The sequence below is a fragment of the Arvicanthis niloticus genome, chromosome 2 (assembly GCF_011762505.2).
Source record: "Arvicanthis niloticus isolate mArvNil1 chromosome 2, mArvNil1.pat.X, whole genome shotgun sequence".
Lineage (NCBI taxonomy): Eukaryota > Metazoa > Chordata > Mammalia > Rodentia > Muridae > Arvicanthis > Arvicanthis niloticus.
In genome coordinates, this window is record NC_047659.1 from 138167381 (window position 1) to 138311559 (window position 144179).

The window sequence follows — 144179 nt, forward strand, 5'->3', positions numbered from 1 at the left end:
TCTAGCTCTCCTCCTGATGTTTGTGAGACAGGGTCTCAAAATTTAGAACACATCTGGTTAATATACTAAACTTGTATTTCTAACTGTTTTTCAGCCAATCCCCTTGAAGTTTCTAGAAAATTATCATGTAGTCTGCTGATGCTTCTGTCTTATACCTTCCAACAGTATTGCCCTTGTTTGGGTGAAGAACTGATTACGGCAGGAGACGGAGCAGGTGACATATCAAGAGTATACGGCGGAAGACACAGTGTGTTCCTAGAAGGAGGCACTGGAGGGCATGTAGTGTGTCTGGGAGACTGAGATATACCCTAGGAAGACCTTCTGGGAGACAGGGAAGTGAGGATGAAGCAAAGATGTGGTCAGATTAACTGCGATTGAAAAGCATAAAATAAACGCTTCCTCTTCTCATTGTAAACTTTCCAATGAATTTCCTTTTGAGCTTTCATGTATGGGTGGAAGTTGAATTAACTTTCTAACTCTTGCTGTGGGTTGATCTAAACTTGATTTGGAGAGTGGATTTAGGATTTAATAAAAGGCTGGACAAGGGGCTGGAGAGACGGCTCAGCCCTTCCAAACGCTTGCTGCTTTTTTAGATGACAAGGTTCACTGACCAGTACACACATCAGGTGAATCACAGTCATGGTAACTCCAGTTCCAGATAGCCGATGTTCTCTTTGGCCTCTGAGGACACAAAGACACACACTGGTGCACATCTAGACAGGAAGGCACTCACACAACACAAAAAATTTCATTTTTTTTTCATTTTCAAATTTTGAGATGCCTCATTTACAGAATCTACTCTTCGTTTCTTTGTGGTTTTGGTTCTGGCTGTTGTTTTGAGCCTGTCTCACACTAAATCTCATGTATAGATAGATGGTCTAGAACTCTATATAGTTGCAACTGGTCTCAAACTCATAGCCATCCTCCTGCCTCAGCCTCTTGGGTGCCATTGTGTCCAGCTCAAAGTCTAGTTTTGAAAGTTTAATTAAAAAGACAGGCATTCCTCCCATAGAAGATTTGAAATGGAGAGGGCATGGTAAGCCCCAAGGGGAAGGAAGCCACTTGTTTTTGAAGGTGCTGCGGGCAGAGGGGCTGGGTGGCTTTAAGCCTTTGCACCTGGTGGAGGGTTCTGCTCTGCGCTCTTTTCTGCCGGTGCAAAGGATGGAGTTCTTCTACCTTGGCTGTATCATCATGAAGGCTCCTAAGAGAATGGCCCCAGTACTGACTGATGGGTTACTTTCTCTCCCAGTAACTTAAAAAAATGTGTGAATATGTACATAATATCAAACTTGCCATATTTATAGTCACCTCAGCCTGGTCTGGAACTCACTATTAGCTCTGGCTAGCCCTGACCTCTCAGTGAACCCTCCTGCCTTAGCAGTTCCAGTATTGGGTTTACAGGCATGAGCTACCATGCCTGGCTCAGAATTTCCTCTGTGTGTGTGTGTGTGTGTGTGTGTGTGTGTGTGTGTGTGTGTATAGAGGGTATAACATAAGTCAAGTGACTGTAAAAGCCAGATGCTAAGAGGGAATTGGAGTCCCTGGAACTGGAGTTTCAGGTGTTTTTGAGCCTCCTTAAGTAGGTGCTGAGAATTGAACTCGGGTCCTCTGGAAGAGCACCCAGTGCTGTCAACCACAGGTTCAGAATTTATTAATGTAAAACCATTTCCCTAAATTTGATTTCAAGTTTGATTGCATGTATGTGTTCATGTGTATTGAACTATGCATTTTAATTAATATTTGATCTCACCATGTCACTGACATATTCTTAGAATTTATTTTGTGTCTGGTCAATTTATTAAACCTTTATTTCTAACTTTTTAAACCAAATTTTTTGACTTTTCTAGAAAATTATCATAGAATCCCCAATACTTATGTCTTGAACTTTTCAATAATTACGTGTCAAATTACTTCTTAATACAACTTTATCAATCACATTCTTTAGGAAAGACATTCAATAGTGTTGGCCAACAATGCTTTTAATTTTGTCTTTATTTTTGGAATTTTATGGAGCTGTTGTTAAGATTTTATAAGTCTGATTTTATGTGGTGATTTCAAAGAGATAGCTTTCATTTTATTTTGGAAGTTAACTTTCATCTTAAGTTTATTAAGAATGTGTTATGATCCACTGATAAATGTCTCCTGAACTGCCTGTCACTGCTCTCTAGATGAACGTGATAAACACTCCAGCTTTCTTCTGGTTGGTGTTTGTATTTTCAAGTTCGTTGGAGCTCTGGTGCTAGTAATTTTTAGAAAGTGATCATTTTTGTTTTAAATATGAAACCTCACATGTAAAGTGCTCACCGATTGTCTTATGTATGTCTGGTCTGTGGAGGATCCAGCAGGCACTGTGACCAACTCTGACATAGTCTCCTTGCTGATGGGTTTAACAGTCGAGGGGTAAACCAGAGGAAACTGAGGATGTAAGAATTCTGGGAAGAGTTTTATTTGGTCAGGATTCTCTGTAGCAGAACAAAGCTTCAATTTTCTCTGTGTGTGCATTTATGTGATATATATGTGTATATGAATGTGTGTATGTTTGTGCATATGTACAATGTGCATGTGGGTACATGTGTATGAATATGTGTAAGTATATGTGTGTGATATGTGTGTGTGTGTGTATCAATGTGTGCAGGTGGACCTGAACATGTGTATGTGATCATATGTGTAGGGATCAGAGGTCAACTTGGATATCATTCCTCAGGTGCTGTCCCCCTTTATTTTTGAGACAATGTCATCAACCTGAAACTTGCTGCACCATTTCGTGTGTCAGGTCATTGGGCCCCAGGGATCATTCTGTTTCTGTCTCCTCGACAATTGCCTTGCAAGCATGAGGACCTGAGTTTGATCCCCAGGATCTACATTAAAAAAAAAATCCTGTAATGGTGCATGCATGTACGGTGGTGCATGCGTGTACGGTGGTGCATGCGTGTACGGTGGTGCATGCGTGTACCTGGAGTGCTGGAGCTGAGGAGTTAAAAGGACACATACATGCTGGGACATCCCTCTGTTGCCCTGCACAACCAGGAGACAGTGTCATATATTGTAAATTAAGAAATTAATTGTTGAAAGAAAAATCTCCCTTTTAAAAGCCGACTAGTGTTTGTCTTTGTGTGTATGTGTTGTGTGTATGAGTTTTGTGTGTGTGTGTGTGTGTGTGTGTGTGTGAAGATAATCTTGGTGATCTCTGCTTTGTTTGAGATGGGTTTCTTGTTTACTGCACTGTATGCCAGCCTAGCTGGCCTGTGAAATTTCAGGAATCCTCCTGCCCAGCATATGTATAATGTGCATGTGGGTACATGTGTGTATGGATTTTATTTTACCATAGATACTGGCACTTGTATATGACACACACACACACACACACACACAACTGCATACAGCTTTGTGTGGGTCCTGGAGGTAGGGACTCAGGTCTTCTTGGTTGCATGGTAAGCGTTTTACCACTGAGCTGCCTCCAAAGCCCCAGAGCTGGTTGTTAATGCTACACTTACCAGGGCCTAGAAGACTGTACTGATTATCTGGGGCTGTCCCAGGAAGAAACCTGGGTCCTGGCTTTTCAGAAACCAGGCGAAATATAGACTTTCTTCAGGTGGCAAAATTCAAGTTTCTGGGTGATAAAAATCAAGTCAAGAGAAAACATATGGTCATATGCTGTTAGCATCCTGGGATTCTTCATACTGGGCTACAGAGCCACACCTAAAAGAATTTCTTGTGGAGGAAGGGTTAAGGGAGCTGGAGGTGCCAAGAACACCACAAGAAGATCTATAGAGTAAACCAAGCGGGGCCCCTGGGGGCTCGCAGAGACTAAACCACCAACCAAAGAGCGTGCACGGGCTGGATCTAGCACATGTAGCAGATGTGCAGCTTGGTCTTCACGTGGGTCCCCTAACAATTGGACTGGGAGCTGTTTCTGACTCTGTTGCCTGTCTTTGGAACCCTTTCCCCTAGCTAGGCTGTGTTGTCTGTCCTCAAGAGGAAAAGTCCTGCTGCGACAATGTACCAGGGTAGGGTAGTACTCAGAGAAGGGGAGGGAGGAATGGAGGGAGGACAGTGGGACTGGGAGGAGAAGGAGGATGGGGGCTGCAATAGGCAGTAAAGTGAATAAATAAACAAATTGGAAAATATATAAAAAAAGAATTTCTTTGGACATTCCATAAATGTGTACAAAGTATTTTGATCATGTTCATGTACCACCAAGTCCTCAGTGTCCTCTGATCTTGTCCCCCTCCCAACATTGCACCCCTGATTTTTTGGGGTTATATATTTAAGGTGTATTTTGTTTTTAGTTTTGTCTATGCGGGGCTATGTGCATGCCAATGCAGGTGCCTGCAGAGGCCAGCAGGGGGCATCAGATCACCTGGAGCTGGAGTTAGCAGTGATTGTGAGCAGCCTGGTTTGGGTGTGAGGAACTGAACTCTGTCTTCTGTAAGAGCAGCAAATGCTCTTAACCACTGGTTCACCTCTCCAGGCTCCCCTTTGGTTACTAAGGAACCCCAACATTCTATTAGTATTCCCCATATGTACTTGGGTGTAGGACCGTCCACTGGGGCACGGGCAGAGTACCAGCAGCTGAATACCCAATGGAGAACCAATGACAGTCATCAACTGCCCGATAGTCCCTTTGCTGAGGGTGGAGCCTCGTCTGCCCATCCCTCATTTATGCAGGAATTTGGACTGGTTTGAACTTGTGAAGGTAGGAACCAACCTTCTTTCCCCCATTTCCCATGAGGGGAAAGGACTTATTGCTTTGCACTCTCCCTGGCTAGTGAGCCATCCTGTCCACGTGATTCAGTAACACACATCTGGGCAGAGCAATCAGTTGCAAATGCTTTTTCCTGAGCATCTGTTTCCTCTAAATAAAGGAGGTCCTCATAAACACGGCACAGCCATGGCCACGAAGCCCTATCAATCCATATCTCTCCACAGACACAGACCGGATCATCTGGGAGAAAAAGATGAGCTGCCTCCAGATGTTCCCTCCCTAGAACAGCATCTTATAAAAGTAAATGGGTTTCCGGGATTATGAATGTGTCACAGAAAAAACTCCGTAAGATCTCACAGCTGGTCACAAAGCCTGGGCTTTCAGGGTGACACGGAAATCACTTCGTGATGTTGGGAGGAAGGCTGCACAAAGCCGGCAGAGTAAGAAGGGGAGCGCTGTGCACACCTGCTCTGTTGCTGATGGCAGGCACTGTGCGTGCAGGTATTCCCACACACATCGCCATGGAGGACCTCCCAGTCTCTCTGTGATGTCGATCCCATATGAGCATCTGTGACAGATGGTCCATGCTGAGGTTTATAGCCATGACTAGGTTGGTCTGACTGCAGAATAACATCATAGCCTCATGGCATATGTGCATACAGACCTATGAAGTGTTAAGTGCCAGCACAAATCAACTGGTGATTAATTAATAAATAGGCAAATATTACGATTTGTATAAGAAATTATGGCTTCCAGTTTAGTGTTTTTAGGGGTTCCCGAGTGGCTCTCTGATTCTTGTGCTTTCTCTTGGGCTCCTTTCTTTCTGTTTGTTTGTCCTGTTCAATTTCAATGTGCTAGTTCCTGTTCTGTCTTACTACATTTAATCTTGTTATAGTTTAAATGAAAATCCAGCCACTAGAGTAAAGGTTGACAACCGAAATGTCACTTGCACTGAAGACCCCCAAACTCAGGAGACCATTACTCAAGTCTCGAGAAGTCACGGCCACCCACAAACTCGCAAGACACTGTACCTGGATGCAATCAGCAGGGAAAGAGAAGCTGGCAGCCAATGGTCAAACTGCTCACCCATGCAGGAGTAGAGTTTGACAAAAGGCCACCAAGCTGAGGGGCTTTTTTATAGCACGGGGTGGGGAAAGGGAGGAATTTTCGTGTGGTTACACATGATTGGTTGGTTTACAAATTTTGAACATCAGTAGGCTGTAACACTGGGAAGACCTCAAAGGGGGGGGGGGTCCTGCTTTGGGCCTTCCCCACCCACGGGTGGGTTTTCTTCCCTAAGGCTTGAGGAATGTTAATGTATCCCGGGGCAATGAAGGCCTGAAATCTTACATTCAGTTCTGCTTTCTGGAATCTGCATTCTTTTTGCTCAGGTCTAGGGGTAAAGAAAAAGCCTGTATATATTTTATAAAATGATCTTTATAATTTTTCACTCTACAGTACTCTGGAGAGGGGAAAATCAGTTTTCTCCAATGAAGTGACACTGGGTTTGTCAATGACTCCAGGACAGGCCTCAAAATCAGAAGTGGTTGACCAACACAGAATGGATTCCACAGAGTTGTTTTGTGTGTGTGTGTGTGTGTGTGTGTTGCTTTTATTTTGTTACTGTTTTTTTCTTTTGGCATATAGTTTTACTTTGTTTTCTTGGTTTTGGGGGGGATTTGTGTTGTACTGGCTTTTTGTTTTTAGAGAGAGAACTTTAAATTGGGTGGTTAGGGAAGGAGAGAGGGTCAGTAAGGATTTAGGGAGGGAAAATATGATCAAAATGTATTTAAATTTAAAATGTTTTAAATTATCTCTATCTATCCTCTATCTATCTATCTATCTATCTATCTATCTATCTATCTATCTATCTACCTACCTATCTATCCATCCATCCATCTATCTAATCTATCTAAAAGAAAAAAATGTAACCCAGAGACTCATGCGTTTGAATGCTTGGTTCTCAGTTCATGGGACTGTTTGAGACTTTTGGAGCCTTTATGATATGGCGCCTTGCTGGAGGATGTGTGCTGTGGGGGTGGGTTTTGAAGTTGTACAACCTCACCACACTTCCTGTTCTGTCCTCTCTCTTCCTGACTATGGGGCCAGCTTCCTGCTCCTGCTGCTGTGTCTCCTCTGCTGTGACAGACTGTCCCTTTTGTAACCGTAAGCCCAAGTGCACCTTTCTTCCCTGTGCTGCTCTTTTCAGAGTAGTCTATCTCAGCAAGAAGAAAGTAATCAAGGTTAGCATCGAACGTTGGGAGGTTGTTGTGATTAACTGAGGAAGAGGCCAGAGCTCTCCACAGGCAGTCAGAATGGTGAGGAACTTGTGGGAATCAGGGAGAGGATATAGTGATTGTAAGCAGACCAGTGCAGTTTCAAACACAAGGAAGAGTGAAGGTGTGTTGAAACAGACGGAGTAAGGGCCAGTTTATGTTTACACAACATTGTTCTGATGTGTTATCCAGTATAAACTGGTTAAAACATGGCTGACAATGGCTATGTGGGGAGGTGAGACCCAACATGAAATCATTGACACCAGGTGTCCAGGAAACCCAGAAGTAAACATGGGTGTGTTCTGTTGTGTAGCTGGGTCAGGAGAGTGTCACCTTCCCGTGCATGTTGTGTGAATATCGTCTTGAGGTCAGAGGCCGGACTTTACCTTTGGCAGCCTGTTTGTGTGTCTGTAAGGCTGAACACTAGTCTGTATGTGTATCTATGCCTTCCTGCGTGCAGCCTGTGTGTGCTACACATGTGTTTGAGTGCCCGTGGGTGGCTGACTGCTTAAGTCTGTGTGCTGGTGAATAAAGTATGTCTTATCTGCCCACAGCATCTCAAAATATCTCCAGCATCCTGGACTCCCATGATCCCTTCCTTTCCTGATACCTGAGCATGGAGTCACACGGGTAATCTTTAGAAGCCTTTGAATTCAGAATTTTTAGACACCATTTACCAGGTTGTTGTTTCTCTGAGTGGCAGCCCTTGCCTCCTGGGGCTGGGTGGGTGGTCCTAGGATTATTGCCAGGGGCTGTGGAAATCCCTAGGATAATTTACTTTTAGTTGAAAATAACACTGATATTTTACACAGCTTCATGTTGTAGAAGGGAACGTTAGAGATGCAAGTTCTTGTGATGGTCTCTTCAAGCAGAGAGGCTGAAGGAGGGAGGCCTCAGCAGCTGAATGCGTCCATCAGTGGTTCTCAACCTTCCTAACACTGTAACCCTTGAATACAGTTCCTCATGTTATGGTGACCCCCAAACATAAAATCAATTTGTTCCTACTTCACACTTGTAAATTTTGCTACTGTTATGACTTGTAATGTAAACATCTGATATGTATGGTATCTGATATGTGACCCCTGTGGAAGGGTCATTTGCCCCCTCAAAGGGTCTTGACCCATAGGTTGAGAACCACCATGGAAAGACTTCACAGCTGTGGGTGGAAGAGGAATCTACATGCATCACTCAGAAGGCAGACATACCAGGCCCACTCTGTAGAGTAAGTGGTGTCTAGGCATGTGTGGAACCCACAACTTGGAACCCTGAACCATTGGAGAGTTGAAACACTGGAAAAGCATCTGGCCCCGGGTGGATCTAGTAGTGTCCTCCCCTTGTCTCACAGACAAGCTCTTCTCTGGCACATGGCAAAGTGTGGGAGGAAGAGGTGTATTTTAGCTTATGATTCCAGGTGACAGGCCATCATTTTGGGGGAAGTTAAGGTGACAGGATCTCAAAGCAGCTAGTCACTTTGAACTCACAGTCAGGTGCAGAGAAGAGTGAAGGCATGCATTCGTACTTGCTTCCTTGATTGCACTCAGTTAGGTTTCTCCACTCTCAGACATATCAGGACCCCTGCCTAGGGAATGGTGCTGCCCATGGTGGGCTGAGTCTTTCTGCATCAATGAACTTAATCTTAACAATACCTCATTGCATGGACTCACCCATAGGCCAGCCCACTATAGACAGTTCCTCAATGAGACTCTCTTTTTGGGTGATTCTAGACCGTGTCAGGTTTACAACGACAGCTAGCCATTTCTTCAGGCACACAGCTGCAGTAACTCTGACTCCCCTAGGGAATTTCTTCTAAGCAGGTCTGGACTGGACAGGCAAGCCAGATGTGTTAATTTGGGGAAACATCTATCTACTGAAGATAGATAAGACTCTCAGGGCTGACCTAGGGGCCATGATAACACTGTCTCCCTGGAGTTCCAGTTGCTTGTCCATGCTCATGACTGAACAGACCACTGGTCTCTTTCCTCTCATGCTTCTAAGCACAGGACTCCACAGTGCTTACTAAGATTCCTTTCTGCATCACCCTTGGATCCACTTTCTTCTTTCCAGTGTGGCTTTTGAGAGAACCTGGCTCAAAACACTGCCTGATCCTAGCTGTGCATTTGATGAGGAGTGGTACCATGCAAGGTTAATCTTATCTCTTCTTTCACTGTGTGTACATATGCGCATATGTGCACGTGTGGGTATGAAGCCCAGAGGTTGACCTCTGGCATCTTTCTCAATCACTCTCCACATAGTATTTTGAAACACAGTTTGGATTCCACAGCTGGAATCCAAACACAGGTCCTCATGCTTGCTAGACAAATACTTCCCCGACGGAACCATCTACATAGCCCCCGCTCACCTGACCCATAAGTGGATAAAATGGTTCTGCCGAGTTTTCAGCAGACACCTCAATGGAGCCGGCACTCAGAGTTATTCTTCATCAACTCTTGTTTCTGATTATCTTGAATTAGAAAATCGAACTCTGCACTGATTAATAGAGTTTCGAGCAGCAAGTTGAGGGAGAATGGATATTTTTTGCATTAGTGTTATTGAAGTTGAAATGCAGAAAGAGATTACGCAAACCAACTCAAGACTACATCGTCCTTCTATTAAACCAAATATCAGTGATTTTGTTCCAGAAAAATAACATCATCTGTCACATTAAATTAACGTTAGGAATTTAAATTTTATTGGTTTTGGTGTTATGTTTGAATATAATTTGACAACGTATTCTGGATTTATAGTTACATCAAGGCTGTCAGCATAAGGAATCTATAACTAGTTTTATGTTTATATGTACTGAAATTAAATTATAATGAATTCAAAAATACATTGTGGATTTTTGGAGAACACATACAAACTCAGGCACATGCTCACACACACACTATAGAAAGGAGACGGTGTATGCCCCTGACATCTTCAGGTTTTGGGGACCTACTAGGAAAATTTTGACTGAAGAAAAGTGACCTCATTAAAACAGTGTTCGAGGACAAACTAAGAAAGGTTGGGTTTATATAGAATGACTAGGACCTAGAGTATAGCAGCTGTACAAAACTGATTACTGAATAAGTGAGTTAAAACCAAACCGAGCTAGCCTTCTATTGGAGCAAGCTGTGAGGTTCTGTACACCATTTAAATGATCGTCCTGTGCGGGTGCAGGCGGTTCAGAGACCCCTGCGGCTCTGCATACCGGACTCGTACTGGTTCCAGGTTTGATAAAGTAGAATGCCAAGGCGAGGTGTCAGGAGCAAGTGGCTCTTATCCCAGCAGACCAGGGGAAGTAGGAAGGAAATTGGAGACCCAGTGAGATAAGCGAGGGATTTGGGGGGAATCCCTGAGGGCAGCACCTGCCTGATTGGCAGTGACCTGGAGGTTGACCCTTCTTAAGCCTGGGAAGTGAGCTCTTCTGCCCCAGCCCCAGCCAGACATTGGCCATCGGTGCTAAGAGAGTTTCCCAAGGAGGATAGCAGGTGAGGACACAGTAGAAGGCACCCAGGAGCAAAGAGAGTCTGACGAAGGCGGCAGCAGCGACCGGCAGTGCACGGAAGTCGCTAAAGGGACGCTCAGGCAGGCTGCTTGGAAAAGCTACACATAGTGCCGCCCAAGCCCAGGAATTAGAGCGATTTGAAAGCTTTGTCCTGCAGCAGGACCAGTGGTTAACTGACTAACAGGAAAAGTGGGCCTGAGAAGGAAGCTGGTATATATGGGGCATAGCCCTTGGAGTCCTCTGAGGCACCAGGCATGCTGGGAATCAGTCTCCACTCCCTGGATCTGAGGTAGCCACCACCATGTCTCAGACCCTGGTAGCAACAGCTTCCTCAAGGATTTTCAGCTCTGAAGTTTCCTGATCTCCCAATCTCCTATCTGCACCCTCCTCTCTGCATCTCCCTCTATAATTCCTTCTCCGTGTTCCTCTCTCTGCGCCCTCCTCTCTGTGAACCCTTCTCAGGTCTGTGTCCCATGCTTAGAATGACATTTTCAACCTATGCGCATACACTTACCCCTTTGCTGTGAAATCCTTCACCAACATCCAGTTCTACCTCAAGTCTTTCATATAATTGTCCACGAGATCCTCTCAGGTCTAGACACATTGGCTTTTAGGTTGTCTGTGGGGTTAAGGCCACCATATTGTTTCTGTCACAGTAACTGATCCTGCTGAAACACCGAGCCAAACAAGTCCTCCCTCCCTGAGGTTGCTTCTGTCAAGGATTTTGCAAGAGCAACTGGAGAAGGTAATAAATATAGTCCATAATATTTCAGTTCTCCGAACACAGAGGAAATTCTGAGTTAGGAATCAAAGAAGCAATTATTTTTCAATTGACAAAACAATATAGGGATGTTCCTTGTGGAAAATATACAAATGTGAGATCAGGTGAAGGAAGGGAAAAATTCAATTGGTCCTCACCAATTAGAAATACAGTGAGAACACTATATTGGTTCTATAGTGGTTTAGAACACTGACTACGAGTTTTCAGAAGACCTGAGTTTGATGCCCAGCACCACATGATGGCTCAGAAACATCCCCGTACCTCGTGTCTCCTCTTCCTCCTCCATGTCCTTCCTCTTCTTAAAAAAAAAATGTGTGTGGATATTTTGCCTGCACATATATAGTACATGCCTGGTGCCCTCAGAGGCCTAGGGAGAGTGCTGTCCCCTGAAACTGGAATCACAGATGGTTGTGGGCTGCCATGTGGATGCTAGGAACTGAGTTCAGGTCCTCTGGAAGAGTAGACAGTGTTCTTAACCACTGAGCCATCTTTTGCCTTACTCTTATTGTATTTGTGTGTTGGGACTCTGTTTCCTGCTTTTTAAATAATCATTAATGGAAACCCATGGCAAAGGAATACATTTCATGTAACAATATGCCATCTGTGTCTACTATAGTACACACTCACACACCACACACACACACACACACACACACACACACACACACACACACACACAGAGCTGACACGGTGGAAACTCACCATGACAAGAGTGTTATTATTGTGCTGGTTTTTATGCTATCAGCCCACCAACTCAGTTACGTACCCTGTAACACAGTGCTCAGTGTGCAAACCTCCTCAGATCACAGCCCAAGAACTATTTCTCAATCCAGATGACCAAACACTGGGTTTGAACACTAGCCATGAACTTCAGACATTCTATAACTTTATCTATAAACACTTCAGGATGTGTTTGTAAAACATAAAGTTCTTTACACCTTGTCTGAGTTACTGTTCTTCTGCTGTGAACAGACTTCATGACCTGACCCACGGCAAATCTTATACAGGAAACCATTTGCCTTGGGTCATCAGGCAGAGACACTGTGTGGAAGGGATTAGGAGGTGTGGCCTTGTTGGAGTAGGTGTGGTCTTGTTAGAGGAAGTGTGTCACTGAGGGTACCCTTGAGGTTTCAAGGGCCCAAGCCAGGCCCAGTGTTTCTCTCCTCCTGCTGCCTGTGGGTCCGTATGTAGAATTCTCAGCTACCATGTCTACCTGCGTGCCACCGTGTTTCCCACCAATAGGATAACAAACCTCTGAAACCAGCGGTGAGTTCCAGGACAGCCAATGTCACACAGAGAAACCCTGTCTCGAAAAAACAAAACATTCAAAAATTAAAAAACAAAACTGCACGTGATGGATACATCTAGAACTTTAGCAGAGTCTCTTTCTCCGTCCCCCTTTCCTCCACCCTGATCGCAGTGTTCTGGCTTTTCATTGTGGGCGTTTGCTCTCTGACTCGTATGGCTTTTTTTTTTTTTTTTCTCCAGATCTGCTAATAAAGAGAAAAATACAAACAGGTTGGGTGAAAGTCCCAGGACAGCTGCACAGATGGTAAAGTTGCCAGTGACTTAGCAGGCGACCAGACTCATTAGGTACACATGAATCTACAGGACGAAGACAGAGCCTGTGTGGTACCTAACAAAGGCAGCTGAACCCAGTCACCGCCAGTACCATGTGCTCTATGCTCTGTCTCTCTGATCAACTGGACTGAGTTCCAGGGGCTTCAGACACCTTTCCTCTGTGGTCTTTCTGTTGGCATCTTGAGACTGCTGTTTATAACCTTCCTAAAGGCTGGGGAAGCCGAATGTCAGATGATGTGGAAAGCCTTCCTAACCCATGGGGTGAACCACACGGCTCAGTGTTTTTGTATAAATTGTGGTGACCAACCCATCTCTTTCCCCCATTTTATGGGTGGAAACCCATACAATATTAAATATACCATCCTGATCATTTAAAAATAACTTTACTTCATATTTGTGTCTGTGTGGTCATATGTATGCAGGCACATGTGTGTTATGTGTGCACATGTCTGTGAAAGTCTGAAGTCAATGTTGGGTGTCTTCTTTGATTACCCTCTACACTTTCTTTTGAGATAGGGTCTTCTTTTGGCCCCGGAGCTATCAATTTGGCTACACTGGCTGGCTGGGGAGTCTCAGAGATCCAGCTGTATCTGTCTCTCCAGGGACAGATACGTGTAGCCACACCCAACCTGATATGGGTGCTGGCTGCAAACACAGGCCTCCGAATGTTCTTAATTCTTGCTAATTGTATAATAGGATATATTATATATTACAATGTGTAATACAATAATGCCAGAGCTACACAAATAGCTCTTTAAGATCCAGTTTTGAATTCTTTTAAGAATATACTTAATGTGCTGTAAGCTTGTTAGTGACCAAGCCGTCTCTGTAGTCCCCGCCATCTTTAAGTGTGAAGTTCAGTCATGTTATATATGCTCGTGCATTCCCACAGTTGTGGGGCAGATCCTTCATCATCTAGCAAGGTTTCATCTTGACATGTACTTGACACTAACTGCCCACCCAGCCACTGCTTTCCATGACTTAGAATAGTAAATTGAATTAACTAATAACTTACTTTAAAATAGTCTAGTTGGCTTTGTGATGTGACTCTGAGATGACTGGTGTGTGCCACCACACCTGGTTTGCTTTTGACTACTTTAGATCCTCCATCTGGGTGGATTCGGGCAGTCTGTATCCTCGTGTGACTAGCTTATTTAATTTAGCCCTGGAGGTTCATCCACAGTTAGCATGAGGCAGGGTTTGAGGTTAAAAATTATTTCACCACCACCAGGTGGTGGTGGTGCATGCCTTTAACCCCAGCACTCAGGAGACAGAGGCAGGCAGATCTCTGAGTTCGAGGCCAGCCTGGTCTACATAACAAGTTTCGGGAGAGCCAGGGTTACACAGAGAAATCCTGTCTTGAAAAACAAAGCGACAACAACAAAAGAGGAAATTATTCATTGTGTAAGTTGTATTCTCTGCTTACATTCATTATCAATAGATACAGAGTGCTCTTAATTCTTGCTTATTGTATAATATGATATATTATATATTACAATGTGTAATACAATAATGCCAGAACTACACAAATAGCTCTGTAAGATTCAGCTTTGAATTCTTTTAAGAATATACTTTGAAAGTGAGTTTCTGGATCATACAGTAGTGCAATTCGTGATGTACAGTAGGGCATCAGAAATATTACTGTAAGGGCTAGGGTTATGGCTCATTGGTAAAACATTTATCAGCTATGTGCTGGGTTCCACCCATGTCACACACACACACACACACACACACACACACACACACACAGCATAAACTGTATGAGATTATTAAGAACTATCCAAATCTTACTAATAACACTGCTGATAACTTCCTGTCCTTTCAGAGTGCTGAGCAGATGCATCATTGACTGTGCTTGTGTTTGTTTGGGTTTTGTATTTTGGTGAGAACCAGATCCTTGGTATCACAATGTTTTTGGTTTCTGTCTGGGGGAGAGATGGCCCCAAGTTGTAAGACTTTCCTGACCCCGAGGACACTGCCCAATTTTGATTTCTTAGAATATTGATTTCAGCATCCCTTTGATCATTTTATGACAGAAATCTGTATCCTCAATCTTTAGTCAGAACCAATCTGCCTACCATAGTGCTTTGTTTGATCAGTTTATCAATAAAATGGCGTGCCTGGCACCAGCCCATCGAATGGAGGAGCTGTGTGTCTCTTATTTTGAATTATACTGTGTGCTGCTTGTTTTTGTCAACTTGATACAAACCTAGATGTGTCTGGGAAGAAGGGATCTTAATTCAGCAAATGTCTCAAGTCTAGGGGAGAGTTTTCTTGAGTAGTGATTGATGTGGGATGTTCTAGCCCATGGGAACTATACCCCTCCTGGGCAGGTTGTCTTGAGTTGTGGAAGAAAGCAAGCTGACAGGCCATGAGGAGCAAGCCTACACAAACTGTTTCTCTATGGCTTCTGCTTTGGTTCCTGCCTTGATTTCCTGCCTGGACTTCCTACCATGATGGACTACAACTGTAAGCTGAATCAGAGCCTTTCCTCCACAAGTTGTGTTTGGTCACAGTGTTTATTGCAGCACAGGTACCCTAAGAGACGCCATGGGATTCTTAGTTCCTGTGTGTCCCACTATTTCCCTTCCTCCGGGAAGTGCTTCCTCTCTTCCAAACATTGGCTTCTTTCTTGATGCCCGTAGGAAAAAGGACTCAGTTTCTCCTTGTGTGCCACTTCTCAAGCCAGCCCACCAAGGCCACAGCTTTGCTTCTGATCACTGTCCTTTGATAACTACATGGGAAGTGTCAACATGGCACCTGCCACAGAGCTTGGGAAAGGCATCTTGAGGCCTGTGCAGGAGACACCATTAATGAGAGCCTGTTGCTCGGTGCCTGTGCGTATGGAGAAGAGAGGTCTGGACCTCTGCTTCAGAGTTATTAATTACCTATTGGTTTCATGCGAATTTCCAGAGCTGGCTATTTCACAGACCCCCCCCCTCGACCCCCCACCTTCGCACATGCCTTCCGAGCCTGGAAAGTTCCTGGCGCCTCATCTTTGTATCATTTGACTCCTAGGACTAAAAGCCACATCCTGTTATGTTTGGTTGCTAGGTGGAGAAATGTTATCGTGGGCTTTAGCAATAATTTATCCACAGAGCTCGAGGGCTTGTCATGTTCTCCTGACAGTGAGCCGCACCACTTTATCAGCTCGCCTGTAAATCAGGCGTGTGTGGGTGCGGACGCCAGCACTGTTTGATCTCCTGCAGACACTGTAATAATCTGCTTTTGTCTGATTGATTCCTTCACATCAGTACGCACACTCGGCAACGCTGGGCGGAGAGGCCTCTGTTTATCTCTGCTGGTCATCTGCTGAAGGCCAGCAGGGCACAGAATACTCTTGGTTTGGGAAAGACGAGAGCTTTTGGAATCAGAGCCTTTCCATCATCCCCTCTGAGCTGCTTTCGTTCAATAAATCAATGATAGTGGAATTGAATGCCCCGTAAATACCTCAAACCATATCTCTTACAAGAATGTAAGAGTAATTCATAGAAACAGGAAAGGTAACTTTGTGAGGAAGAATTACAGCTCCCGCAAGCTGCCAGCATCCAGGGCTCTTTGCTTCCCGGGCTCCCGTCTCACCCCTTGAACTCTGAGAAGAATACACAGTTAGCCTGGCATTTGTTTCCAGAAAGCGCAGGGGGCAAAACTGACTAGAACAGATCTTGTCTGGACTGATCACTGCTTTTCAACCTAAAAATGAGGGTTTTTTTCCCCCTTCTTTTTCTTTTTCTCCATTTCTGTCGGCTCCTGTTACTAGTGGTCCGACTTTGGGGTGTCAAAGGATGTACGGTATCATTTTCTGAGAGCAGGCTGGGTTCTGTCGTTTGATGGTTCATGAGCTGCCCTTCTGCTGCCTCACCCCAGGCCCACCCTGTGGGGGACTGCCAATCTTAGCCCCCACCCCCACACCCGCCAAGCCTGGTCCCTGGTTTCCAGGATTACTAATTGCTGACAGGTAGTTTGTAGCATATCCTGGCATCAGAACTCCCAGGAACCGTGTTGAAATCTGTGAGCTGATGACGGCTTTGAGGGTGACAGCGGCTTGCTGTGCAGTGACCTGGCAACCGTCACAGCCGTCCATGCCTGCCCAGGCTGGTCACAGAGGTCAAGCTGTATTGTCGGAGTGATTGACTAAAGCCCATTGGAGAGGAGGTGTTTGTTGGAACTTCTCCCTCTTGAGCAGCAGCAAGATGGAATTACACGAAAGAGTGTAATTCTTCTGTTAAGAAATGAGTGGAGTTTTTTTTTTTTTTTTTTTTTTTTTTTTTTTTTTGTGGGAGGATGACTTGATATCAGCTATTTAGAACACACAAAACCATACAGTTCTTAATCTCATAATGGCAATCAATCATATGGTTATTTGTACCTAGTGTGTGGTAAGAACTACTTTGGGTGGTAATATGAAGCAATATAACTATCACGGTGACAAACCACAACTCAGGGACCAAATTCAGTCACTCATTTGTGATCCATCAATAAAGTTATACAGAGACATGGCCACATCTACTCATTTATAGGACTGCCTTTCCTTACCTCAGCTCAGTTGGGTGTTTGAGGCAGATGGGTGCCTGCAAAGGTGAAAATAATTACCAATTAGAGAAAACACTTGCCTTTCTTGGTTACTCTAGCTCCAGACAGCCTGTTCAAATCCTGCTTTTACAGCTTATAAGCTGCGTGACTTAGTGTAAGTCACAGGACCTCTCTGACCATTGGTTTCCTGATGTGTAGGCCAGGGATCATAGTATAAGCTTGCTGTTAAGGGTTAGTGATCACATGAGCATCTTAGAGACATCCCAGCTTAGAAACAGTATCCCTGTAAGGCTCATTATCTGTTCCATTGTACCCAATTGGCACAGGCACACCTGGCCTCCACCTGGTATTTTGTTGCTAACGTCCTTTGGGTCCTAATACTTACAGCTGTGTTTAGGAGTGGACACCCCGGGCTCAGAACCTTTGAGAAAGAAAAGCCAGAGCATCAAGCATCACCAGTTCCATGGTATTTTCCCGTGTACTTCAGGTACCTCCCCAGAGTGAACTGGAAGGTTTCTCCCCAGGCCTGTACAAACTCACTTAATCTGGCTGCTCTAATCAGAGCAACAGAGGCCCTAGTGCTGGTATAGTATGATCTACGACAAGTTGGAGGGGACACATCCACTCTTTACAATTCCTGGAAGGCTTAGATGTAGTTTTAACAAACTCCACGTTAAATCACCTGATGACGTAACCTCAGGAGAATCCACAAGCCCTGCAGACTACAGTTTAAAATCTGTCGTTCTCTTTCCTAGCCCAGGGCCAATTAAGTTTCCTATAGAGTGGTCAGTACCACTCAAAAGGTATGGACACCAAAAACAGTAACAAGCACAATGGCAACAACAGCAACAATAGCAGAAATGGCAACAAGACCAATGGCAACAACATTAACAATAGCAGCAACAGCAACAAGAACAGCAGCAACAATCACAACAACAACCACAAAAACAACGACCATCAAAAATAACACACAGGCACGGGTGTGGTGGTGTTTCAATAATGCTTTATCTATAAAAGCAGGCAACAGGGTGTAGCCACATGTTTTATGGATCTCCCTATGCAGCCTGCCTTAAAAACATATTCAGAGGAGAGATGGCTCAGTGGTTAAGAACTTGGTCTCACTCTTCCTAGAGTCTGGCCACATGGCTCATAACCACTGTGACCCCCAGCTTCAGGTTGTGTCAGCTCACTTCATTGTGGACACCAAGCTGAGTGGGGGTGTCGACAGAAAGAAGCTAGACCAAACTACATCCGCGAACACACTCACACTGTCTCCATTTAGGCCCCACGCCCTCATCAGCTCCCAATGCTCCATTCAAACAAACATCAGCTGTCAGTGAGTCCACCACCATTAGAACTGAGCCCTCATGACTCGACGGTTTGTGAAAATGCCCTCACAGATGGCCAGGAGTGTGCCTCACTATTCTCTTAGGTGCTTTTAAAAAAGGCAATCATGTTAACTAACAGTCAGGATCAATGGTTACAAGAGGTGTCTGGGCTGTGAGCCTCTGCTCCCTACGACGGGATCGGAATCGGTGCTGTCATCAAAGGCTTGGGAGAGCTGCCTTCCTCCCTTCGACCGTTGTGAGTGGATCAGTTACTTTTCCGTTGCTGTGAGAGAACATTGTGACCAAAAAGAACTCAGGAGGAAAAGGTTTATTTCTACTTACCGTCTCTGGTCACAGGCCATCATCAAAGGAATCAGGGAAGGCAGAGACAGACAAAGTTGAGGCCACATACGCGTGCTTCTTACTGGCTTGCTCACTGTTTCCTTATACAACCCTAGACACTGCCCGTAGTGGGCGGGGCTCTCCCATAGCAATCCTCGGTTAAGAGAATGCCCTTCCAAGTTGCTGAAAGACTAATCATAAAGTGTTTCCTCATTTAAGATTCCTTCTTGGCAGACGACCCCATCTTGTGTCAAGTTGACTGACATAAAACCTATTCAGCATGTGAAGTTTGTGTGTGGGGACTGCAGTCTCTTGAATCCCATCTCTGGTGACATACTTCCTCCAACAAGGCTGCACCACCTCCCCAAACAGTGCCACCAAATGGGGACCAAGTTTTCAAACACCTCAGGCTATGTGGAGCATTTCTCATTAGAACTGCCATGGTGAATGTATAGCTAGTGGACTCTGACCTTGAAGCAGAGAGTGTTGACCTTGGCCACATGCCAAATGGCACCTTGATCTTAGGCTTCTGATGTTCTAGGACCATGAGCAATAAATACCTGTTGTTTCCAAATTACTTCGTTTAAGATGTTTTGTTATAGCAGCTTGAACATATGAAGACAGGACCTATTTTATAATCCCCTCTTCTCTCCCTGCCCAAAGTGTCAGGCCGGAGGGAGAAAGGAGAAGCAGAGAAGGGTAAAGCACCACCCAGTCTTAGGACTACACTGTTCATTGTCTATCTTGATGCTAGAGACACCGAACAGTCTTCAGGGGCTCCTATTCCTTTGTTCCTTCACTATTTCATCTGTTAACATGGCTGACCAGCTAAAGACTACAGTTCCCAGCCTCCTTTGAGCTGGGCAATAGAATGTGTTCAGAAGTGGTCATTTGATGCTTACAGGGTGGAGTTGCTCTCTGCGGTCTTCTTCTCCCCTCTCATTAGAATACAGAATTGAGTGCTAGGAATGGAACAGACCCCAGAGCCTCACACGATAAATTGTGTTCAGAGAGAGCGCAAACAAGAGGGATATACGCGGACGCCTGCTGTCACAGGGCCGTGGGACAAAGCCATGGAACATGCCTGTGAGCTGTTCAAGGAAAGTATTGTTTTTTCCTTAGGCTGTTACTATTTTGTCCCCGTTCCATCAAACAGACCAGTGTGTTGATTTGTAGGCTGTTTAAATTCCATGCCCAGAAAAGCTATGCAGTCAACCTTTTGGATCTTTGTGGAAGCCTGAACAAAATTAGAGTGACTTATATAATACGCTCAGAACGGGATCTCATACACAGTCAGTGTGCAAGTAAAATCCTTGTCTCTTGAGCACGAGGACCTGAGATCTTAAAAGAGGGTGGGAGGGATGGCTCGTGCTGACAGTGCTAGCAGTGAGGGTGGAGACTGGTGCCAGCCTGGCCTACACTGAGACTTCCTGGTCAGTGCAAGACCCCATCTCATACAACAAGGTGGGCAGCAGCACCTGGGAATGACATCTGAGGTTGACCTCTGACCTCCACACACACAGCGTGAACAAACACTCACACACAGGCTTAGAGCCCTTAAAGTTGAAGGGAAACAACCATGTCACATTTAAAGGAGCCTGGGGATCAGGATCAGGCCGCTGTCCAGACTGTGGAGTCCCTGGCAGGAGTGACTATGACCCACAGCTTCCTGACAGGCAAGTGCTGCCCTACAACGAATGGTCGCTGCTTATAAATGTGTGGAACGATTGTTCTTATGTGCATAATACCTCCTGGGCTTAGTCATTTCACGTTGGAAAACTCCAAACCAGGCAGCTTCTAAAACCACCCCCAGTTCTAATGTTCCGGGGATCTCTGAGCTGGGAACCAGCTCCCTACCTCTCTGAGATGTTCTTGTTTTGCAGGAATTTGCTGGACACAGAAAGATGAGTATAGACAGACACCCATCCCGTGAGGATTAATGGCGTAGGCTAATGCTGGGATTTGAATGTGAAAAGTCCCCCCACGGGTTTTTGAAAACTTGCTCTCCAGCTGGTGTGTTGGTGTGTTTGGGAGGATTGTGGAACCTTTAGGAGATGGTACCTTACTGGGGGGAGTTGGTCACAGGGGACGGGACTTGAGGTTTGCTAGCCAGGCCCCACTTCATGATCTTCAGAGGTGTGAGCAGGCAGCTGCTGCAAGCACAACTTCAGCACCGGGATGAGCTGTTGCCTGTTAAAGGTGAGCCAAAATAAGTATTTATCTCCTTCTGTTGCTTCTTGTTACACCAAGAAGAAAGCCTACCAATGCAGGCTACTTGGTGACTGTCAGTAGACTGCAGGAGCTCTGAGCCCAGGGCCCTCACTTGTATGTAGAATGGACCTCTGTTTCCTGTACTGTTTGCTTCTCCTATGCCTTCCAGCCAGCGACAAAGCCCCCACCATCTCTCATGGCTGTTCTGTAACTGATACTTGCAACAGGGACCTGGAGCCTGGCCCCCCAGATCTTTCCCTTCTTCTGGGTCATTATCATGTGCCCCTAGCATGTGTGTTTAGGCTTGACCCACCCATTACTCACTTCTTCCCAGTTTGGTGACTGGTTTGGGCGTGAATGTATAGGACTAGAACAAACTCTGACCTTTTCGAGGCCATCTGATGAGAAAGTGGCCACCACATTTCTGTCAAATCCACTCAGAAGCACTGGGTTTGCCATGTGTACAAAATGTAGCCAGGAGAGATGCGGGTCCCAAGACACAGCTGAGGGAGGGACAGAGAGTCTGAAGCCCTGCGGCTAGCTCCATGGAAGCCCCTGGTGCTTTTGAAACATTTTAGTACCTGGGACCAATGATCTCCACCCGCTTCAAAGGAAGTTCTGGGGATGGGTGAGGATGTGAGCCCAGTTGGTCGGAAGTTCACCTAGCATGCATGAAGCCCTGGGTTTAGCCTCTAGCATCACAGAAATGGGTGTGGAGCTACAGGCCTGTGCATTCAAGGCCTGTAACTCCAGTAGAGATAGGAGGGGCAGGAGTTTTGGTTGCCTTTTTATTTTTGAGGAAAAGCAGTCTGACTGAAAACAACTTGGGGGAGGAAAGGGTTAATTTCAGTTTATACTTCCAGGCTTAGTTCCTCACTGAGAAAAGTCAGGGCAGGAAGTCAAGCAGGACATGAAATGGAAACCACAGAGGAACCAGAGGAACACACGGGGAAACTGTGGAGGAAGGCGCTTTCCTGCCAGGGCTCCCTCTGGCTCGACACTGAGTCAGAGCCTGTGGCATGCTTGGCTTGTTCTGACACTGGTGAAGGTCCAGTGTGGCTGTGTGAGAATTCCAAGGCAAGGATCGCCCAGTGCGTCTGCCTCAATGTCCCTCACACTCGTCTGTATGTAAACATGTCTACCTACTTGCACGCTCGTGTGAAGTTAACTCACCACCATTCCGGGAAGCGTGGCCGACACATCAGCACTTACAAACTCCGAGGCAGGAGTGTGTGCCAGGGCCTTTGAGTATGTTCTGGGTGGTGATGAGCTTGCAGATCCTGGCCTGGGATCAGCCCCCTTGTGCTGCATGAGTCAGATGATGTCTTGGGTGAGGTGTGAACTGTGGCTCACACTCTGAAATTCTGCTCAGGAAAGAGGGTAGACACGAAACTGTAGAGGGGACCACTACAGAGAAAAAGGGGTGCTGAGGAAATGTGGGAGAGAATGAGAAAGCACGCACGACATGGGAAGGAAGTTACTGTGAGTAGAAGACTATAGGGAGGAGGGAATGGGGAGGAGTGAGGGCAGGAGGATTGTAAAGGGGATAGATGGGGAGGAGGGAAAGGGGAGGAGTGAGAGGCAGGAGGGTTTTAAGGGGGTGAATAGGGAGGAGGGAATGAGGAGGAGTGAGAGGCAGAGTGATTGCAAAGGGGGTAGATGGGGAGGAGGGAATGGGGAGGAGTGAGGGCAAGAGGATTGTAAGGGAGTGAACAGGGAGGGTGAAAGGCAGGAAGATTGTAAGGGAGATGAATGGGGAGGAGGGAATGAGGAGGAGTGGAAGGCAGAAAGATGAATAGAAACCAGTTGTGTTTGACAGACCCTACTACTTTGCTAATTTAAAAAGTAGAAAGACAAATGAAATTAACAATATACTTGTGAGAAGGAATTTTGAAGGCCTGAAAAGGCATTCGCTCTCCCACTGTAACCTCTCGGCATAGAGCAGACGGGAAGAGGGACGGACGGAGGGCCAGTAGGCGAGGCTCCTGAGCACAGGGGGCCGTCATAGCTTCTCAAGCTCCTTCCACGGCCTCCTTGAAGAAGCACTGACCTTTTAGCTTGTCCCTGAGTGTCACCAGCGGTGGTATCTCCCATAATGAGAGGCAGGTGGAAAACAATTCTGTGTACTCCAAAGCTTTCTCATCATGTTTAATGAGGGGCAAATTTTTCTCCACAATTGTATAAAAAAAAACCCCAAACATGACTTTTAAATCAAAAAGGAAAATCTTGTCATTTTGTGTCTGCCTGTGGCTCTGGACCCCTGAGCCGAGTCTTAAAAGGGACTGTCACATGATGGTGAAGAAACGTCTGTAGCACACGTTTCTGTATTTTCTCTCCCCCCCTTGCTGTCAGGCTTCCTGTTTCCAGGCTCTCTCAGTGTTGCACGTTTTCCACAGTCTCAGAGATGCTTCCTGTTGTGGACATCCGTCAACACTCATCATCTGTCCATCTTGGGGACAACAGAGAGTGAGCATGTGAGTGTGTGTGTGTGTGTGTGTATAATAAGTAAATTGGACAGAAAATTGTCTTAGAAGCTTATAAGTATTTTAATTTTAGAATTTTGTATGTATGTATGTGTGTATATGTGTGTGCATATGTGTATGTGTCTGTATGTCTGGATTTGTGTGTGCACGTGTGCATGAATACATGTGTACATGTGTGTGTTTATGAATGTCTCTGTGTGTATGTGTGTATGTGTGTGCATTGTGTGTTTATGAATGTCTATGTGTGTATGAATGTGTATATGTGAGTGTGTGTCTGTATGTGTGCGCATGTGTGTGTTTATGAATGTCTATGTGTGTGTATGTGTGTATGAATGTGTGTATGTGTGTGAGTACGTGTGTATGTGTGTGTACATATGGGTACAGTGGCCACAGAGGCCAGATGAGGGTGTTGGATGCTCTGGAGCTGGAGTCAGGAGTTTGTGACCATATATAATCACCATGGTGTGTGCAGAAGAACTCATGTCTTCTGCAAGAATACCAAGAACTAGCTAGGTCTTAATAGCTGACCCATGTTTTTCAGCCTCATAAGTGCTTTTAGATGATAAAAATCATGGGCTGTTTGACCTTCTAGAGAGGAGGTCATTGCTTTAGTCTAAAAGGGAACTGTCAACAAAGTAGCTGCTACTTAAAACAGTTAATTTTTCCATCTGGGAGAAGTGCTTACCATGCAAGCATGAGGGCATAAGTCTGGATGCCCAGTGTCCACATAAAAAGTCCAGCATGGAAGTGAAACATCTCCAATCCCAGTGCTGGTGGGCAGAGGCAGGAGAGTCTAGGGGCTCACTAACCATCTGGCTTAGGCAGGTTGGTGGGCTCCAAGTGTGGTGGGGAATCTTATCTCAGAAAGCAGAGAATGACGGAGGAAGACACGGATGTTGACCTCTGCCCTTTGCCCTTCACGTGCTAGTATACATGTGTGCACACCCACATGTACACTCGTACCCCATGTGAACACATACACACACTGTACCCTCTTCTCAAGTGAGATTATTATTATTATTATTATTTTGGTTTTTTGAGACAGGGTTTCTCTGTGTAGCCTTGGCTGTCCTGGAACTCACTCTGTAGACCAGGCTGGCCTTGAACTCAGAAATCCGCCTGCCTCTGCCTCCCAAGTGCTGGGATTAAAGGCGTGCGCCACCACCGCCTGGCCTCAAGTGAGATTATTAAAAGTGCTGTTTTGAGCTGGGTTTTTGCTAAAAACTGAGGGAAAATAAATGGATTTGTATTTTGCCCTCTCCCCCAGTTCTGTTTGTCATTCTGCTCATGAGCACGTCATGTGTCTTGCATCTGGGTGACATAACACCCATCTGCGCTTCTGAGTGGAACATTTTGTTTCCAATTTTGAGATCTGTAAAGATATCCACAAAGCTGGCTGGGGGAAGGTCAAATGTCACTGAGCAGGCGGATCGAGGCAGAGCCTTCGGGATCACCCAGTCAGTTCCTGGGGTCATGGTGAGGGAATCTGTGTCCTGTCAGACGATGCACGGACGGAGTTCAGAGTCACTCAGACGCTCTTCAGATTCTGACCTCGGGTTTTTCTAAATTTTCCATCTTGTGATTTAAAACCAGACTTCTTCAGGCTGGAGTCAAAGATCAGGGGTGTGCCCTGTTCCTGGGGCGTGTTATACTCAGGGTTCACTTGGTATGCCAATCCCCCATCCCGACCCCACAGGAGATGCTGCTGAGATCTAGCTCACCTCCAGAATGAGTGCATAGATTTACACTCTCTGCTTCCACAGAGCCACTACCGCTCACTGCATCCCACTGAATTTAATTGAGGGTGTGATATTATACGGAGAAGGTATTTCTACTACTTAGAACCTGAGGAAGGGGCTGCAGAGATGGCTCAGCAGTCAGGAGAGCTTGCTTCTCTTCCAAGAGGACATGCATGAGTTCAATTCCCAACAGCCATGTCTAGAGACCCAGAAGCACCCATAGCTTCTGCTGCAGGGGACCCAGTGCCTGCTCGTGGCCTCCGTGGGTACCACATTCATATGGCGTGGACTTAGATTTACACACATACACTTAGACAAGAATCAGAGACAAATATTTAAAAAGAATATGAGGTTAGACCACATAAAGACCGGCAAACAAAAATGAAATCATTAAGTAATTAAACATAAAAATTTAGATTCTGAGAGAACAGAAATTAGTATATAAACCCAAGAGGCCATCATAAGACTATGGTAATCGGATCACTAAGCTTTGCCTCAGTGGAGCCCCAGATATGTCTCTGAGCTTTCTGGTAGCCAAGGAGGAAGGAGGCTGAGTGACAGAGCTGGCTTCCTAATTCTCAGCACGAAGGAAACCCAAGACAAGTCAGTTCTTGGGTTGTAAATAATCCCATGGGTTGAGTTTGGAAAGGCGTCTCACATGGGGGCATGGAGGGAAAGACTGACTAGAAACACTCATGGGTTCATTCCTTGAAGCGTTGTTGAAGAAAAGCCAAGGTCATGGCACCGAAAGGACTCAGCAGGAGGCATCCTGTGAGGTAAGCAGCTCAGGAGACCTAAGTAGAAGAAATAGGAAAACCCGCTATGCTGTTTGATTACGTAGGAAGATGGCGCTGTCTCTCATAGAAGAATTAATTGTTCCCTACTGTGGGCAGCAAAGGACCTAGTGTGTGCATCTGTCTAAAGTGGAGAAAGTGCAGGCGGATCCCCGAGGTCACATGTGATACTTGGGGAAACCTCTCACCTCTTGGATAAATTAATGTTTTCATCGATTGGGATTGCTTAATTTAGGAGTGACATTGTCAAGGTTTTCCAGGCCGAGGATTAAGTGTCTGGCTCTGACTGAGGCTTGTCCACTCAGGCAGGGCTCGGAGCTGCTAATGTGCCCTGGGCAGAGTGTTCGACACGGTGTCATCCCCCGATCTCCTTAATCATTGCTAATGGTGAGGGTAAAAATAACACTACTCAGGCTGAGGGGATGAAGTGGAGGCGGTGGCTCCTGACTGTCGCATCGCCCAGGCGGGGGGAGGGGTTCTATTTCTGGCTTTGGCCAAATTATCAGATGTGAGCCCAGTGATGCTCTTATGCCGTCTTCTTCTTTTTTTTAATTAGTTAGTTGAAGCTTTCTTCATGGTGTCTTAAATGTCACCTTCTCAGCAGTGTCCTCTGCAACATCACCACGGTCATTATCACCGCCATCTCCATCACTAACGGCATCCTCAGAATTAGCATTTCCTCCCTCTTCTTCCTCCTCTCTCTCGTCCTCAGTAACATCAGCATCTTCAGCATCCTGCGGTCCCTCCTCCTCCTCAGCATCCCCAGCCTCACTATCACAATCATCACCATCACCATCATCCTCTTTGTTATCATCATCGTCTTTGTTATCATCACCATCATCACCATCATCATCATCCTCACCCTCAGAACCTTCAGCGTTCTCATCATGGTGTGGTTTGAGTGAGAACAGCCCCCCACAGGATCATTTATTTTAACTCTTGATCCCTAGTGGAGCTCTTTGGGAAGGATTAGAAGGGATGACTTCACTGGAGGACAGGCTTTGAGGGTTCAAAAGCCCATGTCAGGCCCAGTTAGCACTCTCTACCGAATGTTTGCTGTCTTAAAATGTGACATCTTAGCTCCAGCTCCAGCTCCAGCTCCAGCTCCAGCTCCAGCTCCAGCTCCAGCTCCAGCTCCAGCTCCAGCTCCAGCTCCAGCTCCAGCTCCAGCTCCAGCTCCAGCTCCAGCTCCAGCACTGTGGTGCTCGCCTGCCTGCTGCCATGCTCCCTCTGGAACCACGAGCCCCCTTTAACCTTTCTTTTTGGTACAAGTCGCTTTGGTCATGGTGTCTTGTCACCACAATGGGAAAGTACCAACCCCAACCTCAGCATTACCACCATCACAAGCACCAGGGAGCTAAGTGCCAATTGCAAACCCTTGAAATTTCAGGACCCCACCTTAGGTCTATTGAGCATTAAACTCTTTTCTCTCTTTTTTTTTTTTTTCTTTTTGAAACAGGTTCGTGGAATGTTTCTGGTGCACATTAATGTTTAGGAAGTGCAGGGATGGTGGAGTAAGTCTGTATACGTCATAGGTTAGAATTAAATGAGTCCAAACCTTCCACTCTTTGTAGCCACACCACATGCATGCTTCTCTTTGGAGGTCTACCTCATCAGATGTGGAGCGCTTGCTGTCCCTGTGTCTTGCTTGGGGCAATGAGTTTTGCTATGTAGCCCAAGCTGGTCTTGAACCTACACTCTAGCTTTTACCTCCTAAAGGCATGCACCACCACTGATGGTTAATCCCGTCACTTTATAAAAGACAGATTCTGGATCGGTCATACTTTGAAATGCCTGTGGTTAGGGTTTCAGGATATGGATCTTGAGAGATGATAATGTAGCCCAGAACAGTGGGAAAACATATGCAGGTTCCAGGAGGGGCTTGAGTAGGGTCCAGGGATGCTTGGGATAGGGTAACACATTCACACAAATCTCCTTTATGTTTAAGGCTTTCAGTGGCTGACAGGTCTAATTTTGACAGTGAGCTTTTTATCGCCCAGTGAGAAGGCATCCCTTCCACTCTCCTGATCTTGGGTGGCCAGGTCATCCACTCACTTCCTTGATTACAGTTATGTTGTTACTGTCAAGTGACACTTTCTGTCACACTGGCAGTATCAGGCAGATGAGGTGGGGACATCTGTCTGCCCATCTGGTTTTCCTGACTGTTTCCATTCCAGTCTGGATTGAGAATGTCTCCACAAAGCTGGGTGCCTCATTTGGGCTTCAGAGAGTCAGTACCAGAATTCTCATCCATTTGGGGGACAATTCCTGGCTATGTATAGAAGAATTTTCCTGGGATTTGAACAAGTGACTTTTATTTCAGTTAGAAAGAGTCCAGACAGATCAAAGACACAGTTCCATTGGGTCCAGCCTGTGAATCACTGATTTATTGTGGTTACTTACAGGGATGAGGATGATTGAAAAATAAACATATCATAGAAAAGTCCATCCCAGTACAGGTGTGCCTGAAAGCTGTGTCACCGTGTCCCAAGCCTTAATAAATTGCTAACCTTTCCAAACCCATACATCTGCAAGGCAGGAGGGATTGGTGGTTAGAATCTAAGGTTGAGGGTTTGGTGACCCTCCCCTCCCTTTATGAGGGAGTGTTAACAGCTCTGTTCTCCTAGACCCAGCTGTCACTGTGCTTGCCTACTTTGCTGATCTGACTACAAAGGATGGGACAAGACATGTGGAGTCACCATAGCAGTTCCGGTTCACGGCATTGCAAGTCATGCTTGCCTGTTCTACAACATGGCGTGAGTTTGGGCAATCTATCTGTGCTTGGGGTTGGGCAGAACTGAAGTTCAAGGCCTTTCCCTTGACACCTCCATTCCCCTATCATTTGTCTGCATCTGCCTGGATTCTTCTGCCTTCTCCTTCTTGTACCGAGCATGGCAAACTTGTACGATCCACTCATGTGTAGATCCTAAAGTCACCCCTTTTCTAGACTTTGGCTTTGAGATGCCCAAGCTAAAACTTGAACATCTTCATCCTGTGTCTGTCCTGCAATAAGACTGATTGGGAGTAAGACACCAGCAACCTCTGCTCTGGACAGAGAGAAGTCTGGAGGAGGGAACAAATGACCAGAATCACACACACTGATTGACAGAACAAAATATTTTCCTCTCATCCTAGAATGCATACATTTGCCTAATAGGATATCTTCTTTGAACTTTAACAGATAAGACCATGACTTGGAAGGATTTGGCTTCCCTGGTGAGAACTCAACAGCTTTGGTTCATAAGGCAAGCTTAAGGTCTAGAGGACTTGGCAGAGCCATTTGGCTCTGAAATGTACCTTGTTCATCTGGACACTTTTTTTTTTTTTTTAGTTTTATTTACTTTATGGGTATGGGTGTTTTGTCTACATACACACATGTGTGCTACATGTATGCAGTGTTCATGGAGGCTGGAAGAAGGCATTAGATCCCTGGATCTGGGGTTACTGGTAGATATTTGAGTCCAGAATTGAATTTGTGATGGGTTTGAAGGAGAACGCAAGGCATGATGGTAGACACAACTTGTCTGAAAGCTGCTCATGGTGACCCCTAACCACTGATTGCCTCCAGTTTTGTTCTTGAGATTCATACTCCATGAAGAATACATGTCCAGGATCAACTCCAGGGCTCAGGAGTTATTTGAAGGAACACAGATGCATCATTCTCTTGGATAGGTTCCTTGGCGCAGCGACTTAGCTTTACACATGTTGAGATCTAGGTGTTTAGCATGGACTCACTTATGGCCCCTCAGCAATCATTTCCTGTCCTCTCTATTTCTTCTTTCTATCCTTTTATAGTCCCACCTGACACTGTCCTTTATATTATATTGTCCTTTCTGCCCTGTTTCCTTCTTATTCCTCTACAAAGACCCCTGCCCCAGTCTTGAGAGATGTAAATCACATGGTGATGGCAACCCCAGCTGGTGACGTGACTGTGGCTAGTGACCCGGGCCAGCAGTGGTTCTCTGCAATGGTAGCCTTTGCTTCCAGGGGACTTGAGACATTGCCTACAGCTGACCAGAAGCCATCAAGTGAGGAGAGCCCTGTGGTGGCCAGGGAGGGGTGGGACAAGCTCTACCGAGTCCACACCACCACTGGCACGATAGTGCTGTGATCCTACATACATCAGCTGGTGCGGGGTAGGCTAGCTGTCCCATGACAAGCAAAGCCAGCTCTCCCAAGCCCATGGACACTAACATGGCTTCAGATGATCACAAACATCCTTGTGGGCTTCAATGGTAACATTGGATGCAGACATCAACACAGCCCCTGGAAGTATTAGGGCCACCAATTCACCCATGGCCCTCAGCAGCTACACATGCCCTAGGGTGCAACATGGCCTCAGGTGGCTATACATGTCACTAAAGTCAGGATGGCCCCCCAAGGGAGGACATCACCAAGTCATCAGGCAGAGGGCAGACAGCATAGGTCCACATAGATCGCAGACTTCATCTCTTCCTGGGCTGCAGCATGGACCACAGACACCACCGTGTCCTCAGGTGGTATTGTAAACCATAGTGGTCCTTCAAGGAGGACCAGTCCAGAAAGCGAACTTCCTCATCTCAGGCCTCCATTGTTGCCCAGAGCCAGGGGATCCTGAGGCCAGACAGCAGGTTCAGTCTGCATTTGCATAAGCTCCAGGCTGCTGATCATCCCACTAACCCTCCTGGGCAATGGCCGAATGTCCACCAGCCTTCTCTCTCACCTGTCACAACTGTCACGCCCCCTGTCCCTCCTCTCCCCATAGCGCACACGCGGCTCCGTTTTTTCTCTCTTCCCCAGATCTGCATCACATGTCTGTTTATTGTAGTGGCATCCCCCGTTTTATTAATCACAAGGATCCAGGAACCCTGAGCCCCTCTGTGCAAGGCTGAATAGAAGCCCTTTCTCAGCAGGGTATGCGCTCTGTATGGTGCGTCTTGTTTCTGGATGTAGGGCACGTGCTCACTTGCGTTACTTCGGTTGCCTTTCTGACACTTGTTGATGAGTTGTTTTCTGAGTTCCTGAGCCCCAGGGTTGGCAAACGATGAGGCAGAGGGCCAGCCTAACAGGTCACCTGCTATAATCATCATCAGAACAGGATACACTGGGAGTGTTTGTGGTCCTCCGTCAGCGTTCTTGCTTTTTATTTATTTATTTATTTTTATTGTACCCCTACACTGTTGAACTGCTGCAGTTGCAAAGGAGACTATGTGACATGTAAAACTGAAGATGTTTCCACTCTGGCCCTTTATATAAAATGTTTCTGGGAATGTTTCCTCTGACTTCCACTCACACGCCCTTAATACATAAGCAAATAAATAAACACTTGAGTAAATCAGAAAGCTGGAGCAATGGCTCTGTGGTCAGAGCACTGGCTACCCTGCCAGTGGGTCAAGGCTGGGTTCCCAACACCCACATTGTGGTACACGACCCATCTGTAACTCCACTTCAGGGGATCCAAGGCCCTCTTCTTGCCTCTGCAGACACTGCACAGCATGATGCATAGACCTACTTGCAGACAAAACAACACTCATACACATAACAATAAATATATCTTTAAAAAGCAAACAAATAATAAATATAACAGTAAGAAAGAGAGAAAAGTTTGCCGTTCCTCAGCGGAATCTGTTGGATTTATTGTTAGCTTTGACCTTTGTACTCATTAGTCTAGATAGGAAATGACAACCTGTTTAATCGCAAAAGCCAAAATAAATTTCAATTAGGGACTCAGGCTCTCCCAATACTTTTCTAAATTGATCACTATAATGGACCACAGATAGGATCCACAGCTGAAGCATGGTAAACACTTACACTAGAATCAGTAGCATGAACTCTAGTGAAAGTTAACTCAAGCTAATTAGTCCTGCATCTTTCCAATGAATGCATTTACATCAGGAACAGTCTCACCAGTAGCCATGGATATATTGTCACCAGGACTGACTTCACCTGTAGCCATGACAATACCACCAGCTCTGTGGGCTTTTCCAGATCATCTGTCTTAGATGAGACGAGGAATGGAAAACAGACGTCTTGGCCTATTCAGTTTAGATTTTAGACACCAAATAAAAACAATTATGGGAGTACGCTTTGTTTGGTTCATCGTGTGGGTGCGGACATCTGCAACCATCATCTGTAAAGGATAAGGCCGATTCTTTTTGTCTCTGAGGGCTGGGTGGTCTCCATTTTAACTATGGAGCCCTGTTGGTATGGAGTGAGAGCCACTTCAGTTGGAGGTAAATGAATGGTTGTAGCCTTTGTGTCAATAAAACTATTAGGAAAAAAAAAACAACAACCAGGAAGTAAGCTAAACTTCAACCCTCCCATGTACAGTTGCCCCTCCCTGCAAGTCATTGCTGGGAGCCAGGGTGCCAGCTAAGGCAAAGTGATCCTTATCTGATAATCTCCCTCCATCACCCCCTGCTTCCAAACACCCAGTCTTCCTTCCATTCTGCCAGCTGGAAAAACAGGCGGAGTAAAGTAAGCAGGTGAACTCTGTCTCGGATTATGAACCTAATTCAGTCGAAGCAGGAGGAGAGGGGAGGGGAGCTACCTAGATTTAAAGGGGCGAGGTGGGAAAGACACCTGCTTGCTCCAGAGACAGAGCCGGGTAAGGCTTCCGCAGAGGAGGGGCTCGTGGCAGAGTTAACTTTAAGCTCCTGCTATCCTGGCTCCGTCTCACCCCCATCCTTCCTCCCGTCCATCTGCTCCGGTTTCTCAGACACATCCCGGTTGCTACAGCGTGTGCAGCCTGCAGTGCTAAATGGTAACTAACTAACTCCTCTAAGGGAATTCTCTGTTTCTTTTTTTTTTTTTTTTTTTTTTTTTTTTTTTTTTTTTTTTTTTTTTTTTTTAAAGAGGCTGTTAAATATTCTTTTTCATCTTCATTTTTTTTATGATTAATGCTTAGATTTTCCTTAAATAAAAAAAAATTGACAGTGACTGAATGAGCGTGGGTCCTTGGTAACCCACTGTGTATCCTGTGTGGTTTTTACTGGGCATTGTTCAAGTAAACTCATGTGTAAACACATGCTCAAACTTACATGTCATGCAGACACAAGTGCGTGCTCACTGTCTCCAAACATACAGTCCTGAGCACTCATGGCAAATGTGTCATCTACCTATGTATTGTGTGTGCATGAATGTGTGCCTAGAGTGGACAGAGAAATCAGAGATCCAACACGGAATGACCTGCGTTTTAAAAACACACCTATCCGACTATTTTTTAGTATACTCACTTTTTTTTTTTTTCCTCCAGAGAATGAAGAAGTTGTTTCTTCCAGGAACAAGTGTTAGTTCCAGGCCAGCCAGGCTACCCAGTGAGACCCTCAAACCATGAAGGCCATTTTGCAAGTTTGACTCTCTTATTTTCCTCCCTTTATAAAGGTTGAGATTTTCGGCATCATTTCCAGGTCTCCTCTGCCCCGTGTGCTCTACTGGGTCTCAGGGAGGCCTGTGCTGTGATTTACGTAATCTCCCTTCTGCTGGACAGTTGGCTATTGTTGGGTTTGCTGCCGTTTTGAATAAAGAGATAATGGTATTGCCTTGGGTTTCAAGGACTTGTCTCTCCCTGACAGCTTCCGAGATGGGACAGGGGAAGCTCTGATAGAAGCAACTGTGTACACAAGGTACTTACCTCCAACTCCATATTTAAGAGAACACCGAGATCTATTAGATATCAAGATAGTATGACTTAGTACAATAGTTAGAGGAAAAACTACCCAAATACAGGAGGTCTAATTCCCACGACAGAGAGGATGGTTGTATCAGCAACAAAAGCAACGTCAGAATGGTGGGTTCTTGTATTTTTGAGTCCGAGGCATGGGTATGGTTCACAGCAGTCTTTCCATCCCAGCCTGCCCTGGGGGAGATAGAAGCCAGGACTGCAAGGCGATGCTCTGGACCTTGGACATGTTATTAGAAGTATTTTTAATCATATGCATCTATCTGTCTGTGTGTGGGATGTGCACATGAGTCTGTGGAGTCCGGGGGAGGGTTTTAGATCCTCTGGAGCTGGAGTTACAGATGGTTGTGAGCCACGGGTTGCAGGTGCCGCCAATTGAGCTTAGGTCCTCTGTAGTAACAGCAAGAGCTCTGAACCAGGGAGCCATTTCTCTAGCCCCAGAACCATCCTCCTTAATGATGATCACACTCAAAGGGAGGCTTTCTGGTACGTGTGTTCTCCTGAAAGACGCCACAGTTGGAATTCGAGAAAGCTGGGCACCAGTACAGACTCTTGGATGTCATTGTGTGTTGACTTTGTGACCATTGCACCCTCTGGACCTCAGTTGTTAACACCCCCTTTTGAACGAATCACAGTTGTTTATAACTCAGGTTGATCGGATATATGGCAAGTCCCTTGGCATGGCGCTTGGCTTACCATAAAAGTCACTGCTCACTGCCCTGCACCAGCTGACAAGCCTGCGTCAAACGGTGAAACACTGGTAGACAGTGGAGTCCATAGACAGGGCTGCAATCTCTACAATGCACAGGACCGTTTCCATCACAAAGAACTTTTCAGAGCCAGATGTTCACAGTGCTGAGGGAGAGAGGCCGGTTAGACTTGTGAGGTGATGTACGTGGCTCACCCAAGAGATCCTGGTGAGCTTTTCCCACAGGCCTGACCATCTGGGAGGTTTAATAGAATTGGGCTTGGATCTGCAGCTGGGGAATATCTGCCTATGCACCCTTCAGAAAGACACCCTCCCCCCCATTTCCATTTTGTGCTTGTGCCCAGAAACAGCCACAGCGGCAATTCTGAGAAGGACAGAGGCTCTTACACAACCTTTCTCTCCTTTGCCGGGGAGTTTGAATGTTTTACAGATGCTTACCTGGGCCTCTGATTCGTGCCCGATGGTGATCTCTAAGGAACCATCAGATGAAGAGATCCTTGTAACACACTGAGGACACAGAGCAAGGAAGCTCTGCAAGTCTCAGGAGATTCGTGAGGGGCGGGTGGCAGAGAACAGACTCATCACCACTGTGATAGACAACCCTTCCTCACTGCAGCGTTGCAATCTAAACACACCTTTAGTAGATTTTCCATTACAGACGTGATCAGCCATTATAACCTACATTTGAGTCAGGTGGTTCACATAGCCTTTCTCCCCACTCCCTACGTGAAATATTATTTGGTTCCATTTTTCTTCCTTGTCCTCTCTGCTTCTCTTCTCTCTCTCCTCTCTCTCTCTCTCTCTCTCTCTCTCTCTCTCTCTCTCTCTCTCTCTCTCTCTCTGTGTGTGTGTGTGTGTGTGTGTGTGTGTGACCGCAATTGTAGTTTCAGTAAATAAAACGGCTGCCTGATAACGTGGAATGGCCCAACGCTTAACTCTGCCCTTGGAGATTCTTTACATCAAACCAGCCATCAAAAAGTGGTGCAGATAAAATTTGTCATCCGGGGTTTCCTACAAAAGAATTACAGTGGAGAAATGGCTGGATCGATACTATGGATTTTCACGGCTGGGGCTGGTGGTCCGATTGCTGTGAGACACTCAGGCAGATAAAAGGGCACGGCTGCCACTCCGTCACAGACTGCTGACTCAGCACAAAGCCAGGCAGGTATTTATAGGCTGGACTGACACAGAATTATCACCTTGCAGTGCCCGGCTCCTGTTTCCTCTGAGATTGCTTTCCTTTATGGGACTGCTAAATGCAGGTGAATGGAAAAATGATGGCTAACAGCTGTCAAAATGAAACCGAATGAAGTACTTAAATCTTTTTTTATCCATTAAAAGGGTAACAACCATACATAGATCATGGCACAGACATTGTAATGATATTTGGGGGGCCGGTAAATGAGGGGGGTAATAAACAATGTATTCTCCCATCAGAGCAGCAGAGGCAACAGACTTGGGGGGTAGGGGGAAAAGGCGGGTCTGCCCTGAGCTTGGTAAGCCACTTTAATGGGGGGACATTACATAAGCAAAGGAATCCAAACCAGCCCCCTAGTCTGTAGGAGCCCCATCTCCTTTACCTTGGCATTCAGGTGGCATTGGGCTGTCCTCTGGGAGCTTGTCTGTGCTCATTGTGCAGGAGGTGACAGAAGCTCACTCCTGGGCTTAATGAAAGCCCGAGGCATCTCTAAGACCCTCCTGGGCTGCCTGGGACTTTCCCTTGTGTCTTTTCCCTTCTACAGTGTGGCTGATCTTCAGATGCATTGTGGATGTATCGAGGGTAATGTACAGACGGTAGTTCCCCCTTGCAGCGGTTCCTAAGACCCCCTCCTTCCATGTTTGTCCGAAACTATAGGTTCTACAGAGCCCTCCAGAGATGTGGCATTCTTTTCCATAACACACACTTACAAAGTTTAATTTAAAACTAAGGTACTGAGAGGGAGGGATAAAGAGTACAAAAGACAGAGAGAGGACACACACACACACACACACACACAGAGAGAGAGAGAGAGAGAGAGAGAGAGAGAGAGAGAGAGCAACCTTGTTGCTGAAATCTAATAAGGTTATATCAATAAGGCATCTCTAGCTCTCAGAACAGCTTATTGTCCTGCGTCACTGTTCTTGTGATGGCAGGAGGTGACAGTGTCTGTGTGATGAACTGGAGCGAGGTGAATGGTGTTGGCCTTCTGATGCAGCATTGGGCTACCACGGCAGGGTGACTGGCATTCAACATGGCCACAGTCCAGGGCAGAGTGAGAATTCATTACACCTTATGAATTGTTTATTGCTGGAATTTTCCATTTCTTATTTTTCTTGCCGCAGGTTGGCTTTGAAATCGAGGGGGAGTGGAACCGTGGATAAGGTTGTACCTTCTACCCAGTGGGATGGGATGAGATCATTACTGGAATATTCCATCAGCTGGCCTGTCACCAGAGAGGTTCCTTTGTCATTACTTAAATAGATAAAGTTAGTGTAATTGCCCCAATTTCTAGCTAATACATCCTCGAGGAATCCTTCTGGAAGAATTTTACCAATCCATCTAGACCCATCTGTACAATATATGTCCTGTTTTTCATTTAGTGAGACTCAGCTTCCACAGAGACTCACAATATTTCCATGGCTGCCTTCTGGGGTGTTAGCTAGTTTGAAAATGCAATGCTTTCTTTAGAGGCCTCTCCTTCCCCTAATATTTAATTTTTCAATGAACCATTTTTGATGATTTTGAACATTCTACAAAGAACATTTTCTTCATTCTTTTTAATATTTAAAAAGCACGGTCTCACCCATTACGAGGTACCCAGGCACTAGGAGAGTCTGTAGGAGACTCTTTCCGGCCTGAACTCCTTCGGGGACGGGCTTTGTGTAGGATGTTGACACAATGTTTCCTGCTGCTGCTTAGCACTTATTGTTAATTTGTAGCCTTTCCAGTCACTGTGCAGGCAAACCCGTAGGCCTGCATTGAGGGGGTTTCTGCCTTGAGTTGATTGAGTGAGCAAACAGACCCTAAGTGTGGGTAGCGCTGTCCGCAGGGTTCCTGGAGTAAATTAAACAAAAAGGAGAACCAGGCTGAGCCTTCATCTTCCCCAGCTTCCTGACTGCAGAGGCCATTGCAACCAGCTGACTTAAGCTCTAGGTGCTATGCCTTCCTCCACAATGGGCTGCACCCTCACACTGTGAGCTAGAAATATGAGGTTCTGGCCATTAAAGAGATGGCTCAGCAGTTAAGAGGATGTGTTATTCTTGCAGAGGCCCTGAGTATGATTCCCAGCACCCATAGCCAACAATCAGTTCACAGCTGCCTGTAACTCCAGCTCCAGAAGATTTGACATGCCTCTGGCCTCCGGAAGTGCGCGCACATATCCAGACACACAAGCATATGTAAATAAATGATAATAAAGCTATTTAAAAATGGCAGCCTTTCTTCCTTCAGTTGTTTTAGCATTGTATTTTCTTACAGCAACAGAAAATTAACAAGCACTATGAATAAACCAGGCTTTCAAGGGAAAGATATTTTAAAAAATTAAAATAGCATATTAATTTATTTTGTGTGCATGTGTGGGATCACGTGTGCCATGATACATGTGGAGATCAGAAGACAGCTTTCAGGAATGGATTCCTTCCTTCTACCTAGTGGGGCTAGGGATTGAACTCTGGCTGTCCTGATTGACAGCCAGCACTTTTACGAGCTGATCCACCCCATGGGTCTGGGAATTACTTATTGTACAGATGCTATACACAGATGCTTGGTATATGTTGTATGAACATAGTAACAACAGCACAATGTGAAAACTGGATACCCCAGTTTCAGGAATACGGTTCCATAGAGTGTTATTTCCACCCCATTTGACATATAGGGAAACTGAGGCAACCGAGAGGCAGACAAAGCTCTCAGGTCACCTTGTCAGGTAGCAGAGGAGCTTTGACAGAAAATCTGATCTTATTTAAAATTCCCAGTCTCTAATTGAAAGAGGCAGCTTTGGACTTGGGAAGCTTTGCCATGTCTTGTAAAGATGCTTGCTGCCAAGCCTGAGTCCCTGAGTTTGATCCCTGAGACCACCATGGTAGAGGAGGTACTCATTATTGCAAGTTGTCCTTTGACCTCCACATGTGCCCCACCAATAAATCATTATAATTTTCTGGAGACAGAAATGGGGACTGTTTGCTTGCCTGTTTAGTGGAGTCCAGTTATCTTGTCTCCAAGGTCTCTGCTAGCTTGACTGTGTGGTTGATGGTGAGGCTATCCAACTCCCAAGGTTCCAAGGCTTCTGGATGCAGAAAGCAAAGGGCCGGAAGGGTAAGTGGGGGAGAATTTAATTCAGGAAGCATGTGACTGCTTGGCAGCTGCATTAACAAGACTTCAGCTCTCAGAGCATCCCTGGCTGGGATTGGGCTGGATTCAGAAACCTAACCCACACCTCTCTCGGCGCTGTCCACGGGGAAATCATGTTTGTGCCTGTTAGAATGGCCCTGGATGGGTAGAAATCACTGCTGCTTTTCTCATGGCGTTGCTATGTGGGACTGTACCATCACAGACAATAAACAGAAGGAAGGAGGGGCTAAGCAAACAGAGGGGAAAATAGAAGGAAAAAAACACAGCAGAGTGAAAAAAAATATCCATAAACTAGTTGAATGTGTGTGACTTTTTTTTTCTCCTCCTTTTCTTTTTGTCTCTCCGGTTGCTCTGATGGCACAAAGGAAATAGACAGAATAAAATCACATCTCAGGAACACCAACATAAATTCCCCCTTGCTTTGACAAGTACGTAATTTTCTTCAGAGATGTTCTTCACGTCTGGAGAGTTACGAGGCAATTTCACTCCCATCTGACAAATTTACAAAGAAACATTAGAGAGAAGGGATTAGGAAAGCCAGCAAGCTTTATAGACTTTTTCCTCAGGCTGTGTTTCCCTTCCATCTCTCTGGGCTTCCTTGAGGACCATGCATGAGTGACTCCCCCGGTGTGGACCCCAGAACTGAGACACTTCGGAAAGGAGAAGACAAGAAATGTGCTTTCAGCCAACTAATTGTATTTACATTTTAGGGGGAGGAGGCGGGACTTGGGGGGTGGGAGGGAAGATGCATTGGCAAATGGTTGAATGAGGTCTCTGGGGTGTGGATTTCAAGTGGCATCCGTAAATGTCGGACTTAGTTTAAAGGGAGAGGGAGATGGACAAAGGCAGATGGAGAAGATAGTGAAAAGGAGAGAGGGAAAGACAGAGAGAGAGAGAGGAGAAGAAGAGGGAGGGAAAGAGAATGACAGACACAGAGAGAGAATGGCCCTGGATTTTTGATGATATATGTTCCAGCCTGTGCTTCCTGGAAAGACCAATGACAGTAAAGATGTTGCTTTTCTCACAGGATCACAGTTTCTGTTTTGAGCCCGTCTGTTGGAGATTCCACTGGACACCATTTAGAATGACCCTTTGTCCTGAGTTCCACATCTCAGGAATATTTTGGTCCTAGGTGAGGTGAGACAGCTGGTGACCACACTGCTGATCACTCTGACTCTCAGACTTGAGTTTGCTTGGGCTGTAAGTCTTCATCAGTTTGAATGTTTGCAGTCTTGACTTATTCAATTACTTGGTTTGGGGATCTGCTAACTAGCAGAATTAGTACACACACACACACACACACACTCTCACACACATACATTTACACACATACTACACAATACACACACATAAGACACACATGCATACACACTCACAACACACTACACCACACACACAATACACACACAACACACACTCACACATATACATTTACACACATACTACACAATACACACACATAAGACACACATGCATACACACTCACAACACACTACACCACACACACAATACACACATAACACACACTCACACACATACATACAAAACACACACAATACAATATAACACACACACACTCACAACCCAACATATTACACACATAATATATACATAACACACACACTCATACACACATACAACACACACACACAATACACACATACACACACTCACAATACAACACATACACAATATACACATAATACACACACAGACACACACACCCCTACATACATCAATGTATTTTCACTGTTCTGGAATTATTAGAAGATTTTAGCAAGGTCCCTGAGGGCTTGCTTTGAATTTGAGATCAAAATTCCTGAAAGGTTCACAAGTCCAGGAAAACCAGTTCCTCTCCTGGAGTTGAGATTAAGAACAATGCCATGTAGATTCTCCAGAACTTGGAGACCAGATGACAGACATTTTATAACCTGGACTTAGGGAATGAGGAGAAGGAGGAGACCCATGGCTTCCAAGACCTTCCTTGAGAGTCACAGAGCGCTCACACATGCACATGTACAAGTGCTGCGTGTACAGTCTGACAGAAGAAAGAGCCCGTGTTTGCGGTGTATGGCTATTGTGCGTTTTCGGAGCCCCGCTCACTCCGTATAGGTAGCCAGGCGACTTGATGATTCGTTGGCCAAGGGACTGACATTGAATTGCATCTGTGTAATTAATTTGTGTCGAAAGCTTTCCCACTCACCACCATGTCCAAATCCTTTGTCCTTTGCATGTTCTTACCCAAATATGAAAGCACTTCACCACAGATACTTCACATTTGGGATTTCTGTAAATTCTCACAATGAAAACTCTCTGTCTGGTCTGCCTTCTGAATATGCAGGCTGGGCTTCTTCAGCCCTGTGAACCATTGTCTTGATGAAGGGTGGTGGTCTGGAGGGAGGTTTGGTGGGTACAGAGGAGGGCCAGTTCCTCTGGCTCCCCCCTGTCCTTGAGGAGGTCTGTCTAGCTCAGTGGGATGAGATGTGTGGATGGATTTTCCTTTTCTCTCAAGAAAGATAAGTACAGCACAGCCGGGAAATTAGATTGATCATGATGAGAGAGATAAAAATTTAAAATATCCCCTGGTAGAGAAATTTTTTTTCTTTTTATTTCTGCATTTGAATCTTTTAAATACTGTAACTTTGGGGGAAGTTATAGAGACATAAAAGGCATATTTGAGCTGCTTTGGGGTTTATGACAACCACTGGATAATACATTATTTTGAAAGCCTTTATAGTATACAGTTACAAACTTCCAGGAAATCTATTAAAATGCAGCATTAATTAACATAAACTTTTTATAGTGTTGCTAATATTCTGCAAACAACTAAAAGTTTAAAAGCCCTTTTTACAGGCATATTCCCCACCCCCCGCATGTACCCTGGGATCATGGTGCATTATGGGAAACAGTAAAGGATGGAAGAAAATGAGTTTCTCTTGATTGTCCTGATGGGCTATTCAGCTCGGTAGCTGTCTTCACTTGAACGAGTGTAAAGACAAAGTCTTTTTAGCATTCCATCTTCAAGCTCCTGTGATGGACCAAGAGCAGCCATCCCAGGGCTTGGAAACCCCTCTTTCCCTATAACGATAAAAATAATCTTTGAAGTCACCTTAGAAATCCTGCGGATATCTGAGAATCCTGGGAGATGGCGCTCAGCCATGTCCTCTTGTAAAACATTGATGCTTCACTTGGGTGTTAGCCCAGGCTGCAGACGGCAGGTAACAACACTCCTGGGCTTGACCCTTAGCCATGTTTTGGTTATGAAGTCTGCTCCTTTCTGGTTGCTTTTTTTTCACAGTGACTCTTCCCATCCCATATTTTGACCCTTTTAGAGAAAAGTTTGGCATTTCTGGTTTGAAGCTCCCAAAGGGAAGTTTCAGTCTATTTCCAAGGAGCAGTGCTGACCGTAGCCAGGGCTGAAATAAAGATGGCAAGGCTCTAAATCCCTCGTTTCTAATCACTTCCCAGCTAGGCAGGGAGGGCGTGGTGGCGTGGCATCGCCTCTGTAGTCAGGAGACAGAGAGATTAACACTGGTGCTTAGCGCATTTCTTTCTGTTCAGGCTGGGAAGTCAGATCCGGAGTTGGTGCCACCCACGTTCTGGGAATGTCTTCCCTCTCAGGTTGGAGCTCTCCAGAAACATGCTCACAGACAACTTACTCAGAAGAATTCCTCTTTCATGATCCTAAAATCCAGTCAAGTTGACAGCGAAGATTAGCCAGTACAGACAGAGAAAATTAAGTGCAGAGTCACCAAATTCCAGTATTTATCTATTCAACAAATAAATGATATTTTTATCCCCGTGGGACTGCTGTCCCACGAAGACAAAAAAAGGAACCAGCAAAGAATTAATCATATAATCCGTTGGATTGTGGCTTCTGCTATTTTACATAGAAATTTCAGGAATGATCGATCCCATGAACGATGAAAGTAGTTCTCCGTGAAGAGAAGTCCAGGCAAAATAAACTGTAAATAGTAAAATTCCAAAGTGGGAACAGATGAGGCACGGTGAGCATGTGGTACGGCCAGGTGCGAGCAAGAGGGAGCTGTGGTGCGGCACTCCTCGGCAAGATCTTTACTCCAGGTGAGAAGGAAGTCACAGGAGGAGGAGGTTGAGGACCAGAGCAACAGGCTGCAAGTGTCTGTGTTTCATGGCTAAATGGGAGGTTGGGGAAAAATAGAGCAAAGGGCAGAGGCGGGAAATCAAGACTCATAGGTAATTTAGCCTTGTGTCATGGTGGCTGGACGGTGAGCATGGTGAGCAGGGCTGGAGTTACCACATATTTCAATATAGAGTCAGAAAATTCAGCTCGGTGTGGTTATGAGATTCAGGAAGGGGAGATAACAAGGGCAGCTGCCTCACCTGTGACCTGGCTCTCCAGAGGACAATATTAGCACATGTTTTGCTGGGCAAAATTAGTGAAGGCAGACTTATTTAATTGGTAGTTTAATCTATTATCTATCTATCTATCTATCAATTGATCATCTATCTACCTACCTACCTACCTACCTATCTATCTATCTATCTATCTATCTATCTATCTATCTATCTATCTGTCTGTCTATGTATCTTTCTATATATCTATGTATATATGCATGTATGTATGTATGTATGTATCTATCTATCTATCTATCTATCTATCTACCTATTTGTGTGTGTGTGTGCATGCATGTATGTACACATGTGCCATGGTGCTCATGCGAGGCTCAGAGGACAAGTTGAAGGATGTGTTTTTTCTTCTATCATGAGTGGCTGGGGGACTGAACTCAGGTGGTTAAGCACCTTTACCTGCTGAACCATCTTGTCAGCCCTGAAGGTAGACTTCTTTTGGGTAGGAAAATAAGGAGGTTGGACTCTCATCTTTTCCTCACTTCTTTACATTGTCACATATGTCTCTCCTTTTTCCTATGGTGATCAACTGATATCCACATATTATTTGAATAGAAGGGTATCAAAATTTCTTCCAAATTTCAATTATTTATAGTAAGAAACATGCCATATTTTGCTGAGCCAGAAATACAGGTTGGTTGTGTCTCTGGCCACATGGTCCTCCTTTTGTCTGTCCACACATACGCTGCTCATTTTCTATTCTACAAAGTACATAGCCAAACCCAAGGACAAAGAGGGAGGGCCACACTCCATCCACCAATGACGTGGCTGTCACTCTTTACAGTAAATCTACCATCCAGACCAGGATGAATCAAACAAGATGAATCCATATGGTCATGCCGCAGATGCCGAAGTACTGAGGGGCCAGAGTCTGCATCTCTGTAAGAAAATCTCTCTATGTTCGTGGCTCAAGTACCCAAACATCCATGGAGCAAGTCACCTTGCTAGTAAGTCTGCCTCTTTGCCATTTATTAACTTCTTACTATTTGTGTAATTTCCTCCACAATAACCCTGTGTTCTTTGCTCATCTCATGTTTCACTTGCTACTGTGTGGTAAGTCCCTAGTCAAGTACTGAACACAGTAGGTCTAGTTTTGTGTTTAGACACATCTTCACTGCTGGGGAGTTCATCTGGAGATTGGTTTCCTTTTGCCTAAAGTTGACTAAAAGTAGGATAGGAAACACAGAGACCCAAAGTCACACAGCAGTACAGATGCCTTCTGAGGCTGAGCGAAGGGTGAACAAGCAAGAGAGCTCTGTGGGCCCCGGGATAAATGAGAGTGCTGGGGTGTTTAATCAAAGTTGGGGGGTCCATGCTCTTGAAGGACCAAATTAAAAACATTTTAAAAACAAGACAAAATCCTTATGCTAGTCAGATAAAATTATTGGAAGGGTAGATTTCTTCCAACATCTGCCAGTCCAAGGAGCTTACAAGGGAGGCTGGAAGACTGGGATCTATCAGAGCCATGTTTTGATTTTCTGATTCTTATTTTACATAACACAGTTGAGGCATGACAAACATCTTCCCTTAACCCTCCTTTACTAGGCTGTTCTTTGGTGGGAAAAAAAAATGAATCTGTCTACTCGAAACTGGGACAAGAGCTAGCTAGAGGGGATACCTTTATTTCTTTTGCCAAAGATAACTCTGGAGATTAAAAAAGAATTCTCTTCGAGTTTACGAACCCAAGTCCCCACACAGAGAGCCAACATACCCTCCGGTGCAGGGTGGAGACTGGGGAGGGGAGAAGGGAGACATTAGTGTCTGGCCCTGGGGAGAATGGCAGGGCTAGCTGGACAGTTCTTAACCCTTCTCTTGCCCTGAGGGCTGGTCTTTAACCTCCTGACTCTCCCAAGGCCAGGGCTGTTAAATCCTATGCCCTGCAGAGAATTCCAAGGCATCTCTCCCCCCCGCCACACCCCCTCTGTATTTGGGAACTGGGCTCCTGTAAGATATAGGGTATTCTTGTCTATGGCTATGGTTTGTTTGGGTGACAACAGCAGTTAAAAGAAATCACATAGTTTAAAAATTAACTCCTGGGATGGGGTGATGACATTTTGTGTCATGCTTGTCCAACAAGCATGAGGATCTGAGTTCAAGTCCCCAGACCGACCTAACAAAGCCAGGCATATGGTCACAATGCCAGTACTGGGAAGGCCGAGCCAGGACGATCCCCAGGGCTTGCTCACCAGTCAGCATCTATCCACTTGCTCTGGGCCAGTGAGAAATCATGTTCCAAAAGGAAGAAAGATGCCTCATGAGGAAGAACATCTGAGGTGGTCTTTGGTCTGCACACGTGTGCATGCACACAGGATCATGAGTGTCCACTGTGTGAGCACATGTACTTGTACACCCATGAATATGCATGTACACATATATTGAGATATACCAGTTAATTCTATATGCCAGTGTTTAGAAACCAGGTTATTTGGATATGGACATGGAGATTAGAATTCATGGCTTCCTCTGGAATCTGAGAGCTGACATTTTAGGGCTGCAGCTGCCCTGCCACAGTGGTTGTGGAATCTACCCACGTTTCTGAAAGCACAGTCACCATAGTCACCATAGCTCCCATCAGTCTGTGCGCAGCCCACTCTGCTCAGTCGCTTTACTTGGCTGGCCCATTGTAGACAATCAGGACTGGACTGCCGACCTCTGTGTTTATGGTATCGGTGGCTATGACGTCAATTGCTGTAAATGGTTCAGATACTATCTTTAATTTCTACAGCGGCCTGCTCCTTAGTTCCCGACTTTGACTTTTAAAAGCCAGTATTGTTAATTATCCTGGCAAAGGTTCTTCTGCTTTAGACTCGATAAAGTGCCCGTTAATGGATCTGATCTTTGGTGGGTTAATCTGAAAGATACCCTTTCTCTTTTCTTCCCCCCTTCTGGTGTTTTCCTTTCCCTAGCATCCTCCCTGCCAACTCATTCAGCATGCGAGAAACCTTCAGGTGTTTAGGAGCTTTGGAGAACCTTCCAGGAAACGCTGCAAGTTTGCCATGTTGTCAGAGGATAAAAGCATGCTGTTCAATCCAAAAGCTTTGTGTAATTTTTTTTTTTTCAAATTCTACATTCAAGTTAAAAACTTGGATGGTTCTCTGCCTTACATTTTAATAAGTAGCTTTTTCTAAAAGAAAAAAAAAAAAAACCTTCCACAGGCACAAAAGTTTAAATGCTTCGCCCAATAGCATGGCATGCTGAATGGACAGACTGCTTTTGTGCCTTTTGAAAAGTGCAAATACTCAGATTAGAGTTGTTGGGATGGCTCAGTGGTTAACAGAGCTTGCTGCTCTTGCAGAGGACGAGGGTTCAATGATCAGCATCAACACTGGGTATCTCCACTGCCTGTGACAGCAGCTCCAGGGGACCCGACACTCTCTTCTATAGGCACCTGCATTCTTGGGCATATAACCACACATATACACATACATAGACAAAAGTAAATCTTTAAAAAAAAAAACAACAATACTCAAACAGCAAGCAGGAGCCAAGATATTAGACAAAGAAATCCTGAATATTATGTTCTCATGTAGTAACTGTGTCAATGAAATATGTAAAGCAGGCAGTTTTGTATGGATTTTCCCCATTGTATCATTCTGTAGGTGTGTGTGTGTGAGCCTGGGTGTCTGGTAAACTTTTATGAGTTAAGTCATTCCCCCCATTAGTTTTTGTTGTAATTACCACCGTGCTTATTGTAATTTCTGATTGATCTTCAATTGGCCTTGCCTAATAACACTTCATCTTGGGGTGTCTACGCCTGCAGGCTGCTCAGTTATGTGGCAAATGATTTATCTATAAACGCTCAACACGCCCGGGAGTTCAATATTTAGAGGGATCTCTTTGTAAAACAAAGAATGCTTCTGGTTTGCAAATAATATGGTGGTGAGTTTTGCATTTGGATAAATGTCGATGCTACCCTGGACAGAAGCTTGTCTCCCCTCCTCTCCCTCTCAGCAATTGCATGGAGTTCTATGCTGGTTTGTCAATTCTCTTTGGGCTTATCCTTCTGCTAGGCTGTAATTTCCAGGAGGGCAGGACTCATGCCTTTGTCTTCCTTCTCTCTCTCTCTCTCTCTCTCTCTCTCTCTCTCTCTCTTTCTCTCTCTCTCTTTCTCTGTCTCTCCCTCTCCCTCTCTCTGTCTCTCTCCCCCTTCCCTTTTCCTCTCTTCTTCCTTTCTTCCTTTCTTTCTTCTTTCTTTCTTTCTTTCTTTTCCTTATCTCTTCTTCTTTTCTCCTTTCTTTGTTCCTTTCTTAAAGAGTTTTCTTTTAAATTATGCACATGTGCTGTTCTCTGTGTGGGTATGTGCATATGAATGCAGATTCTCTCAGCAGCTAGAAGAGGGTGTGAGATCTCATGGAGCCTTAGTTACAGGTGGTTGTGAGCCACTTGATGTGAGTGCTGGGAATCAGACTCTGGTCCTCAGCAAAAGCAGTGCAGAGTCTTCACCACTCAGCCATCTCTCCTGCCTGCTTCCTATTCCCTTCAATGAATTTGAGAAGAATATGTGAAACATAGGACAAGCCATCTGAGTTGAATCAGGTCAGTCCATTTGTACAGTTGAGTGTTACCATATCTTCTCCAGGATGCTCTGATTTTCTTGAACAGAAATCCCATGACCATTAAATACCAACTCTCTACCTCCTCCTCTAACCCCTGGAAACCAATATGTGTTCTGTCTATAGGAATCACACTAGACCAGGTGCCTTGGATGAGTGGAATCACACAGTGATCTACCTATTTCTTTGAGACTGGCTTATTTCATTGAGGATGCTAACTGTGAGGTTCATGTGGCATGCATCAGAATGCCTTTATGTTTTATAAACATACATGCTGATAGTTAATGTTGACTGTTAGCTTGTCAGGATCTAGAAACATCTAGGAGACAGATCTCTGGGTTTGTTCATGAGAGGCATTTCTAGAGTTGGTCAATAGAGGTAAGAAAACCCACCCTAAATGTAAGTATTCCCATTCTGTGCTCTGGGGTCCTAGACTATAAAATAAGAATAAGTGAGCTGGCGCCAGCATTCATCTCTCTGTTTCCTGACTATAGGCAAACTGACCAGCTGCCACAGCTCTGATCACCATGACTTCTCTGCCAGTTTGAGGAATGCATCCTCTAGCTGAAAGCCAAGAGAGACCCTTCTTCTCGGAGGATGCCTTTGTCATGCCAACAAGAAAACATAGGCAGTGCACATCGGATGAACAAATACATACAAGCAAGAAAGAATCCACCTCGTGCAGTAGCTTTCTTCAGACACACAGTAGGTCTCAAACAATACCGTCTTCCTGGTTTGTGGTAAGGACACAAACGAGTCACCAAGGTAATTATTGAAACATGAAGAATTAGCCATTTCTCTTGCACCTGTTTAAATCCAATGCATGAAAAGCAACCCTGTGGTGTATTTTCTTATAATTTTGGTTGCCTTCCGATGGCTGCTAATTAACCAGTTGGCGATGCACCGTTTGTCTTTCCATCTGCCTCCACACTCATCAGAAGCTAATGACAAACCTAGAGAAACTGGGGCCACTCTGACATTTGAGATTTGGGGGGGATTCTCTACTGACCCCACCATGGGCCAACTGCTTTCTCTGCCTCCACTGATGGGCAGCTGACATCTGACAAAACACCTGTCTTCTCTCATAGGCACAGCGTGGGGTGCTTTCCCACCTTTTAGTGGCTGAGCACATCTCATCCCATGCAACTCTGACAAATGGAGAGGGCGGTGTCAAAGTTGCTGATGGAGAGGACTGATCAGAAAAGAAGCCTGGAAACATCAACACACACACATATACACACAGACAGACACACACAGACACACAGACACACACACAGAGACACACATAGAGACAGACACAGAGACATACACACAGACACACACATGCATACATACATACATAGACACACAGACACACATACACACAGAGACACACAGACAAACACACACAGACAGACAGATGTACACATACACAGAAACACAGACAGACACACATATAAACACACACACGCACACACAGACACACAGACATACAGACACACAGACACACATACACACAGAGACACACAGACAAACACACACAGACAGACAGACACACACATACACAGAAACACAGACAGACACACATATAAACACACACGCACACACACAGACACACAGACATACAGACACACAGACACACAGACCCAGACACATGTACACACAGACACACATACACACACATACACACAAACACACACACACACATCCCTTATTATTGGCCTCTAAATGCAAAACATAAACAATGTAAAGCTTTTCTGAATTTGTAAATGACACAAGCAGATATGGTTTGGCGGTTCAAATTCTGGTGGCATCTCCTTTGAGATACAATGGATAGGGGCAAGGCCAGCAGGCTCTGCAGCGTTCCTTTGAGGTTGATGCTATTATAGAGAAAGCTCAGTTGGTAAAATGCTTGCCTTGCAGGTACAAGGAACTGAGTTCAGCCCCCCAGAACAAAGAAGCAGGACTGTTCAGGTCCGCACGTAACTCCAGCATGGGGAGTTAGACGTAAGCGGATCCTGGGTGCTCACTGACCAGCCAGCCTAGTCTGTTTGGTGATTCCAATGACAGACTCTTTCCCTGAAAAACAAGGTGGATGACTTCCAAGGAGCAATACCTGAGGGAAACCTTTGGCCTCCACACCCATGTCTACAGATGTGTACTCACACACACACAGACACACATACACGTGTACACACACAGACACACATGCACATGTGCACATAGGCACACACACAAACATGCATGCATACACACGCACATACACTCATACACACACACACACACACACACGGACACAGACATGCATGGATGCATACACATGCACACACATATACATGTACACAAACATGCATGTACACACATGCTTATACACTCACATGCACATGTGAACACATGCATACACATCCATGCACCAAACATGAAAGCATGCACGCACACCTGATGAAACCCTCACATGAAGCACCTGCGTTAGTCATGTGACAGTGTAACAGCGAGCAACTGCACAATAGCTGCAAGCTACTTGTGGCAGCAGCTGCACACCATTCTTAGTCACTTTCTTTCATCTTCTAAATGCAAGGTGCTCTGACAAGGCCACCGTACCCCAGGCTCACTGAGTCAGAGTGCCCCAGGCAGCTCACGTGACACATGAACACCTGGGAAATGGCCTTCTATGTCACTTACCCCCATGGCTTCAGCTTCTGTTCCTTCCCTTCCCCTTAACACTTGCTTATTATTATTTGTGTGTGTATGTGAGTGATTACTGTGGTGCCCAAGTGCATATGGAGGCCAGAGAACAACTTGCAGGAATCTCTTCTCTCCTTCCACCATGTAGATACTGGGGATTGAACTCTGGTTGTCAGGCTTGGCAGCAAGTCTCTACCCACTGAGCCATCCTGCTGGATCTTAGTTATTTCTTATCCAATTGAATCCTCCTCCTTTTTGACTCCTTAAACATTGAGCACAGACAAGTATGACAGAGCTAATGTCCCCAGGCCAGTCAGTTCCATCAAACCTCAAGAGGTGGGGGCAGGCAGGTTCTTTCCTCAGAAACTGCTTGGAATGCATTGGACACTACTGATTTGTTGAGTGTTGATTGCAATAAAAAAACCTAAACCTTAAATAATATAGTTTCCATTTACCCATGCACCTAGCCATGGGTCCACCCAGTAGGCATCTCTGTTGGAAAGTTGGGGTGTTCTTTAGAGCAGGCGCTATGAGCTTAGTGCACGAAATAAGTATTTGAAATTGCTGGGTGCTTAGCAGAGAGTAAGGAAGCAAGGCTGGCCAGGGACAGAAGTTGAACTTGGGTGGATGTAGACCTTCAATCCTTCAACAAAACAGTGGAATGTTCTGGAACAAACACTGCTCCTCAGACTATTCTGTGTTGACCCACAATAGCGCCCACATGGTTAAATCCACACCTTGCATGGTCCCTGGGCATCTCGTGGGAAGGGCGTGGCTTTGAGCAGGTGCCACACTGCACAAGGGAAGATCTTGGAGAAGCAGCTGAGTGTCTGCTGGCTGCACTCCAGGAACTGGGTAGCAATCCTCCCCAGAGGCAGGTCTGGGTGGCCCAGCTCTGTGCCCACCAGAAGAAGTGGGATAGCATTTAAGGATGTAGCCATGCGGCCTCCTTTTAGCTCTGACTTCTGTACCTGACTGCTTGATCCCACCCAGTCATTTGGAGTCTTTATGGGTGGCCCTTCTTACCCATAATGTGGTCTCAAATGGCACCTGTCTGACAATGCAGTCTGAGAATACCGTGGGACGGTGGATTCAGACACTTAGGCTGTAAATCGCTATTTATACTTCGATACTATTTCATATCATAGATAATTAACAGCTATAGCATTAAATACTATCATTACAGAAACAAATGGCCTTGTGTTTATAAGAGAACTCACCAGCATGGTAAACGTATGGAGGATTGCTTCTCTCACAATGAAGAAGACAGTTGTGTTTTGTTCTTGAAGGTTGGGGAACTGCCTCTGCCTGCTGGGCAGCCCTGGCAGAGGAGACCGCTGAGCTGTTTCTGGCCTGCGTGCGTTTTCCTTTCTTGCCAAATCGACAGGAACCTTGACCTTTGCCTTTACCTGAGATATTTCTGGAGAGGAGCTGAGGGTTTGTAACAGTCCCCAACCCCCATACGGGCTACATTCTGGCTGTGCCAGCTTCTCTCAGTTCGATGGTTCTGGGACTTCTCCAGGCTCCCACCAGGGATCCTAACAGTGAAGATGTAATGCCTGTAATGCTAAGATTAAGCAAGGTTGGTTACACGGGTAAATGAAGAGGGCTCGGAGCTTTGTTTGAACAAATCGATGCTGTAGATCTTGGGGAGACTGGAACCTTGTCAGAATTACAAAGCTTTTGTGCACACCGCCCTGACAGTGACTTTCAGGTTCTAGTGCAAAGGATACGTTGCTTGCCATGAAGGCTGTCATTTGGTGTGTGTGCGCGCATGTGTGTTTGTATGTAATATATATATATATATATATATATATATATATATATATATATATATAACCCGGGGTACAACCTCAAGTGTTCCTTAGGCAGCTTTTGAGACAGGGTCTCTCACTAACTTGGAGCCTGCAGAGGTAGTGAAGCCACCTGGTCAGCAAGGCCCCAGGGATCACGTCTCCACCTCCCCAGTGCTGGTCATGTCTGTGCCACCACACCTACCTTTTCTGTCATGATGCTTCTTTTCAGCCTGTCTCCCTTGGTAATGAAGCCTCTAGTCCCCGTCAATTAGAACCTGTGGTTTGTTTCGCACAGATTTCCCCCACCCCTCAAGGAGTGACTCAAACACAGTAAAAATTTATTTCCACCTCACAGAAATAATGGTTGGGACTGATGTGGTGATTCTGCTCTGTAGCGCGTGGAGAGCCGGGGCTGGCTTCTCTTGTCTGCCGTGCCTGCTTTGTCCCCATGACTCAGCATGACTGCCAGTCAAGTGGGAGGAGAGGGAACCAGCAGCCCCTTTCATTTCAGAACGAGCTAGACATTTCTAGTTATTTTTTTGCGATAGGATCTCTTGTAGCCCAGACTGACCTCAGATGTGTAATCAAGGATGACCCTGAACTTCTGATCCTCCTCCTACCTCCACCTCATAAGTGCTGGGATTACAGGTGTGCCCACCACGACTGTTTTGTGTGGTGCTGGGATTCAAACTCAGGCCTTCATGCATGTGAAGCAAGAACTCTAACAACCAAGTGACATGCAGCCCTGGTCCCTAGTCACATACTTTGAATAGCATCGTCCTGCTTACCTGTACACAAAACTGGGGGACATGGATACCACAGGGCAGGGCAGGGGAGTGTCTTCTACAGCTGGCTGCTCCTGAGTGGGCACATGGGCTGGACTTAGTCTATCCTTGGCTGCCTTAAGGTTGCCCATGCAGCCCACTCTGAGACTTGGTCCTCCCTGTGGCTGGTGGGAAGAAGGCTGTTCTTTGTGAGGTTACTTCCCTGGGAAAATGACATTCTGCAGTTATTCATCTTTGTTTCTTCTTGGATTTAAGGGATTTTTCTTACCCACCTAGGTTACTCCTACAGACCCTTTGGAACTGGGGTTTTAGCTCAGGTGAGTTTGTCCAAAGATAGTATAGCAGCATCCCAGATACTATGGTTATCACACCCGAGGGACTGCCCCTGGTGTCATCTTGTGGGTTACACACGTGCAGTGTTCCCTCCTATTTCAGGCAACAGTCTCATTAGACTGTAGCTGGTTGGGACCCACCCCTGTGCGTCTGCTCCACCAGGTGTGCTGGCTAGCTTCATTGATTGATTCAGGAGGGAAGGAGGGAGGGACCAGCCCACTGTGGGTGGTACCATCCCCTAGCAGGTCATCCTGGGTTGTATGAAAGAAAGCAGGGTGAGAAAGCTGCAGGGAGCAAGCCAGTAAGCTGTGCTTCTCCATGGCTCCTGCTTCAGTTCCTGCCTCCAGGTTCCAGCCTTGAGTGGCTTCCCTAAATTCTGTCAGTGATGGAGTCTGACTTGAGAGTTGTAAGCCGAACAAAACCATTTCCTCTCCACGTTGCTTTTGATCACTGTGTTCTATCATAGCAGCAGAAGCTCTAACTAACACACAGGAGCAGGGGTATCTGAAGGACGGCGGCATTTCTCAAATGTCTTCTGCTCGTTGCTCAAGGTTGTTTGGGGGAGGGGTGGGAAATGAGATCAATGTTGTGTTTGGACGTGTGTCCGTGTGTGTATGTGTGTATGCATATGCTGCGTGTGAGTGAGAGGAATATATGGAAGACTTATAAAATTGGCTTTCCTATTATAGAGGCTGAGAAGCCACACGCCCTAAGCCTGTAAGCTGGAGGACCAAGAGAGCAGGAATAGATTGTTCTGAGTGCAGAGGCCGTATCATCAGGTAGCCAATAGTCTGGAGGCTCTAGAACAGTGGTTCTCAACCTGTGGGTCTCAACCCCCACAGTGGTTGCATATCAGAGATCCCGCATACCTGATATTTACATTATGATTCATAACAGCAGCAAAATCACAGTTACGAAGTAACAATAAAGATAATTTTATGGGTGGGGGAGGGGTCACCACAACCCTAGGAGTTGTACTAAAGGGTCTCGGCATTATGAAGGTTGAAAACCTCAAGAAGGTGGGTCTGGAAAATCCACCCTTTGAGCGGGAGTCTGAAGAACAGAGAACCAGGGCCTCTCTTGTCACGGTGGTGAAGAATGACGTCACTCAGAGATCAGACATTCTTTTCTTATGGGAACGCCCTCACTGACACAGTGGCAGCAATGTTTGCCAGCCAAGCGCTTTCTGACCCAGGTGAGCTGACACAGTGAGCCACCAGTGACCGCAGGAGAGCTGGCAGTGCTGGTGCAGGACCTGCCCTTGGAAGCGCCTTGCTGTTTCATCCTGGTTTCTGTTCACTGTGGCCTCTCCTCATTGAAGCGCCAGGCTTGTGACCACCCAGACTTTAGTTTCTTTAGTTTGGGGCTGTATCCAAGCACCAGAGACTCAGTGAATGCTCCTTATCACAGGATTCACCCGAGCCAAAGATCTGATGGGAGCCTTAGTCTTGAAGCTATTCTTCATGGCTGTTACTTTAGATTTGGTCCATCCATGGCCTAAACAGCACTCTTGTTGTTAGCATTATTGTTTTTAGCCGCCAACGTTTATTGTAAACGTTACAGAAGTTGGTCATTGTGATAAGCCCTTCAAGCCATTGTCCAATGATCCTGTAATCATAGCATGTTGGCACTGTTAATTCCCATTTTAAGGGCTAGGAAACTCAGGCTCAGGGAGATTAATCGTGCTCTCCAGCATCACACCCCAGGTAGGGTGAATTGCCCAAACTCAAGCCAGCTCTGACTTGAGAAACTTCTCAATAGACAAATGCTTGCGTGAGGGCGTGTGCATGCAAACATGTCTGTGTTGTGTGTATGTGTATCTGTAGACTGGAAGACAACCTTGGAAGTTATTCATGAGATATTGTCCATTTCAGTTTTGGACAGAGGGTCTCTCACTGGCTGGGAATTCACCAGGTATCGAGCCCCAGGACCTCACTGTTCCGTTCCCAGTTCTGGGATCATAAGTGGGCACTGCCACAACCAGCTACTTTTCCCTCCAAAGGATCTGGGTATGGAATGGCAGTTTTCACATATGCTTCACTACCTGACTGATGGCCGTGGCTCTGGACACACAGGCCCAGTGCCCAGTAATTTTTCCTCACGTGCTTCTTACTGAATTGCCTGCCAGGTGGGGGTCCCCATTTGGAACTTGGGCTCAGCTTGCTGGTACTGATCGAGCCACATTTGTAGATACCAAGAACAGTCATTGCCTTGACTGACACAGAATCCAGGCAACCCCTGGGCACTCTTTGTTAGAACCACAGGCATAAAGCTTTCATGGCAGGTAGACTTTTTTAACCACCAGTTTCCTGTAGCACATGCTGCAGACAGAGCTCTCAGGAGGTCACATAGTACATCAGTTGGTTGTCTGTGTCCCACTCAGGGGCTCAGCACTCCACCTATGGGTGGCGTCTCCCTGCAGACCCTTCTTTGAGACCTCCCAGCTGTCACTAAAGTTCACAGGTCCTTCTTGTTTGACACCCAGTTTGTTTGGAACCCTTTACCCCCTTCTCCTTCAGACCCTTCTCCGGTGTTGAGGGCTTTCTTTATTTAATCTCATGTCTTTGCCAGAATGTCTCCACTAAGAAGAATCAGAATTCAAGCCTGGGCATATCTCACCATTCCGATTGTATATGGAATAAGACACTCCTTTCATTGTTTTAAGATGCTGGATCTTGAAGATGAAGAAAGACAGATCAGACGCTAAGGGCAGTTGCTGCTCTCTCACAGGACCCATGCTTGGTGGCAAGTAACACTTTGGGCAGTTTACAATTGCCTGTAACTCCAAGACCAGAGAGTCTTACATCCTTTTCTGGTTTCCATGGGCACCTTCACACAAGACAAACAGGCATGCCTGCACACACACACACACACACACACACACACACACACAGACAGACAACATGCACACATGTGCACACACAAACCTACACCCCTCTTTAAAAAGATGGCTATCTCTGCCATTGCTGGAGTTGCCTTATCTTCTGTGAGTTCTGCAACCCAGAGGCATGAACATTTTTTTCCATATTAACTTGCATTTCCACTTAAAATATGGAAGAAGAGTAGTTATTATCTCCTCCATGCTGGTCAAATGGCCTTTCTGCTAATGATGCAATTAGTGAAACGATACAAGACAAAAAGGGGGCGGTGGAATCTTTTCAGTTTTACAAAGTCAATGGAGTGGCAAAATTCGCCATGTTTGCTGTGTGTGCAAAATATTCCTCCATACTGCGCCGTGGTAATGCATTTTTTGGGGGGGGCAGCGATTGCGGTTGCGGAAGCTAAGTTAGAATAATTTGATGACTGCTTGCAAGATGAACTTTCTGAAACGCTGCCTCCTCACATTACCAGGTTTGGTTTAGAATGGGCGGAGTCTCTCTGTCAGCCTGGTCACACCCGGAATGTTTCCTGTGCTGTGGATTTCCTTACCCAGCACCCCTTTGTTACCTTCTAGGATACTCCGTTGTTTCCTTTCTGTTTCTGACTAAACCTGTAACCATTAAAAAACAAAACAAAACAAAACAAAACAAAACAAAACAAAACATATTCTTCACAATTCAACCCCCGGAACTACCTCCCCATCCAGGAAGTGCTTGTCCCTGATGCCTTCTGTCCTGAGACTCTCCCTCATAGGTTATATGATCCCATCCCACAGGGATGTCTGTTGGGCCAGGGCTTGGCTGGAACTGGCCTGCAGGCTCTGGAGAGTGCTTTCAGCACATCCCTCCCCATCTTCTTCCTCCAATGGTATCATACTGGTAATTCAAATTAGCCATGGTGGCAGCCTTTACGTGGCAGGCAATGGGCAGCTTTATAAATGAGATGTGGATTTCAGCACAGTGGATGTTTGTTAGGACACCACTGGTCTTACCTCTCTGCTTCTGACCCCTCCCTCCTGGTTGCCCTCCTCACTTGGAGAAGGTTCAGCTTTTTGGATCACAGTGTTCTTCCTTTTTACCCTCCTGGTCTGAACAGACCTTTGGCATGTATGTCAAATTAGCGGGTGAGCCAGGCTCCTTCCATGTCCTACCCTGCAAAGGCTTGTCCTGAACAATGAGGGATTGTTCCCCAATCCACACAATTTCCTAGCATCCCATTGCAGAGGTCACAAAGAAAGAAAGAAAGAAAGAAAGAAAGAAAGAAAGAAAGAAAAAGAAAAAAAAAACTCCTCAAAACAACCAACAAAAAATTTGGGTTATAAGAACCAAATTCCATTTTATAAACACCTCAGAGCATCCTTTGTACAGCGGGAGCATGCCCTATGCAAGTTGGGGGCGAGCTCTGCCCTGTTTGATTTGGAAGCTCACCAAGATTTCATTGTTCTTTTTAAAAATCAGGTTTGTCCCCTGAGGCAGGGCCAACCTGGCACTGGGGTCATCCATCCATCACACTCTGGCGATGTATTCAAAGCTGATGCATTCTGGGGATTTTTACAGCTAGGTGAGCATTTGATTATTGCATTTGGTTTTCTAGTGACCAAATTCCTTTCCTTCCTTTTCTTTCTTTCTTTTCTTTTTTCCCCCAAGTACAGCTGAAGCTAATCTAGAACGCACGATGCTCCTGAGTGCTGAGATGTCTGAACCTGTGGATTTTTATCCGGAGGTTGGAGCTTCGAGATGAATTTTTAAAAACTCTCTATACAAGGAAGTGTGGTTTTTTGTTGCACTTCAGGCTAGCGGTGGGGAGAGGGGAGGGGTTGTGACAGGTCTCCAGGGGTTGTGACAGGTCTCCAGCAGCTTTGCAGTCTCACCTGCCTCCTTTCTACCTCACACCCGAGGACCCTCTGGACACACTTGGTGTCAAGATGGTCAGCTCTGAAGCTCCAGGGCAGCTCTGGGAGGCAGCTTCCGGTCTTCCCTTCTCTCATGCCCCTTACCTTCATCTTCTATCTTAGAGAAGCTTCCAGAATCTGGATGCTTAATTTTCTCCTCCTGTCTTATTTATGGCTGCAGGGTACTCTGTGAACTCTGTGGACGGACAGGGCATTTCTAAGTTCTTCTTGCCCTGTGTACTATGAATCCTCAGAAGAGGAGCCGAACACGTTCCTTAGATTCTGATGCTATTATCTCACTGGCTCCTCGGCATCCTGGGCACTGCTGTTCCAGGAAATGAAGACACATGAAGGGCTCACCTAATGGACCATGCTACATGCTCGCAGAGGTGTCTGTCTCCAGGTCCTCCATGGGACCAGCTTCTCTAGTTTCTATTTTTCCCTTTTCTGTAGTTCACTCTTAGGCAGACACTCCCCACTGCCCCACCCTGCCCTAGCCACCTGAGTTACGGTGCCAAGTCTTACCAGTCCCCTGCTTCCAACCCTGCCAGACTCTATTCTCTATTGGCAGACTGCCCTCTTCTTCTAGGACCTTTTGATAGCTCCCCTTTCTCCCAAACCCAGCATGGCTGCGTGCCAGGAACACAAGCTCCTACAGTGCCATCTGCCCCTGTGGTCTCACACCTGCACAGCCACTCTCCAGAGTCTCTGCAGTTGCTTTCTTCCCTTACTCCCACCTACACACGGGATGGCTTCTTCTCCTTCTGGAGTCTTCCATGCATAGGTCAAGGAAGACTGCTTAGCCAACCTCTGTAAGGTAGTAGTCCCCTCTGTAAAATAGTAGTCCCCTCTGCCCTTCCAACATAATAGTGCCCCCAGCCCCTGACTTACTTTTCAGTAACTTTTTGGTCCTGGCAACAGTTTGATATACTCAGTGATGTCTTTAAGGGAGGGACTTATCCTGTTTAATTTTTCTTGTTCTCTACCTCCACATGCTCCTTCTCTTCCTCCCCCTTTTCTTCCTTTCCTCCTCTCTGCCTCCACTCTCTTTTCTCCTTCCTTCCTTCCTTCCTTCCTTCCTTCCTTCCTTCCTTCCTTCCTACCATCCTTTCTCCTCCCCTCTATTTGTAGCACCTGACATATAACAGGTCAGGTCCAGGTACTGCAAGTTTTGCAGTTGTCAAATATGCATCAATGGAATTGTATAAAGGACCCCAGAGGTGTGTGTACAGCACCACACAGCTTGTTAAAAGGAATATTAATCGCAATGAAGAGACTTTATTTGCTCTCATGGCTCCTGAACTCTGACACGGCCATGAAAGCGGCCGCAGACAACGAGTGTGTTTCACAGGTAAGGAGCCCTCTCTTCCCTTCGATGAAAACCATGCAGAAGTCTCTCTTAGAGCCAATGTCTGGGTTCAATCTGCAGGCTGTGTTTTGCTAACTCCAGCCCCAAGTGTTTTAAAGGCCTATGCTGCGTGAAGAAGACTCCGTGTAAGATGAGTTACATATTTAAAATATCTTCTGCATACATCAAAGTCGAACTTTGAACACATGGATTTGAACCAATGTGACCCCACATCACATGGGCTGGCTGACTTTACAGGTTTCCATTCACAGCTGGACTTTGCTGTCCCTTGGAGGACAAAGCTGACAGGGTGGAGCCAGGATCTGGTTTATCCCCAAACTGTGGTCTAGTTGGTCCACCCATATCCACCATTGCCAAGTTAGTACATACATTCTAATAAGCAGAATACAGGTGGGGACGGGGCGCTGGGTGTTTTCAACCTTCATCTTTCTCAGCATACACTTGGGAAAAAAATAGATCTTAAGACCCCAGGAAGAACACGCCATGTCCTCCCAGTGAATAAGTTAAACATAACAAATGGAAGCTTGCACAAGTCGGAATTGTAAAACTAATAGGGCTGTTAAAACCAGCTTCCCTGAAAATTATGCATTGGTTGGTCTGTTTCTTATAATGGCGAATGGTGAGTCTTGATCGTTTATCAGGGCTCATGCCATAAATTAGGTTTTGAGAGAGGCTGCAAAATTCTTTACGGCCTCACAGGAAGCCACCGTGGCCGACTTCAGAGCCCGCCGCTGGATTCCTGGCGGTGCTGCGCAGATCAGATCCCTAGGTGAAAGTTTTTAAAAAATGGTAACAAGTTGTCAAATGTTTATCAACCGAATTTTATGAAGGACTAAAAAGTTATGTGTATGGCACTGCACAGACCATTAAGGGACTAATAACAGCAATAAAGAGTTTATTCTCATTAAGACTTATGTGGCAGCTAGCTTCCCTCCTCAAACTCGGTTAATGGAGGCTGGGAGAGATGAGTAACTCAAACCTGGAAGGAGAAAGGCCTGAAGCATTAGGCAGTGAGCCTGTGCTATGTGTTCAGTAGGCTGTAATGGGTAGGAAGAGAGCTGGCTCTCCAGATGTGTAGATCCTGCTGTACCTACGGAGAGAGATGCTCAGACTTGAAGCCCGGCTTCACAAACGCTGAGCTGGCTAGAGGGTTCTGCTCAGTGCAGGAAGACGGTGGCCTTTGGGCTCGGAACAAGTGGGCTCGGTTTCAGATCTTCCCCCAAAGTCTTTGTGTTCTCCACCAAAGTTCTCTTTTGCATAAAAGGAAGGCTGGGAGTGAAAAAAATCTACCTATACGAGGTTTATTGTAACCTTTAAAAAAACAAAGTGTGTCGGTACAACGTGCATATGGAGTCAAGAGCAAAAACAAAACTTATATAGTCAGGTGTGGTGTAATGGGCTTGTTATCTTACGGGGAGGCTGAAACGGGAGGATAGAGAGCTTATTAAGGACAGCTTGGGCTGCATATAAGACCTCTGGGAATGGTAACAGTAAAAATCTCATCTCTTTTACCTGGTAGGGTTAGGGTCAGTCCTCCCTCCCTCCCTCCCTCCCTTCTTCCCTCCCTCCCTCTCCTCCTTCTGTCTCTGTCTCTCTCTCTCTCCCTGCCTCCCTTTACCCATTTACAACATCATGTAAGGGGTAACCGAGATATCTTTCAGGGGAGCCCAGTACACCATCAAAGAATGAGTGGAGGGCCCCTGGAAGGACAGGAGCTTACCTTCTTGAGAGGTGGTGGCTCAGAACATGTATGAACTACATTTCCCACAATCCCTTTCTCTACAGGTGTATGGCCAGGATTTTGGAGGTGAGATTCAGAGCTGTATCTCTTTTTGTCTCACTCAACTTGTCTCTGTGGTCTTGGCCTGATGCAGCTGCGGAGCCTGACTTTGCTCCCTCGTGTTCCCGCTCCACCTCCCATATTAAGCCAGGTGTGTGTCCCGCTTTGTGGCCGCTGCAGAACTCGCGACTGTCGGTCTGGCATCCTGTCTGAGGCCTCACGAGCTGGCCTGGGTTCTGCGCATTTTCAAACACTCTGGCTTCAGCTTGTGGGTTCTTTCTTGTCCTTCTCCTTGCTCCACACCTGTCCTTCGTCAGACCCATTACTCTTGTGGGCCCCAGCATGGTACACAGAGGTGACAGCCTGTCAGAGACCGCTTAGGTCACGTGCCTTCGGTCAAGTCCTTGGAATGGACACATACGCTGTTTGTTCATCCTTATACCCGGAATCATAGGCTTTTCTTCCTGACTCTGAGAGAACACACAGTATCACAGGCAGCTACAGTACCACAACCTGGGTGGCTTCTAAACAATAGCGTTTCATTTCTCCTAGCTAGGAGTCTAGAAGTCTGAGGTCTAGGTGCTGGTACAGCCAAGTTCTGGAGAGGTCTCCTCCTGCTTGAGATCAGAGTGTCTTTGTCCTCACACATCAGGCAAAGGGCAAGCCAGCTCTCTTCTCTCCACGACATTTGTGAGGCCTCCGTTTCCTGACCTTGTGACTCTGACATACTCTTCCATATAAGTTGTTGCTGTTAAATACTTCGGTCCCAGGGTTGCAAAAGGAACAGGTGCAGGTCCCAAGACCCCAGTTTGTGAAACTATCACACCACAAGCTGAGAATTTCAACTTGCAAAATTGAGGGGGCGGGGCACTGATTAATAACAGATGCTCACTGGACCGAGGCACACAGGTAGCAGCTGGTGACCCCATTAAAGCTGACCAGCTGTGGAAAGAATCCTTAAGTCACTCCAACTTGGCTCTTTCCCTGACGCATCAGATGGAGATTCCCAGCATGCACCTCAGCAGAAGGCAGTCTAGCCTCCTTGGCCTCCTAAGGATAACAAGGAATGAGAAATCTACAGGTTCAAACCAGCTCTATGTTCATGACTACTCACCATCCACTTAGTTGCATCTCCTGAGTCACGAGCCACACAAACGGTACTCAGCACCTCTGGACCAGTACCATGGTAAATGTGGGACACGGTACAGAAATGCGTGCACGTGTGCACCGAGCTAATTCTAACGTGGCAGGTAATTTATCGGGCACCACAGAGGTTTTTGTTCTCTCTGATGTATTTCTCCTGCCACCAAAAGAAGGGAGTGAGGCTTTGAATTTGCTGGTTGAATTTCAACAAGTCGGTTTAAATGCCTCGCTTAGTATTTTGCAGCAGCTTGTGTGTGGTACGGCCAAAGGCAAAGTTTTCCAAGCTTATAATGTGGAGAACCGAAAGTCATCTGAAGGGTTCCAAGCTGGTGAGGTGTAAAGGGGACAGTTCTGGGACGTGAAGCAGTGGGGGCTGGAGCTGAGGAGGCAGAGGTGGAAAAGCAGTGTCCAGCCTGGGGTGAGCTCTGGCTCTGCATTCTGCTGGTAGACCCTGTGAGGTGAGGTCTACGCGGCACACACGACCTCTGTTCTCCAGGAGTGAGGCTCAGAGTGCAGCAGTGGACACAGTTGTTCTATGAAGTTCAAGATTCTTTCTTAGAATGTTTGAGCTATGTCCCCTTCCCTAGGGGTCCCACATTAATCCTAGTTTCACTCCGTTGCTGTGATAAAAAAAAAAACCTCTGACCAAAAGCAGTCTGAAGAGGAAAGGGTTTATTTCAGTTTACAGGTCACGCAGCCCCTTATTGAGAGAAGCCCAGGCAGCAGGCGGGGCTCCATGCCGGAACTGAAATGCTGGCCTGTTTGTCATTCAATGCAACATTACCTCTGACTGGGGGAGAAAGAACAGGCTGCTGCAGCTTCCTGTATCGATCATCAGCTCTTGCTCAGCTAGCTTTTTTATGAACCCAAGAGCATCTTCCCAGGGAATGACGCCACCCACAGTGGGCCGGAGTCTTTAAGGCAGGCCCCCCCCCCCCCCCGCCATGCCTATAGGAAAGTCTGGGCAATCCCTTACCTGTAACTGCTTTTACAGGTGACTCAAGGCTGTGTCAAATTGACAGGTGAGAGCAACTAGGGCAGGCACTTTATAGACTGAATATCGCTGTCTCTCCTCTTTTAACAATGCCATCCATGAGGTCTCCACTCCTGCACCCCGTGACCTTTTGAATCTGAAATGCCTTTTCCCTTAAGTTGTTGCTATCAAGTTTTTTGGGACCTAAGGTTCCATGAGTGTCTTCTCTGGTTACAAACCATTCCCCATTTGAGGTGCTGAGCTAGGGGATTTGACTAATTTATTAACTAATTTAATCAGTACGTACTGAGCACCTATTTTGTGCCAGACATTGTCTTTGGATCAGTGATTAGTGCTAGCTATTCAACAGAATCCAGCAGATGGGGTCCCTCAAGGCAAGGAGTCCACATCATGGTGGGACGTTGCAGTGGGTCATTCTTCCTGTTCACACCACACACCGCTCGTCACAAGTGATGGGGGCTCTCAGGGATGATGAATGGCAACCATTCTTCTGCCTTTTACGGGAAACCTCAATACTGTCTGGGGCCCTTTGTCCAGTTTTTAAGATATGATCTTTGCTTTGTTCTGCATGTGACCTTGATTTCTCCCTGACATCTCCAGGGAAAAGACAAACTGGGGTGGATCCCAGCTCTTCCAAATTCAATGGATGCCCACACTAGGAAAGAAATCAAAAGTTTTACTTAGGGGTCCTGGGCTGGGAGGATGCAGTGATCATGGGGCTGTCCCCCATGCCCAAGCATGATGACAATGCTGTCAACTCGACAGAGTCTAGAACCACCTTGGAGACCAGCCTCCCCTCCCCTCCCCTCCCCTCCCCTCCCCTCCCCTCCCCTCCCCTCCCCTCCTCTCCGCTCCCCTCCCCCCATCTCCTCTCTTTTTCTCTCCTCCACTCTTTCCCTCTCCCCACCCCTCCCCTTTGTTTTCCTGCCTTCCTCTTCTTATGCTCCCCCCTTCCCTTCATCTCCTTCCATCTACTCTTTGTTCCTTCTTTCTCTGTACTTTCTTATTTTCTCTCCCTTTCCTTCCCCTCTCACCCCTCTCTTTCCTCTTAATTTCTTTGGTAACAAGATGGTAGCAATTTCCAAAATCACAACTAGCCCTGACTCTGTGAAGAGGAAGACACACTGTCTCACTTTCTTTCTTTCTCTGGAAGTCTAGGCATCCAATGGCCCTCCTTTAGGTCCCCTGTGGCTGACAGCGGCCCTCCTTATGTCCCTCTGGCTGACAGCGGCCCTCCTTTAGGTCCTTCTGGCTGACAGTGGCCCTCCTTTAGGTCCCTCTGGCTGACAACGGCCCTCCTTTAGGTCCCCGTGGCTGACAGTGGCCCTCCTTTAGGTCCCCGTGGCTGACAGTGGCCCTCCTTTAGGTCCCCTGTGGCTGACAGTGGCCCTCCTTTAGGTCCCCGTGGCTGACAACGGCCCTCCTTTAGGTCCCTCTGGCTGACAGTGGCCCTCCTTTAGGTCCCTCTGGCTGACAGTGGCCCTCCTTTAGGTCCCTCTGGCTGACAGCGGCCCTCCTTTAGGTCCCCGTGGCTGACAGCAGCCCTCCTTTAGGTCCCCTGTGGCTGACAGTGGCCCTCCTTTAGGTCCCTGTGGCTGACAGCGGCCCTCCTTTAGGTCCCCGTGGCTGACAGCGGCCCTCCTTTAGGTCCCTCTGGCTGACAGTGGCCCTCCTTTAGGTCTCCGTGGCTGACAGAGGCCCTCCTTTAGGTCCCCGTGGCTGACAGAGGCCCTCCTTTAGGTCCCCGTGGCTGACAGCGGCCCTCCTTTAGGTCCCCTGTGGCTGACAGTGGCCCTCCTTTAGGTCCCTCTGGCTGACAGCGGCCCTCCTTTAGGTCCCCTGTGGCTGACAGTGACCCTCCTTTAGGTCCCTGTGGCTGACAGCGGCCCTCCTTTAGGTCCCCGTGGCTGACAGTGACCCTCCTTTAGGTCCCCGTGGCTGACAGCGGCCCTCCTTTAGGTCCCCGTGGCTGACAGCGGCCCTCCTGCCCATTCTTACATTAAGCGCTGGAGTTCTCTAGCTGTGAATGACTGTGACTCAGTTTGGAATCAATCGGATCAACTATTTTTCTGAATCATGTAGTAAGAGGGTTGTAATAAGGAGAGACTAGATACTGGGGGACCCCAGCGACACCCACTATTGTCCCATATTTCACAGGTTTCTTTTGGGGACAGGAAGTAAAGTCTGGTCAGAGCAGAGCTTGTCTGTGCCCTCACGTACTGTATTGTGCACTCCCCATTTTTCTTGATTAGTCCCTGCAGGCTGTGTGTGTGTGTGTGTGTGTGTGTGTGTGTGTGTGTGTGTGTCTGTGGTTAGATTCTGCATCTACACACAGGGCCTGACACACTTGTGTGTAGTGGATTTTCCATCGACATTATCCAGCATGGTTGGATAATCAATCAGAATGATTGCTAATTGCTCTTCTTTCTCCTTATAAACCATTAGATGCTGTTTGTCAACCTTCTCCAGGAATGATCTCTCTCCTGCCATGGCCACCTTCCCGTCTGCCTTCCTCCGTTTGGTGTCATGGTGATTCCACGGGTCACAGAGGAAAACCCTAGGTCCCGTTCAAGCCCCTGTGAAAAGGTCTCAAGAATTTGGGTCTTCAAAAAAATCACTTCTGTGGTGAATTTGGAGCAGAGAGAAAATACACAGCATCGGTCTTGGCTAGTGAGAGGGTGCAATTAACCCAGGATCAGATCACAGGAAGACGGATGGGGCCAGATGGGCCTGGGAGTCCAACAAAGGGATTTCATGGTAAGCACCATGGGGGGAGAGCAGATGTATCCCAGAGCTGTGCAATGGAAGGACACAGGCTGAGCCTGACACAGCTCCAAATGCTATCATGGTGGAGGGAAACCATGGGCAGTACCTCAAACAATTATTCTAGGTCGGAATTCATGACTGCTATGGTGCACATACCTTCTCAGTTTTGATTGTTCTTGAAGCTTTAGCTTCTAGAAAATTCTAGCTTGAAATTTTGTGATCTCATATAGTCTTCGTTAGGGAATGGAACATCTTAAATGAAGGGTGGGATAGGAGGAAGAAGGAGTGCTGGATCAACTCGTTCTCTGACACGTGTGTCCAGGGCTTAGGGCTATGTTAAGGGGCGGTTTGGACACCATGACAGTTCATTCCCTTTAGCCGACACATGGACAGGAGTAATACCAAGGATGTTGCTACCACAGTGATCAATACTCTGACTTCGAGCAAGTGCTGAGAAGAAACTGTGTGTCGGTCACGTGTCAAAATGCCTTGTGTGGAGAACAGAAGGGAATAGTCCTATGCAGGCAAAAGTTCAACCAATGGCTGCGTGGGAGGCAGAGGCCGTGCTTTGCTGTACTTGCCTGTGTCTTTGCGGTAGACACTCCCATCATGGTTGACTTCAAGGCACTGCTGTAGCTAGGAGTCAGGAAGAGCGTCACATGGTGCAGGCTGGGCCCCAGTGTGCCTCTGGCTGGTGCCATATTACTTTCAAAAGGGCAAGGACTCTGAGCTAGGGACATTTGGCTGAGGTGTGAAGACTACAGGGTTCCAGGGGAAGTCTTTGAGGCAGAGGATGCATCCCAAGTGCCAAGATCCTGAAATGCAAACAGACTTGGTGGGTTCTGGGTAAGACAGGTTTAGGAAGGGGAACTAGAGTTTGGGAACTGAAAGCAGGGCAAGAGGTGAGAGTCACATGCAGACCCTTGAAGGCCATTCTGAGGAGTGGCAGATTCCATTAAAGGTGTGACTGAAGCTGTATTGGCTATTTTTCTCATAGCTGTGACATATGAAAGTTAAAGGACAGGTTGAGGGTAGAGTCCATCTTGGCAGCAAAGGCATGGAGAAGTGAGGATGTTGGTCACACTGCCTCACCGTCAGGAAGCAGAGAGAGAGATGAGTGCTTGCTTTCTCCTTCAGTCCCAGACTCCAGCCATGGAGAGATGCCACCCACATTCAGGGTCCATCTTCTGTCTTAGGTAACCCAGTCTAAAGACACCCTCCCAGATATGTCTGCAGCTTCTCTCTACAGTGACTCTACATCCTGTCAGACTGACAGGCAATATTGTGCACCCTAGAATTCATCACACAAACTTGAAGTAGAGGACTGGCCATGTCTGCGCAGTGGGAGGCCGCCTTTAAATACACGTAGGATGTGTGTAGTGTGTGATCGTCTTAGAGCAGAAGATGGAGGAGAGCTGGCTCAGTTGATTTTACTCTCTGGGTTTTGGCTGGCTCTCCATGTTGACTACGAACCAATTTGCACAAGACCCAGCTCTCTTGTAGGAGATATATGTTAATGATACTAACAGTGGTGCCTTAGTGTCACTGCATGAAGCCCAGAAGGAGGGTACCAGAGAACGGAGATTATGATGACCCCAATCACTTCCTGAATTTGTGTTTAAAAATCAGCCACTCTCTCTTTGGCTTTTGAAACTTGGTCCAGGTTATAGAGATGTCAAGTTGACACTTACCCCTCAGAGATAAGAGTTGGCTAGCCCGTAAAGCGTGTTGGGATCTTGAACTGTCACATTTATTCATTTCCTCTGATCAGGGACTCCCACTCACCCACTGAAGTGGGCACCATCTGGCACCTTCACGCTCACACAGGACATTTTAAGTGCAAGAGTATGAAGTGGAGATTCCTCAGGGAGGAACACTCCCCCCCCCCTTTGATTTCCTCCCGCCCTTTTCCCCCTACCCTCACTACTGAGTAAGTGAGTATTGTTTAAAGCAAGGCTTCAGGAAGATTATTTGCATTGACAGAAAGTAAGCCAATGTCAGTATTTCATTGCCCACCACACAAACTAGAGACATTCTTGGAAGTGGAAAATCCAATGGAAGAATTGACTTTATTAGATGGCTGGTGGGGCCTTTTCTGAATTGCTGACTGTTGCAGGAGACCCAGCCCACTGTGGGCGTTACCATCCATAGGCAGCTGGGCATGGACTAGATAAGAAAGGAAGCTGAGCAAGCCAGAGGGAGGAGGCAAAAAGTGACTTTTCTCTGTGGTTTCTGCTTCAGTTCCTGTTTCCAGGTTCCTGCCGTGGCTTCCATTTAGGATGGACTCTAACATATAAGATTTAATAAACTCTTTCCTTCCCAAGTTATCTTTGATTAGTATTTTATCACAGCAACAGAAAGCAAAGTGGAGCATTTACCAAAGGCTCAAAAGACACAGTGTGCTAAACACCTGGTACCCAGTTAAACATTGGGGGGGCCCTGTTAGATGGGGACCTTATTATCCATCCTTTATGTTTGTGCAACAGAATACTTGACACCGGTAATTTATAAACAGAAATTTATCGTCTCATAGCTCTGATGTTGAAGAGTGTGGTTGGCATGTCCTAACAAGTTAGGGTCTGGTGTCTGCTTTCTAGATGACACCTTGGATGCCCAGTCCTCTGTAAGCGATGAGCCCACATGGTGTCCACAGAAGAGGATGAGAGAGAGAGAGAGAGAGAGAGAGAGAGAGAGAGAGAGAGAGAGAGAACTCAACTAGTTCTTGATGGTCTAATCTCTTTGTAAGGGGGGCTCTTCTCTCAGTCTCTGCTATGACTGTGCTTTGTTTTATTTTTGGGTCTAAGGATTGAAGCCAAGGCTTCATGCAGCCTAGAATGACATAATGACCAAACTTCATCCCAAGACCATTCTCTTAATGCCACCTCTAATGTTTAAGACTCTCGGTGTTTCATGACACTGACCTTACAGCCCCAAACCCAATCTCCCCAATTTTTAATTTATTTTATTTTTATGTGTGTGTGTGTGCATATGTGTGTGTTATAAGTTCACACATGCCTGAATGCATGCATGCAGGTGCTATGGGGGCCAGAAAAGGATATTAGGACCCTTGGGGTGATCGCGAGCTACCCAGCTTTGGCACTGAGAACTGAATTCTGCTCCATTGCAAGAGCAGCAAGTGCCCCTAACCACTGAGCCATCTCTCCTGTGCACCAGTGTCCCCATCCCCTTTATTGCTGCCTGCCACCATCTTCTACTGAGCTCTAGAGGGCAGCTCTGGACAAGTGTGCCATGACTTTGAGGACTCAGTGGCTCCTTACTACGTGCAAAATCAACCCCAGTCCTGGCAGATCTTGATGTCACTGCATCTCCTGTTATTCATGATGGAATTCTGTTTATGAATGGCAGTCCCCATTCTCTGAACCCATGTAAACAGGATAGGCATTTATTATATGTACACCCTTACTATATATACATGCACCCTTACTATACATGCACCCTTACTATACATGCACCCTTACTATACATGCACCCTTACTATACATGCACCCTTACTATACATGCACCCTTACTATACATGCACCCTTACTATACATGCATTCTTACTATACATGCACCCTTACTATACATGCACCCTTACTATACATGCATCCTTAGTATACATGCATCCTTACTATACATGCACCCTTACTATACATGCGTTCTTATTATACATGCATTCTTACTATACATGCATCCTTACTATACATGCATTCTTACTATACATGCATTCTTACTATACATGCACCCTTACTATACATGCACCCTTACTATACATGCACCCTTACTATACATGCACCCTTACTATACATGCACCCTTACTATACATGCACTCTTACTATACATGCACCCTTACTATACATGCATCCTTACTATACATGCATTCTTACTATACATGCATTCTTACTATACATGCACCCTTACTATACATGCACCCTTACTATACATGCATCCTTACTATACATGCACCCTTACTATACATGCACTCTTACTATACATGCACCCTTACTATACATGCACTCTTACTATACATGCACTCTTACTATACATGCACCCTTACTATACATGCATTCTTACTATACATGCATTCTTACTATACATGCATTCTTACTATACATGCATTCTTACTATATAAACATTCTTACTATACGTACCCATTTCATTCCTTTTTCTTCACAAGTCAAAGCCAGTCTTTTCCAGCACATTCCTTTGCCACTTGGTTGGAAATTTCCCTGCCTTTTTCCTCACACCCAAGTTTCCTCTGTCTGTCTGTCTCTGTGTCTGTGTCTCTCTGTCTCTCTCTGTCTCTGTGTGTGTCTCTCTCTCTCCATCTCCTTGTCTTTCTCTGTCTCTCTGAAGCAGAAACCCCACAGAATTTCATGAACATACCTCAAAAAAGTTTGTCTTGTACTCCCTGTTTGTGGATTGTGGCCTTTGGTCCATGTAACCATCTGAAGGGCAAGTCACAGTCCTTAAATTCTATGCTTGGCAAAGCATTCAGCTCTGCCTCAGTTGGCTCATAAATACACAGCATACAATAGTGGCCACGAATAGGCCTGCATTAAAAATTTTCTGGTCAAACTTGCTCACACTACTCGCAGACACATACTGATGGACACACGGCACCATCCCTTGGCCTTTCTTGTCTGTAAAACACGGATAGAACTATTCTTTATGTGGACACGTGAGAGCACAATAGAAACAAGGCATTTAGAAGTTAGAGTAACCTGTCAATAAAAAACAGAGGGCAGCCCCCTGTTTAGGATCCTCACAAATACAATGTGGGGCTAGATCATGGGATTTGATACTTTCTTCTGGCCCATCAGTGTCTTAGTCAGCCTAATGCCACTGTGACTAGTCATTGAGAAGATCAACTTCAAGATAGGAAGACACGGACTGGTGCAATGGCTCACTGTCCACGTAAAGGGCAGGCATGTCTGTACCTGTAGCCCCGTGCCGAGAGGGATGTGTGGAGACAGGAAAATCACTGGGGCTTGAAGGCCACAAGCCTGGCTTGAGGCTCAATGAGAGACCCTGACTTGACGGGGCAAATTAGAGAGTGATTGATCAGAACACTCAAAGTCTGGCCAGTCCATAATCATTTCCCAACTGCCCATTGACTTGTGGGTCTATCATGGGGTCCAAGTACAGGTGAGCTTAGAGTCTTCATGACCTAGTCACTTTCCGGAGCCCTTGCTTGGAACATCACTGCACTGGGGCCCTAGGCTTTACCACATGAACATTCTGGGTAATGGACACCAGCCCCAGATGAAGTCTTTCGTTACTGCCTACTGTGAGCACTTGCCTTAGGTTCCACCCCTGGTGGTGACGTCCATTGTGTAGGTGCTCAGAAGTCAGTTTTGTCTTTCATAAGTGGAAATGTGAGGTCATATGTAAGTTAGGATAAACATGGAACACAGTGTTGAGAGTCGCAGCAGGGAATGCTGCAATTAAGGGACGAATGCACTCAGTACTGTGTGGGACATTGTAAACGATCTCAGTGAGGCCAGATGTCCTCCTCCTCCTCCTCCTCTTCCTCCTCCTCTTCCTCCTCCTCTTCCTCCTCCTCCTCTTCCTCCTCTTCCTCCTCCTCCTCCTCCTCCTCCTCCTCCTCCTCCTCCTCCTCCTCCCCCTCTTCCTCTTCACCTTATGGGGCAGACTGATTGGATACTGCAGTGGTAAGAGATACTGGTTAACTAATGGACTGGATAGGAAGACAGAAAAGGTGGCTATGTTCAAAGACAGCATTTGGCCAGAAGTTATGTATATCCATGTTTCCCTTAAAAAACGATGGACTTTAATTATTTTTTAAAATTTTGTACACAAAAGTTGTGTGCATATTTTGTATATACCTGAGAGAGACAGAGACAGAGAGAGGGAGACAGAGGGAGGATGGTTAGGGAGAGAGAGAGAGAGAGAGAGAGAGAGAGAGAGAGAGAGAGAGAGAGAGAGAGAGGTTGATTGTATGCATAGGCACCTGCATGAGGACTTGCTAGGTATCTTTCTCTATCGCTGTCTGTCTCATTCCTCTGAGACAGGGTTTCTTACTGAACCTGAAGCTTGTCATTGCAGCTGGGCTGGGTGGCCAGTGACCTTCAGGGATCCACTTTTTCCTCTCTCCACCCAACCCCATGCTTGGCTTTTACATGGGTGTTGGAGATTTGACCCCAGGTCCGCATGCTTGTACAGCAGACTCGCTTACCCACTGGATCATTTCTCCATCCCTCAAAACCAATGCTTGATGGTCGACTCCAACAGTTTCCTGGTTATTTATTGATATCTAAATATATTAAAATTTTGCCTCACAGGGCTGTCTGAGGGATGTGGGATTCTGACTCACCTTCTTTGTGCTGGAAATGAATTGATGCAATTTAAATATTTTGTCTAAAAGTTATTTGGCCTGGAAAATACCAATCTAATTCCCCCACAAGTAAGAAAATTAGAAGGAGAGAGATCTAATCAGTGAGCAGAATATAGCCTCAGAAAATGTGTATCAGCATACCTTAACGAAAGTAGAATAAATCTCGGAACTTTAATATCCCCCTTTCTTGGACCTAAATAGGCCCCCTTGGAAAACTATTTTATTGTTTCTCATTAAATTAGAATTGTGCTGAGGTGCCACTATCTACTGTTTTCTATTATTATTAATGTAAAAAAAAAAAAAAAACCATTGTATATTCAGCGTGTCCCTGGTTAAAGTCCACAGAAGAAGCCTCTCCATGTCTGCGCTTAACTCTGGCTCATTTTTAAACAAAGTTCCCCCCTTTTTTGTTTACATCTGCATTTACAGCCAGCAATTCTTTCTAGTGACAATTAAGGAAATGTAATGTATGGTTGTAGTCCCGGCTCTGTTAAATTACCGGCTCGAGTCGAAGAAGCCGAGGAAGAGTTACGGAGGGAAGAAGAGCCTCATTAACCTTGGGAGATGTGGTCATCTCTGGGAAACAGGATTTGGAAGCATCGTTTTTTCAAACCTCAGGCAGCTTGGTAGTGCATTAGAGAGCAGACACTTAGGCTTCCCTGCCCCAGGTGAGGTGGGCAGGCCAGGGACGGGTGGAGCTCATGGTTCCTCAGGTGTTTACAAGCCTTTGTTGTTCTTGGTGGGTCTCGAACACGCTGCATTGCAGTGGCTTATCATAATCATTTCTTTAGGAAACAGATGCTGGGTAACCCTAGTGGTGGCACACCAGCGTCCTAGAGGTATGTCTGGCCCACAGATTCCTTCTGTGAGTAGTATCTCCTGTGTGTGCCAGTGAAGCTGCACCCAGCAATCTCAATAGGACGGTTGCTTAGACAAGATCTGGAAGGTGGAAATGTCACTTTCTGACGGGGATGGGGGAAATCTCACAAGCCCCCACCCCTATGAAGAGCTACAATCAATGAATGGCTGTGGAGAGAGGGAGCATTGGTCTCCTCCAGGAATGAGGCCTCCCTGTTAGGTTATACAATCCCAAGTCACCAGCTTTAAACACATATGAGCAATGGTAAACGGACTCAGGAGGTTCTAGTTATACATTTTCATGTATATACACATGTAACGCTTATAACTGAAGGATTAGAAGCCAGGAATCTGAGAGGGAGCAGGCGTGGGCCTGGAGGGAGTTGGAGGAATACAAATGATATAAATACAGCACTCATATATGAAATTATCCAAATACTAATTTATGGAAAAAAAATGCTAAAATTGAGTCAATTTTTAAGAAACATGTAAACTATAATAATATAGCTTCCAAAAAAATTTCTGCCATAACCCCGTTCAAATAAAACAACATAAATATACAGCATATGCAACAATATACAAATATTTTTATTTTTCTTTAATTTGTTTTTAAGATGGGATATACGTATTGGGTTTCATTATGTCGTCTGATACATATGTGTGGTGTTTTTATTTTAAATGTACTCTCTTCATCACATAGGTTACTTTTGATTGCATTAAGTGTCAGTATTATTTTTTAATATCTGTTTAATGCATGGGAACTAGTAGCCACTTCTCCTGGCCGTGCCTCGGGGACTTCCCAGCTATCATTGCGGGTCACTGAGCTCAACGTTACAAAGCTTCTTTGGCTCGAGGAGTCAGGTAGACGCTGCTTTGAGACCCAGGGAGGAGCGAGTCATCAGGATTTTACCCCTGTGAACACTGTGCTTTGTACTTCATGTAATACATACAGCATGTAAATAAGTTTCAGAGGCATAAAAGCTTCAGAACTAAACGAAAAGGAAAATTTAATAACCGGCAGATTTTTTAGATTGTGCACTAAATAACCAGCTTTTCATTCGGAGAAAGGGGAGGAGAGAGGCAGAGTTTATAGACATACATAACAAATTAAAACCTACTATCTTGGGGCCGTAAATCACCTTCCAGGAGCCAAACAATGTGGCTCATATCAGGTCTCCTACAGTCAGCCATCTTGCCTGGGAGGTTGGGTAGAATTCAACAACAGCAAGGCAGGTAGATACCCGGTAATGGGCTAAAACCAACACATGCCACGGTGACACACACCCTACCTTCTGCCCACTGCACTATATCTACAATAGTATGCCTGCAAAATGTGTTCGCAATGATCCTACCAGGGCTGAGGGGTTGAGGAAGAGAAGCAATCATGGTGAGATCCCAGCTATCCGGGTGGCTTAGGGAGAAAGGTCATAAGTTCAAGTGCAGCCCAGGTTATAGAGTAAGTCTGAGGCCAACCTGGGCAACTTGGTGAGACTCTGCCTTAGAACACAATGTAAAAAGATGGGCTGGGATGAAGCCCAGGGATTATGTTAGCTTAGCATTCATGGAGACCCAATAAAAGAAAAGAAAATAATTAAGGTAAAATAAGAAATTAATCAACCTGTGGTGACTCTCTTGGAGTCTAAGGTGTAGAATCTAAGACTTAACCAGGGTGATTTTGACACCAGGGGGACCCATGGTAGCACCTGGAGTCCTTCTGATGATCATACCCAGGGAGGTGCTCCTCGTGGGGGATGATGACTGATGCTGTTAAATATCAGAGAGCATGCAGGACAGTCACACAACCAAGAGTTTCCTATCCCTCAAATGTCCACAGGCATGGGAAGTCCTACATACAGGGCTAAGCTCTAACTCTGGTTGGTATGACATTGTTCTAGCTTGCTTTTCTGTTACAGTGATAGCCACCATGACCAAAAGCAACTTGAGGAGAGAGAGTTTATTTCAACAGTTCCAGATCACCATCTATCACTAGCGGAAGTCAGGGCAGGAACCTGGAGGCAGGAACTGAAGCAAAGGCCATGGAGGGTGCTGCTTGCTAGCTTGCCCCTAGGTTTATGTTTGCTTGCCTTCCTTCCTTCCTTCCTTCCTTCCTTCCTTCCTTCCTTCCTTCCTTCCTTCCTTCCTTTTTCCTCCTTCCTTTCCTCTCTTCCTCCTTTTCTTACCTTTCTTTTTTGCTTATTTTTGGCCATCTTTCATATACAGCTCAGACCCACCTGCTCAGGGATGACACCGCCCACAGTGGGCTGAATCTTCTACATGACTAAGCAATCAAGGAAATGCCCCACATGGGCCCATGACAGAGAACTATCCTCAAGCGAGGTTCTTTCATCTCAGGTGTGTCAAGGTGACAACTGAGACCCCCCCCCCCCACACACACACAGCCTTCTCTAAGTTGAGTTTCCTCAGGTTGGTTTACTACAGCAGCAAGGGAGTGAGAATGGCTGTCCTTTCCAACAGAAGGGACACCTGATGTGGATGCACCCCTCCCCTTTTCATATCTTGGATTTGATGAGGAGTCAAGGGACTGACAAAATTGGTTTTGATTTGAAAACAGACCACCAGAGGACAGTGAAGTCAGAAAGACATCCCATGTCAGACAACAACAGAAGGCTCCATTCCCCTCCGATGAATAAGCAGTCCTGTCCAGTGAGGCCTGTCTGGGAAATGGCCACAGAGCAGAGATGAGCACAGAGCAGAAAGCCTGTTTGTCCCTGGAAGTGTCTCCCCTGTTGGTTTGAGGCAGGACAGCGGGGAGGGATGGAAGGTTCTCATGGTCTCCGTCTATGCCACACCCGGCTTGTGGTTAGATAGGAGACTTGAGTCTCCAGAGCTGTCAATCCGTCACTTTCTAATGGCATCAGATTTGTTTTAAAAAATTCATGCTGTGGGCTTTGAGGAAATGGTTGTAGGTCCAGAAGTTTGTTAAGGATGGCATTCGATAGATTCTTTTTAATGGACAGCCTGATGCTTGGGTATTTTATCCTTTGTGATAGCTCATTGTGTGGAAAGAAGAAGGGATGCAAGCCAGAGGTTTGTAATCTAGATTTTAGCTTGTTTTATCTTTTGTTGTTTTTAAAAAAACAAATTTCCACTCATCGGTTACGGTCTCTGTCCAAGTGTTCCTGAAACTTTTATGGAAGAATTTTGTCTTTCTTCTGCTCCATTGAAGAATGTGTTGAATTATGTTTAAAATCAGCAGTTACTTTAATTGAAGAACAGTGAATGCTAAAGTATATCATGGATTATTATACATGCAATTTGCATAAAAGTTTGAGAGAGTCAGTGTAGCGCTGCCCGAGCGCTGCCTAGAACCATCACCCATGACTGAAGGCTGCAATGAACACTGTCGCTGTGCAGACCTCCTGTTAGCTAATAATACTTAACATAAAAAAATCCCCCAAAACAAATCTTTATCACCCAATGGAGCAGACGCCCAGTCTGATCACTGTCATTGGATAAGATGAACACTTAACACAAAACTGCTAACACAGCAATTCTAACCAAAACTCTTGCGTTTTTGAGAGTGAAATCTAAGCGTTAGTATTTTGATGCTTCTTGAACTGTTTCCTGAGAATACAATGACAGTGTGGTCTGTGCAGAGATTCAGAGCACAAAGGTTGCACAGTGGTTAGATACCCAGGATCTAGGCCGGCCACACCCAGCAGCCGCCACAGCTTCTCAGGGTGTCTGTCTAACTTATTGGACTTCTGGACAAAGTTTTGTGTGAGGATAGGAATTGGTGGCTGGGAAGAGTCAGAGGCCAGCAGACTCACTGTTAAACATTCCCTGGGGTAGCAGTTCTCAACCTTCCTAATGCTGCAGCCCTTTAATGCACTTTCTCATGCTGTGGGGACCCACAACCACGGCATTATTTTGTTGCTACTTCATAATTGTGATTTTGCTACTGTCAAGAATCATAGTGTGAATATCGGATATGCAGGGTGTCTGATACGAGACTCCTATGGGGGTTGTGACTCACAGGTTGAGAACCACTGCTCTAGGGGAAAGGTTTTATTTGTTATTACCGGCATTTTATGTGTTCAGGTACATGTGTGGAGGTCAGGAGAGAAGTCTGTGGAGTCAGCTCTCTCCTCTTCCCTCCTGTGGGCGCCAGAGACTGAAGTCAGGTCGCCTGCTTGGATGGCGAGCACCTTTACCCACTGATCTACAGTGCCAACCCTAAAGTGTATATCTAATTATATGTAATATGTAATAATTTATATATTTTAGTATATGCACTATAGATTGAATGTCATTAAGATAATGCAAGAGATTTACACTCAAGAGAAAAATGAGATTCTGCATACCGAGAGGAAAGACAAAAAGCAGAATGTTTGTCTGATAGTCTGTGATATTAACTATCTTTCCAGCCCCCTTCCCTTCCTCTCTTCCTTGCTCCATCTCTCTCTCCCTTCCTCTCTCCCTCCCTCCTTCCTCTTTTTCCCTTTCTTCCTCCCTCCCTCCCTCCTTCTTCCTTTCTCCTTCCTCTCCCTCCCTCTTTCCCTCCCTCCTTCTCTCCCTCCCTCCTCCTTCTCTCCCTTTCTCCTTTCCCTCTCTCTCCCTCCCTTTCTTCCTCTCTCCCTCCCTCTCCCTCCCTCCTTCCCTCCTTCTTTTCCTCCTCCCCCCTCCCTCCGTCCCTCTTTTGTCCCTCCCTTTCTTCTTTCCTTTCTGCCTCTCCCTTTCTCTGCTTTTCTACACATATCACTCACAAACAAGACCATTTCTTTCTTTGACTTTTTTTTGGGGGGGGTCTTTTTTATTTTTGGAACATTCTGTATATAAATTCTTCACTCAGTGCTGGGACCCCATCTGGTTTAGACTTGTGCAGACTCAGTGCATGCTGCCACAGTTTCTGTGAATGTACCTCAACCCTATTATGTATAGAAGGCCTCCCTCCCCTTGGTGTCTTCTGTTCCCTTTTGCTCTTAAAACCTTTCTGCCTCCCCTTGCACAAAGTTCTCTGAGACCTGAGGGGAGAGATGTGGTGGAGCCATTCCACTCAAAACTGGGTGTTCCACAGTCTCTGACACTCCGCACATGGTCCAGCTGTGGGTTCGTGTTGTTCCCATCTACTGAGGGAGGAAGCTTCTCTGAGGATGAGTGAGCAGACCCTGACCTGTGAGTATAGCAGAATATTATGAGGAATCATTATGTTGCTACATTTCTTTAGGAGAACAATAGTATTTGTTTTTCTCCCTAGGACCATGGCCTATCTAGTTCCAGGTTTTGGGTTACCCAAGCAATATCAGGCATGGCTTCCATCTCATAGATTAGGCTTGAGATCTGGTCAGATAGTGATTGGACTTTTGTATCACTATTACTCCAGTGTATCATGCAAGCAGGTCACCATTGTAGATCAGAAGATTTACAGTGGTTGGCACTTACCGTTCCCCTCTGGTAGTGTGCAGAGTATCTTCCAGTATGGTGAACATGGTTCAGTATGGGTGAAGGTTCTAGGTAGACATCAGCTTGAGTTCTTCATGCTCGAGGAGATATTTAGGTGTTGTTTATGGGGCCTCATCATTGGTCAAACAAGACCATTTAAAGAAGACCACCAGTATGTTTTGTATACCTACCTCGATATACACATACACTCTCAAGTGATGTCAACAGTCAGGCAAGCTGACCCCTGCCATCCTGTAAGCTCTTCTTCATTTCCTTCCTTTGTGGTAATGTATTGTCTTTGCAGATTGTCTGCATGCTGTATAGCAGACCATGCTGTGCAATGTTTCTTGCGTTTTGTTCATGTTATTTAACTGTAGCTTTGAACAGGCATGCACTATCACCATACACAACACCAGACTTTGCTTTTTTAAGTGAAAGGACAGTCTTCAGACTGGAAGCATTTGGAAGAATATATCCAATCAAATAAAATACATAAGGAATTCACACAACTCAACAGCGATGACAATAACAAAAATAGCAAAAAATAACACACCCAACACAATGCATTAGGATTGAGACAGACATTTCCACAGGAAGACATGAAAATGGTCTACAGGTAGAAAGAGGTACTCAGGGCAAATCGTCATGTATATGCAAATCAAAACCACCACGGCAAGAATGTAGTGTGGTATAGATATTATGGAGGTCCCCAAGGAATTAAGAATTGGGACTATGCATGGTGTTGCATAACTATAATACTAGCATTTGGGAGGTAGAGGCAGAAAGATCAGGAGTTCAATGCCAGCCTCAGCTATAGAGTGAGTTTGATGCCAGCTTGTGCTATATGAGACCTTATCTCAATAAAATTAACCCAACCCAACCCAACCTAACCCAGCCCAACCCAACCCAACCCACCACAGTGGCCATGTTCTTATTTGGTAGTGTAATGAGACCAGCTTTTTTGAAACCTACACACAGTAATTCTATCATATAACAAGCTGCCATTTCTCCATTCTAGACCAGAGTAAGAGAAGCCAGCCTTCCTAGGGATGGACAGTGTTCACTGGGACCAGCAGAGTCCCTAACAGGTGAGGATACAGTTACAGACCCAACTTTCCTAGGCTCTGGGTTTGTCTGGTCCTTATGCTAAGCACAGTCACCTCTGCTGCTGTGACACTGGGCAGCAGTTCAAACTCACGTTCAAATGAATTCTTTTGTCTCCATGGACTGCATAGAATATCTCAGGGAGTGGAGGCGGGATCGGAGGATGCAGTCGGCCATTGTGAGAAGATGCAGGTGTTCACTGGCCCCACAGCTTTGCAGCTTTCCCCTCATATAAACAAACTCGTTTCACTCACCAAGAGGGTCTTGATGGAATATTCCACACGACTGGGACTGTATATACTCACCCCTCCCTTCATGCCTTAATCTAGGCATGCAAAGCTGGAGTCAGCAGCAATCTCAGAATACAGACAGGCTCAAGGAATAAGTGACATTTTGAGATCATTATCACCTTCAACCTTAACCTTCTTCAAGGTCAGAGTGCAAGCCTTGTCCACCCTTCCGTTTCCTTAAGGTGGATTTTCCTGTCTGCCTCTCCATTGCTCTTCCTCTGTCTCTCCACCTCTCCATCCCTCTGTCTCCTCCATCCCTTCTCCATCCATCTCTCCTTCCTTCCTTTGCTTCTTTCTTTCAGCTTCCTTCTCCTTAGATAGCAATGACTTTGATATTGGAGGCGGAAGAGCCAATAACCCAGACATGTCTCCATGCCTAGAGAGAGGTTTCAGGGACAGTGCATGGGCTTGAGAGCTTCATTGGAACTCAGAGAAGGAACGTTTTCAGCCATTTTGAAAAACACCAAAGCCCCATGAAGACCATTTGGGAAGGTTTGCCCCAGCTCTCTCCCCAAGGCAGCAGCCTGACAGTCACTAAGTCAGCACCTGCTTCTTTCCCAGAGTCTCTTACTTTCTCACCTGGCCTGGTTATGGAGAATGTACCTCAGCCATCTCTCTCCCAGGTTTGTCCTCTTGGGGGTGTCACAGACCCCAGGATCACTTCACAACTCCACTGGGTATGTACCCTCTCTTCAAGAAATTATGAAGTCTCTAACCAGACTCTCTTTGTGTTTAATAGGCGATTCTTCTGATCTCATCAAGCTCACAAGGAAAGTTCTGCTCTGCTTTAGAGTGAAGAGAAGTCAGTGGAGCTGTAGAAGCCAGAAGACTGATGAAGATGGTTCTGGAAGAAACCGAGAAGGTTTAGCAGGGGGCTGCTGAATGATTCTAGTCAGTTCCATTTTCTACAGTGTGGGGATTAAAAGCGCCTCCCCAGAAGACTGGTTCCACCCATGAAAGTCTAGATGAACAGCACGGAGAGCCAAGCTAAGCCGCATCTCCTGGAAAATGCCACTCTTACCATGATAACGCATTGCTGGTTTTGTTTTGATTTGAAATAATAGGTGATACTAACAGCTTATTTTTTGTAACTAATGGTATGTTTATAGTAACTTTCTCCTCTTAGTTTTCAGAAGTTATTTTATAAAAACCCCACAGATAATGAGATCTTACAATGAGGTGTTAGTAAAGGAATTCTGAAAGTGTCCATGTTAAATGTATTTTCAATGCCTACAAAATCCCAGGGCAGAGCTACTGACAACTGATGGTTGCTGGGCAGGGAGCCTCCTGTTCATTTTGTGTTTAAGTGCAGCCTGTGGTGGGTTGACCATGGTCCAGGGAAGGCCACAGGCCCAGGAAAACATGGGTGGCACAAACTGAACCTCATGGATATTTTTTATAGATACATTTTTTTAAGGACACAGTGTTGGGTGTCTAGGGTTGGGTGAATCAGTATTCCCATTTTAGTTTGGCATCTTCCCTTAGACAGACTCCAGTCTATGGTTTGGTAGTTGAAAATTATTTCTTTTATTATTTGAGATTATAATATAACTACATCATTTTCCCCTTCCCATTCCTCCCTTCAAGCCCCTCCCCCATACACCTTGCTCTCCTTCCTTGCTGTCTTTCAAATTCATGGCCTATTCCTTCATGTCACAGTTACATGTCTGTCTGTCTGTCTGTCTGTCTGTCTATCTATCTATCTATCTACCTGTCTATCTATCTTTATCAGTAGATAGAGATATCCATTGAGGGCTGGACTCTACAATTCTGCATTTTGATTGGTGGTGGTTTTCTGTAATGGTCTCTGTCTATTGCAAAAATAAGTTTCCTTGATAAGGGGTGAGGACTTCACTCATCTGTGGGCAGAAGAACAGCAGACATGGAAACATGGAGGAAGGACAGCTCAGAAGAGAAGTAGTTCTCTGCTTCAACCATATGGAATCTGGGGTCAGACTCAAGTTGTCAGTCTTGGCAGCAAGCGCCTTTACCCACTGAACTATCTAACCAGCCCCGGCATTTATATTGTTACTGTAAGCTGTTCCATGCAATGTCTATAGAGTCAGGTTAAGAATGTAAGCAAAGGGTGAGACTACTTTCTTACTAACACAGAGAAGCACATGCCACTTTTAAGCTGTAGGTTACTTAGAAATAACAGAGGGGATGTGCCTAAGATGTACATTATTGTATAAGAAGTACTTGCTGCTGCAGGTTGTCACCTTGGCTCTGGTCAGCAGGTCACTGCAGAATTTAGTGAGACCGCCAGCACAGAACTGTTTAGCAAACCACAAGGTGCTGTTCAAACACAAATGGCTTCGCTTCAGAGTCTGAAGGGCTGGCTGTGGCTGAATCATCATTATATTTTTACCTTTTTCCTTCCATTTTTTTCCTAGATGACAGACACATGTTAATTAAAGAGAACTTTGGCATTAACTGAGCACTTCTGTGCCGACACAAGGGTGATGCAATCTTGCTTCGTTAACCAGGTAGTATTGTCTGGTTTTCACAGCGAAGAAGCCAAGTCTGAGAAAGAACCACTGAAGCCACTAGAAGTGGGTACAGCGTCAGGATTTGAACCCACCTGTCTCTGACTCCACTGCCCTGGATCTGCACTTGAGTGACATTTCGGGTGCATCACCACTTTTCTCATTGTACACGGGTACTGGTGAGACCGTTTTTAGTCCATATGAGGTAGTTTCACCTACAGTTGCTCACGTGACCCTTGTTGCAGGTGACAGTATAACTCTGGTCAACAACGTGGGTGGTTACAACTCATCATCCAGGACCCAGCTTGGCTGCTGTCATTTCCCGAGAGAGATCTCTGAGCTCCTATTGGGGGGCAGGTCTCTGTGTTGAGTGCCCTCGCTCCCACACCCACATCTGCTTGACCACACCCCCTTTGCCTTCTGCAACTAAAATAGCACCGTGGAGCAAATGCCAGGAGGGCAGGACCCATGCACCCTCGCTCTCTACTCTGTCGCTACCCCTGGCCTCCAGGTGCTCAGGGACAGCTGAGGGCAAGAGGCTTTTCTGAAGACATGGATAGCCACGGAATGCTTCTGAGCCACGTCTGCATCATGACGGTTTGTGATTGCCCCAGGAAGGGACTTGGACAAGCTGACTACATTGCAGGCAGCCAGACGGGAATTTGGACACAACAACTATTTACTGTGGCATGTGTCTTCTAGGTGCGGTCTGCTCTCTGCTGCAAGTGCAAGTCTGTCTTCCTGTATAGACACCGAGAGCGGCCTTATTTCAGAAGGTAAGAAGTATAGAAGTATAGTGTGTGTGTGTGTGTGTCTGTGTCTGTGTGTGTGTGTCTGTGTGTGTGTGTGTGTGTCTGTGTGTGATGAAGGTCACATCCTCATTCTCTATAAATGACAGGACCATGGGAAAGTAATAGAAAAGATGGGAAAGAGGTGTCATGAAGAAACACACCTTCAGAGGCCACATGGGTAACATAATGGTGTGAAGGGGTGAATAAAGCAGGAGAGAGGCGAGGACTTTCACGCTCTGTCAGTTCTATATCCAGCCTAAAGATATTAAAACACAGTGTTGGAAAGAAAGCCACCTGGTAGACACGACCCGGGCAAGCCCAAGGAGATGAAGGAGGGTGGGCTGGAGAGAAGTCAGAATTTAACACAACACTGTGTTAGATCCCAGGCTACTGGGGGGACCTGTGAGTTTCCTATGAGCCTTTTACTTCTTAAATCTTAAGCCCATAGTGATACCCCACCCCTAGTCATGAGACAAGGGTGCACAGGGTTCCATCTGGACTGCATTATGCAGTCTGGTTTCTTTGGCCTGTGATGAGAGGCTGGCTTCACCCAGGTAAGAGAGCATCGTCTCTCTATTATGACTTCTGACACTGCTACAAGACCGAAGGGGTCGAGTTTTGGTTTGGCGAATTTTAAGCAGATTGTTGGAGTCTTCCTGAGGGTCCTGGGAGCATTTATTCATGGATTTTATTCTTCTTCGTATTAATTTCCGATTTAGCTTCCAGGGTATTACGGGCCATCTGTCCCTATTATTTTTAATTAAGGTCTTTGCCTTGGCTCATCTTTGTAGCCTGGGTAGGTGATGCCACAGTGCCCGAGGTCTACGTGCGGGTCCTAGGTTAATGTCACCCAACAAAGTGCGCAAAAGTCATTTATTGGCTGGACTTCCATTTTATGTTTAATTATCTTAAACGTTGCAAGCTCAGCTGTTCACGTGGCCATGCCCGGTCGGATAGTGAGGAGGCTGACAAAGTTTCCTGATAGAGAATTCTCACGGGTCAAAGGTCAGAGACCGCCCAAACCAAGGGGGCCTCACAGCAGGTCTGAGATCAGAGAACTGGAGAAAATGAGCGTCAGCCAGCACTTGCCTTTTCAAATGCATTCAGATGCAGAGAAGTAATTGAGCCAACTGCCCAGAGGGTAGATATTTAGTGGGTATCAAAAGGTGCACTTATAGAATCTCACCATCATGGCGTTTCCATCTGAGAACACAGGGGTGCTTGGGAAGGTAGCGAGAGATTCAGCTGCCTATACCATCTAGAGGAAGATAAATATGGCTTCCTGTAGTCAAACTGGGGCTGGAACACGATGTTTCGTACTCTTTAAATATCTGTTTTTCACGGTACATCAAAGCGGCAGGAAGGATGAGGTCTTTTGGCAGGAAGGAAGGAAGCGGGGAGCACAGGAGGCTGGGGCACTTCATGTGGTTGTTCTCCTGGTACCTGGCGCCCTCCTGCTCACAGAGGCCCACAGAGCTGCAGCCACCCTGGCATTTGTCACTGTCACTTCACAAGTGCTCGGCATTGTTCAGGAAATTGTACGTGTAAGGCGGGACCACTGGCATCCCCTTTTGATGGGGGAGCTGCATGACGAGGGGGCTCCAAACCAAACCACTGGCTTGTGTGTCCTATGATGGGCCCCAGCAAGAGTCATAAATAATTGTGACAAGTTCTTTTTTCTCCCTCCTCCCATGTGACAGTCCTTGACTCTGCCTCCTGTCTTCTTCCCCCTCGGCCTCATAGACTAGACCTGCCAGGCCGTGGGATGATAGATGTGACCGGGCAACAAATGACAGCTGGATTGGGTTTTCCCGTCGGTGCTTTAGAGGGAATCAGATATGCTGTATAAAGCAATAGAAAAAGCACACTCATAAGGTGGATTAAAAATAGCCAGCGCAGCGCTAACCCACTTTGTTGTTTATCAAAAGTTAAATCTCCCACAGTAAGTCCTAGTGATGTGTTAATTTCTCAGACTCCTGTCGGGACACTGTGCATGACAGCCACTAAAGAAAGAGAAGAAAAACTGAAGAGGGACAATGGATAAAAACCGTTGACTTTCCCCCTGTTTTAGGTTTGTTTGTTTAACGAGCACACATATTTTCCTTTTGAGTGGTGTCTAAGACGAGAGCACTGGGAGATCTTGCCATTTTTTTCCTTTCTTAATCTTGATTTTCAAGTATAAATTTGGGAACTGGGCTGTATATAAAGTATGTAAGCCTCTGCTTAATATTTTTTTTACATTGTTTTTTGTAGCATCTTCCCATACCTACTCTATTGATCTAGGATCTGGGTAATGGATGATCTGGGTTTCCAGCCTCCTTGGAAATATCACATAGGAGTCGACACATCTACGGGGAGTGTGTTTCATAAAGAATCACAGGGTTCCCTGAGCATCTTGGACTGTGCGTCAGGCATTCTGGCTTGGCCAACTTGTGTCTGGATGGACACACAGGATTTCTAGAATGTGATTCAGTGATTTATCCTGCACCCCAGTCCACAGATGGGGCTAGCTAAGCCATCCTGGAAGGAGCTGTTGCAAAATTTAAGAGAGCTCAGTATATCAGACTGAGAGGCCTTTCCCCCTTGATTTTCCTGATGAATCATGTTAGGAAGGCTGCAACTTCCACCGAGCAGCCTGTGGCAGGAGGCAGAGAGATGGCACAAAATGTTTATTGAAAAAACCATCCTTCAGGCTGGGTTTCAGGTAAAGGCTGGGGGTGGGGATGGGAAAGGCGATTTGAGTTATGTCTCCATCATTCAAATCTGGGGCCGATTCCATATGGGTGAGGTCACATTTCTAGCTTATGAAGTTGTTGAGTATTATTGAGCATTGTTTATGACTTTGGTGACTGTAGCATTCTTGCTACAGGACAATCTCCGTGAGAAAAATCTATTTATCTGGGACTTTATCACCATTGGCTTCAGTGACTTTTCTTTCTTTCTTTTTTAATTTTCTTCTTCAGTAGCCGTGGATTGATGAGACTTGAGATCCAAAGGGCAGGTTTGGGTTTCCTGGTTCTGAATCCCAGCTCACTTTGCTGGGTCACACTAGACGAGCTGCGTATACCCTCTCTGCCTCTGTATTTTGAAGTAGGAAATCCAGGGCACAATTATTTCCAAGCAATGGGCAGTTTTGGCGGATAGATGTATGGTCAGGTGTTACTTACACTCGGAAATGTTCCATGAGGCTCAGGCTTTGAACTCTCGCCAACCAGATGCTGATGCTATTTTGGGAGGTGAGATGAGACCTGCTTAGCCGAAGCAGGACACCCCGGCAGGCCTTGCAAGGTCCGGCCTGCATCTCTGGTTCCTGCTTGTCTCTCCTCTTTCTGGCCCATCATAAAGTGGGCAACCTCTGCCACAGGCCCTGGGCTGCCCTGCCATGCCTTCCATGATGTGATGGATGTAACCCTCTGAGAGCATAAGTTGTTTCTGGTAGGCACTCTGTCACAGTAACACCAAAGAAATCATCGCAGTGGGTTCGGGGCAGTTCTTCATTGAATAAATGACTTTATTATGATAACAATGTTTATGGCTCTGCACAGCATGGTTGTTTAGTTATGAATGCTTCCAGGCTGGAGTCAGTGTCTCTTTATTCTGAGTCCTTCCAGATTTGACAGGCTTAGGTTGAGGAGCAATGGAACGTCACCGCAGAGATGAAGCTGTCTTTGAGGAGTCTCAGACAAACTGTCTCCGCAGAAGGGCAGATATTCTCTGTGATGGTGATACTGCCTACCTAAGTTACTTCATCTCTTTCTTTTCCCTCCCTCCCTTCCTCCCTGCCTCTCTCTTTCTCTCTTTCCCTCCTTCACTGCTTCTCTTCCTTTATTTTCTTTCCCTCTTTCTATGAGGTCTCATTTTAGCACCAGCTGCATTTAACAAACTGTGTAGCTGAGGCTGATTTTGAACTTGTGACCCTCCTTCCTCTGCCTTCTGCATGCCTCTTCCTCACAGGCTCCTGTTGGCTCTATCAGCTGAGTGATATCTTCAGACCCAGCTCCACATCCAATGAGCTTCCAACAAGCTTCCTCATTGGAAAACACCTTTCCTGAGGTATTTTCTGGGATGCGACCAGCCAGGTTCTAAGGCCTGCTCATCTGTCCTTGTTCTGTTTTCTCCTTGGTTCATCTTTCAGTCTATCACAGATGACCTTCCGTGGGACATACAGCCACGGGCAGATTCTAATCTGCTTCCAGGATCATTAAAACAATTTTTTTTGGGGGGGGGGCTTGATTTCCAGTGAGCAATCCATCTTTATATTGTGATGCATGCTCTGAACGTGGCCCACTCATCCATTTTCTTGAATCATCTGTCCCCTGAAACATTAGTCATCCTTCTCAAGTCTGACACATTCTAGGATTTTTTTTTAAAAAAATTCTCTTTTATTTTGTTTCATAAAAAGGTACTATGCTAGATCAGGGTCTGCAAACTCATTCTTTAGGAGGCCAGAGGTGATTTCTCCCTCCGATGGTCATGGGATCCTTGCATGAGGACAGCAGTGGACAAATGCTGACAGACAGTGGCACAGCTACGCCCCTAACTCCTTCCTTATGGGCACTGAAGTTAGAATTTTGTATTATTTTCTTGTGTTCTACAGCATGATTCTTCAAACAATCATCTAAAAATGCAGGCCAAATAAAGTAAGTAGTGGGTGGGCTGTTGCTCACTGATGCTTCAGGCATGACCAACCTTGTGACATTGAAGCACTATTCTGTTGTCATCAGAGTTTATACCCATGCACTAATCAACAGAGTTTAAAAATTACAGTGCTGGAGCCAGAGGGATGGGTCAGTGCTTAAGAGCACTGTTACTTTTTCTAGAGGACAAGGTTCGATTTCCAGCACCCATATGGTAGTGGTGACCCACAACCATCTGTAACTCCATTCTTTGGGGACCCAATGCCTTCTTTGGCTTCCAAGGGCACTGGGCACTCACATAGTGCACAGCCATGCATACTGGCAAACATTTACACACGTAAAATAGCAAAACAAATCCCAACAACGTATAACATTTTGTGTAAATCAATGCATTTGAGCTTGCCACACCCAGAGCTATGCTGGCCTTCAACACTCGCGTAAGAGGTACAGTTTGCAAAACTGTCTTCTTGGATATTTCTCAAAGTGACTCGAGGGGACATTTACTTGGCAGAGACATAAATGGTTCCTCAAGGGGAGAATCTTCTCTTTCCAGATGGGCTATGGGATCCCCGAATGAATGGAAGCCCCACCTCTTAGCACAAATATAACATACTTAGTGCCCTTTAACATGCCAAAGTCCTGGCTTTCTACGAGGTACACCATCCAGTGCACTGTCCACAGCCATTAGCTCATATGAGCCTTATTTTGAAATCATCTTTGGGAATTGAGTTTAGGGAGTATACTTAGGGTACTGTTTGAAAGCCCAGGTGAACCCTCTTGTTTTCAGGATCAGCAAGTGTTATGCGTAGAGACCACAACCAGTGAGTCAGGGCTTTGGTAACTTCTAGTTTCTCAGTTAGTACACACCTGGGTACCACCATGAGCCTGGCTTCAAGATGTCAACAAGGGGAGTGGCCCACTCTCTGTTACATCCTCAGGGAGTTTATAGAAGAATCAGAATTGTCACAGGTTACACATGATGTAACTTACAGGCCACACAACATGTAACTGTTACAAGCTATGGATCATGTAACTTACAGGCTCCCCTCCATTCCCCCCTTCATCTTCTCCCTCTCCTTTCCCTTCCCGTTCCTCCTCTCTCCTTGTCTCCTTCCCTCTCTCTGCTTCATGCTTGTGGTTCAGAAGTGAGTGGAGAGACCAGGAAGCAGGGTAAAATTATAAACACTCAAATCCTATCCCCAGTGACATACTTTCTCCAGTTCTCTGCACCTCTCGGTGGTTCCATAACCTTCCAAACAGTATTATCAACTGAGGACCAAGGCTCTAAATGCCAGGGTCTCTGGGAGACATTTCTCATTCAAGCCATTTTAACCTCTAACAGGACTACAGAGAGTTACCAAGTACAAATGGCTCGTCATGTCAACAAAATCACCCCTCAAGCCTCTTACAAGTAAAAGATCCAGAATCCGAAGTGGCTTCCTTATAGCAACCCAACATCCCCTTTCTACTTCTGAATCATTATAGAACCACTCAAGACAAAAGTCCCACTGGGCCTGGGAAGCTGGTGCAGTGGGCAAGGGCTTGCTGTGCAAACATGAGGACCTGGGTCTGGATCTCAGCACCATTGTAGAAGTTAAGCATGGTAGTGCGTGTTTGTGATGCCAGCACTGGGGAGGGGGAGACTGGTGCCTCCTAGCTAGACAGGTCAACTGGAAAGAAAAGCTTCAGATTCAATGAAGAGACTCTCTGAAAAACTTAAGAGGAATAGTGATAGTCAATGCCAACTTCTGCCTTCCACATACACATACATGTGCATGGCCATGCATATACCACACACACACACACACACACACACACACACACACACACACACACACACACGGGGAGAGAGAGAGAGAGACAGAGAGAGAGAGAGAGAGAGAGAGAGAGAGAGAGAGAGAGAGAGAGGCAGACAGACAGAAACACAGAGACAGAGACATACACAGAGATGCATAAAAACACTCAGACAGACAGACATACACACAGAGGAGACACATACACACACATACACAGGCAAACACAGAGAGACAGACAGATAAACACAGATACACAGATACACACAGAGAGACAGGCATATACACAGATCAGACATATAGACACACAAGGAGATACACAGATAAACAAAAATAGACACACACAGACACAGATGAGACACCCAGAGGCTCACAGACAGACAGACAGAGATGAGACACATAGACACATAAACACACATTCAAGATAGAGACACACATACACAGACACACACACAGACACACATAGACACACATAAACACACAGAGAGACACAGATTGGCACATGCAGAGCCACACACAGAGTCACACAGATACACAGAGTCACACAGATACACACACACACACACACACACACACACACACACACACACACACACCTCATTGGGTTCCTTAGCATCTTCACGGGATTATCCTGGGATTATCCTGAAGATCTTGGGTGGAGCATGCCTACTGCTAGAGTTAGGCCTGGCCTCTAAGAGACCAAACACAGAGCAAACCCCTGCATGGTTCTGCATTCCCCAGCGGAACCTTCACAAAGACAATTCTGTTTCCCTTAAAACAACAAGGGAACTTCAACAGCTGTGGAAAAAAAAATCAAGTTACCAAAGTTCAACAGGGAGAAAATAAAAGAGGCGGCCTGGTTAATTCGAGTTTGAAACTTGAGCGCTCACTGTTCTTTAGCCCTGTGCAGACCTGCAGGAGAGCGGGAGGGACCTCAGGTCAGGGCACTATTTTCAATTAAAGAAAGTTTGAGAGAAAGGCGAAGCTGCATTGCATGTTAAAGCCCCCGTCTCCTGGTGGCTGGGGATTAGAAGTTCCACACGGTACCTGAAATTTGTAAATATTAATGGAGGATTATTCTAATGAGCGTGTGCTTATTTTTTTTCCAGTTCTGACTACAGGGCTGAGTAAACCGATCACTCTCTTTTCTGGCCGTTTGCAACCATGATTTAGCCTGAAGTGCAGCCAGCTTGTCGTCTTAGCAGCATGCCCAGGTGCACTGTGGGCTGAGTCCCTTTGTCACTCAAGGCGCTGACAGATCCTTCCTGGCAGCAACATGGAATGCAGCCGCTGGCCTCCGTCATCCACTGCCGTGTCGTTCCATTGTATTTCCTCCCAATCATGTCTTATAACCCGACTCCTTTGACATCTCCTCCCACAGACCGGGCCTCGTGAGACAAGCGTTGGCCTCTACCTACAGGATCAGCAAGCCTTGGTCCACTGCCTTCTTCCACAGCATTTCCTGTTTTCATGTTGATAAAATTTAAGTCTTAAAAATGCTCTTTGCATTAAAAAAAAATCCTATTTTTTTTATTCAGATCTGTAATACTTGGTAGCGTCATTCAAACGGGATACATTTAAATGTACTTTTTAATTGATAAATAGATTTTATCTCATAGTGAATACTTATTATATAAAATAATGGGCTTCCTTATAGCATCTTCATATGTGTATTTATTATGACTTTGTCTTTGGTTTGCACGTCGTGTGTGCTTGTGTATGTGCCATGCGTGTGCATGCACATGTGGAGGCCCCAGACTAAACTCTGTCATTATCCCTCAGGAGGTATTTATTTTTCTTTCTGAGTCAGGATTTCTCCTCTGCTTGGGACTCACCAATTAGACTAGAGTGGCTTGCCAGCAAGCCCCAGATACCTGGCTCTGCAGCACGAGGATTACAGAGTGCCACCATGTTCTGCTTTTTAAACTTGTGAGTGGCGGGGATAGAACTCAGGTTTTCCTGCTTGCATGCCAAGCACTTTGCTGATGGAGCCATCTCCTAGCTCTGATCCTTGCATTTTTTTTCCAAATGGTAGAAAATGATCAGAATTTTGTAACATACAAGAAAATTATGTCAAGTTCAAGTTCCAGTGTCCCCGCGTGACACTTTATTGAGACATCACCGTGTCTGCTCACTTAGGGCTTGGCCATGGCTCATTAGCGCTCTGGGTTAAACCTGGAATATTCAGCATCATGCCCTTCACTAAAAAAAGTTTCTGGAACATTCTATTCCAATGTTGGGTAATCCACAGGGAGAAGAAAATGCTGGTGAACTAATAAATGTATGGCGTAGTAGGGGCTGTGTCAAGAGATCTCTTGGCTACCATCAATCAAGGAGAAGGGAGATTACAGAAGCCAAAGTTCAATCCTGTCTTTATGCCTCAGAACAACCATTGGGTCAAAGGGGGCTATGTATAGTGCCGAGTGGAGCTGGCCTGCAAGCTTTGCTGAACTTTAAATGACACGGCTAGAGGGTGCTGTGGCACATGCCTAAGGTCCTAGCACAGGAGACAGAAAGCTAAAGCAGGTGGGTCTTGAGTTCAAGGCTAGCCTGGGCTACATTGGGGAGGCATAGAGAGATCCCATTTCAAAAAGACCACAGCAACCAAGACAAATAACCACAACAAGTGCTCTTCTACCAGAGGCAGCCATAGGCGTTACAAGAATAAACAAGGATTGGGGAGGGGGCTGAGGAGAAGGTTTGGAGGTTAAGAGTTCTGCACGCTCTTCCTGAGGACCCAGGTTCAATTCTCAGCACCACACATGGAGGCTCACAAAGGTCTGTAACTCCAGTTCCAGAGGATCTGACACCCACATACAGACATACATACAGGCATAACAACAGTGCACATACAATAAAAGTAAACAAATCATTCAGTCTATAATGCATGCAAACCAGGGATCTGACTTTAGTACCATGAAATGCCAGGCATCACATGGGCACTTATAATTTAATCCTGGGCAGGTGGAGACATGAGGACCCTGGGCCTTGCTGGCTGGTCAGTTGGGTCAAGTCAGCAAGTGAGTGAACTCTCGGTACAGTAAGAGGCTTTGTCTCCAAATACAAGGCAGAAGTGACTAAGAAAGAAATCTGGGATTGAGCTCTGGCCTCCACATGCTTTCATACATATACATACGTGTGAGCCTGCATGTAGGTAGCACACAGTGCATGCATATGCACATGTGTGTACAAAGACACACACACATGCAGCTAACACACAGTGCAAGCATAGGCACATGTGTACACACTTGCAGCTAACACATAGTGCATATGTACATACACATAGACACACACACACGTAGGCACACAGACACACATACATAGTGTATGCGCACACACAGACACACATAGTGCATGCGCACGTGCATGTACACACACACACACACACACACACACACACACACACACACACGAGTCAAACAAGTGGCAGAGCTTCTTCTCAGAAATGTCCCAGAGTTCCAGATGTTCATGTATAGAAGCCCACCCTGTTCATTTTCCCTTGGTCCCCGTCTTCTCTAACCCAGCTCTTCCTTGTCGTGATTCTGGTGTTATCAGAGCACAGACTGAACTCTCTAGACTTGTTTTTTTCTACCTCAGGCTCAGCTCGCATCCCTTCTCCAAGCCACCATCCTCCCCATCCTCCTACAAAGGCCAGTGTAACCAGGGGACGCACTGGAAAGAGTCTGCACTACAAAAGGCAGCGTGACAGTAACAAGGCGGAAAGGTGTAGCGAGCACACGGGCGCAGACAAAGTTGCTAGGGAAACATGGCAGGTCTTGAGAGCTGCTGGCTCTGGCACATTTATAAAGAACTGACGACAACTGACCTTTGTCTCCTCTTCTCTGCATGCCTTTTACCAGGCATACCAGGGAGGGAAGGCTTGAATGACACATTTGATGGGCAGAGTTTCAGATGCCATGGATGAGAGGGTCCTGCTTTCCAGCCCCTTGAAGAGCTTGGAAGTCACAAGTGTCACCTCCACTGCCACCCGATCTGTGCAATTGAAGGGGGGTATTTTCACATCAAGAGTTGGCTCCTATATTCCCAAGGAGAAAAAAAATGACATATTTTGTTGCATTATTTAAATATCCCTGCTGAACACCAAATTAAAAATATCCATTAAAGGTTTATTTGATATCTTCCTAATTATTGCCCATTGCGCATTTGACAAATTATTTACACATTTTAATAATTGCGACTTTCTTTGGAAGTGACACAAAAACAATTACTTTCTCGAAATTCCACTGCGTGGATGCTTTTGAAACTACGGAACCATTAAAAACAGTCTGTCGAATTAAAGGTTGGGCAATTAATTAAGTGCAAATTCTGTAAAACTGGACCAAGGAGAATATTCATCAAACACATGAAATATGGCCTATCTTGTCCAAAAGACAAATATGTTTAAACAAAAGATGAAAATTAATGACAAAATTACGGGTCGCAAACTGCACGCGGAGCCAACAGAAGACAGCTGTACTGGGTTTCAGCGCGTTGGGTCCAAGCTTGCAGAATCTATGATTCATTGCCACCGGACAACTTTCCCTAGTTAACTGGAAAGTTCTGTGTGTGGGATAATAGAAGTTTCCCATGAGAGCTCGCAGTGTGGTGATATTAATGCTTTGCTGGCCTTTAGAAGGGTCTAATTAAATGCAACCCAAGGTGGGCACAGTAGCCTGAGGGCTGGTCTCTCTTGAACAATCTCAGCCTGAGTGTGGTACATAGATTACCTCTTACGCTCCCCTATGTTTGAAATTTCTGACTTGGCTGGCTTCCCATCTTCAGTCACATTGGTTTTGACAAACCAGAGCCCCCACTCTCTTTCAACGTCGAAAGTTCTCTAATCGCATTAAGACTTTGGCTTTCCTGTGTCAGTGGAATATATAGCAGGGGTCACTGGAAATCAGGACAGTGGCTTGCCGGAGTCCCATCCGTCAGGAGCCCCTGGGCTTCCCTATTTCCAGTTCCGAGTGTTGTTCCCAGGTCCACAAATCAACATGATGCAGAGTGGGTGGAGGAGGGAGGTGGTTTCCGGACTGTGGGGACCGTTATGGATACAAGGCTGTTATTTCCATATTAAAATGTAATGGTCTCATTAAAGTTAAAACCACTGTTAAACTTGATGGAGTAAATTAGTTAATTAACCGTAGCATCCAATGTGTTCCTCCGGGGCATACCTACGTTCCTCAAGATGGAAGTGCAGGCTCAGCTCGGAGGATTTTATCGGGAAAAGTACAGAACGCTCATCTTAGATGTCTTAGTGTGCATTAAAAAAAAAAAAAAAAAAAAAAGAAAAATTCAAACTGTGGCAGGTTATGGTGTTAGGCAGTGCGTTACGTGAAGACAGGAATAGCTTCCCGATAAAAGAGGGTAGATTTTATTTTTAAGCTGAAATTTCTGAGGACTTTTTTGTTTAAAAAAAAATTAAAACACTTAATAAGCAAGTTGCAAAGTGACTCTTAGCCAGCTCAACAAACCATGGGCAAAGTAACAGATTTATTTATCCCCCTGCTCCATCTTGTTTTTCTCTGCTTGATTATCCAAAGGTGTTTCCATGTGGTTTGTAGAAACTTCTTAAAGCCTACTTGGGTAAGTGCCCTTGAGTTAGTATGCTGGCTAGTTTTTGTCAACTTGAAACAAACTGAGGATGCTGGGAAATGACCTCCTCCGTCTTGGCCTGTGGGCAAGCCTGGAGAACATTTTCTTGAGTCATGATTGCTGTGGGAGGGTACAGCCCACTGGGGCAGTGCCACTCTTGGTGGGTGGTCCTGGATTGTATGAGGAAGCAAGCAAAGCAAGAAGGCCATGGGGAGCAAGCCAGCGAGCAGAGCAAGCCAGAGAACAGCATTCCTCCATGGCCATGGCCTCTGCTTTTGTTTCTGCCTCTTGGTTCCTGCCTTGGCTTTTCTCAGCGATGGGGTGTAACCTGGACATTAAATAAATCTGTTAACATTCTCCATGTGAATTTTGGTCACGGTGCATATCACTTCAACAGAAAGTGAACCAGGACAGTGAGGATTGTGTGTGAGCGAGTAGGTGGACAGGGATGGGAGGGCAGGACTTAGAAAGGACCCTTATTTTTCATGCCTAGGGCAAGATTTCTACCCTGTTGGCTACCAGAGACGTGCGGCCCTTGCAGGTGAGTTAGAAAGCAGGTAGCCTCATTCTGGGTCTTGGTCTGTCCTTCCTTCTGCATCTATACAAGGACAACGACCACAGCTGGCTGCTAGCATTGTTGTGATGGATGAGCATTCTAGGACGTTGCTCTGAACAGATGATGTGACAAGGTCCCATTTAGGACTGATTACAGATATAACTGAGCAGAGGGAAAGAGAGCGAGAGGGCCATGTGGGCAAGCTGGCAGAGGTGACGTAGCCACAATCTAGTCCAGGCATATCATCCCCATGACAGGTTTTGTCACAGGTGTTGTTATTCAAATGGTCTAGGAATCCATCCCTACACACTGAGTGGTGGGGAGCATTGGCTTTATTTGGTTTCTTGATCACTTTTTTCTCATCCAATGTACTACCTACTAAAGACTTAGGGTGGGGAGCTGGTAATTGGACAGACTCTCACTGAAGCTTTTATGAACATTGGCATTAAAAAAAGGCACGGCTAGGGCTGGTGAGATGGATTGTGGGTAGATAGATGACCGAGCAGAAGGAAATTCGGTCTAGCCCCAGAACCTTCTTGGGTTTGGTCCCTGGTTGAAGGAGATGATTGATTACTAAAGTTGTTCTCTGATCTCCACGTGCATGATGTAGTTACACACACACTCATACACACACATCCAAACACACCCTCAAACATAGATATACACACTCATACAGACACACACCACAAACACACAATGTATATCCATATCCATACAAACACAGACACACACACTCACATAATACATCCCCCACTCACATTCACACATACACTCCCACACAAATACACACACACAGACATGCACACACATGTACTCATACAGACACACCACACATGTACACAAAAATACACACATACACACATGTACAAACACATACATTCACACACACACCCATATACATATATACATATACTCACACTCACATACACATGCACACACATACACACATACATGCACTCATACACATACACACACACACACAAACCCTCACATTCATACCCATACATACGTATGCACATACACTCACACCCTCATACATCCCCATACAAACATATACACACTCATAATATGCACACATACACATATACTCACACTCACATACACACATACATACTCATACACGTATACACAACCCCCATTCACACTCACACACACATGCATATACACCCCACACAAATATACACATAGTTACACAGATACACAAACATGTATCTATACACATATAGACACATACATATATACATTCACACGAACATACACACACTCATACACATACACACAGACATACCACACACGTACACACAATATACACACACATACACATACATGTACACACACAATATACATATATACTCACACTCACACATACACACATACACAGACACACTCATACACATATACACTCACACTCACATACACACACACTCACACAGATACAGACACATTTACAGCCACATATGCACATGCACACACACACTCACGTGTACACGCGCACACACACACCATGTGTTTAGATCCCTTTGGTATAGGGATAAGAATTTATCCTCAGCAATGACAATGTACTTCAGCCCAAAGTGATATTATGCACAGGAAGTTAATGTATTGTAAAAGTAGGTTTTTGTATTTTACATTTGTAAGGGTTTCCCCCTTTCCACACTCACAAGAGAATTCGAGAATAAACCATGTATTTTGGAAATTGGGGCAAACATAGTGAAAACCTGAGAAAGTGGCACGGAGACGGGAGGAAGCCAATATATAATTTAGAAACCCATTACCATATAAAGTGATTACCAAATGTAAACCAGGTCAGGCTAATCATTTCCTAAAACTATTGGTTTGTAATGAAAATCAAACATGAAGACGCTGGCTCAGCTGACACTCAGCACACCTGTGAAAAATGACAGTGTCTCTTGGGCACATGTGGTGGCCTAGAAAAGCCAGCTCTACCCTGCCACACACTCATTTTAACAGCTGAGTGCTGCAGGCGTGACTGTTGTCCCCATTGTAGAGATGGGGAAAGTGAGGCCCACAGAGAGCAAAGAGCTTGCTCAAATTTACCACACTGGTAAGAGGCAATGATTGAATTTGAATGGATCTGGCTAGAGTTGGGAGAGAATGTTATTCCCACCCCATCAGCCCACCTCAGTGAGTTCCAGCTCAGTCTCTCACAGCGACTTAGCCCTTCGGTATCCCCGTACCTTTCCTAAGAGTGCAGTTCAGGAAGCAGGTTTCAGTCCCAGCCTCTTACTTATTACACACAAGATCTCACAAAGCATTTCCCAGTCTTTCTGAGTATCCACACCTTCCCCTCTGTAACAGGCTGGTAATGGCTTCCTCATGAAGATGCTACCAGACGTCCTCTGTGGGCTTCATGGCTCACCTGGGAGGTGCTGGGCCGTGCAGAGGACAACTTCTACACTCCTATGGCCTTTCCCGCTTGTGCTTGGACTTCCTCTGGCAGTAGGAGCCAGCCCCATTGGCACACTGGCAGGCAGGGTGTGTAAGAGGTGATGTCTCCGGTGGTAGCCCTCAAGGGTGGATGACAAGAGCTGGCAGGATGGATACCCGGGACACAGCTCCTGCGATCCAGTTCTGTGTTGTACCGTCTCTCAGAGTGTGCGCAGGTGCTCAGAGCTCCTCTTCTCCACTGCTATGGAGTGGAGAACTCCAACCATCTCTCTAGGGCTCTTTCTACTGGCTTTCCCTGTGTCTCCCCCTACCCCCCATAGTGTCTGTTTCCTGGATCCTCACCAAGTTCATAGCTTAACTTCTTTTCAAATTTGTTCCTTTGGGGAGAATCTCAGAAAGATTCCAACTTCAGGGTTGTTCTGAGAACTCAGTGGGCGATATGTGTCGATGGTGCAGCGTCTGACATGTCGTGGGCATCAAATAATAATTTATGCCATTAACCATTGTTATTCAGCCAACATATGGAAACACACCAACCTGAGATGCTGCCCAACTTGGTTCCGTGTTCACTGCTGACAGCTTTGAGGCTTGTCCACTTCTCTCCTCTGTCTGCTTCACATCATGGAGAACTACCTAGAAGACCAAGGTGACTCACTGATTTACCAGCAGAAAATATAAACACAGAGGAGAATCCCTTAACCATCACCACCACCACCACCACCACCAAAACACCCCCGTCCCAATAAGTCTCCCTCTCCCACTTTCTTGACACACCATGGATCTGACTGGAAACTGGAGAGATGACTCAGCTGCTAAACGCTAGACTCACAACCAAAACTGAGCAGCCTTTTACGTCCTCTGTCTGTGTGCAGTGTGAGTTGACCTCTGTGGCGTTAGTAGATACTGCCCACTTGACAGTGGAGACATAGGTGTGTCCACGAGAGACTTGCTACATTGAGTGAACTGAGATAGAAGACATGTCTTACATAGGGGTGGCACCATTCCATGGACTGGGGTCTTAGACTAACAGAGGAACGTAGGCAAGCTGAGCATTGGTGCCCATCCCCCTCTGCCGACTGCAGACCTTGCGTGAGTAGCTGCCTCTCATTCTGCTGCACTTTCCCCATCATGATGAGAACCAGAGCAAACGGAGTTTGTCATGTATCTTGCCATAGCAGTGACAGAAGTGACTGGTCCATTACCTGACACAAATGTTGGGTTGAGTCCTTCTTGCTTCTGTGGGGTACTCACAGAAGGAGGAATTCTACTGTATACTACAAAACCACCACAGGACTCTGTAAGGCAACAAAAGTGCATTATCAACCTCTCTTGTCCCCATGACAACAGATTGCTTGACAAGATGACTTGAGGAAGTCAAGAACTTTGGTTCGTGGTTAGAAAGGGTCTATAGCCCATCATGGTAGAAAGAATTCGGTAGTGGGAGTGTCCAGCTCCCATCTCAGCAGCAGGCAGGTAGAAAAGGCATCTGGCTTAGAAGTGGAGTTAGCCTGCATGGAAGTCTCAAGCTTGTCCCCACAGCCTGATTGATGTCTGATAGGCAGGCTGCAGGTTCAGGAGGCTTCCCCACCCCTTGGAACAGCACCACCAGCCGGGGACCAAGTGTCCAACATGTAGCCTACAGTTGACTGTTTTACACTCAAATCGTAGGTTTAAAGCTCTCTGGCAGTTACTTATGTGCAGTCCCCATGGCAGTGGAATGGTCAAAGGGCAGAGCTCTGAAGTTTGAGGGCAGGAACTAAGGGAACAGATCTAGACTTGACTGTTGGGGATCAAGCCTGCTGAAGTTCGAGGCGCGATGAGAGGCCTGGCTTCATGTTTCCTCACCAGTAGTGATAATAAATACAGAGGACACACACAAAACCTTTGATTAGAGGAAATGACACCCTCCTAAATTTTATCCTTCATTGGTATGGGGGTATCATGAGGAGAGGGTACATACCCTACCTGATTTCTTCAGCTCAGAATTGAATTTGAGGCATAGGATGACGAACAGCTTAGACGTCTAATGCAGACACAAGTGTTCTAAGTTCATGCCCCACCCTGGGTGGTAGAAAGAGACTCTCCCTCCGGTTTGTACAGTTTCAGACGAGGTGAGGTGCTTCAATCCAGGACAGAGAAACAGTTGCATAACTCCTCGCCCCAGCTTCCCAGCCTCTATTTATAAGTCAAGTGTTGGCATGTATGTGAGATTTAAAGCGACGGCGGCTTTTCTCACGATCTTGTGATGTTTAATTTTTTAACCTTTGATTTAATGAAGATCTCCCCACCAATGCTCCTGAATGGGTAACAGAGGGAACTTTGCACGGCCTCCAAGTCTCAATTTCACTCGCTAGATGAATGTGAAAGAATAAAATCTTTTCAGCTTTGTCTAAACATTTAAGTATAGATACCAACAGCCCAGAAGGCTGTGCAGTTAGTTGCTGCAAACAGCATGACATAACATTATATATTTAGTGTGCACCTAAATATGAAGAAAGTTAGGTTGTTATAAAAGGATTTTAACTTAAAACGATGCCTTTAAAGCAACCCATTCTCACATTTAAAGTCTGTGAAGGAGATGCTTGTATCAGAAGCTTCCTGTTAAACACTTAAGAGGGGGAAACGCCAGGGTCCCAGGTATTCGCATTTTCTCCCTCTGCCTGAAATTAGTTGGCAGTGCTCATTATTAACATGGAGTTAGTACTGTGTGTGCACGTGTGTACATGTGTGTTCATGTAGAGGTCAGAGGACAAGCTCAGGTGTCCTTATCTTACTGAGGCGGTCTCTCATTGGCTTGAAGCTCACCAAGTCATCTAGGCTGTCTGGCCACTGAGCTCCAGGTATCCACCTGTCTCCCCAGGGCTGGGATTGCAAACATGTGGCACTACACTGGCCTTTTCGCATTTATTTATTTATCTATCTATCTATCTATCTATCTATCTATCTATCTATTTATTTATTTATTTTAAATATGGCTTCTGGGGATTGGACTTCAGTCTTCAGAGCGAGTACTTTTATCAACAGACCCATCTCGCTCACCCAACATTGTGTTGGAAAGAAAATGGAGTACAGAGACTGAAACAAAAGAAACAATTTACCTTTACCTTTGAACCTATGTCTGTCTTTGACCCACATGCATCTCCTCTGCAAGCCTATGGCTCCTTAACTGTAATGGCGACACAGCTGGAAGGGATTTTGTCGGCATAGAGCCGCCAGGTTGATCCATGTGTGGAATTTGGAGTAAATGTGTTAGGCACCTAGTACCTCACGTGAGAGGCTTTTAGGTTGTGCATTCTGTGACCTTGCTCTGTAATATTAAACCCAGATGTTAGCCCAACCATGTGCACTCTAGGAGAGGGTCCCATCTCTACCCGGCCACCTTGTTCATTTGATCGATTTCTTGTGTTCCTTGGGATCACCCCCTCCCCCCATTCAAACTCATGGAGGAAGCCAGCCCAAAACACGTCCACTGATGCGCTTTAGTTCCTGTTCACACCCATCACTCTCTTTCTCTTGTGTGCAGCCATTCCCTCTTGGTTGAAAAATACCCACCCAGAAGGCAGCAGGAAACTCACAAGGCCAAGGAGGTTCATGGAACTTACAAGTCTCAAGAGGCCCAGCCTCTAGGTTGTGTAAGCAGCAAACAATGGCTGGGCAGAGGACTTTTCAGTGGAGCTTCCTGCGAGTTGTAGGGAGCATCCCTGATGCAGGTGCCTGGAGTCACCCCTCATGCTGGGATGAGCTTTTGGTGATGAGGATGTTCTGAGGTCACTCATGCTCTTGGAGTAACCCCAATAAACTCATCAGCTAGACTTGGGTACAATAGTTTCTCCCCTTGTTGTTGAAGACCTGTTTGAAGTGAATTGACAGACCTCTGTCCACCTCTCTCCTTTCCTCTTCCCTCCCTTCATATATTTTTCCTAGATGTTGTTTGCAGTCACCATTTGAGGGACTAAAGAGAAAGAGTTACTTAAATGGCCAGGAGCGTTACTCTGTCCAATAGACATGAATCTGACTGAGATGGCAACAGGAAACTTGAAGTCACCTGTCACTACCGCATCTCACTTGAAGCATCATTTACAAGCTGTAAGAGTCAATGTGGTTCTATTTTTTTAAATGCCATGTGCTCCCTAAATTAATGCTAAGATCTGGATGAGACACTTCACTGAAGGTACACAGGTTTTTTTCTCCAACACAGGAAGAAATTCTAACTCTGACAGGCTTCCTGGGAGCAAGCCTGTCCATCCGCATTCTGGATTTTTCTTAAGGGATTGCAAAGACTAATTTTCCCCCCTACATAATCTTCTCAGACTGACTTTTCAGCCTGATTCTCATCAGATATGACTCGGCTCTCATTATAATGCGGCACAGTAGAGACCTTTCTGGAAAGGGCTTGCTGATGGACACCGTGGGGCCCAGCGCCAGATAGGGCTGATGCTGACTGACCATGTCAGGGAAGGTTTCTCGGAGTACATGCTGCCTGAGCAGGACTTTACAGATAAACAGATATTTGCTTAATGTTTGGGAGGAAGAAAAGAATGTAGCTCTTAAGAGTCTGCCATAAAAAAAAATGTTCACTTTGATTTCCTGATACCAGACCACAGGTTTGTGGCCTCCACTTCCATCAAGAAACCAGACTGTGCTGTGTGACCTCCGCGGAAGATTTGATCTGGAGCCTATTCGATTTGAGTCATCTGCAGTCTGCACAAAGCACCCTGGCAAGACTTTCCTTCATCCCCTTGTTTTGTCTCCAAAAAATGCATTAGGTAATGTCCGTGAGTGAGCCCAGGCTCTCTGAGAAGCAGATGTGGGGTAGCAGTAACCGTAAGAGTTAGTATGGACGGCATCCTGAAGAAAAATGGAGAGAGGGTGGGTGAACTGCTAGGTGTGGTTCTGATGTTGGTGAAAAGAAGGTGGATGGGAGGGTGGACAGACAGACAGCTCTTCATCCTCAGTGCTGAAGGGTGTTTGACAAGTTGGTGGCACAAAAGCCTGTTGGGGGCACAGTGTGGTTAGGCATCATGATCTGCTCTCATGTCCCTAGGACAAGTTCCTGTTGTCAGCCACCTCCCTAGCCACACTGTCTCTCCAGCATGTGGTGATGATGGCCAGGAGGTCACACTGATGCAACCTGTGTGCGCACCTCACTGACAGAGGTCTCAGATGTCTGTTTTCATGGCCACCACGCCTGCATCTCCTCACTATATTCAATCCTGGTATGGTTTGAATCTGAAAAGGTCTCCACAGACTCACACCGTGAATGCCCTACTCAAAGGCTGGAAGGTAGTTGGGGAGGCTTAGAACCCACAGAAGGTAACGACTGGTTGACAGAAGCAGGTCACTAGAGTGGACCTTTGAAGGTTGTGACCCCTTTGTGTCTTACACTCTGCTCCCAGACTCCACTGGGATAAAACTCCCACTCCCAGTCTGGCAAAGGAAGACACAGATTGTGGATAGCTGGTTTGGACTCTGTTCTGTCTCCCCTGAGCTGTGTGCCAGTGGTGCCCAGGCAGCACCAGCAGAGAGGCAGGGCACGGTAAGACAGCCATGTGTCTGTGGTGGTTTGAACAGGAAAGACCTTCATTGGCTCCTGTATTTGAATGCTTGGTCAATAGGGAGTGGCTCTCTTATCAGGGATTAGGGGAGTTGGCTTGTTGGAGGAAGTGTGTTCCTAGGGGTGGCTTTTGGGGATTTCAAAAGCTCAAGCCAGGCCCAGTGGCTCTCTCTCTCTCTCTCTCTCTCTCTCTCTCTCTCTCTCCCTCTCCCTCTCCCTCTCCCTCTCCCTCTCCCTCTCCCTCTCCCTCTCCCTCTCCCTCTCCCTCTCCCTCTCCCTCTCCCTCTCCCTCTCCCTCTCCCTCTCCCTCTCCCTCTCCCTCTCCCTCCCCTCTCCCTCCCCCTCTCCCCTCCCCTCCCCCTCCCCCTCTCTCCCTCCCCCTCTCCCCCCTGCCTGCCACAGATGTAGAACTCCCAGTTCTTTCTCCATCACTATGTCTGCCTGCATGCTGCTGTGTTTCCAGACGCAATGACTCTGAATGAAACCTCTGAAACTGTAAACCAGTCCCAGTCAGATTCTTTCCTCTATAAGAGTTGCTATGACCCTGGTGTCTCTTCATAGCAATAGAACACTGACTAAGACAATGCCCAAGGATAATTGTTTTCTTCACCAGACCCTCTCTCCTTCTCTTCCCCATTTTAGGCAGGGTCTCACTAGGTAGCCCAGGCTAGCCTCAAGTTCACCAACCTTCTGCCTCAATATCCATCACAACAGGATTACAGGTGTGTGCCCCATGCTTGACCTCAGGCTGCTAAAATAGTTTGCTTTCAAAATAAATTGAATTAAACCCATAACCCGTTGCCACGATGTACAGAGAGCTGGGGGACATTGGGAAAGTGGCGAGTTTTGCAAAAAATCCTAGAATCTGGGTGAATCTGAATTTGGGTCATCAGGAATAGTGGTATTGGCACATGTGATCTCAGTTTTCAGCGTCTCTATGGCATGCCTTTTCCTCCTGGACAGCGTTGTTTCCAGGTTGTTTGCTTTATGATGTTCTAGCCATTCTGTGGTGGGAGACCCAGTAACTCAGTTACTCATCCTTTAAACAATCCCCAGAGGACAGATCCAGCACAGATGTAGTTCTAGGGGGATGAAAAATATCGTCTTCCAATGGAGATGTATACCTTTTTCTGTCAGATGGAGACAAGCAGACCTGTCAGGATGCCTGCTGTGCCTTCTAGAATCCTTGGGGCAGAATTTCCCACTTTTATGGTTGCATGTGCTCCCAGCTGCCTACAAAAGTGCTTCCTACTTCCTTGAGCAGAATTTAAAAAAACTTTAACAAATTTAGGTCGTGTTGGGTTCTACAGAGAAAGCCTCCATCAGCCCGTGTCAAAGAAAGTCTGCTTCCAGGCCACCATAGACCAAATTTGGTTCTGCTACAATAATGGAATGACTCTTAAGCTTCTGTGGTGTGCCAGCACTAGACTTAGTTCTTGTCAAGGTTTCTGTTCTAGAACCTGAGTGGTCAGAATTTTTGTGCTCCAAGGACCCTATCACGCAATCACCTGGGTGTCCTTAGGACTACAGGATGTCATGCCTCTAAATGGTCACATCTAATAATTAAAAAAAAAAAAAACATTTCTTATCTGTTAAGTGTGTTTTAATTAGAATCCCTTGGGGATAAGGAATTGTTTTTTTTCACAATACATGCGTGCATTAATATAATTCACTTGTTTTTCATTACTATGAGTTTTACATTTCAGTTTTAATTTTATGTGCCTGGGTATCTTGCATGCATGTATGTCTGTGTGACACACCTATCTATGCCTGGCACTAGACGAGGCTGGAAGACAACATCTGTTCCCCCTGGAACTGGAGTTACAGATGGTTGTGAGCTTCCGTGCAGGTGCTGGGAATCAAACAGGGGTCCTCTGGAAGAGCCCCCAGTGCTCTTCACAGCTAAGCCCTCTCTCCAGCTCCTGTCTCTGCTGAGAAAGTTCATTGCATGTAGTACTTTTTGTCTTTCTTGCACCACTGGACACGTATTTCTTTTTTCTTCTTTGTGGTATTATAACTGATATAGCTACATATTTTATTTCTCCTCAGAATGAAATCACTGGTAGATGATGTGTCTACAATCTTCCTGTCTAAGACCCTGCTGGACAGTTGCTATGCCAGCAGCAGAGGAGGACCCAGCTGTTTTGTGTCTTCCCTAATACTTGGGACCACTATCAAACTGATGCTAACTGTCTTGGTGGGTTTACAGGGATACCTTCTTTTGGCTTCGGTTTGTATTTCTCACATGACTAATGATGATAAATATATTTCTCATTCTTACCTACCACAGACACAATTGCAAAGGATCTGTTCAAATTTTAAAATTTAACTACAGTTTATTTATTTTTACACATTTGTCTTTCTCTTCTTTCTTGTTTCCTTCTTCTCTCTGCCTTCAAGGCCAGGTTTCCCTTTATGTGCCAGACTGACATTGAACTCACTAAATAATCCAGATTAGCCCTGACCTCATGACAAACTTCCTGACTCAGCCCCTCAGCCGCTTGCATGGGTATAGTGGTATATGCCACTCTACCTGACTTTGTATCTTCTTACCATGTTGTCGACGTCAGGATGTATTATTTGAAAGTATTTTTCTCTGATACTTTACTTTGGCTTTTATTTTCTCAGTGCTTGACTCCGTTTACTATGGCAAACGTTGAGACCGTTGGTTTTGGAGCCTTCTTCATAAGTGGAATCACGTACGGCTATGAATTTACCTTTCCAGTACGCTTTAGCAGCAGCCCACACAGTTTACAGTGTTGTAGGTTGTTTTTATTGATTCATAATTTAGCTGTGTTCCAATCAGTTTCTTGGAATTTATTTAGACTTTGATAACATAGGCTCTATTAGAACAGTTTTCAATTTGCAGAAAAAAATTGAAATCGCAACACAAAGTTCTCATGCACCCTGTAACCATTTTCCATATTTATTAACACGGTACATTTCTGTAACAGTGATGACTCCTGGAATTCCTATAAGCTAGAGCCTCTTAGTATAAAAACTTCATTCATCTTCACCTAATGACCTTTTACAGTTCCATGATCCCATTCAAGAAAGCATGTCACATTTGGTTATAACTCCCGGGCTCCTCTTGAATGTGTAATTTTCTTGCCTTGTTTATGTGACTTGAACATTTTGAGAAGCATTGGTTAGATATTCTGTAGGATCGCCCTTTAATGAAACTTATCTGGTTTTTTTTTTTTTTCTCATGACTTGATGGGACCGTGGGTCACTGAGAGGAAGCTTGTGGTGATCTAGCATAATTTTTACATGATCTAAAAAGTATGTCATCACCGTGATGTGACCCTCATCTACTACTACCTAAGTTACATTTCTTAGGCTCCATGTAATGAGTCTTTTTGTTAACCATCCTGTGATGTCCTCTTTGGAGAGAAATCATTGAGCAGAGCCATCTGCTAGGGAAATGCAGCCGCTCTGCTTTATACAGAATCCTTGGTTAAATCTTTCTTCCCCTTCAGAGTTTTGTGTATAGAAGACCATATTTTGATAACTTATGCACACACTGTACCACTGAGCTTCCCCTGCACCCCGGGGAATGCATTCCATTAACATATGGCTACTGTTGCTTTGATAGGAAATTAGCAATTGAACTCATCTTGGTTCCTCTGTCTGTAGTAAGACTGTTTAGTTGGTTTTGGTGTGTGTGTGTGTGTGTGTGTGTGTGTGTGTGTAATTGCTGCTGTCAAAATTGTCTTGTATTATTGGAGAAGTTTTGTAGCTAGAGAAAGTAATTTTCTTTCAGAATACTGTTCTTAGTCAGGCAGTTGCAGAGATGGATAAAGACAAGGGTGACATTATGTCGTCAGTGTGAGTGGAGAGTACCATATCCGTGAGTGATGTGGTTACTTTGAGCTCTAATTTGAACTGTCCAGTTCTGTAGAACTTCCAAGAAAAACTAACCAACCAACCAACCAACCAAACCAACCAACCAACCAACCAACCAACCACCCACCCACCCACCCAACCAACCAACCGCTGGGATGTCACCCCTTCAGAATCTTTTTTTCTCTGTCTCTGTCTCTGTCTCTGTCTCTGTCTCTCTCTCTCCCTCTCTCCTCTCTTTTTCTCTCTTTCTTCTTCCCTCCCTTTCTCCCTCCCTCTTCTTTCCCTCCCTCTCTCCCTTACTCACCCTCTCCTCTCTCCCTTTCCCTCTTTCTCTCTCTCTCTCTCTCTCTCTCTCTCTCTCTCTCTCTCACACACACACACACACACACACTTCCTTAGTAATTTCATTGGCCTTTTGCATAGTTTACTTGAACTTGTATTTTAGCATTTGGTTTTCCAGCTCCTAAGCCATCTTTTCATATATAGAACATCTTCACCATCATCTAAAAGCATCTTTTAAGGGGTAAAAGAAGGTAACTATTTTTAGGATAATGTTATTGCCCCGATTTTCTTGTGTCTACCTGCTGATGGTATTGGATCCTTTTATTGCTGAAGATACCATGGACAGGATCTTGGGAACATTTTTGTGGACAGAGAATATTTTTAGGAATTGAAGCTCACATGGTCGTGAAGTTATGAGGAAAGAGGACTCACACTGACTTAAGACCCGCCGTGCTTCAGGTGTCATGGCAGAAGCTCCACACAGGCCCATTGTGATCTGCTGGTGTTTGGAGATCAGCTGTTTCCTCTCTCTGTGCTTTGATTTTCTCTTTAGAGAGATAAATTTATCCCCTTGGGAGTGTATTAAATTATGCCTCTAGTGGCCATTTTTGGGGTAAACAATTTCTCTGATTCTAGGGAGTTTTCTTTTTGATGTGTGAATGACTTCTAAATTTAATGGAAGCTTAGCGATGAACACACATGCATTTGAAAGCTGGATCTGTTATGACCAATGAAATAACAAAAATGTTATTTTGAGCCCAATTGTATTGTAGTATGATGATTGAATAACAGGATGTATATTGAATCCCATATGGTAAACTCTCGATGAATGGCAACAGCATTATCTATCACCCCTAACCGATAGGCTCCTCACACTGAAACACCCTTTCAAAGGTGCGCTTGGTGGGGAGCAACCTTGGGAAATGTTCTCACAAATGAGTTTTGTGGTAAAAATCCATGTCGGAAATGTGTGAGCTCTCCCCGCCTCTGTTTTCTATGCTCATTAGCAAATCAGCCCTAAACTGATCTTTAATAATCAAATCTGCTCACTGTCTTGATCCCATATCAAAACTATATTTGACTTTGCAGGCATTTCCCCTGCCACAGGTGCATAACTGTTCATGTATTGGTGTTAAGTGATTGGGTGTGATCGTAAGCACACATAAGCCAGTGGGAAAAGATGGAAAGGAGGATGGCCTTGAGGTTCCTCAGCGGGAATGGGGAAAAATCTAGGTCAAAGATTAAAAAAAATATGGTCGATGGTTTAGACAGTTGTTTTCTTTAATAAGTAAAACTTTATTAATACACATGCCAAACTGTAGCTGGAGGTTCAGGTGTTTATGTATAAATGTAAATGCAAAACCTTATTCACACACACATGACAGTATTCCAGCTGCTTGCTTTCATAAATAAATGTTTATTAACACACAGCCGTGCCCATTGCATTATCTGTAGTTACTCCCATATTCCAAGGGAGAAACTGAATATTTGGACAAAGATTGGACAGCCTGAGCACAAGATATATCTCTGGTCATATACAGGAAACGTTTTCCGGCCCCTCGCTGGTCAAGATTACGTCAGCAAAGTCGAAAAACGGGTAGAACTGAAGACCATCATTAAGAGACATAAACCAGCTTTAAAAAGGCAAAGACTACATCCTGTTGTATACATGTATCCTAGGCAATGTGTAACCATGGAGATAAAATCACACACACACACACACACACACACACACACACACACACACACGAGATATAAAGAGGAAGAAAGGCAGGGGTGTTTGAGACCATTAGGAGTAAGCCTACTGGGAAAGGAGGGGTAAAAGCAGACAACACAGTGAGGTGAAATGAATTCAGTCACCTTGAAGGAAGATGACTGTGAAGTCTGTCACCATGGGCCACAAATGTCCACCATTATGTTTTAAACTAAGGGACATCATAGGCATAGCTTCTTCCCCGATATGACCACTGTGAATCTCAGCTTCCCTTTTACTGAACTTCATCTTAGTCACTCCTGTTTCTATAGACCACAGCAGCTGGTTTACTCACTGGGTGTGGCCCAAGAGGGCCACGCCCCCAAAAGGCAGCCCTTTGTGCTTTATGAGACTCAACTTTCCCTTTAGCTACTTAGCGCTTAACCCTGAACACAGGCACCTCCCACAGGCATGCTTCAGATGTCTTGCTTTCTTAGGCAAGGCTCCTGAAGCTCTCCATGTTCCATGTGGTCCCATAGAACTGATGACATCAGGGACTTCCAGGTCTTTCATGAGGTCTCTCAAGTTTTACAGCACAACACCCCCTTTATCCGTAGCTTTTTTGGAGCCACGGATAAAGAGGGTGTCGTGCTGTAAAACACAGTTTTATGGAGCTACCTATAGTCCACATGGTCTGAAAAGCATTAAAAGAAAAATTTCAGAATTAGCTGTTTTGTAAGCTTTAAATAAACTAGATTTTGGTACAGTGTGGTCACTGTTCTATGTTAATATTACTTATTATCAATCTCATAACTTAGACACTGTCATATCCTTATGCATAGGACCTAGTATTTCATAATTTGACCTTGTAATGCATTCCTGCAGAGGAGATGAATGGGGGTTGCTCTATTTCCTGCTGCTTTCGGAGTCACCGGGAGGGAACGGTTTATAAGCAGAGCCTCGTTATCAAAATGGCTGGGGACTTTCAGTTTCAGGCCCCGTGGGTCTGGATTCAGGCTCCTACCTTATCAGTGGCTCTTGGGGAGACAGATAGGACTTTTGAGAAGAGGTTTCACATTTTCTGACCTGTACATCATGATGACTTTGTAGCAGGTCATAGAAATACCTGGATAAATTTTTTTTTGTCTTCCAGTTTTCAATAGACAAACTGGGAATCTTGCTCTCCTAGTAGATGTACTCCCTTTTGCAGACATTAATTTTGGCCTATGCATTTGCAAAGTCCCCATCCCTTGGTCCATTTATGGGACAACTTATGGAAAGCCTGTTCCATCTCCAGCCACATGGCTGTGCAGTCCCTGTTAGGGCGCCTACTGTGAGAGGTGGCAAGTTTGCAGAGGTGAAGAGCAGGAGGCATGACTTAGACCATGGCTGAGATGGAAGCATGGGGTGACCTCAGTGTCCAGTGTGAGTGTCATGGGACTCTGAAGTACGAGTTGGAGAGAGGGGCACAAGAATCACACCTTTCATGGCTTCCAGTGGCTTCATGGAAGATGTCAGACTCCAGATTCTGGATTCTGGTCTTGACATATTTCTTTTTCTTTTTTGGCATGCACATGTGTATATTATGCACACTTTGATGTGTGCATGAACATGTCTGTGTATTATGCATGCTTTGTGTATATGTGCTATGCATACTTTGATGTGTGTGTGTGAACATATGTATGTTATGCATGCTATGTGTGCGAGTGTGTGCACATGCGTGACTGAGTATGATACCAAGAACCCTCCTCCACTGCTCATTTGTTCTTTATTGAGATAGTGCCTTTTAATTAAACCTAGAGCTCACTGATATGTTTAGTCTCACTAGCCGGCTTGCTTTAAGGATGCCTGTGTCTGCCTTCTAAGGCTGTAATTACAAGAGGATTGCCACACCCACCTGGCATTGCCACTCTGGTCCTCATGCCTATATTTACCATATAACACTTTAACCATTGAAGTCTCCACAGGTCCTGGCAGTTTTCTCCCGAGTCACAGTGTCACTATGCAGCCCAGATTGACTTGAAACTTGCAATGTGATTCCTCCTGCCTCAGTTTCCTAGTGCTGGGATCGCAGACATATACTACCCCCCAACCCCGAGGGACATGGACTGACTTTAGCTTTAAGGAACTTCACGATGCCCTAAACCTCTCATGTCTGAAAGGCAGGCACTGCAGTGGGGAATCTTGATGATAACATTTTGACCGGAGTTGATGGGAGAAAGAAAATAGCCTTTATGGTAATACGTGCTCACTTGTTAAAGCCTCGGTTGGATACACCACATCTTAGTGGTCATTCAAGCATCTTTTTTAAGGGGCAATTTGTAAGGGTTGGGTGGGGCCGAATCCGAACAGCATTGGAAATCCCCTTCACATTTTTGTAATTTTAGGCAAATATATGTCATCTTTGAGAAAACATTGCTTCCTTTTAAAGTGCCATCTGGAAAGTAAATTCCCAGTTCAGGCCATTTATTGTGAGTTTTAAAAAAATAATAATAAATATAAAAAAAACCAAATCAAATTCTTTTATTAAGCAATTTGCCCCAAATTCAACTACACTAATTAAGTCTCTAAGGATAAATATATCCATAAATAGTCATGTTTTATCAAAGTCAAATATAGGGCAAATACTTGTGTTTGTGCACAACTGAGTCTGGGTTATTAAATAAGACCCGTGCCATACACTTTTTAAGATTTTTACCATCAATAAATGTTTAATAAAACTGTAAAGATGGAATATCATTCACAGAAGAAAGATATCCCCAGTGTTTCTAGTGGATCTGGCTTTGTAAAAAGCAAGTTTTATATATTCTGATCCATCAGATAGAAATTTCACTATAAAAGAGTTTTTCATGGAAATCACAGCTGTCAACCATCAATTAAATCACAGGGTCCCATTTTCCTTAAGTACCGTATTGAACTCTAATGAAAGGTCACCTATTCTATCAGATTGCTTTAGACTTTGTTAAGATTAAACTTAAGCACAAGTTAGCATCAGCATTCCATGAAGACCCACCTCAATGACAGGCGGTGCCTAAGTGTTTTGTTGTGTGCTGGGAAATACAAAAAGTCAGTGCGATCAGAAAATTAACCCATTCCAAGCAGCATGTCTCTCTTGTGTTCTTTTGCTCCTGACTTCATGATATATGATGTTGGAACATCATTTTTACACATGTCAGCAGAACAGAGGCTTAACTAAGCACCTGCCTGCCAGCCCGAGATACAGCTGCGAGACAAGGGCTTGAACCCACCGTCTCCAAGTTCAAGGTTCCTCTCTGTCATTCACTGGCTGTGTCGTCACTTTCATCTGCTTGCTGAATTTCTGAGCTTTGCATCTGCAGAGGGGGAAGCATGCAGTGTTGTTTGGGTTCCACTCTGAGCTCCGAGGAAAAACTGTAGATGCTGTTTGGAACATGCATGTGTGTTGGTCTTTCTGCTTGTATGGGAAGGTGTCCTGGGACTTGGAAGCCCAGGAACTACACAGCTCTGAGGTGGGACAGTGTCCCATTAGAAGGGCATCCTGAGACACAGGAGCCCAGGGACCATACAGTTCTGAGAGGATGCCTCCTCAGCAGAGGAATTGCAGCTCCCAGGGGTTGGTATCCCTAATGTCTCAGCTCCATTCCCTCTCTTCACTTCTTCCCTCCTTCTCTTCATTGCTTCTTGGCTTCTTCCAATGAGAGAGTTACACCAGGCAGCAAATCTTATAAAAGAGATTTATTGGAGGGTCCAGGGTGTGAAAGGACAAATCCAGGAATGGCTGCCTATGCTCCCAGGAGAGAGTGGACAGCAAGTGATTGGACAAAGGATAGTGCTTATACAGAGGTTCTTGGGTGGAGATTTCTAGGGTGGAGCTTTCCAGGGTGAGGATTGGTGGGATTTCAAGTCCTGAGCTTGGAGCAGCTCAGGGATTAGTGGGTTTTCATGCTCAGGGATTGATGGATTTTGTTCAGACTTTTCACCTAAAATTAGCATAGTCTGGGGATGGTCCTGTTGAGGGGCTGGAGATAACTCTTGTGACAGTTACGGAGGCTGGAAACATTGTTATCACTGTTAGGGAGGGTTGGGGAGGGACCTGGCTGCTGGAGCTACTCAGGTGGGGGTCCGGTTACTTTCTTGCCTTATGGTTTACAAAGTTTACAAAGGGAGTCCACAGTGCCTCCTGAGTGGCCTGAACACCAATGCGTTCGGGTAGTGGCAGCTGTGCTTCTGATTATAAGATAGACCTGTGACAGAAAGGTAGGGAGGTCATGAAGCCTCTCCTTGTAGAAAAGTATTGTCTTCCCAAACCAGAAACAAAGTAGAGGGAGGGTCTGAGTGCATTCCTGTAGTATCAACAAGTGTGTGTGTGTGTGTGTGTGTGTGTGTGTGTGTGCATGCGTGTGTGCGTGTGGGATATGTGTGGGATATGTGTAGGTCTGCAGACCTCATCATTTCTCAGTTGCCTTTTACCTTTGATTTGAAACTAGGTGTCTATTTGGCCCAGAACTTCACCAGGTAGACTAGGCTATCTGTCTAGTAAGCTTCCAGGCATCCTCCTGTTTCTACTTCCCCTTTCTCCATTTATTGGAGGGTCCAGGGTGCGGAGGATTGAATCCAGGAATGGCTGCCTCACTCCACCCGCATTCCCAAGAACCACTATATAAGCATGCCCCTTGTCTGATTCATACCGGGGAGTACCACTATCAGGTGCGGTCTTGTTAGAGGAGGTGTGTCACTGTGGAGGAGGGGCTTTGAGGTCATATATGCTCAAGGTATGCTGGTGTGGCAGACAGTCTCCATCTGCTGCCCGTGGATCAAGACATAGAACTCTTGGCTCCTCTAGCACCAAGTCTGTCTGCATGCTGCCATGCTTCCCGCCATGAGAATAATGGGCTAAACCACTGAAGTTGTGAGCCATCCCCCATGAAATATTTTTCTTTATAAGAGTAGTCTTGGTCGTGATGTCTCTTCACAGCAATGGAGACTGGGACTAGTGCAGATACTTAGTGTTTCCCCTCAAAGCAGGTACACCATGAAGAGAAATGGTGCAGAGTGAAGTTAATAGGATAAATACTGCAGAATTGGGAGAATGAGCCCTCATCCCTGATACTCACTGAGGATGGTCCACGGGCGACCCTTCTAGGTATCCCCATGCTCATGTGGACAGGTGTGAGTGGAGCGGTGGGGGTGCTATAGCCAGATGGAGCACTTGTCCCTTCTTCAGGGACATCATCTCTCTGGTTCTGGCTGGTTGTTGCTGGATCTGCTAGACGACTCAGAAATTCAGACTTTGTGAGGAATTGCAAGCAATCGACGAGAAGGCCTGGGCTAGTCAAAGCCATCTCATTTCCAGGAGGGTTGAATGTTCGCCCAAGTGGAACCCTGGGTGATCTGTTTGCTGGAAGCCCTTTCTAGATCTATAGCTTTGTAATTTTAGGGAAAGTTTCATTTTTGTTTGACTTTCTAGCCTATAATCTTGGGGGGAGGTGGGGAAAGTAGTTTGTAAAACTCAAATAGATGATGGCATAAACTTAGCTGAAATAGACTGCCTTCTTTCATGAGTTAATATTAAACAGAGCTTGTCGGTGCCTAAATATTTGTCTTAGGAATACCCACAGACTCCATTTTCATCTACACTAAGCTGTAATCTCTGGTCTAATGGCTGCAGGATATAGCATTGGATAAATCATGCTTTCTCCAGCAGAAGGATGCTAGGGTGGTTGTATACAGACAGCGAAGTCCTGGTGGGGGAATGTGTTGATGGATGCCGGAGTTTTAGCTGCATCTACTGTAAACAGAGGGATGCCTCTGCAGTGAGCCCAGTTGCCACCCTAGACAGGTTGATGCCGCTGTGTTCAATCAGGTTCTAAAGATTTCAGATGCTCACCATTAATGAACCATTTGCTTAATTGATGGAACAGTAGGAAAAGAGTTTAAGGAATTGGAGCAGAATCCTGGACAGACTATCGCTCCTAGAGACAGCCATCTTCAAGGGCAGGCTGGTGAGACCTTAGAGCAATAATGGCATTTGCTGCTTCCCAGTCCATGCCAACCCTCAGCCTGTGTAACTGAGTGTTAATGGATGTCTAAGAAAAATAGAAGAGGAAAGAAAAACAGTTGGTTTTATAGTCCTTCAGTTCAGGCCCAGTCTCTGAAGATGAAGGTTTCATTGGTACCTTGGTGATGCTCATTTTCAGAGTGTGTCTTACTTCATCTCTCTCTGGGCGTCCCTCCTGAGCTCCTGTGTTTCATTAATTATGGAATTCACCAGCCATCTTAGAAAAATGATTAATGGTACTTCAGAAACCTAGAAGTAAATAAGCCAGGTTTCAATATACGATCGTGTAGGCCTGATAGAAACCCCAGGGCGGCCATCTTTTAAGGGGTCCGTGTGAGGAGTTTAACACCAGCCCGTTGCCGCAGTACTTAAAGTCTGGTGGCACTGTGAGTTATCACCCTGCTGCCGATGGGGCTTTCAATGAATTTGTAATTTGAAAAGTTAAATTAATCCTGAAATATATTATTTGCTGTCTGTTTTTCCACTCAGGAAAGAGATCCTCATGTAAACAGAGCCTCCCTCTCTGACTGCTGTGAGGTGAGTTGGTTATAGATATTTGCCGAATTTACAGTGGCTGTTATTTTTCAGAGCACAGACAATCAATTTTTTTTTGTTATTAGTTTTTTTTTTTTTTTTTTTTTTGGAAAAGAGATACCACCACCATGAAAACAAATATTTTCCAGGAGATTTCTGATACTTTCGTCATGCATTATGTAGTCCTGTGATGTTCTGCTGGGTACATATTTGTTGCATTTATTGTTGGTTTCCCTACTAGACTGTAAGCTTTGTGAGGCTGGGGATTGCCTTTTAGTTCAGGATACTTTCCCTGCATTGGTCACAGGAATCCTGGCATGCAGCAGGTACTCTGTATATTCTGGCAGAGGAATACAGAAATACATATTTATTTTCAAGACAAAATGACTTTGGAGATCTTTACTGCCATAGCGGGGGTGGGGGGGTGTTGCAATATTAACAGACTTAGGTTTGCCTTTACTGCTGTGTGAAGAAGCTTGTTTGTTTATTTAAACAGTTTTTATTGGGGACCTGCTTTGTGCCACACCCTGTTCTAAGCACTGCAGAGTCAGTAATTACTAATGCATAATGCACTAGCCTCTCTCATTGCCCTTCTTGTGAGATAATTTAACACGTGTGTGCATGTGTGAGTGCTTGTGTGGTGTTGCTGTGCATGTGTGTGTGCAAGTGCACATGAATGTAGAGGTCAGAGGTCAACCTGAGGTCAGAGGTTATTTTTCCTCACATACTATCAATTCATCTAATTATTTCTGTTTGTAGCAGGTCTTTCCCTGGTCCAGAGGCTCACCCAATAGACCAGGCTAGCTGATGAGCCTCAGAAATCCCCTCTGCATCCCCAGGGCAGGGGTTATAACTGAGGGCCATTCAGCATGGTCAGCTTTTGGAAGCATGAGCTCTGGAGACCAAACTCAGGTGTTTGTCCTTTCCCCCCATGATGGTATCTCTTCAAAAACACTAATAATAAAATAGATTGATTGTCTGTGCTCTGAAAAATAACAGCCATGGTAAATTCGAGGGACAACTCTTCCTGTTTCCTATAGGGTCAGTTTAATTAAGTGTCTGTTTCTATTTTGAGGAAAAAATATGACACCCCAAAAACTCAGCTTGGAGGGACTGAGGTAGCCTTCTCTGAGGAAGTAACATGGAATCTGAAACCTCAGTGTATGTCAGGGCTGGAGGAACAGAATCTATACTGGAGTTTACAGGTTCAGATAGATTGACTGGCCAGCAACTCCAAGAAGTCCTCCTGTTTCCACCTCCCCAGTTCTGGGGTTATATATGCTCGCCACTGTACCTGGCTTTTATGTAGGTGCTGGGGGGGGGGTCCAGAATCTGGGCCACACTCTTATGTGACAGATATTTTCCCCCACTAGGTCATCTTCTCAACCCTAGATACTTTACTCCTTTTTAGTGTTCCATGGTGCTATTATCTTGTTAGAACTGTTCTTTGTTAGTAAACTATCTGAGAATAGACAACAGACCGGGTATGGGACTGTCATCTCCAGGGCTTATCTTAAATCACTTGTAATTTCAAGGTTTTAGTGGTTGAAAACGATTATCCCCAAGTCACCTCTACTGTGTGCAGCTGTGTGCATCCTAATCCACCCACAAGGAACGTTAAACGTTTCTCTGTGAATTACCCCCATTGTCGCACATCTTGCAAGGTAATTGGCCAAGTTCAGGAGATGGAAATGAACAACTTTTCCTGTGCCAGGCATTAGATTCCACAGATTTTATAGGCATGAGCTCGTTTAATTTTCAGAAAAGCCCATCAGGAAGGCAGGTTTCCCCTTACTACGAAAATTGTGTCCTGGAACATTTAAATAGTTCACCCTGCTAGAGTGAATGGTAACCCTTTGTCAGTTCTGGTCTTTTGTCTATGTTTACAAATAAATGAGGTGTCTACAAACTTGTCTCCGATTCCAGTTTCCTATATTAGCTGGCCTGTGTATCTGTCTGCCTGTCTGCCTCTCTGTCTCTGTCTCTGTCTGTCTCATTCTCCCCCCCGCCCCCGTGTGTGTGAGTGGTATGTGTGTAGGTGCCAGATACAGAAACAGATGATGCTTAAAACAAACCCCAGCCACCATTACATTTCTTTATGGTTAAGGAGCATCTGGACCAATTTAAGAAGTTCGAAGAAGGATAGGATGTTTTACAACATAATGTGCCCCAGGATTGCCATCCAAGTGGGAACGTGCTCACTGAATAATGACTCCAAGTGCTGTTCTTTGGGTTTGCTTTCTCCAGACCTCTGCAGTCTAACTGCAGCGAGGCTGGAGCTTTATTTATTTAATCTTTCTTCTTTCATTCTAGCATCCCAGGGAATAAAGTAGCACTCCCAATGATAATATACACTAAGACATGGAGGGGAGGGGGAATCAGGCCCATTGTGGGGACAGAACAAAAATGAAAATAGGAGACATAAAAAAACAACAACAACAAAAAAGAAGATTGCAAATGAACTTGGGTGGTTGTGTGCCACTAAAGGAAAGGCACATTCAACTGGTTCAGTACTCGTGCATCAGCCCCACTAATAACCACTGAGATTATCTTGGTCTTTTTCCTTACAGTAATGAGGAAGGCATGGAGGGAAAGCATGTGCCATTTCCACCCATCTAAATATGAGCCAAGATGCAACGGCTCCTCCTGAGGGCTGCCACTGAGTCCAACTATAGATGTCTTTAACTTACTCTCTGTTCCTTCTTCTAAAAGATTAAGCAAAGGAGAAGAATGAGAAGTACCCCAGCTGCCTTTCCAACCAGACAACAGCTCAGTCTGATCCCACTTGAAGGGAACCCTGAATGTAGACGTTCTCCTAATTAATTGAATGTAACGGTATATATTGGTAGATAATTCTGTTGAAATTCCTAAATTGGTCCAGATGCTCCCTTAAAGCTGCATGGCTGCCATAAACTTTTCATTGTTTGCAATTGCACCGAAGGTCAGGAGTGATGTAGGAAGGCACATTACAGGAAGCCAGGGAGGTGGCTCCATGCATGAACGGGTTTGCTGGGGCATAGTGACCTGAGCTTAATCTCTGGAATCCATGTGAGAGGATTGGATGTGGTGGCAGTGGCATGCGTTCATAATCTCCGCCCTCCATTGGTCAGATGGAAAGTAGAGATGGAATTACCCGGAAGCTGGCGGGACAGTTGGCCTGAAGTGAGCACCGCCATTGAGGGCCGACCTTGACAGGTCAGGTACTGAAGAGGGTGTATGGAGTCGGTGGCTAATCACACAGTATACTTTTTCTCTGAGGGAGCAACACTTAATTCTTTGGGGCCATTGCAAAGGGGGAAACACACACACACACACACACACACACACACACACACACAGACACAGATGCGAGCGCTCACTCACGCGCACACACACATACAGAGTCACATACACTCACATGCACACATATGTCTTATTGTTGAAGCAATCTTTTTCATTCTTAATTTTTCTACTTCAATTTCAAAATCTTTATTCTCTTTCTATTTTTCTCTTATCCTCTTTTTGTCACCTAAAACAAAATTCTCTATGTAAGAAAAATAGTCACCTCATAGCCACAAGTTACATATTCTGAAAAACAACCACCACAAAAAGCATAGTCTTCAAAACCAATTAAAATAATTACACATAGGGAAATTACAACGTGATTACTGATTACATATTCTTTTGAAACCCATACCTAACTTATCCTTTCCCATCTATCTTTCCACAAATTTTTCCTAACCCCAAAGCAATAATTCTTTTGTCATTGATTAACAAAGTTTAAGCAAGCCAAGTCTATTGTAGTTTTTCCCTATGCCAGGTGGATGACAAACCACTAATCTTACATCTTATTTTTTGAAACCTTATTTAGCTAAACTGGCTAATTGTTTATTCTCTATTCTTATAGTAGAATCATTGACTTTTTGTTCCTAACCCTGTGTTTGTATGTTACACACTGAAACCTGTGACCACATCCTTAGAGCACGAGACCAAGGAACTCAGACCTAACCTAGAATGAATATTTTCTTTGCCCATTAACCTGTCTCCACAGGCACAGCTCTGTGTTTGCAATGTGTCAGTTCAGTGAGCTCCGGTTCTAGCCTCTCCAGCTCTCACTACTCCACAAAGATGCCACATCCCACTCTTAGCTCTTTGTTATGTCTTCCTGACAAAACAGCCTAAACCATCTCCTGAATCTTCCTTATCAACTACCCTAATGTCCTTACACCATTTAAGTCAAGTCAGGAATTCTGAAAAATTTATTAATTCATCCAAACAGCGTCATTCTGTGACAATTCATCTTTATATTGATCTGCAGGAAAATTGTCCAATAGAGTGGGCTATCTCCCATGAAGCAATCACACCACTACAGGCAGTGAGGGTCTCCCCATGCTCATCCACACCAGGCTGTACACAAGAGGAAGACAGCAATGACAACCATGAGAAGGCACAGCAGCAGCAAGAAGAGACCCAGGGGCAAACCAGCTAGGGCTGTGTGTCTCCGAGCTGCGTCCATCGCAACCGTGCAGAATGGTGGACTATCTTTAGGAAGCTCATTTGTCTGCCGCAGTTCCTTCTGCATGGCCTCTGCCACACTGCAGTGATAGAAATAATAAGAGAGACCCAGTTGCCTCAATGGAAGGAGGGGACTGACTCTCGAGAGCCATCTTCTTCCCTCCCTTCCACTCCCTTCTCTTCTTCTCTTCCTTTCTCCCCACTCTTTCCCCTCCCCTCTCATCTCTTCTCTCCCTTTCCATGTCCCTGTCCATCACCTCCTCTGCCCTCCCCCCCTCTCTCTCTCTACACACACACACACACACACACACACACACACACACACACACATATATCTTTGAACAGGGGACTATATAGATATATATATATCTATCTTTGGACAGGGGACTCGCTGTGTAGTGCAAGCTGTCCTTGGGCTCTCATCCCTCCATAACTAGCATTTATGGTGAATTATAAAGTCGGGGAACTTTTCTTTTGTTTACCCAGAGCTTGACATAATGATACCCTTTGGGAACTTCAGGGTTGTGGCTCATCCTTGAGCCACTGGTTCATGAGACAGATTCTGTGTCAGTCTGCTTTCAGTTACTGTAACAAATGCCAGAGATGATCGATTTATCAAGAGAAAAGGTTTGGCTCCTAGCTCTGGAGGGTTCAGTCCATGGCAAGGCAGCAAGCACATCAGGGTGGGGTGAGTTTGGTGGAGCAAATCTACCCAGCTTAGGGCTTGGAGCAAAAGAAGAAGCTAGAAGCCATGGTCCCACTTCTGGAAAGTCATCCTAGGACTTGAAGACTTCCCACTAGGTTCCACCTCCTAAAGGTTCAATCATCTACCTTGTAAGCACCCCAGGCTGGGGACCAAGCCTTTGGAAACATTTCATCCAGATAGAGGTGAGGACATACAAGCACTTCCACCATCATAGCCCCAGGGCTCACTGGATACTGGCATGCCAGTGGCTGTTCCTGTAAGCAGAAGCCCTCAAGGCCTTCCAAAGGAAAGGCTCAACTGAAGCATCAAAGGGTGCACTGTCCTCATGCTACATGGGGTAGAAGTTTATTATGTGGGCTATGAGCCACTGTTTTATACTCTCTGCTGCTATATTTTGTGTCTGGGTGTCTTTTCCCCTTTTTATCTGCTTCAAGGTTTGTCTCTCTGAAAGCAAGCTGTTTCTTCACTCACATATAATATTTGAACACTGTACTCATTAGTTTGTATTGTTAATTTGATACAACTTGGGAACAGGGCTCCTTAGTTGAGGAATTGTCTTCGTTAGATTGGGTTGTGGCCATGTCTGTGAGTGTCTTGGTTGGTTGATGTGGGAAGGGCTAGCCCACTGTGGGCGACACCATCCCCAGGCAAGTAAGCCTGGCCTTTGCAAGAAAGCTAGATGAGAGTAAACCAGAGAGTGAGCCAGTAAGCAGCGGTCTTCCATGGATTCTACTTTAGTTCCTTCAAGAGTTTTTGCCCTGACTTACTTTAGTGATAGACTATGAAGTCACAACTGTCATAAGTAAACTCTTTCGTCCTTCAGTTGCTTTTGGTCATGGAGTTGAGTGTATTACTAGCTGCCTGCCTGCCCATTTTCAGCTAACTTGTGGGATGTGTATCTGGCCTCCTGCTTTCCAAGAAGGGAGGAACAGAAACACTAGGAGAGCTCACCTTTTAAAATGAAATTTCCAATATTTCAAAAGCCACATACATGTTTATTTAGGAAATTTGGGAAGTAGAAAGAAAATGAAGGACAATATCCTGTATTATCTCACTTCATTAGTATGGCATAAGAATGTTTGTGTAAACAGAAAAAAAGTAGGACATTACTCAACATACTTATCCAGATGAGAGGAGGTTAAAAGCCTGATACCCATGGGGTATAAGCCCATTATACCAGCCTGACCAGCAAGGAAATGGAAAATGCCGGAAAGCTAAATTGCCTCAGAAATTCCCATCGTAAGAACTATTTTCTGAGTCTCAGTCCTACTTTAATAGAAGACTTTTCAGATGTATGCATGCCCATGAAAATCTCAAAACTCCATTCTTCCTTGCAGCTAAATAGAATTCTGCTGTGTCAGGAGCCACAGTCTCAGTATTTGTCCATCTGTGGGTGGACTTCTAGGCTGGTTCCATTTTTTTTTGTTTGTTTTCACGAGTGGAGCAGCAATGAATAGTTCTCTCTGTGGCAGGATGCAAAGTCCTCCGGGTATGTTCTCAAGAACCTTCTAAGCAGGGCCACTACAGCACTAGGAAATTTCCCCTAGAGTCAACAAATAAAACTGCACACAGTTAACTATTCTCTACGCAACAGAGAAAACTATTCTCTACACAACAGAGAAAGCAGCCCGCAGAATAGAAGGAAATGTTCTTTTTTTTACTTACAACATTCACTGCATATACTTACTGAACATGGTACTCTGTTACGTAGGATTTCCCGAACATTCTTGTGATGTCAGCAGTTTTCCTTCATACCTTCAATGTATGCTACCTTTCCATAACCATTATCATTACTTCTGGATAATGATTTACTAGGATGTCATTGTGCCACTGTAATTCCATTGAAATTCTTTCGGTAGACATTCATAATATTTCCAGTTTTCTTTCTTAAATGGAGATTAATTTTTCAGAGCTTGGCATTTATCTATTGAAGATTTACTGTTATTCTGGAGCCAAAAAGGGGGGGGGTGTCTCATTTTCAGGCAAATAGTAAGTACTTGCATTGAGCAACTAAGCTTCTGAGATACATAAATACATTCTGAAGTCAAACAAAACAAGGCTCTTAAAACTGGGAATTAGGACTCAAAGCCTACAGAAAGTGAAATTAGATCCCTATCTTTCATCCTGTGAAAAAACAAAACAAAACAAAACAAACAAACAAACAACAACAACAAACCAAAAACCCCCAAACAGCTCAAAATGAGTCAAGTTGTCTGGGCTGGTTGGCCACAGATCCAACTCTGTCTCTGCAGCTCTGGGGTGCCAAACTTGTTCCCACACCCAAATTACTTTTAATATAGCTTCTGCTGTCCCCATCCCAGCCCTGTTGCAGAACATATTAGATGCTGTATCTTCTTAGCAAGGTGAATCCTTACTAAATCTGAAAGAGGAGTAGATTTTTGGAGAGTTGACTTTTCTAAAGTTAAACTGCCCACACTGAACACATTTTCATACACAGCACCTGGGGTGGAGGGGTGTTTAGCTGCAGTATTTCCTCTGGATGAAAAAAAGAGAGAATCCATTCTTCTATTTCTTTCTGTTTGTCATCTAGTTTCCGTTTGCCACTGGAGGTATCTGAAAACCACAACATAGTTGTGACTGGAAATGGGCTTCGTGTCAATTGTTCTGATTTGAGATTGATGTTGATCGAAAGCAAAGCAAGGCCTGTTCAGCCTGGACCCTGAAAGCCGTTCTTTCTACCCTTGCTCTCCAACATTCTTGTTCTCCTGTCTGTCTCTGAGCAGAATTACAGCAAGCACTCTGAATCTATATACTCTCTGAGTCTCTGTTCATCAATGTACGCTCCTCCCAAAGTAATATAAAAGAAATATTAAAGGAAGAAAAAAAAGGAGTCTGAGAAAAACTGGACTTATTAAGAAGCCCCTTTCAGTCCGTGGGGCTCCACAAGGACCAGGAGACAGCTATAGGCTCTTGAACTGCAGAAGTAATTCCTAGTCTTGTGAATTCTAAGATTTCTCTAAAGTCCAATATGGATCCCAAACACACTAATAGGATTAGAAATAACAGCTCCAATAAAAAAAGAATGTGCCTTCAACAATGCATTTCTCTCTGAAACACTGGAAGTATGCCATATTTACCTGGAAACACGTATGTGAAGTTAAATCTATCCAGAAGGCATCTATCCATTTTTTTAAAGCTTGCTCTCGACTGAAATTCCACTTTCAAAGTTTGTGCTGCCGACTCCCAACTCCACTCCTTGCCTCTCTCCCGTTTCCCTCCGTTGCCTTCCCTTTATGATCTTTTTTGGCCACGCCCCTTGATTTATGGTCGTTTGTACGATGGCACCGCTTTGCAGTATGGCAGTTTATGCCACCCTGCTTCTGTCATAAATGACTACCATAAAGTGAGGTAAAATATCGTAAAACATTAGTGAGTCCCTGACACTCAAGGTTCTTCCGCGTCAGCCCTGACAGGCACCAACCATAGAAAAACAGATTCAGCTTTTTGAAGGGAGCAGCATCTGACACTAAAATTGTTAAAAGTTAAAAACCACTAAAATTCACTCAACTCTTTCTGAGTGCCGGTCACTGAGGGGAGTTTATAATTTACATGACATATAATCCTTGTTACTTCTTGTCTTAGGGTTTTGCTGTGGGAGACATGTCCAAAACAACTCTTATATAGGAAACATTTAATTGGGGCTGGCTTACAGTTCAGAGGTTCAGTCCATTATCATCATGGCGGGAAGCATGGCAGCATGCAGGCAGACACGGTGCTGGAGAAGGAGCTGAGAGCTCTACATCTCAACCTGAAAGCAGCAGAAGAAGACTGTCTTCTGAAGGCAGCCAGGACGAGGCTCTCCTCTGCATGGGGCAGAGCTTGAATGTAGGAGTATGAATGACATGAAGGCAGCTGCACTACCAAAGCCCCACCCCAGAGCGGCCAGGGACTCAGGAAAACTCCCAGGAGCTACCTGCTGATTTGTTGGTATCTCCACTGAAGGGAGACTCTCTTCTTCCAGTGGTTGTCATTGTTATGGAGCTGTGGGACTTCTGTCAATTTCATGAAGTCAACTATGTTCTTGACTCAGTTCCTCCCCCTCCTCCATGAGGGAATGCTTTGATTTGGGCAGAACAGTTATACATCAGGCTGAGATATTTTCTATACAGAACATTCCAGCCTTTTCTTTGTCTATCTCTTCATTTTTATTTTCACTGTACCACTGCGCACTGCTTCTCTTCCGAGTTGGAGTCGTACTACGGAAGGCTCTGTTCTCTGTGAGATTGTGAGCTTCATGAGGACTGGAACAAACCTGTTAAGTCTACAAATGCATTCCTAGCAATCGGTGCAGGGCCCAGCTTGGCGACTTAATAGACATTTGTCCAAAGGATGTTAAACTCGTTTGCAGGACCTGGGTGGACAGACGTAGATCATCTTGCATTACACATGCTAGAGCATGCTCGGACTCACTGTTGGCCTGACAGGGTTGTTAATTTAACACACAGTGGTTGACTGAATTACAGCCACCCTCAGAAAACCTTGGCTCACAAGACTGACAGTGAGCTGTACTCACTTTCACAAACAGCGGAAGGGTTTCAAACGAAAAGTGGGCAACGACCACAAGTCAAATTAGGACAGCTGCTCCCGCACTCATTAAGAGACATGTTTGAGCTTCTTCGTTATAAAAAGAAACAGGAAAAATAGGAACCAGGAGGAAACAGGATCAGAACGTCTCTATTTTTGCCCCCACATCTACGGGTCTTTTCCAAAAACTCTTTCTTGGTTTCCTCTTTCACATCTACAGTGAAGTGTAAATTATAGTTTGCAATATAAATGGCCATTTCCAGCAAATTTTTAGCAAGGAAGAAAATTTTTATCTGAGACTGAAATTTGGCATTCTTTCACTCCCTCATGCTGGGAACAATTTTTTTTTTTTTTTTTTTGTCTTTACAAACTGTGATGAGACATATACCCAGTTACTGTAATCTCTAGCCAACCTTACACCCAGCTTAAAAAAAAAAATGGACTGGAAAAATGGGAATGTCTCCAAGGGAGGCCTGGCCCTTGCCACCCAAATGTTTAGTCACGTGCCTTATGCCACTGGAATCAAACCACGGTCCTATAAGCGTGAGATGCTATTTTAAATTGTTCTCACTTATAACCCCTTCCTCCTTGACAATATCTTTCATCGGACACTTCCAGCTAACACCATGGCCACCCATAAGAAAGCCTGGTGTATCCTGCTGTTGAGGTGGGGACTTGAGAAGCACACGGAGGTTTTCAGAGGGATGTCAGGGACAGGACTCAGGCTGCTCCTGTTGCCACACAGCATGGGTTGATTCTTTTGGTTGATACTGTTACTGTTGTTGCTGTAGCACAGGGGGGTCAACTCCCTGGGTTCACACCTGAGTGTGGCAAGTGCTCTAACCACTGAGCTATATGCCCTACCCAACCTTGGGGGTTGTTTAGCTTTCCCTAGACCCTGGCACCATATGCTAACCTCCAAGTTACAAAAAATGAAAGTACCCCTCCCCCCATCCTAGCTATTGTTTGGGCAACACCGTACTGCTTTAGCTGGAAGCTATATGAAGATTTTAACAACTTTTCTCAGGGATCTCGAGGGTAGGTTTCTGTATTGTGGCCATGAGAGTAATGGCAAGGACAAAAACTGTCTTAGTCAGGGCTTCATTGCTGTGAAGAGACACCATGGCCTCGGTGACTCATATGAAGGAAAAGATTTAACTGAGGCTGGCTTACGGTTTGGAGGTTTAGTTCATTATCATGGTGGATGGTGTGCAGGGAGACATGGTGCTAGAGAAGGAGCTGAGAGTTCTACATCGTGGTCCAAAGGCAGCAGAAGGAGACTGTGTGCTGCACTGGGCTTAGCTTGAATGTATGAGACCTCAAAGCCCATCTCCACAATGACACACTTCCTGGAACAGGGCCACACCCACTCCAACAAGGCCACACCTCCCAATGGTACTACTCCGTACCATTCAAACACATAAGTCTATGGGGGGGGGGGGAATTCCTAGTCCAACCACTACAGTTTTGATGCTCTTCTATGGGGATGGGGACATCAGAGAAAACCACCCTCTGAGCACCTATCGCATCCTGGTCATCCTCACACTGTTTTGTATGTATTCCTTTATATCCACAGGGAAGGAGGCACAAGCACTACCCTGAGATCTATTTGAAGGTGAAACTGCCATGTGTCCAAGCACCATTCAGCCTTACCCTGGTAACCGTGGAGACATGAAACCTCCAAGGGGGTGACCAAATGGACCTCCCACCACCGATGTATCCGTTTTCCCCCACTGGCTTCCCGCTCATTCTTTAAAATCACTTAGCTTAGAAATATAAACTAAATTTTCTAGTTTGCAGCTACAACAGGAACCAATAATGATACGGGGCAGCCACTCAGTTTAGAGGGTGCCATTTGAGATATTTGGATGCAGAATGTACATGAACTTGGTGACATTTACTTTGTGATGGTGGGAAGTGATGCTAGAGAGATAGGAGGTGATGTTCTCAGGTAACTAAAGCAGATTGACCAGAAGGCCCTGTATCTGTCAGTCAGATAGAAGAGGTGGTTCAGGAGCAGATGCTGGGGGTTGGAGTAGCAAACATTGTTTTAGATGTGAGCCATGATTCAAAAGATACTGGAGGCCGGTTTGAGGATTCAGCTGAGATGCTCCTTCACAGACAACTCCTCTGACACAATAGAGACCTCTGTGTTTAACAATGTTTCATGAGTCTCAGTTGTGTGTGTATCAGGGCCTGTCCCCAGTGATGGATGAAGTGTTCTGACTCTCCTGTTATAAGAATTTTCACAGATAGAAATATTTTGTCCACTACAGGACAGCAGGCTTCTTCAGTCTCGGTACCATTGGCATTTGGGGTTAGACAATCCCAAGTCTGTCTTCCTTAGGCACTACAGGGCACTTAATACCAACACTACCTTCCACCTAAAAGATCCCATTCTTATCCCCTGGACCTAAAGATCAAATAGTGTCCTAACATTGCCAGATTTTCTTAAGGGCTAAAATTACCATCTGGCTGAGAACTGCTAATAGTTCTTTGAGCCAACTGGGAACCTCAAGGCTGCTGATGCTTTGTGGTCTTGAGTTGGTAGTGGCATTTTAGGGAGCCAGTTTCCAGTATGTACCATTTATATTCCATATGTGTTTGATGACTGAATCATCCAGTAATTCTGCTAAGGTAGAGGTTGGAGACATGTCCCTGAAAGACTTGGTTTTGATTCAATGTAAAATGTCTCTCACAGGTCACATGTTTGAACATTTGGTCTTCAGCTAGGAACTTTTAAGAGGTGGGGCTTGTTTGAAGGAAGTAGATTCCTGGTATGGGCTGGTGGTGAGTGTTTATGCTCCAACTCACTTCTATCGTGAGCTCTCTATTCCTTGTACACAGAGATGAGGTGAGAAACTGTGTTTCAAACACCCACTGCCACCAAGAGTTACTCCTACAATGGTCAAACCTTTCTCACCATGGACACAAGGGACTGTGTTCATTCAGACTGTAAGCCACTGTAAGCCTTTACATCTTTAATGAGTTCCTGTCAGGTATTCTGTCACAGGGACAAAAAGCGAATCTGACTACAGAGGTGATGGTAGAGCTGCAGGGGGAGGAGGTGGGAGCTAAGGCCTTGCAGGTGAAGAGGCACGGGTGAGTAGGGTGGACCAGAGGGGCTGGGTAGGACTCTTGGGTTCACAGGTCATCTTCTCCTCTACGTATTCTCATGTAGTGAGAGGCATTCAGAAGTGGGGAGCAAACCCTTGAGGAAAATTGAGACTGAAGTATGGAGATACTTTTACATCACCCTAGGTGATTCTCATCATATTTAATAAGCACAGAGGGACTGGATAGATGGTTTAGCGGTTAAGACTTCTACAGCTCTTTCTTCCAAGTTCAGTTCCCAGCACCCATGTTGGGCACCCACAACTACCTGTAACTCCAGTTCCAGGGGTTTCGATGCCCTCTTCTGGATTCTATGAGCATTGCACTGACATGCACAAAGCCACATAGACATTCACATATCATTTTTTTTAAATTAAAAATGACATCTTAAAATATATAAAATAAGCACAACAGGCAAACACCGAACAATCAAGAATTGTGTTATTCGCATACGGCCAGGACTCAGGATCTTTCTCACCAAGATAATGTGAGTCTCTTATTTCTTAAAAAAGTGGCTAAACTTTCATATAAAAATAAGACATATGGATTGGGAAAAACACATATAGAGTTAAATGAAATGAAGAAGACAGCCACCCAGTTTAGCTCTCAAGCAGAGACTTCAAAAGTAAATCATTCTGTCTCTATTCCTATCTCTGTGTATCACACAGGTAAACAGGGGCCAGGCTGTGACTCCCATTTGATGGCTGGAAGAGATTGGCTCTCCCTGCTATTCTTATGTGGACTGTTCCTTACACAACGTGTGGGGACCCAGGAGCATTTCCATGTTAGACATTGCATTGATGTGTTTACAGCATTTTCAACTACTCCATATCTTCAAAGTCTTAGTCTTCTTTCTCAGGTTTGCTCCCACTTCTGAATGCCCCTCATGACATGAGAACACACAGAGAAGATGACCTGTGACCCCAATAGTCCTACCTAGCCCCTCTGGTCTATGCTTACCCATGCCTCTTCACCTGCAAAGCCTTAGCTCCCACCTCCTCACCCCGAAGCTCTAACATCAGCCCCATTGGCATGGGGACCAGATCCCACTTCAAACATGACACTCCATCTATGTTTCAGATATACCTTATGCACATTAGATAACGTTCTGATCATGGTGCATACGGAATGAAGTTTTGTACTGTGGGATTTTGGATCCTGAAGCATTACAAGTTTGGGATGTCAGATTGTTGAGTTAAAGATGCTGATGGTAAAGAATTAAAAATAAAAACACCAAGAGATTCGTTTTTTCACAACCTTATGTGATCTTGAGAGGACAGGCCTCAAGTCCATGCTTACATTGAGTTATGCATCTGAAAAGTCATGTACTCTGTACTGATGGTTTCTGTTTTGTGTTACATTGCTGGAGAAGATAAAGCCCAAAGGCTTTTCTGAAGGCTTGTAAGGATGGAGGAGGCATGTGTCAACACTGCACAACCTCAGAGACAACACAGCCTCTCTACTCTGTCTGCTGGGGTTGCTCTTCTGAGTGCATTCACCTTCTCTTTCCCCACATCCTTTCTGTCCATCTTTCTGCATCTCTTCTCACGTCTTTCCAAGATTGCAGCCTGCTTCCATCTTCTCTTTGATCTATTATGGCTGATCCCAATGCCTATATTATTTTTGCTGTCCTGGAGACCAAACCCGGGACTTCTCATATCTTGGAATAAACTATTTTTCTGTTTCATTTTGTGTGAATGTGTGCATTCATGTGTAGGAGGTGTGCACATGTGTGTGTGTGTGTGTGTACTTGTACATGTGTAGGTCTGCATGCATGTTTGTGTTCATGGAGGTCAGAGGTCAACTTCTGGTCTCATTTCCAGGACACTATCATCTTGTTTTTTTAAAAAAAATATTTTTGAGATTAAAATATATCAGTTCCCTCCTTCCTGTCCCCCAAGGCCCCTCATATACCTTTCCATGTTCTCTTGTGAATTCTTGGATTGTTCTTTGTTGTTGTTTCATATGTGTGTGTTCTTAAATACATACGTTCCACCTTCTCAGTCTATATAATGGTATGTATATGTTTTCAGGGCTGATCACTTGGTATTGAAGAACCAATCTGTGTGTTCTTTGCCATTTGCATTCGTCAATTGCCTGTTTTTTATCTAGGGTTGATGCCTTGTGGGCTTTCCCTTCCATGTTAGCATGTCCATTCATGTTGCCCTCGTTCAGGTCATGCTTAGGCAGACATGTTGGTGAGACTCCCCATGTGTAGCTTCTAACATTTCTAGACAAAAATCTCCCAGCAAACTCCTCCATCCTCTAGCCCTTAAAATCTTTCTGGCCCTCCTTCCAAAATGGTCTCTGCTAGGTGCAGGAGCTGTGCTGCAGGTGTATTCGCTGGGACTGGACTCTACAACTCTGCATTTTGTTAGCTGTGGTTTTCTAAATGCTTGCTCTTGTAAAAAGAGGTTTCCTTGACCAGGGGAGAGAGCTACACTTATCTGTGGGCACAAGGACAAGTGCCTGGCATCTAATTAGGGGTTATGCTTGTTTAGGAAAGTGGTAGTTGTAGGTTCTCTCAAGATTCTTGACTTCACTAGTCATGGGCAGTTGGTTAGGTTTCCAGCACTGGGTGTGGTCTCTCTCTTGTTGAGCATGGTCTTATGACCAGTAGGCAAGCGGTTGGTTACCACTAAGCTGTGTGTGCCACTATTGCACCCTTGGGTCATGTTAGTCATTGTTCCAGTTCATCGGTGTTATGGTTGTGTTTGGAAATTTTCACAGCCCCTTCTGGAACAATGAAGGTTAGGGAGGAGGATATCAGGTCAATTCCAGTTCAGGGGCCTCTGATCCCGGTGTCTGAAGTTCATGGTGTCTTCAATAATAGAGACTTAGCACCCTTCCCCTTCCTGAGCCTGAGGGGACATCAAAAGCTACAGCAACAACTTACAATGTTTTGGGAACCTTTTGGACAATTCTGACCAATAACTCAAAAGAGGGCTTTTTGGGGCCTGGAATTGGGTATTTTGTTGGATGGTCTTTGGATCTTGGGGGAAACATTGTTCCCCAATAATGAAAAAATTTCACTTAAACTGTATATGTATTTTATATACCAAAGCACATATATTAAAGGTGTTTATAGGTAAATAGTTAATAGTTATTCTGTGTTTTGGAGATAGGGTCTTTCAGTTGCCTGAACTTCCTGACCCATCCAAGTTGGCCTATGAGCTCTAAGCATCCCCCTGCCTCTGCATCCCCAGCAAATGATAGCTCTACACTGTAAGTGTTGCAGCTCTTAAGGGAAAGGCTTCTCCTCTAGAGGTCTGTTTCAGTTGTCGGGAAAGCTTCCCCAAGCAAGTGTAACTGCACTGCTCAGGCGGGGGATGGTCTGGGTTTCTTAAACAAATACAAATATATGTGCCCCTGTGAGACCTCTAGCTTCGTTTGATATGAGAATTTCAAAGTCTTTACTTTAATGCGGGAATTATTTAGCAATGTTTAAAACTGCATTGAAAAGATTGTACTATACTATTTCAGTGTTTCTGTCCCAGATGCCTGACCTGTGTGGACTAGAGACATTTTTGAACTTGTGCTAGACTAACAGACAGCTCTGTAAAGGAGATAGGGGCAAGGTGCTGGGGGCTCAGAAGCTAAAATTGTCTCCAAAAAGCTAGAAAGAGCAGCCATCCTGCAGACATACAGATAGTTGGGTCATTTCCAGGCCTAAAGCAGGAGGCACAGAAGGAATGATGTGAACTTTGGAGGGACTACTGGAGTATCTATAAGGGTCCCTAAATGACATTGCATGTCTCTAGGGCCCAGGTATGGGTTAGCACATTTCCCTTGCTTCTTTGTGCGATCTTACAGTCAGTCAACCTTTAACAACCGAGGTCACAGGCATATAGCTGGAGTGGCCTCCCAAATGGGAAGATAAATACCTCCAATTATGATATCTGCATCCTTCCATCAGTGTTGGGGAGGGGGATGGGAGAAGGGAGAACAGCTAGCTCACCTTTGGGGCAAATGTGTGCTCCTTGCTCCTTGAAGTTGAGGGTTAATCTGTTCAATGAGCTGGACTTTTCTGAGCTCCTGAAAAGCTACAGGAGAGGCAGCTAAAGGCGGTGGGAGTCTGAACAGACTCACAGCCACATTTGTCCCATCGTGGCCAAGTGTGCAACACAGGAGTGGGTAAGACTGAGCCAAGACAATGAGGAAACATGTGAAGATCGAGCCCTGGAGGCAGAGCCTGTGCCCGGTTCATCTCCTCATGCCAGGCTCCAACCCCTGTCCTCTGTGAGGTAAGCACTCAGTAGGTGTTCATGGATGACACATTCACTCTGTCCAATAGCTGACCCCAAGCACTGCTTAAGGAGGACACAAGAATTTATCCTAATCTCAATCTAGATTTTCTTCCTCAAAGAGCCCACTGATGAGAGAGAGAGAGAGAGAGAGAGAGAGAGAGAGAGAGAGAGAGAGAGAGAGAGAGAGAGATATCGTTTAGACAGAGCGGGACTCCATGCTATATTTTAAGCTTCTGTCAACTTTTCTTTTAAAAAAAGAAAGAAAGAAACCTTCTGTTCACCAGCCCTTGTACAATTTTTCAAGTTTCTCATCCTCCTCTTTCAGCTGGTACCCATCCATCATTTTAGGCAGAGAGTATCCTTCACAGTGGGAGCTAAATAATTTTCAAAGCTGTCAGAGGCTGAACACAAAAAAGGCCCCATTTCACTGGAACACTGATGTCTAGGACTGGTGATGAGGGGCTGTGGGGTGAGGGACCAAGGCATCTTGGGAGCACCCCCACACATGAGCTTCCAACAACAAAGGAAGAGTCATTCTGGAAGTCTGTCCCCATTTCTCCACATAAAAGTCCACTGGAGCTGCCAAGGTCACAGCTCTGTGGGTTTATTTGTGGGGCTGGGATTTATGTAAAAACAAACTTTATTTTCGCACGTTGGTATTTGTTATAATCATAGTTTCATCTGGGTTTTTCCTCAAGAGTGAACCATGCTTACTTGCAAAATATAGGAAGAAGATAAAAATCACGCCACATACCACCATGTGGAGATAACTGCAGGTAATCTTATTTTTGGTGGTTTTTTTTTGTCATCACACACACAAACACACTACATAGGAATATATACACACACTTGTACACATAAATGTGTGACTAAACCAGAATTATTTTTTTGCCAGAATTGGTGTAACACTCTTTATGGAGCTTCATATCTTGCTTTTCTCACTGCATTATAACATAAACATTTTTTCTACTCTGTCAAGCATTTGGTGAAACATGATTTTTTTTGGACTACATTGTGTCTGATTTCGTGGATATACCATAATTTATTTATCTGTTGTTAGCCTTGCTGATTGTTCTGCCTCTTTGCAATGTGGTATTTTATTTACTGCGATGTTTCTGTCTTTTAGCGATTCAGTTTATCATCGATATAATTCTCTAGAACCATAATCTTATCTTTTTATTAGAATGTCAAAGATAGGTAAATGGATTCATTTTTTTATAGCTCACAAAGATTCAACCTATGAGAAGCTTTTTGGTTGTCTCCTAAATCAGCGGAAGTGATTATCTATGTCTCCTTTTATTATATAGATTAAATCCTATCAATTAGATGAGGGTGCTTGTATTTCTTTCCTGTTTGGCGATGTGTTATGTGTTGCAAGCTGAGGTACAGCTCCTCAGTTTAGAGCAGAGGAGACTGTGAACACGCACCGGATGGAGACAGAAGCTTCCTTAAGATAGGGGGAAATGATGGTGTCTGCCCTCAGCTTGCTGGTTAACTCTGCACATGCCTGCTGAGGTCCTCAACTTCCTCATGGGTAGACTCTGTAGGGTTGAGCACCAGCAAGACCACAGGCCAGGTGTGCACATAGATCTGAAGGAACAAACACATTAGGTATTTATCGTAGGCCAGAGAGGGCGCTGTTGCTGTTCTTCTTATTTATACTTGTTGTAGTAATTATTTTAAAAAGCTGCCTCGGGTCAAGTCCCCTGTCTAAGCTGCAGCGGCTCTGCCTAGCTCAGCCACGTGGCCAGAGGCCACATGCGCACCGCAGCTAGAAACGGCTAGCTAGAAACACCAGCCCTGCCACCCGCGAGATGCCAGCGTGGGAGATGGCTCTGACAATCTTCCGTGCTGTCTCTGCAAGGCTGGGCATTGCCTGGACCATCGTGCCAAGCACACGGGCTTGGTACAGATGAGCCTCTAATGCTTAGATTATCCAAAGGCTTATATATTTAGTAACGATCAATAACAAGATACTCTTACAATCAGAGGTGTAACCCAATACCCAACCTAGACATACCAACTACCTTTGACTGCTACAGACAAGTGAACATCAGCCTCCGTGTTCACGTCTCTCCTTCTCCGTCTCTCCTAGCTCCTCCTCTTCCTTTTCCTCTTCCTCCCTTTACTCCTCCTCTTCCTCTTCTTACTCCTCCCACCTTAGCTCCTCCCACCTTAGCTCCTCCTACATATTCTCATTTTGACTGTGAGGCAAGTCAAGTGTTTTTCTTCTAGGAATAAGGATGGAGTCTTGCCTTACCTGATTAGGTTGTTAGAAAGCGCCACATCCACGCTAACACACACACACACACACACACACACACACACACACACGCACACACAGAGACACACAGACACACAAACACACACACACACACACACACTGATGTTAAGACTAATTTTATGTCAACTTATTGGGATGCCATTTATATTTCATAAAATTGATCTCATCCATGGCACAACTGAACTGGGAATGGTGTTTTACAATTATAGCTATTCAGGAAGTTGAGGCAGGAGGAGGGCAAGTCCAAGGCTAGCCTGGGCTGTGCAACAAGATGTAGGTTATCCTGGGCAATTTAACAAGACTATATTTCAATAAATCACCAAATAAATAAATAAGAAGAAATAAAAGGGCTTAAGATATATGCTGTAATAGAGTGTCTAGGGTCCTGGACTCAATCCCCAGTAATGAAAAAAAGTTATAGAAACAAGACTTTCAAGTGCCACAAACCATCACCTCCATCACTCTTAAAGGACCCTTCTCACCCATGTACAATCATGCCACATCCCTACACCCAATAATCTGCCTCTATTAGGGTGGGCTGGCTGTTTCTCAGCCGTTTGAGTAGGTGGTCACCACAGGTAGGTTGCTTGAGTACTTTCCTTGTTGCTGTGATCAAACACCTGACAAGAAGCAGCTTAGGGGAGGAAGGTTGATTCTGGTGACAGTGTCAGGGGCTAACTCAAACCTACCCACCTCCACAATGACCCACTTCCTCTAAAGGCTCTATGGTCTCTTCAGCCACACCAGTGAGCATGCCATACCAATAAGCCTGTGTGGCATCTCACATTCAAACACAGTAGAATTTTGAGAGCCACCTGCCCATGCAGGTTACCTCAGATGAAGAATTCATTCCTTTTTGTTGTTACATAGTAGTCTGTGGCATGGATATACCACATTGTTTCTCCCATTTATCAGTGGTTAATCCAGGGGTTTATAATCCAGGGGTTATAAAGGATGTCCAGTCAAACATTAAGTAAAAGCAGCCAACTTATGTGGGTGCTCATTTCTTTTGCACATATTCCCTAGAATGGAACTGCCAGATTCCACAGTGATTTATAGTTTGACTGAACATGTTTTCAAACCGTCTTCTTAAGTGACTGCATCGAATCATGTCCCACCAGCCACTGGTTTGCATTATTTACGGTGTATTGCTCTTAACAGATGCCCGGAACAGCACACACACTATTTTCAGATTAAGGTTTTGTTTTCATACAAATGAGTATCTAAAACATAGCAGAATATGTAGGTAATGGTAGACAGTCAAGAACTTAATGTTCCCAAGACTCTCACGGTTTCCCTCGGAGTCTCTGTCAACTGACAGGAATAACATGGATACATTGTGGCTGCCTCCTTTCACGACTGACCAACAGGAGCAATCAGGACTGGCGAGGTTTCACGACTTGTGACTCTTTTGAGTCAGGATTTAGCAAAATTTACTCAGTGCTGACTGCAAAGCTAAGACAGCATGCCCGGTGGTTCAAAAGATCATCCAGGTGAGAACGGTGCTCATCAAAGAGTGGTTTTTAAATAGCTGAATGTGTGTCTAGGGATAAAAGCCTGTAAAATGCTTGTCCAGGGTTTCAAATTCCATGTATAGCACCGAAAATAAGTTGGAAGAGAGCAGTGGAACCTGTGTGTGTGTGTGTGTTTGTGTGTGTGTGTGTATGGGAAGGTTCTGAGGGCGTAAAGGGAAGAAAGAAATAATGTAATAACCTCAAGAACCAAAACAAATAAACATGCAACTTCAACAAACATTCTAAGTCTTACATTTTTATGCACATGAGTATTTTGCCCAAGTGTATGTCTACATGCCACATGTATACAATGCCACAGGGGCCAAGAGATGGCATCAGATTCTGTGGAACTGCACTTAGGGTTGTGAGCCTCCATGTGGGTGCTGGATTTTGAACTCAGATTATATAGAAAAGAAGCCAGTGCTTTTAACCACTGAGCCATCTCTCCAGCCCCCAAAGTTGATTTTTGATGGTCCCAGGAATATGTTTTCTGCAACAGGAATGAAGTTGGCTGGCATTCTCTTGGTGAGGCAGCTAGAATGGTTGTGTTTTTACCACCTCTTTCCGAATCCCAGATCTTCCCCACCCCCACTCCTTCTAAAGTTATGTGTCTTTCAACCCACTGGTCCACATCTCTGAGCCTCGTGTCAGTCCTTCAAGGAAGGTGAGAAACCTCTGCATCTCTTGAGCCAGTGAGGAGTATCAGGCACAGGGTAATGGCGCAAGTTGACCTGTGCGACTCATGACTTCCATCACCGTGTAGATTCATCCCTTAGTCATATGAGAGCCCCTCCTGATGGACACCATACACCTCAATGCCGTTCCAGAATACTGCAGATTTGCATGGCTTGTGTGCTGTGCAGTCTGTTTTCTGGAAGGTGAAGATCAAAGGATGATAGATTTGCTGTCTGTTGGGAGCCTGCTTTATGGTTTGCAGAAAGCCCTCCTTTGGATGTAGGATGGTAGGAGAAACCCTATGAGATCTCTCACCAAGCCACCAGTCCCATTCATGAGGGTTCCATTTTTTTGTGTGTGTGTGACAGTTAATATGATTGTCATCTAAACTTCTGTAGGAGACGAATGTCCTTGCATGTCTGTGAGGGGATTTGTAGATTAGGTTAGCTGACGTGGGAAGACTGACCCCTAATGCAGGCAGTTGAGGTACTGGGCTGGATAAAAAGAGGAAAGTGCGCGGAGCACAAGAGTCTATCTCTCTGCTTCCTGAATGTGGACACGATGTGACCAGCCATCTCATGCTCCTGTCATGGTGACTTGTCCACCATGATGATGTCCTAAAGGCATGAGCCAAAAGAAACACTTCCATCCTTAGGGTGCCTTTAGCAGGTGTCTTGCCACGGCAATGAGAGATACAATTCCCACTGTCCAATCTGCCCCCCAATCTCATGTCCTTCTACTGTGACCTTGTGGGTTAGGAGTTTAGGGGATCACGAGCATCCGATGTCACACACTGTCACTGCCACCAGCTCTCCTTGAAGCTACTTAGGAGTGATCTGAGTTATTGAAAAAGTGAGGCTAGACTCTGAGGAACATTCCCAATCGGGACCAGGAAACTCTTGGGGAACATGCATGGGACATGTATTTAGACCCGTGGACCAGTAGGGAAAGGTGAGTGGAGACAGACAGCTTTCATTGTCTAGGGGAGGAACAGGACTCACCTATCATGTGGTTTCTATGACGATGGCCGGAGCAGTTGTATGTTCAGAGCTGAGCACTCTTCCTGAGACGTTCTGTCAGTTTCCTCTGACCCCATGTGTAGGACTTTGTTTGGCCCCACGAGTGGATACAGCCACTGAGGAAGCAAAACTCGGGGAGTTTGACTGAGCTTATCTCACACCGCTGGCCAGTGCTGGGCTTTAGGGAAACACCGAGACACTGCACTGGGGGTGGGAAAGCACAGTCTGAGATGTGGGAAAGCCAAGCTGGTATTCCCTGGCCCCCCTTCCAGACATCTAGTCGCCTCTAGAAGCCGCACAGAGGAGTCGGGAACGAAGGATCAGAGGGGTCCACAGGCTCCAGCTTAGTTCAGTGGTGATTATCCTTAGCTTGGCAGTGGTTGTCTGGAAGCACAGGGGGGCGTTCCATGAGAGATTTAGACTGTGGCTCAGTAGGCAAAGGCTGTCTCCATGCTTCCCCATGGTGGGGTTCTTGATGAAAGAGACAGTCTTTGGTTCCAAACTGTTTATTGGCTGTTCATCATGGAAAATGGATGCATACTGATTTCTCAGGGAGGACCTGAGATTTAATAACTTTTGCAGTGAGGAATGTCTGGGAGGGGAGCTTATTGGCTAAACCCTCAGGGCCTCTAGATACCTCAGCATGGAGAACTCTGTTCTGCACCTACATGACACAGGTCATGTTTCCTTATGTGGGAAGTGTGGTATATGTTCCAGGCCAGGAATTTGGCAGGGAGGAGTTAGCCGACTACCATCTCAGGTGTGTTCACAAGTTTCCTGGAAAGAAGACTCGCTCTACTCACCAAGTTTCCTGGCACAGTTTACCGTCCCACAGCCATGATATCAATTAGAACTTCTGGGGGGCATGGGGGTTCATCTCCCTGTCCCTTTTGGTGGCCCTCAGCCTTGGTGGTACACTGGCTTCATTTGAAGGAAGACAGAAAGACAGTCATTTCCTGCTGTTGTCTGTCACAACATGGCGATCACTAATCATGAACTCACAGCAGCTTCGGATACCTGCCTAATCAAGCCAGCACTTGATCAAGCCAGCTTCAGTCTTAGCGTAGCCAGGGTAGACCATCCACAGGGTCCACCCACTCTAAGGCGACATCAGAAGTTGATAGCTGCAGGGGGAGGGTGTGGTTACCAGTGGGTTTCCCATGCTCCAGCGAGCGCTCCCCATACCATGTGCAGACGTGGGCACTCACTGGACTTACCCCTTATCAAAAAGGGGGCATGAAGCCAGAGGTGGAGACAGAGAGTGAGGAGTGAAATTGGGGCAAAAGGAGCGGATATGATTGTATTTATTGTTTACAAGTATGAAACTCTCAAAACTAAAGGGAAGTGGTTAGAAAGACAGTTTCCAAGCCTTTTCTGTTATTTGCTCTTCTCTCTGACAGAATTCGTAGCAGGAGCAACTTATTGTTAGAGAGATGTCTGGGCACCGCCATGGGGGCAGGCACAGTGGGGCTCATGGTGGCTGTAATGCCTGGCAGGGACTCCTCATGTCATGAGGGAATCAGGAAACAGGAATATTGAGTTTGCACCAGAGGTTGAGTGACCTATGTAGGGAGTCCATTTGTCTCAAGGTAGTCTACAGTCTTCCCAAATAGTACAGTAGCCAGAAACCAAGTATTCAAACTCACAGCCCGTGGGGAAGATTTCACACTCAAAGTGTAACCCCCAGCTCCAGCCATTCTGGCTCTGCTGGTCTGCGGGCGGACTCACAGCGTTCTAAAGCTGTTCTGTGATTCTGTGTGCCTCCCATGTAGGGAGACACAGTCCCTCCCACTCCAGGTCATCATTCTGTCATTCTCTGTGTTCTGGTGAGCTGGAGCTAACACATGTTTACGAGATTCAACTTTCAAATGTTCAGAAAACATCCATTGTAGGGGCCGTGATGACTCAGTGGATAAGGGGGCTTGCTGACAAATCTGAGGACCTGAGTTCAATCCCTGGGTCCCACATACATGGTGGAAAGAAAGAAGTGATTCCCACAAGTTGTGTGTGCCTTCATGCTTTCTCCACAAACAAACAAACAAACAAACAACAATGTAACAAGGTCATTAAAGACCATGAAAATTTATGGTTCTATGAAGTAATGAATATAATAAATGGTAAGAATTTAATTTCTTCCTGATTGTTTCTTGCTGTTTTGCTGTGACCTAGGCTGCTCTCAAGGCTTACTCTGTTGCTCTGTGTGAAGCAGGACACTTCGTAAAATGCTGCGTAACTGTGGATCTTTGTCCATTTTTATGTCCAGCACTGTGGAGTAAATTCTCAACATTGGGAGCATTTGTACCAAAGACACTGGCATATGTTACAAATCAAGAATTTAAAATTAAAAAAAAATCTTTTATAGACTTACTAAAATGTTGGAGAAATTATAAATTTAATAAACAAGAAATTATTAGACCATCTCTATGGGGACTGTGGATCACATACACATGCTAACACACATATGGACACACACATACATATGTACACGTATACAAACATCACATATACACACAATCATACATGCATATATAAATACATAATACATAATTATATAATGCACACACATACATGCATGCACACATACACACACTAACACAACACACACACACACATATATATGTACACATATACAAACATCGCATACACACAATCATACATACATATATACATACATACACATACACAGACACACACCACATGCCTGCCACTCACAAAATAACTTTCCAGTATCCAGAAAACATAATTGAGAAATAAAGGTCAACTCACATCATTGGTGAATAAGTGAAATTCCAACATTCTTTTGTATCTTTCATTTCCCTGTTTACTGCAAAGGAAAATATTAATGAATAATCATGCCCCAGTTACCTTCACTTATCAACTGCAGCCATGGGTTGACTCTGGATACAAGGTCTGGGAAGAAAATCAATGAAAGCATTATATGAGAATCAATGAAGGCTACGGGATTTATACTAAAGAGATATTGTCTATTCTATGATGATTTGTAAATATCAGTAAAATTTATAACAACCCTGCATGAGTGTGTATCCATCTATCTTGGCCTGGTGAGCTGGATGCTGGCTCGTTACCAGAGCACTGCTCTCTCCCTCCGCTGTTTCTTCAATAGATCTTCAATGCAATGATTTGCCCCATGAGTTTGATGAGACTGACCGCACAAATCCAGTGTTATAATCCACACAATGGAGCCCTCTCATGATGAGGGGTGGAAGGGTGCTGAACGTGCAAATGGAACTTAATTGGTATGACTGTTTTTTTTATTGCTAGAGGATTTCAGTTGTGCAGAGAAGCCACACTGGCCTCCAACCTCCCCTTGGTTACCCTTGACTACTTAATGGGAAACATAGTGTCACCAGAACAAATTCGTGGAAAACATTTCTTCTCCTTCCCCTTCTCCTTCTCCTTCTCCTTCTCCTTCTCCTTCTCCTTCTCCTTCTCCTTCTCCTTCTCCTTCTCCTTCTCCTTCTCCTTCTCCTTCTCTCTCTCCCTCTCCTTCTCCTTATTCTCCTCCTCCTCCTCCCTTTCCTCCTTCTTTTCCTCCTCCTCTTCCTCCTTTTCCCTTCCCCTCTTCATACGCGCCTACACATGTGTATACATGTGTGTGGAGCTCTGATATCATTCTCAGCTGTCATTCCTCAGTCATTATCCACTTTGGTTTTGAGACAGGGTCTCTTAATTAGTCTAAAGTATGGTAATTAAACTAAGATGAAGAGCCAGCAACCCCCAGGGACCTACCAGTCTCTATCTCCCAAGCTCTGGGATTACAAGTATGCACACAGTGCCCGACACTTTTATGTGGGGGATAGATGTTGAATTCAAGTGCTCATGCCTATGAGGCAAGCTCTTTGCCACCATCGCCATCTTCCCAGCCTCTCTTCCTTTCTTTTGGACCCCTGTGCACATGAGTAGTAACAGATGCATCACCTGAGACCCCAGCCTTAACTGAAAGCGAACAGAGACAATGATGGGCGCACACATCTTCCGAAGCTTGGGTTTCCTCCTACATCCTGCAACGCTGACATCTGATGAAGAGCCAGTCATCTGAGTCTGAGTCATGGAGACTGCACTGCTTCCTCCGAGCTGGATGCCCTTGCTCTGGAATGCAGCCACTATAAACATAAGGGATCTCAAGCCATGTGAAACAGCCACACGGAAAGATTTGGAAATCCCCAGTCCTCAGCCTTAGGGTTTCCATTGCTGTGAACAGACACCATGTCCAAGGCAGCTCTTAAACAGGAAAACACTTAATTGGGGCTGGCCTACAGGTTCAGAAGTTTAGTCCATTATCGTCATTATGGGAAGCATGGCAGCATCCAGGCAGGCATGGTGCTGGACAGGTAGCTGGGGGTTTTACATGTGCATAGGCAGGCAGCAGGAAGAGAGAGTGACACTGGGCCTGGCTTGAGCATCCAAAACCCCAAAGTCCACCCCCAGTGACACACTTCCTCTGACAAGGCCACACCTATTCTTATACAGCCACATCTCCTAATAGTGCCACTCCCTTTGGGTCTTTTGGAGCCATTTTCATTCAGACTACCACAGAAAGACTCAAAACAGCAACTAATATTTCCTCTGTACACAAGACTACCATTTGGATGGAATTGTGTACAGGGAAGGCCCCACTCCACTCCATGTACCTGACACCATGGCCGGTGACCTGGGGCTGGTGACCAGCCAAGAATCTGTCATAACTGAGAAGTGAGGCTTTCAGCTCCTTCCGATGAGGTCTGGGATGCCTTGTGTTGTGGTGGCTAGGCTCCCAGAACTAATGCCTCAGACTTGGCTTGGTACGGCCTTTACAGCCTCTGATCTGGACCCAAAGACAGACAGACAGACAGACAGGCAGGCAGGCAGACAGGCAGCATTGCTTGTTCTGGACTTTGTTCTTTAAGGCAGACAAGAAGATCCACCTTAGTTCAAAGGGGAAAATGACCTTAACTGTACATCTTGAGGGAGGATTTGGAATGTTCTGGAAGAGTGTGTCAGGCAAAATATATAATCACAGCCCCTTTGTATAAGTCACAACATGTCACAGCTG